The 128,117-nt window shown below is 43.9% G+C and overlaps 3 protein-coding genes and 1 long non-coding RNA gene across 10 annotated transcripts in view; 3 read left to right on the forward strand and 1 right to left on the reverse strand.

Moving 5' to 3' along the window:
- CIB2 (calcium and integrin binding family member 2) overlaps positions 1–28,878 on the forward strand; it is a 52,322-nt gene extending 23,444 nt beyond the window's left edge. For 4 of the 5 annotated variants that reach the window (XM_017816781.1, XM_017816782.1, XM_017816778.1 and 1 more), the window contains exons 3-6: positions 12,717–12,828; positions 21,956–22,103; positions 22,201–22,396; positions 27,766–28,878. In XM_017816781.1, the coding sequence (XP_017672270.1) occupies positions 12,739–12,828; positions 21,956–22,103; positions 22,201–22,396; positions 27,766–27,787 (456 nt within the window). In that variant the 5' untranslated portion in view covers positions 12,717–12,738 and the 3' untranslated portion in view covers positions 27,788–28,878. The remainder of the gene's footprint in view (positions 1–12,716; positions 12,829–21,955; positions 22,104–22,200; positions 22,397–27,765) is intronic. The other variant, XM_017816779.1, reaches the window with a different exon arrangement.
- Positions 2,497–6,587, reverse strand: LOC108498292. Its single transcript, XR_001875138.1, has 2 exons — positions 5,907–6,587; positions 2,497–2,982 (listed from the first exon to the last, which is right to left on the reverse strand). It is a non-coding gene; the product is annotated as an uncharacterized LOC108498292 (long non-coding RNA).
- A 13,540-nt stretch (positions 28,879–42,418) lies between the features above and the next one.
- On the forward strand, positions 42,419–74,689 carry TBC1D2B (TBC1 domain family member 2B). The gene is made up of 13 exons (XM_017816929.1): positions 42,419–42,739; positions 49,335–49,488; positions 54,186–54,351; positions 58,885–59,042; positions 60,043–60,272; positions 61,618–62,010; positions 62,829–62,939; positions 63,840–64,033; positions 64,505–64,999; positions 65,959–66,076; positions 66,745–66,930; positions 68,245–68,366; positions 70,807–74,689. Exons 1-13 carry the CDS (start codon positions 42,419–42,421, stop codon positions 71,000–71,002), a joined length of 2,844 nt encoding a protein of 947 aa, XP_017672418.1. The 3' UTR covers positions 71,003–74,689.
- A 3,736-nt stretch (positions 74,690–78,425) lies between these two features.
- DAPK2 (death associated protein kinase 2) lies at positions 78,426–118,784 on the forward strand. Of its 3 annotated transcripts, XM_017816933.1 has the most exons (12): positions 82,073–82,154; positions 84,604–84,700; positions 96,657–96,878; positions 102,432–102,570; positions 103,891–104,020; positions 105,115–105,163; positions 105,829–105,855; positions 110,112–110,264; positions 111,571–111,616; positions 116,425–116,514; positions 116,687–116,767; positions 117,291–118,784. In XM_017816933.1, exons 1-12 carry the CDS (start codon positions 82,124–82,126, stop codon positions 117,363–117,365), a joined length of 1,140 nt encoding a protein of 379 aa, XP_017672422.1. In that variant the 5' UTR covers positions 82,073–82,123; the 3' UTR covers positions 117,366–118,784. The 3 variants fall into 3 exon arrangements, with proteins under 3 accessions (XP_017672420.1, XP_017672419.1, XP_017672422.1); XM_017816931.1 differs by lacking the exons at positions 82,073–82,154; positions 116,425–116,514; positions 116,687–116,767; positions 117,291–118,784 and adding exons at positions 78,426–78,523; positions 112,521–114,062; XM_017816930.1 differs by lacking the exons at positions 116,425–116,514; positions 116,687–116,767; positions 117,291–118,784 and adding an exon at positions 112,521–114,062 and having other exon boundaries at positions 82,063–82,154.
- The last annotated feature ends 9,333 nt before the right edge of the window (positions 118,785–128,117 follow it).

The raw sequence follows: 128,117 nt of genomic DNA on the forward strand, positions 1-128,117 counted from the left end.
AATCCTTTGTGGCTTAGCATTTGCCTTAGCTTAGCGGTTTAAGCAGAACATCCTGTTTGATAAACAATATCGCTCATCGTAGTCTATCACAGTCCCCCCTTTTTCTTTTCATAATTGAAATTTGTTTATCAAACTTTACTCTCTTGTTTACAATTATTATCGTATGCATAAGGCATTATTTCACAATCATTATCAGACTCATCAGTAGCTACAACACTGTACCTCGAATTATACCCAGAAGTAAGCATTAATAATTTTGCAATTTCAAAGCGTTCTTTAATAAAGCACAAAATATACTTTAAAATGCATGGTCCAAACATTAGTCCTAATATGATCATGATTATCGGTCCTGCTAAGGTAGAAAGTAGAGTAGTTAGCCATGGTGAAACATTAAACCAGTTTTCTTACCACGATCGATTGGTTTCCCTATCTTTCTTCCTTTGTTCTAACCGCTTCCTTAATTCTGCCATAGCGTCTTGTACTACCCCTGTATGGTCAGCATAGGAGCAGCATTCTTCTTTAAGGGCTACACATAATCCCCCTTCTTTTAGAAATAATAAATCTAGTCCCCTTCTATTCTGTAGAACGACTTCCGATAGCGACCTGACAGATGTAGCTAAGTTTTGTATAGATTGCTCTATTCTTGCCAAATCTTCATCAACAGCTAGTTGTAAATTTTGTATTTCTTTTCCCTTTACCAAAGAAGCTATTCCAGTTCCTACACCTCCAATCAACAAGGTTGCTATAGTTATCGCGGTAACGGGTTCTCTGACTTGTCTGGGAAGTTCCCCTTCAAAATGTCGAAATACCTCTTCCGAGGTGTGATACATGATCCTAGGTATAATTATTACTTGGATACAAAATACACTTTCATTAAAGACATTGAGAGATAGGCATGGAGTTACTCCTATGTCTGAGCATACCCATTTCGCTCCTCCTGATGGTATTACCCATTTGTCATTTTTATTTCTATGTTGTCTTATGGCCCAACTAGAGATAGTTTCATTACATAAAGGTTGGTACCTAGTAGGAACAGTTCCGATACATCTACCTTTGCCTGTCACCATTTGTATTGTTATCCCCTGGGTATGATTTTTCTGTTCTTCCCATTTACATTCTAGAGGATTTGATCCATTTGACCATCGGACTTTATTAGGTTTTCCTATTTCCTCAAAATAAGGCGGCCTGACATTATAACATAGCTAACAATCTAATGTAAGGTTTGGTTTACTTTTATTAAGGGCCTGATAAGAGGTTTGCATCAAGTCCTATAGGGGTTCTTTAGGCTTAGACAGCTTAAGCATGGGGAGCTCAGTTGCACTAACGTTTGTGCTGTTTTTCAAATTAGGGGTCGTGATGTCCGAGGAAAAGGACTAAATAGTTTTCCTTTTAGGAGTAAGAGGATTTAAAACTGGGTTTGGCCCTACTGGGAGGGGGTCATAGGGAGCTTTTTCTTTAGTAATTCTAAAGAAGCTTCCTCTATCTTTCCCTGGTTCCCAGAATCTAATGCCCCATACTTTTCCTACTAGCCATTCATCATTTTGTGGGTTTTTGACTGTTATTTCAAGTCGCTCACATACTGGTTTTCTACATGATCCTTGCACTCCCCCTGCATAATTATGTTTTGGTTTAGTACAACCAGGAGGTCCCCAGGCTACATTAATATGTTTGTCTCCAGGTGTAGGCCAATCAGAGGCAATAGTCTCACAACCCCAATATCCACAATAAAAATGTCCTGGGTAGTTACAATAACTTTTTCCTGGATTTGAGGCTGGGCATATATAAAATGCTTTACATTGAGCTTGTTTTTTGCTTAATTCAGAACAACTATCCCCATAACATCCTCCAGCTTTGAAGGGTATTAAGGAATACAGATGTACCGTAAAATTCCAACTATTCCCTGATGCTGTCAGATTTTGTATCACTTCTGAGGTTTGTAAATTAACAAGTTTCCAAATCATGGGTTCATGGAGATTCCCTGCATGTATAGGTGTTGCAAACAGTACCATGGGGACTGCAATTATGTAAACAGTGCCTAGAGAAAAACTTTGACCTTTATTGTGTCTTTTATTAATTTGAATATTACCAGCCCTTTTACCTTCACCAGTCCTGGGGGAGTTCGACCATCGCAGCTTGCGTGTCCCACGGCTTAGGCTCTTCCTCTTTTCGGGGTTTCCTCCTCTGCCTCGCCTGTCGACTCGATTGCTTCGAGACACAGGGTGATCCATCTTCTCGGCAGCAGGGGTCCCAAGTAGGAATGTGCCCTTTGTTTTTAGTGAGACGTACTGTATATGCGGACCACGAGGCGGCCTTTACCATGTACCCATTACACGGCAAGGCACTGATGTCCCGTCGGCACTGGACTTTTACTATATCTACTACAAAGGGAGCTGGTTCATTTAGGTGAAAACAAAAATATTGAGGGTTAACTCCAAATATGAAATAATTCCACCATCTGGGGGATCCCCACGGAACTCCCCTTTCTTCTAGTTGTTGTAATGTCTAAATAGTAAAATTTCGTTCTGATTGGTAGCACTGATCACAGATTCCCCTAGGAGGATATCCATATCTACAGTGTTTCCACCATTTCTCTTGGCACTTTTTACATTTAAAACAGATAAATGGATAACATTTACAACTTGGTATATTACACTTTACTCTTATATCTCGGTTATAAATGTATTCTGGGTCTATTTGTCTCCTATATGCTATATTTCACAACCTTCCATACATAATACACAAACAAAGATAGAATGAATGCCACCATAAATGCTAGTAGACACTTAATTTCAAATTAAAATTAGCAGCAAAAATTAAAATTAGCAGCAAAGAAATTGCTCAATGTCTCTGTCATAACCTATCTTCTCAGGACCAGTTTGGTGTCTCCAGGAGTGCTGATTATTTTCCAGCGTGAGGGATTCACTGGTCCGTTGATGTGACTGGCATGTGTCCATTCACGTTCTGCAGTTCGAATTGCTGTTTCTGTAGTAAGCAAGACAAGATAAGGTCCTTCCCGTTTAGGCTTTAATGTCTCTTCTTTTCCAGGTTTTTACCATTACCCAGTCTCCTGGTTCGATGTTATGGATCTTTAAATAAGCCCTCTTTTCCATAACATGTTTCGATGTTTAGAAAGTTGAGAAACATATTCGTTAATAGTATTATCGCGTATTAATACATGATTTTGGGGTTCCTCAATTCTGTAGGGCATTCCATACATCATTTTAAAGGCTGATATGCTCAAGTCTGCCCGAGGCCTTGTCCGAATAATTAGCAAGGCCATAGGGAGACATTTGACCCAAGACATTTTAGTTTCAATTATTAATTTGGTAAGGATTGTTTTTAGTTCCCCATTCATTCTTTCTACTTTTCCTGAACTTTGGGGGTGCCAGGGGGTGTGATATTCCCATTTTATACCCAAAATTTCTGTTAATTCCTTAATGACTTTTGACACAAAATGTGGTCCCCTGTCTGAGTCTATGACTTCAGGTACACCATATCGAGGTATTATTTGTTCTAATACTTTTGTAACTTGGTTGGCTGTAACCCTTGAGGTAGGGAATGCCTCTACATAATGTGTCAAATGGTCAATCATCACTAACAGATGTTTATATCTTCCCACTTTAGGTAAATCTGTGTAATCAATTTGAATGTTTGAAAATGGTTTGTATGCAAGTGAACGTCCTCCAAAAGGTTTTCCTCCTATTCTAGTACGGTTTACTTTCTGACATGTTTCACAGGTAGCAGTGATCGCATTTGCAATATTATATATTATTTGCCATCAGTTTCCGCAGCTCTGATTTCTTTTAACTTTTCTTTTTCCTGTGGTCCAAAACTGTATGGTTTTTCACTGACTACCCGTGCGGGTAGTATAGTGGTTTTATTCTTAAGCCGAGATTTTTAGTTCTTGATTCTAAACTTTTATTTCCAATTGTAATATTATGATTAAGTCTCGTCCCAACAGATTATATTCCGCTTCAGGGACAAGCAGGAGTTCACCTATGCCGAATTTATTTTCAGTTTCAAATATCACATTTTTAATTTTACCTTTGGCTCCAATTACTTGCACTCTTCCAGATGATGCTTTATAACCATCAGAGATTTGTTTATTTGTTGACTTTTCAGCCCCTGTACCGACTAAAAAGGTGAACTCCTGCTTATGGGGACCTATTTTTAATTTTATCAAGGGCTCAGGATGACTACGGTCCCCTAAAATATAGAGCCCCTGACTATCCTATTCTGCTTTCAAGACTTCTTCATCTCGAATCCGCTGTCTACAATTCTTCTTCACATGCCCCTTTTTCCCACAATAGAAACAACTTCCCTGTTCCTGTCTCGTCACTTCTTCCTTTCTGCTCATTCCCGAAAATTTACGGTCTTTGAACATTCCCCTGTGGTCCTCTCTTACTGCTGCTACCATCATCTTTACTTGTTGCTTATTACTCTCTTCCTCTCTTCTTACATACACTTTCTGGGCTTCCCTTAACAACTCATCCAACCCTCTATCTTGCCAATTTTCTAACTTTTCAATTTTCTTCCTAATGTCCTCCCATGATTTTGCTACAAACTGTGTCTTAAGCAATACTTGTCCCAACGGGTTGTCAGGGTTGACACCTGAATACAACTGGAGAGCTTTTCTTAATCTTTCCAGCCATTCCATAGGACTCTCATCTTTCTTTTGCATTTCGTTAAATGCTTTGTTAATATTTTGACCACGAGGCACAGCTTCTCTAATACCCTGAACCACTGTTGTTCTTAAATCTTGCATATGGGTTCTGTGGGCCGGGTCTTGATTATTCCAATTAGGATCAGGTCTCTGGAGTGGCCACTTTGTATCTGCCTGTGGTCCCTGGGCGTGCTGCGCGTCCCAGATTCTCATCCCAGCCTGCCTAATCATGTCTCGTTCTTTGGTAATAAATAATTGGTTTAGGATTGATTGCATTTCATCCCAGGTGTAAAGATTGGGCCCTAAAAGTTGGTCTAATCTTTCAGCTACTCCGATAGGGTCTTCGATTAAGCTCCCCATCTCGTTCCTTTTGAACTCTCTCAAATCTGCAGAATTCAGGGGTACTGATATTTACCCTGTGGTAGGTTGGGCTCCCCCATGGGTGCTTCTCTCAAGGGATACATTTGGGTGGCCCCTTTTTGACTTCTGGATCCTTTATAAGTGCGGGAATAACAACTCCAGTTCCTTAAGAGTTTTCCCAAGGGACTGTCAGGGGGTGTCCCCAGCGACCTAGCCTCAAAGCCGCTTTTCACTAATTTCCTTTCCTTCAGAGAACTATTTCCAATCTCTCTCTGAGGTTCCTCTTTTTCACTATTTTTAACCTCATTCAGAGGTTCCTCTTTTTCTGCGGTAGATGTGTCCCTAACACGATTCCTTCTGCCCTGAAAGCCGCAGCTGCCTAGTACAGACTGTCTTTCTCCCAGGGGGCTTTCCTCTGAGTTAAGGGGCTTTTTATTATTAACCCAAAGATTTAACTGTTGCCTTACCCAGTCTTTTTCTGACCCGTAAACTGACCAGAAGACATTTTGTGAGATTTTCTTTCCTCCCCATATCTTAGTACAATATATTATCATCTTCTGCTTGTCTTTCCCTACTGTCCCTGGGAAGTGTTTCCAATTGTCTAAGATATAAGCTAGAGGGGTATTTTTAAGTACAGAAGGTACCCATCCCATGGGAGCCGAAGGCTTGCTACCCTTCACCCCCATCTTCTGGAACATCTGCAACCACACACACACTCGCTCCCCTTATTCCTGGCCCAATCCCTCGTGGGAGATGGGAATCGCAGTACTAAAGGGTCCGCACTCACTTGGCTCAATATGTCGAGCCTCTCATTCCTTATATTCCAGGAATCCCAATCCCGCCCGAACGGTAATTCCCGCGAACCAAATCGCAATATACTTACGCGTCCCGCGTCTTCGTCCGGACTTTTGTGCACAAAATATTATGGGATTTGACCGGTTCTTTCTTTGCTCAATATTCCGAATTTAGGTTCGTCGGTAAGGTTGCACTGAGCCGCTGGTCTCATACGGGGCCGCGAACGAGCGCGGGGCGCCTCCCCGAAGAGCCGCAGCCCACCGTTCCTTATCCGAGTCACACGGCACCAAAATTGTTATAAATTTAGACCACAATGGATCAGAGTACTAATTAGAATTTATTAATTACTCGGTTACAGCAAGCAGAATATGAGCAAGTGCAGCGCTGGGCGACAGGGGAGTCACCGCTCCACCAACTGCCGCAAACAACAGCTTGGAAAGTCCCTTCTTATGGTCTTTTAGTTCCGCTTTCCTTAACATGCGGTTGTACTCTGCGCATGTTCGGGCTGTTGCTAAGGGGTCTTCTTCTGCCGTCTGGTGGTCGTTGAGGCTGAAGTAAGACGTCTTCCTCGGGTGTCCTTTTTCTGCCCTTTGGCTCTGGCAGCAATCGTCTTCCTTATGTGGGCTGTTCTTTTAGTTCTTAGAATATTTGGCAATCTTAAGGTATACCTTGCATTTTACAATCCTTTGTGGCTTAGCATTTGCCTTAGCTTAGCGGTTTAAGCAGAACATCCTGTTTGATAAACAATATCGCTCATCGTAGTCTATCACAGTCCTGCTGCTGGCACAGGCCCTCCCATCCTGTCCAGGCAGTCTCTGCTCAGCTCATGCCACAGCTCCTGTGAGCTCCTGGAGGGATTGTCCACAGCATTCCCTGCCCTCTTTCATTGCTACACTTGGGCCATTTTGCTGTTTCTTTTCTGTGAGCATGCAGAGCAATCTAGAGTTTACTCTTCGAGGTGGTCTTGATTGTAATGGTAAAGTCTTTGAATGCATTCCTGTTATTTAGGAATAAATAGGATGTATGTTGCTGAATAAAAATGTTTTACCCTTAGAGCATAAATAAAGGGATTGTTGCTATGAAGGCAGGACCAGAACTGGGGGAGATGTTTGTTCCTTTCTAGAGGCCACTTTAAAACCTCTATTTATTTCTAATCAAGGAGCCATTACAAGCTTTTATCTTTTGTTTTTAACTCTCCTTCAGTGCAGAGTTCCTATTACAAAGGCAGCCCAGCGAGCTGCAATGTGTTGTCCCTACATTTAATGGTGGAGATGTGTGGATACCAAGCCAAGGGAGAGCTGCTCTGTGTTGGAACACACCCACTGGTGAACTTGGGTGCAGTCTGACTACCCCTCAAAGCTGAATGGCAAATTAAAATTGCCATTACATGCAGGGTGTAAGCAGAGAGATCTTTCTTCAGATCTCCTCAGATGTAGCTGGAGGCTCTGCTGTGAGTTTGGAGGCATCAAGCTGTGTCCAACAAATACCCACAAAGTGTCACCCCTGCTGACTCCAGGGTGCTACACCCTGGAGAAGTGGGGACATGCTCTGCTCCAGCTTCTTTGCCATGTAAAATACCCCAAGTGGCAGAAGGAAAGGTGGCATCTACCAGAAGCAGGCTGTGGGGGCAATACTGTGTTGTGCATTTTTTGTCCTGAACACAGCTTATTTTGTTTTCATTGGTTGATGGGCAGCTGAGTTGATTTTCAATCTGCTGCTGTCTGCAGGGGTAAGTCTTGTTCTGCCCTTACTTAACGGATTAATTTAATAGAAAAATTAGCCCCCCCCATTTTCTTGCACTGCTGTTGCAACTGCTTCAGTTACCTCGAGGAGCTGAGTGTGAAAACTTCTGTATTTTCAAACACATCAGTTCCCTGAACCTCACTGCAGATTGTTAAATTAGTGCTTATGCAAGGGACCTGAGTGAGGAGGGGGGGCTTCAACTTTTCTCCAAGGGCAGATCAGCAGTCTGGGTTTAGACTGAATTAAAGTGATACAGAATCACAGCCTTAATCCTTGAGTGTGGTACATGAAGCTTAAATATATACCAGTACCTGTGGGGACAGAGCATCATCAGTAAATTAAATTTTCCATTAAATTTATGACTATTTTCCCTCCCACTCTCCTTTGTGGCAGGGAAGACACTGCCAGTTTTTCCTCTCCTTCCATGCAGAGTAAATGAGGCATCCTGGTGACAAAGAGAGCACGTCCAGGAATGGGAAATGCTTCTGCATGCATCCAGAAGAATCTTCTAGAGCAAATATAACTGCAGGACGTGTAATGGTCACTGCTGCAAAGGCTGATGGTTGCAGCTGTTGGGCATAAATGATGGTCAGTGTATGGTAATGGCAGCCTTTCCAGATCTGTGTGTTCAGACAGCACTGCAAAACCTGACATTGCTTCCCTGACAGACCCAAACGTTTCTGAGTGTAGGACAGGCAGCTAAAGCAGCTTTGGGTTATTTTCAGATGTGCTTCTTGTGAGGAGCACGCTGAGTAACAGCACAGAAAGCCCTTCCTCTCTAGGTCACAACTGCTCTGATGGGCTCAGGTCACCTGGGAGCCTTCTGCTTCTACAGGATCAGGAGAAATATCAGAGCCTTTCTGAGAGGTTTGTTTCTTTTCTGTTTGCAGTTAGTAATTAATGGTGTTGAGGGATGTGTCAGAACAGTCAGGAATCAGAGCAGCATTTGGGAAACGATCACTGGGTCTGACTCACAGGATTTGTCGTGGTGCACAACCCCACAAGCTGTACTGATGTACTGCCCAAAGGCAGGAGGATTATGGGTGTAAATAACCCTGATGTCTACTGAGCTTTACACTCTCTTACAGAACAGTTGATCAGAAATGCACTGTTTCTTTGCCAAAAACTAAGTACTCACCTGGTGTAACAGAAGTTATTCAAGGAAGCGGGAGTGTTGTGGAACTCCTGCAAAAGGGACTGTGTTCCCAGTGATAGTGGCTTTCTTGGGATCCTGTTAAGGGGCTGAGTTATTTTTTCTGTTATTTTTTTCAACCTGTTTTCTGCAAAATCCAGCATTTGATACACTGGAAATCCAGTTTGACATAAAAGAGTTCATTGTGTCCCTGAAGAACCTTCCAGCATAAAGACCTTCCAGTGGGAGAAGGTCTTACTGGTTTTTGTTGTTCAGTTGGTCAGGGGTTCTTTTGTTTGCTTTTATGTTTCGTTGTAAAGGACAATGGAGCAAGTGCAACACACTGTATGTTGGGTTTGGAACTGAAGCTGGAGAAATCTTCTGGCCCTTTTCACTGTGGTATCAGCTGCTCCTGCCGTGTGATAAGGCTGTTACAAATAAGAGCTGCAGGATCCTTGCAGATAAAAGTGTGGGGAAGACTATTTTATTGCTGTAATTTAGTTTGCAGGAGTCAGATCACAGCCACTTCCTACAGACTCCTTTAGATGCTTTAGTGTGAAATGCACTCAGGTGGAAAGCTCTTATACCTACAGATCTTTGATGTGGGGAATTAATGGAAGAGTTAGTTGGGAGGAAAACAGGATGTCAGAGCTGCCCTCAAATCTGCTGCTGATTACTGGCACATTTCTATGTCCAGCAGCTGCCTGCCAGCTCATTCTAGCAGAGTCTAGTCTAGAACTGAAAAACCACATCCTTCTTTAAGCTACTGAAGGGATGGATGAACTGCAGTCTAAATAGGTGGTTGTAATTGCTGTGGACAAGATGGTGAATTCTGTCAGCAAGAAATGACAGGTTTGCCTGTTACAGAGAGACAAACCTTTGTCCTGGGAAAAGGAATGGCAGTGAGCAGCTGGGCAGAGCTGTGCCTGTCCCCTCTCTTTGATCTCTCTCCATTTAAGTCTCTGTCATGGAAATCAGGTTGTTGCTTCACAGCAAATGGCACCTGGGACCCAGCATCAGGACCCTTCAAGTGCCTTCCAGGGCTGGTTTTTTAGGTTAGAATGAAGTCACCTGCTCTGTAGGTATTGTTTCAAAATTTCTTATTTAATTGGATGAGCATTGCAAGAAGCTTTTTCTATCAAAATAATTCTGAGTTCCAGATCGCTGTGAGCCACACTGGTGATAGTGAAGTGTTTTTCTATGTACCTGTAATAAATACTTCTTATTTGTCATCTTAGTATCGAGTCTCTGTTGTAGCACTGTTATTCCCAGTACTAAAGTAACTTTAAATTCATATTGTTATGGCTGTTTCTTTTATTACTGTTAATAGGTGTTTATTTTTGTGATATGCTTGTATTTCAGTAAGACTTGCCACATTTTTAGATTTGTCTTATGTTTATTGCAAGTAGAAAGGGAACCACCTTTTTTTTCTTTTTTTTTACAAACATGAGGTTTAAGAGTTATTATTGACAACTGTAGAAATTCCATACCTTGCCTTTCAGATTGATGTAACAAGCTTAGTAAAGTAGGAAACACAGACCACTTTATTCCGGTCCCTTCCCTCTTTTCCAAAAGAGAACTCCTCAAAGATGCCTAGCTTGGTGTTTGGATTCACAGTCCTGTTGGAGGACACAGAGCAAAGACAGACAAGTCTAATACTGGAGGAAGCAGAGAAGCAAATCTTGGCAGTTACAATAAGCAGGGATTGTCAGCTCCTGTGTTTTGAACGTTGCCCACAGTGGTTGAGTCGTGCCAGTGATGAGTGCTTTATTTTCTTGAAGACTAGAACACCATTTCAGTATTCTAGCTTTTAAAAATAAGACAATCCTTTGATGGATATTTGATTGGAAAGGTTTGCTTTCTTTTAAGTGCTTTTAAGCTGGTTTTTCTGGTGTGTTTAGAGGCGTCCTTGTAGCTGCTGTTTACAAGGGAGAAATCAGCTGCTGGAGAGGGAAATGGCTGTTGCATCTTGAATTACCCAGTATTTATGAAATGTCAGGGTGAGCTGTGGTGAGCAGCTGAAATGTGCTCAGATCAGTGCATATCTAATTTCCGGTGGGGCACAAAATATTGCTGTGCAGTGGGAAAGGATCCGTTCCCTGAGATCCAGAGAAAACGTGTTCCTGTGCTTCATTTCGTGTGTTCCTTGTGGCACGTCATAATCATGAGAAGAGAGATTTATTTTCTTCTAGTTTTTGAAATGGATTACCCTCATGGATCTGAAATGGCTCAGTTGATGTGGGGCTGACTGAGGGGCTGACTGCAGCTAAAGCTGGAAAGATGGAGGGGTTGGGGAGGCATCACTTTGTGTGTAACTGGTTTGGTTATGTTCTGCTCTTTAAAACACGATCATCTCTACTTGTAATTGTTAGTACACTGAGTGAGCAGGCAGGAATTTTTGCTAAAAGTAAAATAAGTCACAAAATACAGCTTTTTAATATATACAGGAAGTACACGTGGCCTAATGAGAGGCCAGAATACTCTGTGTTAGTACACAAGATGTGACAAAGTGACCACTTTCTGCCCTGAGCAGTTCATGAATTAGGTGTCAGACTGAACTTCCACTTATGATAAGAATTACATTTTAAAGTACCTGATGTTTTCTGTGAACAGCAACTTCCTGATCATCATTTCTCTCCTTTTTCCATGTATGGCACTGGATAGAGGACTGACAGATTCATGCTGAATAGATTGACTGATCTTTGAGCACTGGAATACATGTGTTCCCTCTCCAACCTTTTTACTCTGTTATTTGACAGAATCTTGGATTCTAGATACTTGTCCACTAGAATTAAATATTACTGGAATCAGTAAAATTAGAAAATCAGCAGAATTAAATCCAACACATGAATTGCTTCTACACAGGTAATGTTTTACTTCCCAGGCAATTTCTGTCTGTAGTTTGTTTGAGAGCACAAAATTTGAGATCCATTGGTGAGTTTGAATAGGATACCCATTGTGCTTGAAGTGTTTCTATTCCTAGTTTGAGTGAGCATCCCAGTGACAATAAATATGCTAAGATAGTTTTAAAATTTACATCCTGCTTAAGCTGAGGTTTTCTTTACACAGGGCTGTTTTCTCTTGCCTTTTGGGTTGTGCTTTTGCACTCATTCACTGGAATATTTGGACACAGCAAATAAAGGGTGGGATTAACACTTGTTAACTTAGTTCAATTAGTAATTTGAAGTAATGCTGTAGAAACATTTGTGTGGTCTTTGCCCAGTTTGTGCATAAGACTGAGAGAGTTTTATAATTTACTGGTAGTCAGCTTCTAAATATTTAGAAATATTGGTATTTCATGACCTTTGACTGTTGCTTTCCCAGCACTCTTGCAAAACTAAACTGGATTCTATTAGCACAGCAAACAAGCTCCAGAGAGCAAAACTAGGTTTGTGAATGTTGGACTCACATCTCTCTGTAAAAACATTTGTTTACTGCCTTTAAAATATCCTAGTTTATGAATAAGCTGTGCCAAGAGTGACACAAAACTGTGTGAGACAGTGAAGTGGAAATGCTCTGTGTGCTGGTGTCAGCCAGCACTGGAGCTGTACAAGTAAATCTGTGGTGTCAGTGAGGCACAGAGAGGAAAGGGGCTGTTTTAATTCAGAAGTGAGCTCTCCCAAGGAATCTTTTGTCTGTACCATTGTAGTTGGATATTGTTTGGCTTTGAAATTCTTTGAGCTGTTAAACAACACCTTCTTGCTTAGTGCAGCTCAATCTACACTGAGCTGTGATCCTGGGATACACTCCCAGTGTCAGTGCCTGGGTTCAGGCCCACAGCTCTGCAGTGCCTGAATGTTCCCTAAATGCAGGTCCTGTGGCCACGAGGGTGCTGGGAGCAGTTCTGCTGGATGCTGCATCAAAGCCCTCCATTTGCAAAAAGATGGGGAATTTAGCGGGCTCAGACTTGTGCACTAAGAGTAACCATTAGAGCTGCAAGACAGATTTGTGTCTGATGGCTTGCATGGATGGCATTGGTTCTTTAAAATTGGTTATTGGCTCTTTGTTTCTGCTTGTTTCCAGGTTGCATGGCCGGTACCATGAAATGGCACCAAACGTTGTGCCCATGGACTACACAAAGGACCCAGATGTCAAACTACCTATGCAGCTCATAATAAACATGCCTGAGCTAAAGGTATCACTTCTGACTGCTTACAAACTGTGTCTGGACTTATGTAGCTCGTCTGCCAAGTGAGTTTGATATCCTGAAGCAATGTGGCGTGCTGGGCTCTTCCCCTTCCTGTCACTGTTCCAGGGCAAAACCAGCCCCAGAAACCGGAAAATGTTTGAGTGGATGTCTTGCTTGCAGAGCTGGTTGGGATAGATGTTAATAGGAAATGAATGGGAAATAAAATCAAATTTAGTAATTTTCCCCCTTTGTGTGTATCGGTGCCAGAGAAGCCCGTGGGATTTCTGTGTGAAGAGCTGGTTAGAAATCATAAGTTCTTATCTCAGTGTGCTGATTGGAGATTTGCAAGAGGCGTGCAGAACATTGCTAAGAAAAAGGAAAGGCTTTCCCCTTTTTTTCATCTGCCTGAGCACAACTGGGAGTTTTCCTTTTTCATGGAGACATTACATGGTAGTTGGTGGAGAGACAGTCCATGAGAGAAGCAGTGGGCATAAAGCAATCAGTGAAAAAAAAAATTTGGGGCACTATTTGTTTTTATTCTTGTATCAGTTCAACCATTTAATGTGGTTTTAACAGGACAAGTATGGATTTTCAGCATTTATTTTTTTCAACAGTTCATTGAATTATGTTGTGTTTGGTCTCATGCTCTGTTTTTTAATGTATGCTAATTAGTTGATGTCTTTAAATTACTGTAATGTGGAAACAACTATTTATTCAATCTGGTAATTGCATGAAACATTTCTAAGCTTTTTAAGAACAATGCCCTAAAAACCTTGTAATTGGTGGCCTTCCACTTGATTTTAATGATTTAGAAATACTTCATTAATCCTGTACTTTTTTTCCCAATATCTGGTACTTTACAAGCAGAAGCAGTGCTTTAGAAATTCAGCTGGGGAGGAGGTTAAGTCAACATGAAGAGAAAAACATTTGAATTAGATTTCAAGTTGAAGTTCACGAACTCATTGTTCCTTTAGTGCCACTCTTGCTGCATATTTGATTCTGGGAAAATACCATTTACTGAACAAGAAGCACATTTCACTCTAAGGCACGTTTGTTAAAACGTGTTTGACCAGCATTTCATATAAATGGAAACATTAAAGACACAAGCATTTAATTCAGTAGAAGACCTAGGAAAAGTTTTCATCCTTCAGTTATTCTTCAGGTGCCTATGGGCAGCTGAAAAGTTTGTGTTTCTGGAGGAACGGAGGAATCATTTAGAATTCTTTTTCACAGCAAGCATGGGCTTCTCCAGCAAATTCCTAATGTGTGTTTATCCCCTTTCTAATGGCATCAGTGTTCCTGAAGGTTTCTGTTCTCATCTCTGGGACCTTGACAGTGCAGTGTGAAACCCTCTGGCACAGGTCTGTGCCTGCTCAGGGTTCAGCTGCCAGATGGCTCAGAGCTGCTTTGTGGCAAATCAAGGCTAAGTTTAGAAAAGCCAGTGAGAAATTCCGGTCACACACACTCTTTTGGGCTTCAGTCCTAGAGGACTGAACACTTAAGGAGCAGCTCATTCCATGAAAACTTTAGAGATGGAAGACTCCTGTGTTTACAGGACAGCCTGGTGCTTAGGCTGAGATCTAAACCAGGAATTTCACCCTGGAACCTGTTTAGATTGAGATTCAGGAGCACATCTTGCTGCCTTAGTGAACTTAGATGGTACTGACAGACTTCCTGAGAGACTTCCCTGTGTGAGATGGATCATAATCCATCCTCTTGCACCACATCCAGGCTGTGAGGTTGTCAGGCCCTGCTTTAGGAGATGTCTCCAGGGTCATGGAACTTGACTTTATGAAAATAGCAGGACTAATTCAGTGTTAAATTTTATACAGGTTCTCTCTCAGGTCTCATAAGGCTGTGGAAGAACCTTAGAACTGTTGCTGTCGAACCACTCTTTATTTCAGGAATTGTAGCAGCTCAGAGAGAAAAGTGCTTTTAAGAGCTAGGGAGCTTGTTTCCAGTAAAATATCAATAAGAGGAGACTGGGCCTTGTTCCATAACTCTTTCAAAGCACTGACACTAAAAGGTATTAAAATGCCACCCAGGGTCTCAGTTACAAACTGGGACCCATCTTGGTCGTGAAGCATTTTGTGATTGACTGTGCAGATGGGGGTGAGAGGAGAGGGTCTTTCCCCAGGAGTTCATTTTTGAAGCACCCTGGGTAGTAACTCCAGCTCCTACAGCAAGAAAAATCATCTTTAACCTTTGCAACTTGCCCAGACTGCCCAACACAAGTCGTTATGGTGTTTGCTTTCTTTGGGAAATTTTCATCAAGGTGAAGACAAAGCCAACATTTAAATCTTAAAATAGAAATAAATGAACTAAATGTCTATTGAATTCTAATAAAATTAGTGCTAATTTCACTGCACCTGGCTTTTTTCATATACACATTACATTTCTGGTTACTGGCAACGTTGAGCTCAATACCATTGCAGGTTCTGACAAATGGATAGAATCAATAATGCACTTTTCTAAATTAGATTCTGCTACTGTAAAGAAAGATCTTTACCTCCTGCATTAATGTTTCGAGCCAGGATTTTTGTGTTTCAAAGAAGAAAAAAATGCCGGTGGTCACTCACTTTAATTGGTCATGAATTATTCACTAGCTCACGGTTCTTAAAAGTTGAAAGTCAGGACAAGAAATAAATAAATAAAGAAGGGACAGATACTCTAAGTGGATTAGTTCTACCATTACACTGAAGTTAACAGAGCTGCTTTACTCCATCAGTGTCGCTGCAGCCTCTGCTCTCTCATTCTGACAATCTTGGTTACACAGCCTGCTGTCTAATAAATTCACTTTGGGGCGTCTGGGCACCTGTGAGATTGCAGGAATTAGTATTGCCCAGTCGCAGCCATGGTGTGGCTGTTCAGTGGGAGACCAGGGAGAAAGCACAAGGGATATTTTTCCCCAGCTCCAACTGATCTCACTCACGTTGTCCCTGTCATTTGCCCAGGGCTGTAACCTGGTGACAGAGCACTCTGATTTGGGGGGGTGGGTGGCCATGCCCATGTCCCCAGTGTACCCAGCTGTGGGTAGTGCAGTGCAGAGCAGTCCTTCTGGTCACACAGGGGCTTCCTGAGGGGAACCACTTCTGTTTCTCTCACTTTACAGTCTGTTGCTCTCTGGTTTTTGGCTCACACAGTGACTTCATCGATCCTCACAGACCTTGTCATTGTCTGCAGGGGGGGCTGAGGTAGTTCATAAATCCACCCACTGCTGAAACAGAGAGGGCAACAGGCACAGGGATGAGCCAGGAGAGAGGAAGGACACTCAGGGAGCAGGGAATCCATCCCACATTTCAGAACTGCTGTTAGCCCCCTGGTTTTGGTTAAGTTTAAACACGAATGCACGTGGGCTGCTTCAAAATGAAATAAAAATACTTCATACAATTTGAATGGGATGGGATTTTAGGGACAATTTCAGTGAGTCTTCAGGTTCAAAGCTTTCCATGCGTGGGCAATGACCCCTGAGGGAGCAGGCTGATGTTCTTCCTGAGCCCCCACCCCTGCTCAGGCCAATCTTTGCCTCCAGCTCATCCCAACATCCTTGTCTGCATCCCGTGAGTTGTTTCTAGTCGGGATGGGATGCTTTACTCCTTTCAGACCACTCTTCTTGCTTCCCTGAAGCCCCATTTTAACTGTGGGTCTCCACTGGATGTGCTCCAGGTGTCATAAAGTGAGGGCCACGTTCCCTCTGGTGAGCCCAGACCTGCACCTTCCCGATGCTCTCCAGCTTTGTCTGCACTTCCTGGCTCAGGGAATCAGTTTTTGTCACAGTGCCTTATGTTCCCACAAGACACCATTAAGTTCTGTAATACTGAAGCAATTCTGTCTCCAACCACAGTCTTTGGTTTTTTGGCTGTTGTAGCTTCAGTAAACAGTCATTGCTGAACTGTCTTATGTTTCTGCTTTCTGACAGAGTGATGTGGTCTTTTTTTAAGACATAAACATATCAGTTTAGCTGTATTTTAGCCTTGGTTTCTGCAGGGATTTCTTAAGCAGGCACTGCAAAGACGTTTGATGACATTAATATAATCATATACACATAAAAACCACATTATTGATTTTGAGGAAGAAGAAAATGAAGGAGAAAAAAACCAAGAAACTTGCTTTTATCTGCTCCAGGGATAATTTGCTGTTGCTAATGATGCTTCCTTTCCAAAGTACCAGACTTTCCTGTGGAGCTTTGGTAATGAACAATTTTGCCATTTTTACACTAATGTTTGTCTGATAATGTCTCTACTTTTTTTTTTTTTTTTTTTTAGGAATAACTGCTGAAATTTGAGAAAGGTTTGCTTTTGATCAGTTCTGAACAAGTCCTCATTAAAGCATCCAAAGGGACTCTGACTTTCAGTAGTCTGCAAAGCAGACTGGTTTGTGCATTTAAATATATCCTCTAAAGTCAGTGGGGACTTTGATTCAAACACAAAAGAGAAAATCATTTTCTTTCTGCGAATATAAAAATTAAGAAGCATTTTGTGATGACTTTTCAGCACTTCCAGTTTAATTATCTTGACCTATCTTAGAACTTTACTTGCAACATCTTATTTCCAAAATGCAGTCCATTTGTGGGAATAGGACAGAGGGCTTGGAATGAATTCCTCAAGCTACAGAAGAGAGCAAAGGGCCACCACAGTGCTCTCCTAGAGCCTGGGATGGGAACCAGAGGACAGAGGATTTCGCTGCGAGCTCAGGAATAAACCCTATTAATGGTTTCTTAGAAGACTAATGGCTGTTTGTCATTGTTTGGTGTTCTTGGTCTGTGTGTTGGGATAGATGCCACATGAGATTAGGAAATGTGTAGAAACACAGTTATTGAGCAGAAGAAGTGATTGTTACATAAATGGATTAGAAGGATCATCTCAAGCCACTACAGCAGCATCAATCTGCAAAGCAGCAGAGGGTTTTTTTTTCAGTTGTAACAGTTCTTTATTGTTTCTGTCTCCACTCTCATTTTTGTTGGGAGGGTACAGAAGAAGCTTTTTAACAAGGCAAGTTTCTAGTCTTAAAAGGATTCTTTTTTTTTTTTTTTAACAATTAGTGCTTAAGGGAAAGCAACCTAGGAAGGAACAGTATCGTTTTCCCCTTTGCTCCCTTCCCCCATGGCTTTTCCTTTAAATATGATGGAACCCTAATCTGTGCTCTTTAGAGTGGAGGTAATGAAATTACAGAAAGGATGTGAAAAGTATCTGTGAAGGTAAGCTAATACTTTCCATTGTGTAAGCCACAGATATACTGCCTGAAGACACATAATATGAGAAAGTTAAAGGAAAGAAATCAATATGAGGAAAGATTTTATTTTTCATTTGGGTTTTAGAGATCCATTTGGCCAAGAGTTACTTAAGAAGTATGCTTAGGCCCATTTAATTCTTTCTTAATTCAGCTGTATTTTCAAGATCTCTGACATGCCAAAGAGATAACTCATGCAACTGCAATGTGTTTATTGAGTGAGTGAGACCCTGCCTGGCATTTCTAATGCATTAAGTCCCAGGTTTGATATTCACTGCTGATAGGGAGATTTGCATCCGTGGGCTCCCTGTTTGTTACCCAACGCTGCCTCTAAGATGTCAGTTTAAAACTGTTACCACAGCACTTGGTTGTGATGAGGTTTGTTCCAAAGAGAGCTACGTAATATTTTAGAAACAACAACAACAACAACAAATTATTAACATGTTTCGACATCCGTTCTGGTGTTTGGCCTTCTCAAATATTAAACATTTAACAGATGCACCATTTTTGGGTGCCTTTAGGAAGAAAGGGGGCCTTTTCATATATTTCAGCCCAAATGAATCTCACTTTGGCTGTTTAATAAACTGGCAGTTTGAGACAATAGCACCAATTGTTTGGCACTGTGTGTCTGTGTGTGTATTCCACAGACAGGTCCATGTGTATTCCACAAACAGGCACCATGTGTTTCCAGGCATCAAGGGAGATCCTTTAAGCTCAACAGCAGCCCCAGTTGCCCACCTGCTGTCCCTGCCCAACCTGCACGTGACATATCCTTTTACAGGGAGGTTCTCTCAGCCATCTGGCAAGTTCTGGGGTGTTGTTTTTCATTCTGAGACTCTTTAGGGATGTGACCCTGCTGTTTTTTGAGGCTACTGGCTTTTTGTTTTCAGGGGTCCCTTTTTTGTGCTCTATTTAATTTCATTTTATTTGGCCTGGTTTTGCCTTCACCTGAACAGGGAGCTCAGCCTGATGCCCTGAGCTCAGAGCACAGTGAGCTCATTAATCTCCTACCCTCAGAAATCCGTAGGCAGGATGCCTGTTGTGGAATTACTTCAGCCATGGAACCCTGCAGGAGAATTTGTATTTAGTATTGACTACTTCAGTGGGCTGTCCCTTGAGCCTAGGACTCTGTGGTCCATATTTCACCCATCCATTAAAACAGCCTTGTTCCTGGCCATTGCCACAGCCAGAAAGACTGGAGAGATTTTGGCATTTAGGAGTGAATTTTAATCATAGAAGTGTTTGGGTTGAAAAAGACCTTTAAGCTCATCGAGTCCAACTCTTCCCCCAGCACTGCCAAGGCCACCACTAAACCATGTCCCCAAGTGCCACATCCACAGGGCTTTTAAATATCTCCAGGAATGGGGACTCAGTGACTTCCCTGGGCAGCCTCTTCCAGGCCTTGACAACCCTTTTGATGAAATTTTTCCTGATATAGAATTGAAACCTCCCCTGGTGCGATTTGAGGCCATGTCCCCCTGTCCTATTGCTGGTTCCCTGGGAGCAGAGCCCAACCCCCCCAGCTCCCCCCTCCTGTCAGGGGGTTGTGAGAGCCAGAAGGTCCCCCCTGAGCCTCCTTTTCTCCAGGCTGAGCCCCCCCAGCTCCCTCAGCTCCTCCAGCCCCTTCCCAGCTCCGTTCCCTTCCCTGGACACGCTCCAGCCCCTCGATGTCTCTCTGGTAGTGAGGGGCCCAGAACCGAACGCAGGATTCAAACCCTGTCTCAGGGAATTGTGCTTTCAATGTCTGTTCCTCAGGCCTCACTCATCCTGAGGGGATTGGCACACACATTTACATGGTTTGTCACTAGGTGAATATTTGCCTTTTAGCAAACTCCAACCGATTTCCACCACGAAAGCAGTCCTAGATGCAAACTGCCAGACCAAAGACATCTCATTTAGCTGGTTTATGTATCCCATCATTAAACAGAGGCCTGCTGGAATCAGGTGTGCTCTGTGAGGACGTGAATGGCCACTAAAGCTGCTGAGAAAAAGTATCTTAAAGTTCCAGCTGGGGTGGCCACTGAAATCTGTTCTTAAAATTGCCAGGTGACATGATTTGGCAAATGTATGTACGGGGTATTTGTATATCCACACCTGAGAACTCCTCTGTCCAGGCAGCCCAGAACCAGACACTGCAAAGGCTCATCCCACTGTGTGAGTCTGCACATGGACCCATCAATCCCCTGCAGAAGGAAGGGAAGCTGCTTTCCAGGAACTGGATGTTCTTCGAGTCACCTCACACTTCTCTTACAGAAAATAAGCTTTCCTATATCATGCTCGTCTTTTAACAAGAATCCTTAAAACTTTTTCATTATTTGAGGCTGTAACAAAATGTATCTCAGATGTAACCTCAGCGTGAGTGACTAATTTTATTCTGCTCCCAAGTTCCCCCTGTGATTTCAGCTGGACATCTTTGTCTCCAGCTCTTGTTGTGAGCTGCTGCACACCATTTAACTGTGGCTGAATTGCACTGCAGAGGCAGCTGCATATGAGTAGTAAGTGGCCCAATTCTTGTAAGGTACTTTATATTCCTTTAAGATGATATATAAAACACCAATATCTTCAGCAACTCTGATTTTTGCGTGCTGCTTCTATCTTTTTAGTCTCCACAGTTATGCTGAAAATGTGTTTATAGATGCATCTGTTCTGCATGTGAATTAGCAAAAGACAATTCAAGTAAACTGAAAAATAAGATTTTTCCGGTCATTTTCCTCTCAAATATAGCTGTTTTATGTGATTTCATTAAAAATAATAATAATTTCATTAAAAATAATGGTTTGTGAGTACCTGTTAAGTAATTAAACTCAGAGAAAAAAGAGAAATTAAATGGACTGAACTTCTGAGCTTTCACAATACTGCTTCTTTTAAACAAAATGCTGCATGCATATTAAAAATATGAAGCATGATATGCCACCACTGAAGCCGTTTGCATTTATAGAAGATCAATATGTTGATTGGTGTCTTGGTTTCTGTACATCTATAGAACAGCTTTGATGAGACACTGCTCACAGCCCAAGTCATGTTTGTGTTCTATTTGGATTCAACTGAATTGAATTGATTTTTCCAGTTTTATAGATACAGCTACAAATTAATTTGGGAGTTTTATACAGCTGAGACAAAGATGTTGCTTTGATACCATAAAAACATCTGGTTTGGACTTGGGAGTATTAAAGCAGCTTTTTTTATGCTTCCTTGTGTGTTTGTGGTTTTAGAATATTGTCTCATTCTTGGGTGCAGGAAAGGATCTCAGGATCATCTCCTGTGGAGATTAAATTTCATTTAAATCTCTGGAGTTTAGTCAGTCCAACCACAGGTTGGACACTGATGGGTGTCAGTGCAAATGAAAGGCTTTTCTACCAGATTCTCCTGGGATGTGACTCTACATCCTTAGTGATTGATGGTTCTGCATCAGCCAGGGGTGGAATGCACACACTGACTTTTGGAAGTGGTTTCATAAATACTGTTTGTTCTTCCAGCCTTCAGTCAGGAAGACCCCGTTTGCTTCCTTGGCTTTCTCCCTTGGTCTCTGTTTCCATCCCCTCCTGCCAGCCCCTGTTTTTCTGTGCCAGCTCCTTCAGTCTGACACCCTGGCAGGAGCCTGTTACCTGAAAATCATCTTCAGGCTCTTTGTACCTTTACTGTAACATTTATAAAGCACGTGTTCTGCACTGGAGGAATGAGGGGGGCACCAGTTTAGAGAGAAGAGACCTGGGCAAGAAGTACAATGCAGCATCACAGGCTGCAAAAGCATCCAAATGTAAATTTTTGGATGCATTTTTGGGGGGCAAAAAAAAGTTGTCTTCAAAGAACCAACCGTGGAATTCTGTATTCATTATCAGGGAGTCTTTTGGAGGTTTTTTGATCTTTCAAATACTAATATATATATATATATTTTTTCCCACAGGAGAATCCCTTCAAAGAAAGGATTGTGTCATCTTTCTCCGAAGATGGAGAGGGCAGCCTGAGCTTCAATGACTTTGTGGATATGTTCTCTGTGCTCAGTGAAATGGCTCCCAGAGAGCTCAAAGCAATCTATGCCTTTAAGATCTACGGTACTGTGGGGAGGGGGGGATGCTTGGGGGTGCTTTCTGTGGCGGAAGGAAATGAGTGTGAGAGTTGCTGGTGACCTCTGGTTCTTTTCTGGTTCAGATTTTAACACAGATAACTTCATTTGTAAAGCAGACCTGGAACAAACCCTCAATAAGCTGACCCGGGAGGAGCTGACAGCAGAGGAGATCACCCTGGTGTGTGAGAAGGTGATAGAAGAGGCTGACATGGATGGGGATGGAAAGCTGGGCTTTGCAGATTTTGAAAACATGATTTCCAAAGCACCAGACTTTCTCAGGTACTGAGTTGTTTTAGGATATCACTGTGTAGTGTAATACAGGAAATGTCAGACGTGAGTGTTTTGCTGGAGAACTGTCTGAGGATGACCTGACTCAGTTTATTTTTCCAGTTCTCTGATGATGTGAAGACCAAGAGCTCGATGACTTTTGTGTGGGTTCTTCAGGAAAATATTTTGATCTATTATAAGCTCAAATTCATATCTTTCTTAAGCCTATAGCAAGATTCCTTGTTGTCTGCATAGGATGGTGTGTAAATATTGTCTACGTGTTACAAATATACATGGAAACACATTGATCTTTTGTGCTGAGCAGGTGAGAGCATCTCCTGATGTTTTTTAAGAACATTTAAGTGTCCTGCAGAACACAGAACAGTTTCTTTCTTTCATAAATGAGATTTCTGAGGGAAGACATTAAAGCAAAGTGATCAGTAAAGCACGAGCACGTGATTCCTGTGAATCCTGAGAAACATCAGTTTTCTGAGAGGAGACACTACAAAGTTAATGCCTTTTATTCATACCAGGCATTCCTTGGCTAATCAGGTATGGCAACAGAAACCCTTTTAGAACAAGACACATTTCATCATTATGGTGAGGTGAGGCTCAGGAGGTGCTCTAGTGTTTTGTTTACAGATATTTCCAGCTAAGAGAAAACATTTTCTTTATTGTGCTGCCCACACAGAAGCTGCTGGGGTCAGGTGGAGTTTCCTTGAATCAGTCAAAAGGCTGTGCTGCACCTAAAATCTGGCAGAGAACAGCAATCCCCTGTGAGGAGCTGGAGGCAGACCTGGAGATTCAGCAGAAGCTGCAGTTGCAGGAGTTTCCTGTGCCATGAGTGACTTTACTGCTGTGTTGTAGAGGCTGGCAAACTGCTGACTGAGAATTCCAAGCTGAGGATGCTGTGCAGTCCAGTCATTTCCTGAGGAAGTGGCAGAGAGGAGTGTTTGCCGGTGCAGCGCTGGGATGACTGTCATCATTATTCTTCTTTCCCAAGTTTGTGATGTTCTGAGAAGATGAGGAAATGAGTGGAAAGCACTGAGTATTCAACAGGGCAAGATGATGAGTAAGAAGAGGGATGGAGTGAGAATACAGACCTTGTTATAGATTAGGTGAGAGAAAGTAGAGTACCAACAAACCCAGAGGACCAGGCTACCAAGGGTTGGAAGACTGAGCATCCAGTTGCTCAGTTTAAACACAGGTCCTTGGATCCACGTTCATGACATGGTGAACTCCATGTTATCAAGATGTCTCCTGCATGTTCAGGATGGTGATGTGCATATTTAAGGCAGATATTTTTCATCCTTGGCTTCAAGAGAAATCTTAACTTCCCTCTTCTTTCAGGTTCGGGAGATCAGCTGAGTCACAGGATTCATCTGTGAAGTCCTCAGGCTGAAGAGTTCCTGCTGACATAAAGAAGGGTTTCCTTCCAGCTCCTGGCCAAAACACTGACCAGACAGTTTCCATATGGATAGCAGCTTCTATATGGATAGCAGTATAAAAAAAACAATTTCTTAGCTGGAAATATATGTAAAGAAAGTATTAGAATCCTCTTGAGATGCTGATGCTTCTCAGGGTACATCAATATGGTTTTTAACCTTTGGAGCTATATTGCAAAATGAAAATATAATAGAAAAAAGTCTCAGAGGTGAGAAAAGAATGTGTAGGTTCTCTGATCTGGTTTCTGTTTCATCCAGAATTAACAGCTGCAGGAGAAGAAGGTGACAAGGTGGCAAGACCACTTTTATCCGAACCAATGGAAGACTTGATACCTCTGCTTTATTGTGGTTTACTGTTCACTTTGCCTGTATAAGTTTGGGGGGTTTTTTTCAGGATATTCTTAGTCATATTTTTCCTGTGTGCACTGCATCACTGACTGACATATTTGTTAATACTGAACCTCCTGATCTGAGGAACTTGCTCTCATTTTTAAAATACTGTGTAAATGTTGCATTCTAAGCGAGACAGTGATTTTGGGGTGGGAATCATTGAAGTTTAATTGCCACAACAGGGACACCCAGGTCTGATGGGGCCTCTCTGGCAGTAGCCAGGGCCTGCCAGTTTGTGACAGACTGTGTGACATGGGACAAGAGGGCAATTCCTGTAGCTGATCCCTCAGCACAGAAAGCAGTTCCTGTTCTTTGGGTTCAGTGGTGCCATAACAGTTGGACACGTTACCTGTTCATTTAATGAGACACTGCTTTCTTATCCCTTTCTGAATTAATCTCCAGCTCTATTCCTGGCCTCTCATTTTCCTTTCTTCTCAGTCTCCAGCTGTAATGTCCTTCTCAGGGGTAGCCATGGGCTGTGTGCAGCCACAGGCAGGGCTGTGCAGCTTCACTGGGTGATCTAATACAGGGTGTGCAAAGCTCAGGAAGTGGCTTAACACAGATCACCAGCCCTGTTTGCTGGGGTGAACTTACCCTGAACAGCTCCTTAATGTAGCAAAAAGATATGAAACCTGACATAGTCTCTTCTGAAACCTTAAGCAGGTCCATGGAACAAATACCAACCCATCAATGTCCAGAGACTGTCATCATTTCATTTGGTTTTGCACAACTCCACTTCTTGTGCCCAGTTGAACGTGTTCCAGAATTTAAATTCAAGGAAGCCCAGGAGTCTATTGAGTTATGCTTCCAGCTGCTCAGCTGTGAAAATTGAACACCTAGGAAGCAAAGCAGCAGCCACACTGAGAACGATTGCCAGGGAGCAATTGGAGTGCTGGGAACCTCAGGTTTCAGAGATTTTGCTGTGAAGCGATGGGCAATCGATATTTAGGAATATCTGATCCCAGAATACCAGACTGGCACCTGGTGTAGGATCCTCTTGGAAATGCTGAATAACTTAACAAAGCCTCAGATGATTTTTATTTGTGGTAAAGGATTTCTTATTCTGTTCTTTGCCTTTTTGCCCCACCTAAAGCCGCTTCTTCACATTGTAAAAGGAGGAAATGCAGGATTCAAGGCAGTTAAGTTTTGTCCCCAGTTCTGCCACTGCTTGAGCAGGTGATTTGTGCTGAGCCACAGATCATTTTTTCTGTCTGCTGCTATATGGGACCAGGGCTTACCTGGCTTCTGATAAACACTGAGGGCTTTTATAATAGGAACTGTAAATTCTCATCATCATTAACATGAGACCTGCAGTTACTGAGGAGGAATATCTTCTTTGCTCTGTGGAAAACCTTTGAAGGCCAGGTTCTCATAACAATGTGCACTCAGTTTTGAAGCACTTTTTTTACACAGCTCAGGGTGTTGGTGTTTTTCAAGCTGTCCTGTTATCCTACACAGCAGGTGTTAATTTTGGCACCATGATCCAGGCTTTGACTTGGTGTGAGCTAAAGTTCATCCCTTGTACATAGACTGATTTTCCTTATCCCTCCTCTCTCAAACCTTTATTTATGACCCTGTGTGGGTTTAATCTCCCCCAGACATACTTTGTGCTGCTGTCAGGCAAATGAAGATGCAGTAAAGTCTGTTTTCTGATTTGTGCTGCTGTCGTTGAGGAACCCCTTTCAAACTGGAAGCAAACCCTGTTAGTGCTGCCCAGGGGGCAGATCTCTGTGTTTGGCTGCTCCCAGCAGCCTGACTGAGCTGTAAATGATAAGGACACTTGCTGGTTCAGAAAATTTGGTCCCAGGAGTTTTATTTCACTCAAAATTGTTACCATTAAGAAGCTGCTTGTAGTTTAATGGAAGTGTGAGCAGCCTGAGCAGTGTTCTGTTCTACAAGACTGGTTACGTTTTCCACAGGAAATTGTTTTATAAATCAACCTGGAAGTTTCAGCCTATTTGAATGCCTGAGGGTGAAACATGCTGTAACAACAGGAAATGGAGTTTAAGAGGAATATGGCATTAGGAATACCTGGGAGCTGCCAGACAGAGAAACAACAGATTAAACAAGATGATGGCACTGGAAATGCAGCATTTCTGAAACCTTTTGGGCCTTTGCCCAGACAACAGATGTTGTGACTCCAGTCCTACCTGAAGTTCTCTTATAGGGAATGTGCATCTCATAAGACCATCCCAACATGCAGATTAATTAGTTCTTAAGAACTCAAATTGGAGCTCGTGACAAATTGGCGAGAGATGCTCAGCAAAGAAACAGGGGAAGGGAATAATTTTTATCGGTATTTTTCAAAGAGCATTTCAGCTGCTTCTTAGGAAAAAGCTGAATCTTCAAAGGTCAAAATAACACTCTGATAAAAATAGAATTTTTTCCAATAAATAGATTTCCACTTAGGTGGATTTGGATGGAGTTTTTTTTAAGGAGTCATGCCCAGAATGTTTTCACATACAACACTACAGATTTTGTAGTTCCTAGATATTGCCTAAGAGGGAGTTAAATTTTTAAGAGTTTGGATTAATATGGGGCTCTAGACATTTCTTGAGTTGTGAACAAGATGTTTATAATTCCTTTTTTTTAAAAAAAAAAAAAACCTTAGTTCTGGTAAGCTCTTTGCATCGCTCTCTGCTTTCTGTCCCAGTCCTTAGGCTGGTGTGCCAGGCTGTGTCCAGCACATCTTTTACTGTCACCCAGATTGAATCAATTCCTAGAGACAAAGTCCTGAGGGACCAGGGGGAATGTAAACTTTTATCTCCTCCAAATACATACCACAAGCTTCCTTGAGTGAATTTCTGATCCAAATCTAATTGCTGTAATTAAAGCAATTTGGTAAAACAAAATCCCAAAACTGTACATCCAGAGCTTTTCAGCCTCTCAAATACTCCAAACGTTTAAGGTTTTCTTTGAGCAAGGGCAACAGAATTATAGAATTCACATACAAAAATACATAATAATCCCTTCTGATTTCAATCAGTCGAGAAAGAAACATCCAGTTTATCCTGCCATGACACTGAGCAGAGATTGCTGCCTGGAGACAGTGAGGTTTTAGGCATGTCTTCCTAAAATTGTCTCTCACTGGCCTGCTGAGATGCTCAGGAGCTCTTCTGAGAGCTGATGGCAGTGGAAAGATGTGCTGCTTGCCTGGGTCACAGTGCAAACAGAAAGGGGATAACAACCAGCATCTCTTTGTCCCAAAAAGAGAAACAACAACTTCCCCTGCCTAATTTGTCTTGTTTGGGAACCCAAAGGCTGTTCCAAAGCAAAAGTACCATTGGGAAACATTTATCTCTGCTCTATATCCAATAAATAGGTCAATTTGCACTTGATTTAATGCAGGGCTGAGCTCAGCCCTCTGAGCTGACATTTTCAGAAGATGGAATTTTCTCCCATCACGTTTAAATCTTCTCAGAGTGTGAAAGAAGAGAATCCCTTTCATTACACAGCCCCTTCCCTTTTGTACTTGAGGAAAAATATTGTGCATAGTGCATAGTTTAAACATGTTTAAACCTCTTAATCTTTTTCTTTCTTTTGCAGTACTTTCCACATCAGAATCTGAAGATGTTTCTGAGAGCCAGTGTTATCAGAAATGACTTTGCCAGTCCAGCCTTTCTGAATCTCAGGCACTCCAGGGGTTTCTGTCCTCTAATGAGGGCTTCTCAGAACTCAGCAGAAAGTACTGAAGTAATTCTGGTCCACAAGGAGACTGAAGCATCATGTGCTCTACAGGATACTTGGAACAGTCACATTTTTATCTTCACTGCTGGCCAAGCACTCTGGCAAAGATGGTTGGTAGTTGGGTTGTGGTTTTTGGTTTTTTCCCCCCCTTTTTTTAAACAGTCAGAATTGGAGTATTATTAAAGGTATTTCCACATAGTTTTTATATTTATGAATATTTAATACTGCTCTTAAAAGTGCAAAAAAAAAAAAAAAGAGAGAGAGAGAGAAGGGTTAGCTTTGGTGTGTTTTCCAAGAGGATTTGAAAGAAAGCACGGGCCTTAACTAATGAGATGCCTCTATCACTGTGTTGGACAGCTGGGGGTCTTGCACGGAAATTCTCTGAGGGGAAAGAACTGCAGCCAAGATCAAGCTCCCAGTGTTGAAGACAACCACAGCCCAGGTTTGCCTTTCAGCCTCTGAAATGGCAGCTGCTGGGTTTGGTGCTTACCTTCAACCAGTATTTTATGGGTCGTGGTGTCCTTATGAAACTTGAAACACTTGCCTTTTGTACACGAGATTCCTTCCTTCCCGAGGTCAGTGCTCCAACTGTGTCCTTACTCCAGTGGGGCTCCTGCATTTTACTCCCTCTGTGGGCTGGTGATGTCGAGTGGACGAACATGATCCCCTGGAACTCATGAAGAAGTTGAAGAAGCACAGAACTCCTCCTAAGGACATGAAAAGACATTTTCTTTCTAAACCAGCTATGCAATCTTTCCCATAAAGTGCATGAATGCAGCTCTATATTTCTCTTCCCCCTCCAGCTGGAAATCAGCTCGAGCTTTCTTTTTTTTCCACTTCCAGTATTGTTTGGGTACTGGGGCCTGGAGACAATCGTGTGTATTAATTACTGTTCTAACAGTCAATAGAAGGGCTCTGTCACCTACATGGCTTCTGTATCAAAGTCATCACCATTAAAACCTTTGAGTCATTCTCTTGTGCTTTGAGGATTTTTGAGGCTGAGCACAAACTAAATTGTTTGCTGGTCGTTATTCCAATGACTGTGAAGTTAAATCTTTCAAAGGATGAAATGTGGTGTTCTTACTGAAAATGTTGCTAGAGAAATTAACCTTTTTTATCATTTCTATAGGGATGGTGATGCTTATCTACCTCAGAAACTTCTGTATGGTGAGCTTGCAGGGTATTTGCTGTTCATGTTTACACACTGTGCAGAAAGAAGAAGTATTTATCTAGTAGCAGGGTTGTACATTAAAAGTGTCAGTGGAAATTCAGGATATTCAAGGTATACAGGACAGACTTGCCTAAGGTAGCACAGTGAAAATGAAACTTGTATGTTAGTAATAGCATTTATTTTTAAAATATGTTTCGAGTGATCATATTCAGTCATGTTTTTAGCACTTCAATGCTTCCTCCTACCAATTTCTGTTTAGATAAAGGAACCAAAACCTGAATTCCCTTACCCAAGTTAAAATTAACATAAATAAGTCCTGATATTCAGTTCTGATTGAGTAAGAAGATATTCAAGCCTCAGTGTTTTTCATTTTGAGCAGATTAAATTAGATGTTTTGCTTGAATCAAACTGTTTGCATGACATTGGTATGAAGAGGAATTATGTTAAAATTGCTTCCTACTTATTGAAATATCAGCCTAATTTTTTTTTAAAATTTCTTTCAAGATACACATTGAATCTTGAAAGCCTTGTGAGGTGTGTTTTTCTGTCATGTTTAGGATGTAATTGTAAACTAGCAGGTTGCATGATTCTGGATCAGATTATTCAGACCAAAAGGATCTGGTGCTGATGACATAGGTCAGTTCCTTTTGACATCAATGCTCTTCTTCTGTATCTTAAGATTTCTGTTAAATTCCTTTTTTCCTGAGAGCTGTGTGTCATTCCATGGTTAGGTCATCCTCCCATCTTAAAGGAAGATCTCAGTTGCCTTGGAATGTGCTCAATGTTTCCCTGTGTCCTCCCTGACCTAAATGTCACAAAGCACTTGAAGAGACACTTGAGTTTGCAGCCAGATGTGTGACCTTGGAGTCATCCAGCTGAGCTGAGAAACAAAGAGGAAAAGAAATCAGGACTATATCCCTGCCCACAGTTCAAGCAGAATTCTGGCAGGTGCTGCAGACACACGTGCACAGCTGGCCTAACTCCCTTTGTTTTTTTGACTTCTGTTCATCTCCTGGGACAAAAACCAGAGCAACATCGTGTGTTCCTGGAGTTTGAGAGAGATACAGACACTAAATCCTTGCAGAGAGAAACAGCACTGCCTGGTGGGGGGTGAGTTGTTGCAGCACCTGGTGGCAAAGGTAAGGGAGAGATTCCTGAAGCAGCTTTGTGTTTGCACTTTCTTAATTGCCTGGAGTTGGAGGTCTTAGGACTGAAACTTTTCTCACAGCAAGTGTTGAGTGAGCAGGAGAGCAGCATGAGGAACTTAAATACAAATCCAATCCTGTTAGGAGGGAACAAACCAGCTGGTTTTTTGCAATAGCATTACTGGCAGGATCCAGCAGATTCACTAACAAGGCTTCCTTCAACCAGCCTTGCTTACTCAGAAAGAACTATCAGGGCATTTAGGAATGAAATTAAACAGGGAAAGATTTAAAACACTTTGGGATTTGGTCTATAAGCTAGAGGACATACATTAAAAGAAAGGTCTTAAATATGAACAGACATTTCTATATTTGCCTTCAAAAATGGGCAAAGAGAAAGGAAACCCATTACCTAAAGCCTCTGTTAGCTAAGTGTGTGTGTGTGTGTGTGTGTGGGTGTGTGTGTGTGTGTGATCTCGTTTATATACACTCAGAGCATCTTGGGGACCAAAAGGAGCTTGTGGGAGTGAATAAAACAGTGTTGAAAAGTAAGTAACAACCGAGTTATTTTAGCTGATCATTATTTTAAGGAAATACTGCAGGCCAGGATTTGTAACAGCCTGCAGGTCAAAATCTGATCTGCATTACTTCCATATTAATCTCCAGTAACTCTGCTGACTTCAGTGGAATTAACTCATGTCTGTAATTGGATCTGTGTTGGGGAAAGTAGCTGGGTTTTTGCTGAGGTTCTTTGTGGCCTCTCATGCCCTTTTAATGTAACCTTAAAGTGCTGAATGCTCTTTTCTTAGCCAGTAACCACAAGCTCCTCTTTGTCAACAGGCTCAGTGTTGGAATCTCTTGCAGGGGAAGAGGAACAGCCTCCTTTCCTTTTTTCCCCAGGGCTAATTTTTATCTCCTTGTACATGTTAGAGGCACTTATGATGAAACCTCACAAGGTGGCACCACAACTTCATTTAACTGTTTAAACTTCCCTGCAATACAGGATATGGTATAGAATCTATGATGCCACAAACAAAAATATGAAAGCTGTGGTTAACTACTGATTTTAAGACTGCACATAATGACACAGGAAGTTTTGTGTGTCTCAACAGCATATTAATAGAAAAGTGTTTTATTCAAGTCCCTGAAAATCAAAATGTACATCAGAAAAATTTAAGAGGGATTTTCTTGTTGAAAGTATAAAAACTCATATTCTAGACACCTGAAAAGATTAAGATCATATCCTGAAACAACAGAATATAAAGTAAGATAGAGACAGAGTTTTTATTGTGGAATGAGAAATATTCCCGCTCAAGATCCACAGTAAATCAGTTTGGGCTGAAATAATAGCAGGAATAAAAAGAGTTTATAATGTTATTGCCCAGTACACCTCGGCTGGGACAGACAATGGACTGAAATTTGATGAGGAAGACATTAAGGGTAATAAAATTATAATTGCTCATGTCCTTATTAAGATGTTTGTCCGAAACAGAAGTACAGGACACAGTGAACAGATGTTCTCTTTTTCTGTCTGCATCATTTTTGCAGCTTTGGGTGTGACTATCAAATTCTGTAGTGGGGAAAAGGCAGAGACTGCTCTTGGCAGAATTAAAAGAGCCTCAGCATTACAGATGAAAGTGCCTTTATCTCCCTGGAGGTTCTGCCATTCCTGTCTGTAAAAGGCATTTCCCAATCTGAACTCCCAATGATGCTCCTTTTCCTTCCACTGTCCCTCCTTTGCAGGAGCAGTGACCAGCCAGGTGTGGCAGCCCCGGGAGCTTTGCTCTTGCACTGGAGGCTCCTGCTTCCCTCTGGTCTTTCCCAGTTAAGATCTGCTCAGATCCAAGTGTTTTTACAGGTAAATCCTTGACTCCTGTGTACCCATTTTGCACACACAGGACTCCTGTGCTGTTGGGGGTGTGCTCTCCAGCCCTGCAGTAACACACCGTCCTCTGTCCCCTCCTCTCCACATGCAGATTGAGGCCATGTGTGCCTGAAAATGTAGGACAGAGTGTTTTAACCCTGCTAAAGAGGCTTGTGGGCAGCGGTCCAGCCTCCCCCCTTTTTTACTGTAACTTTTCTCCAGTGAAATCAGTGGATGTGGCAGCCTGCCAGGAGCAAGGCAGCTCATTGCTGAGGGCTTAGTCACAGCTTGGGCAATTCAGCACAGACCAAGCTTCCTCTGTGCTCTGCACCCTGGCAGGCTCTGGGAATCGGTGGCTGATGGCTCAAGGGGTGAGAACTGAAGACTGTTCAGGCTCTGTGAGAGATGGAAAACAGATTTACACCAACCAGTATTTTTACTGTCTCATTCTTCACGAGACTCTGTGTGAAACGAAAGAAAATATCCAAACTTCATATGACAGATAAGTGGAGGGGAATTACAAACTGGTAATTAACCTCTGGTACATCCCTGAAGCCTGTTCTGGTCCCTCATGTACAGCTCTGAGCCAGCAGGTACAAGGTGTCTCTGTTTACCTGACGGTTTTCAGCTCAGTCTGAGAAAGTATTTCTCTGTCCAGAAGTCAGATCCAGCTTTTTCCCAGTCCTTCCATCCCCAGTGGGTCTGAGCTGCTCCTCACACCACCAGCACTGAGAGTGAATCCATGCTGATCACTGGGAATCTTTTTTAGCAATCTGTACTCAGGGTTACTTCAGTGGCACTTAGAAATAAATGGGTATCCACCAGATTTTTGCCCCCTGTTAAAAGGAAATGATCTCCTACTCAGACATCTGTTCATGGACTCACAGAATATGCTGAGTTGGAAGGGACCACAAGGATCAGCGAGTCCAACTCCTGGCCCTGCACAGGACACCAAGAATCCCACCCTGTGCTTGAGAGCCTTGTCTGAAAGCTTCTTGAACTCTACCAGGCTTGGTCCTGTGGCCACTTTGTCCATAATGACCTGGAGAGGAAAAAGAATAGTGATATTTTAACCAAAATGGTACTTCGGGTTTTCAGAAAATGATCATCCTGCCTTTTTTTTTTTTTAATTTCTTTTTTAATTTTTTTTTTTCTTTGTGCATTTATAAGATATAAAAATCTGTGTAAAAAACCCTGTAGATTCAGAGAGAATTCCCTCTAGGAGGAGTTTGACACCGAAAGACTGTTTTTTCTCTGCTTAAACAAAGGAGTTGATTAGTGTGCATATTCACAGAAATAAATTAAAGCCCAGGAAATTCAGGCAGGCTTTTCATGTGCTTAAAATTTTTCATCTCTTTTATGGCAATTTTAGTGGCTACTGTTCTTCTAATGATACAACCAAATATGATAAGGAAATATAGATAAAATTCCCTACTGTAACTTCACACATCCTCATACTCACAGTAGCATTAGAATTTACAGTTTTACAAGTTCCTCTTACTACATATCTTTAAATTTTGGCTTTCTGCAGAATTTGCTTGCAGATATTCCTGGTGGAATGACTTAATCCCATGTGACTAATTCTCAGTGTTTTTTCCATTTCCAGTTTTCTCCTCTAACTGGAAAAGCAGAGGGAATACTTGGTGTCCAGAGAAGTTTGTGTGCTTTGAGGTCTTTTCATTCCAAGAAATCCACTTTTTTAAGCAGTGGGTTATTAATGCATTAAGCTCAGCCTGATTTGCTTAGAGGAGGGTTTTGTTTTTTTTCTCACTCTGATAATTCCTTAGTACCCAGATATCCTTGGGGGCCTGATCTCCACAACAGGAATACTCCTACTCAGTAGGAGGATTCAGATCAGGTCCCTAAATAATATTTGGCCTTATTCAAACATGGAATGCATAAACAAGAAATCAAAACCTGCAGATAATAAATTATTCTATTTCTGAAGAAATGCTACTAAGCAAACAGATTTACACAAGTATTTTTACTGTCTCATTCTTCATGAGACTCCATGTAAAATGGAAGAAAATATTCAAACTTCACATGACAGATAAAAGAAGGGGGATTACAAACTGGTAATTACCTCTGGTATGTCTCTCTGATTTTGAAGAGTTTATTAAAACATGAGTAGTTAACCTGAGACTACTGAAAAATGCAAAAAAAAAAAATCTTCCTTAGCCCTTTCAGCTGTGCCTGTTTGGAAGTTCCTGCTTTACTGGTGTAAACAAAGAACACTTGAGGTCTCATGAAGCACACAGGCATCACAGATATCACTTTATTGTTATTTCCTGTAAAACTGTGCCTGAGCTCAGCTCTTCCCTCTCATTTGCTCCCTTGAAGTGAGGACATTGTGTACACAGAGAGGCTTCGGGCTCACCAGCAGTGCCACTGCCCTGCCACGGTGAGTCAGCATTTGGGAAAACAAATCCTGGTGAAGCCACGAGGAAGTGTTTTAAACAGCATCTTCATATTTGGACCAAACTCCTCCTGGGAAGAAACTTGAGAGTTGTTTGAAAATATCAGCGTGTCCTTTGAAGGGTCGCTCTTATTTTCAGCAGAGAACTGGTAGAACACTCAGTGCTCCTGCAGTTCACCTTCAGAATAACAGTGCAGGGAAAGTTAAGCCCATTAGCTGAGGAGAGCCTAGAAAAAAATCCTGCCTTAATAAAATGAAACTGAGAGGGTTGGGAATCCCTTGATGGAACTCAGGAAGCTTCATTCTGAGTTTTGAAGCCTACAAAACCTCCTGGCTTTCCCTACTCTATTTACCTTAAGATATAAGCAGGTGGAATTATTTAGTTGATGGCTGATCTAATAATCTACAAATGTGATTCTATGTAGCCTTTAATCCTAAATTATCTTCTTTTTATCTTTCACAAAAAAGGGGAAAATGGAGGGTAAACCAAAGGAAAGAGTCAAGGTCACTTCCCTGGTCATCTCCTGATTTATTCTGCCCCAAGCAGGACCTTCAGTCACCTCTGTGGCTGCTGAGGCAGCCAATTTCTAAACTCTGCTTTAGCCTAGAAATGTATTATAGGGCCAGGAGGAAAAGACAATTGTGGCAATAATTTTAAATCAAGATTCATAGCTGGTTTCTTTTTTGTGAATGGGATTTGCTTTCCATCTAATATCATCCTTTTTTTAATGTTTCTACTGTAGTAGTGTTGCTGGCTGCCTGGTTTTTCTTTTCTCTTTTCTTTTCTCTTTTCTCTTTTTCTCTTTTTCTCTTTTCTCTTTTCTTTCTCTTTTCTCTTCTCCTCTCCTCTCTTCTCTCTTTTCTTTTCTTTTTTTTTTAATTCATTAAATAATTTATTTCCCTTTTAAAAATTATTTTTGTTGGCTCACAATAGGAGTTTTGGGGTTGGTGGGTGGCAGCTTTGATTTATGACTGTGAGGCATGGCAGGGATTTATGATTTGACTGGTTTGCATCTTTAATCTGTGAGCATAATGAGCTGCTAAAAAGAGTTTGTTTAAACCAAAAAAAAAATGTATTCAAACGTTAGTACCACAGAGAGTGGAATTTTGGCCTGATGCTTCTTTGAGTGCACGTGGTCAGTGAAAGCAGATGAACAGAATGGAAAGAGCTGGATGTGCTTCTGGAATATTGTCCCTGCTTTGGGACTGGAGGGTGGAAATTCCCCTTCATTGTGTTTCTGTCTTCAATCCAGTTGAAATCCAAAAAATGCAGAGCACTATTAGATTTTTTTTTTTTAGGAGAGCTTTTCCAAAGTTCACAAGAAGGTATGAGGTATTTTGGTCAAAATTTTGGATAGATTCTTACGGAGGATGAGCCCAGACTGCTGCGTCACCAACGGGTGAGTGCACGAGTTTTATTATAAAAGGCTGTATTTTGTCCATTACTGAAGAAGGAACAATGTATAGTTTGTATCCAGAGTCTTCCAAAAAGGACAGGAGGGTCTGGACTCTGAGAAAGAGTCTTTTCTTGGTTAACATAGTTATTCCACTATAAGTACTGGCATTTTGTCTGCTGTAAGATTAGTGTAATTAAGTGCAATTAATGTAATTAAGTTTGTCCCAAAACTGGTCTTTTGGGGGGAGTTATTTCTTCTTTTACTTAAATTTGTTTAGTCAGCTGTAACTGCAAATGTGTGACGATACCTTGAGGATGTCTGAACAGAGGAATAACAACCAGGAAATCCTACCTTGGTGTAACCACAGTTACTGCCTCATGTCCTGCCCCTTTACTCCTTCCTCCAGGAAATTTATCACTTATTTCTTCAGGAATTGTGTCTCCTTTGGGACTGAAGAGCCTGGATCAACACTTAGTGCCCTGGCAGTAATTAAGCCATCTTAGTTGTCCTCATTACTCCTTACTTATTCTCAGTTCTTTCATCAACCTTCTCCCAGGTTCTCCTTCTCTTCTGTCAGCCCTCTCTCCTTTCTGCTGCCTTTCTAGAGTGCTGTGCAGGAGTTATTCCTTTTTCAAGCAGAGGACACAGAAATTTGAAGAGACAGAGCTGAAGTTCTTTGTTTTAATAAACCTGATGTCGCCATATACTCCCCAAACCCTGTCACTTCTCGTGAGAGATGAATTCCAGATGAAAACTCCCCAGGGATCCTTTGGGAAAGCTGCTGCTGTGTGCAGATGTTGCATGCAGGAAATAACTGGGTTATGTCAGTGCACAGCAGTCCTGTGACTGGGAAGCTGTCTGGGAAGCCCTCGAGATTAATTCAGTGAAGCCTTCAGAAGATTCCAAACAAAAGTGTCTTTTTCTAGGATATGGATCTCTTTTCCTAGACTTTTACAGAATTTCCATTGATACTGGTGCAACAGGGTCAGAACAAGTGTTTCTCACTGCCAGGTAAGCCAGTGGTTTGATGTAATTGCAAATTTGGCATATATAGTTCTAGCAAAATTGGATACAGGAGAGCAGTTGTCTGGATACGATGGGATAATTTTCCCCTCACATTTTCTTAGATAGTACTTGATAATATTCGATATCTGCCTCAGCTGGAAAGGTCTTGGGGTTAGTTTGGCTCTAGATTTGAATGTTATGACTTACTCTTGAATCTGTATTTCCTCAGTTTTCCGTGTGCTTCCTGTCTTTATACAAAGCCAAAGCCAGAAGTTCCAAAACAGAAACCCACAGGAAAAGCAGCTCTGCTAATGTTTGTCTTGAGCAGAAACAAATAGCAAGAGAGATTTCCTGCAAAATAATTTTCTTGTGACAAATGTAGCCTGGATTCTAGACCAAATAGTCTGGTTAAATCTGCCTATTTTTAGGTCAGATTGTATCAGTTACTGATTTTTATTTAAAACAAAGGTAAGTGTTTTTCAGTTAACCATCTGTAGTTTTTTCAATCCCATTCAGCTTTGACAAATACATTTAGCCTTTACTATAATATTTGATTTATTTCTTGCAAAGGGGTGAATGGACCTGTGATAAAGATAAAAATTCAAGAAGTAAAATTATTTGGAGAAAGCTTATTTGCAAAGAGCTGATGTGAATGATGTAACTTTTAATTAGTATGTTAAGCAGTTCACAAAAGTTTTGGGCTTTCACAGCAAAAGGAAACTCCCTGTCCAAAGCATTTAGACTGGAATTCATCCCACTGAAGTTCAAACCCTGAAATTGTTTGCTCTCCCTCAATATCTGCTGCTTCCCCATTGATAACAGATGGAAGCTGGAGCAAATACATTTATCACTTGCAAAATGCCTTCCATGTGTGGATCACACTGAACTTGCCACTGCAGATTTAAGCCTCAGTTAAATATCTAAAGATTAGGGAGATAAATGTGAGCTTTCTGGACATTCCAAGTGAAGATAAAAGGGTAAGAAATGAGAAAAGCACATCTGGATCAGGATTCCAGCAGTGGGCACTGGTGGCACTGGGGCTGTGTGTAAACTGGAGCTGTGAGCTAATACAGACTCATCCACTGAGCTCTGGGCTTGGAACTGCTGCAATTCCTGGGAAAGACAACTGGAATGAGGCAGTGAAGGTTTCCCAGCATACCCATGACTGCAGTTATCCCACAGCAGCACTGAACCTTGGCCATGGGCTGTTCTGTCTGTGGAGAGGTTTCTGCTGGGATTTCAGTGGAGGGAGGGAAGTGGACCCACAGCTGCTGAACACGGAAAGGAGAAAGTTCAGGAGCTACTGAAGAAATGTAGTTTTGTGGTTGCAGGTGAAAAGGTGTCAGCCAGGACACAGTGGAGTCAGAGATGAGTAAGAAATTCAGGAAGGGGGCCACAGTGTGACTGACAGGTGAGAAAACTGGCTGGGCCTCTGAAATGTGCTGAAAGGAAGAACAACTTAAACACTAATGGACTGTGTAACTGCTGTTCAGCAGTTGTAATCTGGTGTAAATCTAGGTTATCATAGAACCCTTACTGGGCACTTCTGTAAGTCCCCATTATATTCACATATTATTTGATTCTCCACTGGAAATCAAGTATTACATGGAAGTATATCCATATATATAATAATATAAATAAAGAAGTCCATATCCATGGGAGTAAGTTCCACTGTAAGCAGCTGAAACAATTATGTTTTATTAATTGTGTCATTATATGTGTTTATATCTGTTACCCATTAATCTTTGAATCTCCACAACAGTACTGTAAATTCTTCTGTTTTCCCTCTTCAGCATTCCTGTCAGGCACTGTAGCAGTTCCCCAGCCAGCCTGGATCCACAGGAATGCTGACAGGCCAACGATTATGTGCATATGGATTGCTCAGTTCCTTGCCACAGTTAAGTAGTTCCTGCTTTTCTATTCATAAGGGGTCCAGTTGGACTCCCTCTCCTCTACAAGGCTCCCAACTTGCCTGGATATCTTCACAAGTCAGATCACAGATGTCCAAGTAGAAATCAATGCTGCCATTCACTGAATTGTACAATTGTTGCCTTTTCACAGTGAAGAGTTCTTGATAAGATGCAGTGCAACCACAACAAAAAAGTAAAATCAGTGCATTTAATGTTGTCATATTCTGAACTGGGCTTAGATGAGACAGTTAAATGAAGTTAAATAAGATCTTTCCTACTGAATCAGAAACTGCAACTAAGCTTCCCTGCTTATTCACTGCATCTTTTTTTCATTTTGAGAGGGGAACAAAAATGGGGAATGTGCTGGAGGAAAGGAGCACCATCTAGTGTTTAAAGAATAATGCTGGAGAAGGAAACATTGCCATCAGTTAAAGCACAGACCGTGGAATTCTTTGGCTGACTTGTTTGCATATAGGAAAACAAAATATTCTGGAAATGTAACAATATGCTGTTCTTCCTGGGCATTGTGGTGCCTGCAGGATGACATGTCAGACTGCATCAGGAACAGCAATTTGGAAAAATATTCTGCCTGTTTGTCTGTGTTGGTTAAAGGAAAAGCTGAGGAAAGTTTTTTGTTCCCCACCTCCAAATAATTTAAATACTAGCAGGCAAAACCCACTCAGCCTTTGCAATAATGTGCAATACAGGAGGTGAGTGCTGTACACAACCCTTGGCAGTGACAGTCAGGGGTAACACACTGCAGGAACCTGCAAAATGTTTATCAAAATGCAGCAAAAGTAGCAGCTAAACCAACATCCCAGCAGGCAGGTCTGGACTGACACTGGGGGGGGAGAGGATTTGGGGGGGAGTGTTGTCTGTAGTTCCTTTGTTCTGGGAGGCAAAACCCGACAGATGTTCTGTGCAAGCTCTGAACTCTGGGGTTCATCTCTGACCGAATCCCTGTTTCTGAAAAGTTATCAGACAAGAGACAAAGTAATTTTTGCTTTCTGTTTTGTGAAAGGAAGCAGTGTATGCTCTCGGCCACTCTAATTTTGGAGCGTGATCTCACTTTACCAAAAGCGCAGTACAGATGTGCTGCTTGTAATTTATTGGTGTTTCCTGTGCTTCTGTAAACATGACAGCATGAGCCTGGCACACACACCAGCTGGGCTCCCTCTGCCTCCATAGTAATGAGAGACTCTCTTTTTTTCTTGCATATTTACCTGTTTTTCCAGAATAAAACGTGATCTTATTCGAGAACTGTGAATGCTTACATTCATGATAAGATAAAGCCATTACAATTATCTAGAGTTAGACCAGTCTCTCATTTCTGAGAGTAAATACATTTCTATTTTCATGTGTAGTAGATGGCCTTGTCAGCCAAAAGTGCTACTATTAGTTAATTTTTGGGAGAGAAGAACACATCAGAATAAAAGGGAATTTCAAGTATTTTCATGTCTGACAAGCTTTGTAGTCCTTTTGGGAGTATAACCACTGTTTGTGTACGTGTAACATTGACTTGCCTGTTGCACTGTGCTTAGAAGTTATGTGCACCCCAAAAGCTTTAGTGGCCCTTGCCTCTGGGCAGGGGGGAAATCCTGTCTTGTGATATTGTTATTTTTATTTGTGTTCTAGACATTTCTTAGCAACAGAATGTCATCTGTGTCACCTGTGCATCCAGGACAGGAAAACATGAAAGGAAGAAGCAGGTAAAGGAAAAAGTATTGTTTTCATTTATATTCACCACAACAACTTAGACATAAGTTGCTGTTATTTACCAGTCCACATCTGGATTTGTTTGTGAAAATAAAGGGCCTACATGAAATAAGGAACTTATTTCCCAAGAAGGGGAACTTTCTGTTTACATGAATCATTTGTGAAATTAGGGGGTTCTCCTGCCGTGTGTTGTAAGGAAGCTGAACAGAAAATTGAAAAAGAGAAGTAGTGCCCCCAAAGTTTTGAGGATTTTGGATCCTCTGGTTCTGGGATTTTCTGCAGGACGTAATCATTGACAGCCAGCAGGAGTCAGGGGTGCTCTCCACCGAACTGATGAGATCAGGGGTAAGTGCTGGGGCACTTCAACTTGTCTAAATGACTGAGATAAGGAACCAGCTGCTTCTAAAGAGAATCGGTGTTTTCTCTGTGTACCTTGCCAAGAAAGATGCCACCAGAAGAGCAAGAATACTCTGTATTTGGGGAAGAAGATGCTGAGAAGTATATATGGAAAAAACATTACTGGCCTGTTATTAAAGCAGGATCAGCCCTTCTTACTGTCTGCATTTACTAAGAAGTCCTCACCTTTTGACAGCAGAATCACAGAATCTGATATTCTAGCCTGAAAAAAAAGGGGAAAAAATTAGTCTTAGTTTGCAATGTTTAATCTTTTAGTGGATCCAACTTCATGTCATGTGAGCTGACTGGGGAGATAACCTCCACACCTCAGTTGCTGTAAGGAATCACTCCTGTTTCTCTGCCAACACTGGTTATCTCCTCCCTCGGCACTTCCCTAACCAGTAGGTGATACCTGGAGGGGAGGACTCCAGGAATTCTGCAGTCCCTTATGGCAACCTCCAGGTAGAACCCATGGACAATCACACTGAATATTCAGGTGGTTTATATCCTTTACATCCTTTAGCAAGGAATGAAAATGTTGTCTGGCTGATGAGATGGTTACTGAGAAATGAATCAAGGCATTTAGAAATGAGGACAGAGTAAGAAGCTCTGGGGAATTTAGGATTTCTGGGTAACTTGAACTTCCAAACTGTCAGAATTCAGTCAGATGAACCTATTTCATAAATAGCATTAACCTAATAAAAACACCATGGCAGACATCAGCTCCAGCCATCGTAACAGCTATTTTGACAGCAACCCTTTTGTGCAGTATTTAAGGGTGAGAGTGAAAAGCTTAATGTCATTAAACATGGAACAGTCTCCTCCCAGTTTTGGATGAATGTGCCACATCTGTCTGTTTTCTGTATTTGTACCCAGAGCATGTTTGAAGGAAATAGGCACACACTGTGTTCCAAACATAAGGAAGAATGATGTGAAGTTACCAGTGGCAGTTTGATGTCTTCACAGTGAAGTTTTCTATTGCAGAAGTTCTCTATCACTAGCACCAGAAGTTCCCTGGAGGGAACACTTCTATAAAAACACAGTCTGGTCCGTGGTCGTTCACGACTCTAAACCACATAAGCTGCAGCTTTTCACCCACTGATGCCGCCTGCATTTTCCGTACTTTCCCCCCACTCCCTCGGCTGCTGCTGCGTTGTCAGGCAGGGACAGGACTCGGGATGGGAGACGACACGAGACTGCAGAAGAAGGGCGTTAATCTGACCCTGGGCTAAGGAAGCATTTGGAGAATCGTTTTTGGTTGGTCTCAGCCGTATAACAGCGCACGGGCCGTGTGGAGCGCGGGGAGGCAGCGCCTTCCCCCGTCCGCAGAGCGGCTGCCCGGGCAGGGCCGGGGCCGGGGCCGGGTCCCCCCGCTCGGGGCCGGGGCGGGCGGGTCCGTGCGGGGCCGGGGCGGGGCGGCCCCGGGGCGGGACCGCACTACAAGTCCCGAGAGGCCGCGGGCCGGGCCGGCCCCGCTCCCTGCGCGGCCGCGGCGATGCCGGCGGGCTCCGAGGGCGAGGACGGCCCGGCCGGGGAGCAGCCCGGCCCCGGCGGCCCCAAGCTCTGCGGGTACCTGCAGAAGCTGTCGGGGAAGGGGCCCCTGCGCGGCTTCCGCACCCGCTGGTTCGTGTTCGACCCGCGCCGCTGTTACCTCTACTACTTCAAGGGGCCGCAGGAGCCGCTGCCGCTCGGGCACATCGACATCGCCTCCGCCTCATTCAGCTACCACCAGCCCGAGGCGGGCGCGGCCGCGCCGGGGGACGAGCCCCCCGCCTTCGAGGTGCACGGGCCCGGCGGGGCCGTCGCCGTGCTCAAGGTAGGCCCGGGACTCGTCCTCGACCCGGCCCGGTGCGTCCCTGTCCCCGGTCCTGCCCCATCCCAGTCCCCGTCCCCGCCGGGTCCCCCTCCCGGCCCAGCCCGTGCCCTGCCCGCGGGTTTTGCCCGCAGCCGCCCCGCGCTCTGCCCCGCCGTGCCCCGGCGCGTTGGCACAGGCAGGGAGGTGCCGCTTCGCAAACAGGGGAGCGGCACTGCCGGGCTGTCCCCGCTGTGTGCCCCGGGTCCGTGTCCCCTTCCCCGGGTCCGTGTCCCCTTCCCCGGGTCCGTGTCCCCTTCCCCGGGTCCGTGTCCCCTTCCCCGGGTCCGTGTCCCCTCCCCGGGTCGGTGTCCCCAGCGCCCCTGTGAGGGAGGACACGCCGCCGCCGAGCGCGGTGCGGGACGGGCTGAGGGGCTTCTGGGGAAACGAGTGGGTGGAAGGAAAAGATTTCCGAAGAAATCTGGTGGGTTGTGGTTTTGGAGGCAGAGAGGGAGTGGCCGGGTCCCAGTGTTGGGGTGTTTATTTTGCAAAGATGGTGCGTGGCACAAGTCTGTGTCTGAGTTGCATTGGGAGGAAGGAAGAGGAGGGAGAATTGTTTCCTGAGAGTAGCAGGGGCTCCTTATCTGTACAAGGACTCGGACCTTCGTAGGACGAGAGGCGAATGTGGGGATTGTTTTACATATCTTTCCTCTATTGTCACGCCTAGGAAAAAAAAAAACAACCGAGGAAACCGTTTCCACTCAGTAAAGAAGAAATAAATCCTCCCGAGTATCCGTGATTTTTGATTGCTGTTGAGGCAGATGAGCCCATCAAGGAACGTTCTTGTGCATTGAGTGTGACTTTTCGTGTGAATTTTGTACTTTTTGAGCATAATCCATTAAGCTATTAAACAGTAGCACTTGCTATTGAATATTGGAAGATATCTCTTACTTCTTTAACAGTGGAGAGTTGAGCAGTGATAGCACGTGCTGAGATTGTGGGACGTGATTTTATCAAGCTCTTCAGCATTCTGTTTTGAGAAGTAGAAACGTCAAAATACAGAATCATCAACATACTTTACTGAAGAATAAGCAGGTTATTTAACTAGAAAACTAATGTGATAATAATTTTAACTTATTTGGTGAAGGAAAAGCAGTGCAATCACATGTAAAAGCTACTTTTGTATAGCCTTAACCAAAGTCTTTATTGCTTTCTATAAATCTACTTTTGTAGCCTGGGTATCTGTGTTATGCAAGTTAAAGCTGCGGACTTGGTGTGAGCTTTGATTTTTGGTAGCTGGAGAGTGTTTTGCTCGGTTGGTTTTTTTAATTAGCATTTAGTGATTTTTGTGTGGAAATCTTCAGAAAGATATTTAATGCGTATTTTTTGTTGTGAGGATCCTTTTTCATGAGGAGGGCCTTTATTGAGGACTGTGGGATTTGTGATTAGGAGTGTAGTGGGATATAGTATCTGCCACCTGTATAATAAATAACTAGCCTGTCAGGCAGACAGGAGGAGCCTTGGGTGTTTTCTGCAGTCACGAAGACACAAATCAAACCCAACACTGATGCAGAAGTGTCAGGAACAGGGGGTTTCCTTCTACATATTTTTCTTGGTATCTTTTGGTCTGTGATGCTACTGCTCTGCCCATGTTTTTTGTATCAGGGGTTTTTTCTGTACTCTAGGAAAGAACCTACATAGATTGGAGCTCTCCCTGGGTTTCCCTTATGGGGATTGAGAAGAGGTACCAGTTAAGAAAGTCAAGTTTGTTTCTGTAATTAGCAGAAAAAGCTGATTTTGCTTTGTTGTGCCTCTTGTGTTATGATGATTGCCCTAAAGTGGCTGAGTGATTGTCTGTAAAAATGCTCTTATAGGTGTTTGTGTACTAAGTCAGGAATTAATGAAGATCTTGAGGGATGTTGCAGGACCTACTGGCCTTCCGTGGCCATGTGATTCACCAAGGCTTTTGCAGCTGGAATTAATTTTCTTCTACCCAACGTGGTAGTTCTTTAAGGCCTCTAAAAACATCCTTTGGCTAAATTAGGTAGATGTGGAATTAAGAATTCAAAATGTTAAAAAAAAAAAATCAACCCCAAACCTCCCCCACTCTGATCCAGCCCCTGTTAAAAACAAATGTGATTTAGTCTGTCAAGAAAACATTGCACACAGAGTGCGAGGAATAAAGTGAAGTCAAATGGATTCTTCACCCTGTCACTCACATGCCTTGTTTTCCTCAACTTGCTGCGTGTTCAAAATTTCCACATCTTGTGATCTGGCCTTTCCCAGTCAGGATTGTGGACTCAGAAGAGCAGTAGGAAATTCCAGATTAAACTGATGGTGCTGTTGAGGAATGCATTATTTTTCATAATGCCTCAGTTTTTGGTTAATGTAATGATTTCATCATCTGGATTGCTCAGTCTTCTGTCATTTAATGGGAGCTGAGGGTTGTATGATGTACTCAGTCTTTGTTTCTCAGTTAGATAACAATTTTGGGAGAAACATATTGCTGCCTGTACAGCAAATAAAGCAAATTCTTCATATTTTAGGACTGTAGATAACCAACCTGCCACTTGTGTGATTGTAGCTTTTCTCTACGTTTCCAACAGTTAAAGTACAGTAGAAGAACATAAGTGTGTGTAAAAAGCTTTTCTATTTAAATATATATAACAAGTACCATTCCTTTAGGTGAAGAAGCTCAGAAAATTGTGTACTTTATGAATTATGGCTAGATGACGTTTGAGGATATTTTATGGGAGGCATGCAAATCCTGATCCTGCAGATACTTGGTGTAACAGAATGCTGGTAATACAGTCAAGTGAACATTTGGCTGTGTGCACACAGTGAGGCCTCTCATGAAGGGGGGAAAATATGTATGTATACATATATTTCTAAATATTTTTAAAGCAGTGTCCTGTAGACACACAAAGAAACACTGGCCAGCCATGCTGGACTGTGTCTGGACACTCAAGTGTGGGTGACCTCTCTGTGAACAGTGGTGAGCTGGGAGGGGAACAGAAATTTTTTGAAAGAAAAAAAAATCTTTTCTGGGTTATTGGCCGAGTGTCAGCATTCCAGGCACTGCAGATTTCAGAGCCCAGATCCTTGGAAGTATTGGACACCAGACTTGCTGAAAGGAGGATTACTTTGGAGCTTTTGCTCTAATTTGTCAGTGCTCTGGAAGGATGTGGGTAATGATGGGGGGTTGAGCTTGGACAGCATTGCTGTGGGAACTAAGGCAGATGAGAGGGTGGCTCAGCTGTGAGGGTGATTTGTTGCCTGAGCTGATGCTTTTTCCTTCAAACTCTGCTGGTTAGTGGTTGCAATGCTTTAATTAAGAGTTGGGCTGCCCTCCAGACAAAGCCATCTGGCTCCAGATTTGCTGTTTGAGTGTAGCAGGATTAGTAAATCTTAAGAAAGGCAAACTTTCTGGTGATTAAAAAAAAGCTCAGAGGAGACTTTCCCTGTGTTCAGAGGAGGACCGTGGCAAGAATTCTCATGAGATTCCTCAAAATATCAGGTCTTGTTGCATTTCTTTGGACTCTTCATTGAAGTGTTTTATGTTGGCATACATGTTCCACTAGCGTGTCCAGGTAGAGGAAGCCAGAGGGTGGTTGCTTTTTCCAAATCATTCTTCTGCTTGTGTCATGTGTGCATCAGAAGGTGGCAGTTCTTGCATCATTCTTAGTGGGGGGATATAGGGACTTTAATTAATTAATTAAATGATAATAATTTTCCATCATTGAAGTTGAAAACTGCATAGTACTGTGTGTCTCTTCACTTAAGTGTCCCTTGCTGCTACTGTTGCCTGTAGGTTTGCAGTAGTAATTCCTTTTTTTACACCAGTTTGGGTGGCATTCATGGTGGGTTTTTTTCCTCCCAGAAATGCCTCTGTTAAAATGTGGCTGGTGTGGCTCTGCAGTAAGAAAGCACCTTAGCAATAGTTTAGTCCCAGTAAGGATGTTTTGGTGAGATTTGATTGATGCTGCAGCTGGTTAAATGTCCTGGCTCTCGTGGTGGGCAGTAGCCAAATACTCAGAGAAGTCATGAGAAATGGGGCAAGCATGGGACTGTTCCTTTCTTGGACAGGTAAAGTGAATTAAAAAAAAAAAGTTTGCAAATTTGTTGTGTTTAGGAGTGGGGGAAGAGGGAGACCTAACATGTTCCGTGTGTGTTGGGTTTTTTTTAAACTGTCCATTTCAAACAACAGCTTCAAAGATTAATTTTGTTTAAACAAAACTCATTTAAACAGATTTTCCAGGATAGTGTTTTAACTGTAAATAACTAAGATGCTTACATAAACTCAGCAAAAACCGTTGGAAGGGAGTGGAAAACTCTGGAAGAGAAGGAAGGCTGTGCGTGGGAAGGCAGGAAGGCGAGGTAACGGGCAGGTCAGGAGCAACTGGGAATTTAAAAGCAGCCAACAGGGAGCAGCTCCATTTAAATTAATTCCCGGTTCTCCAAAGATGACTGGGGAGAGAATAACGGGGCAAGTGGTGAGAAAGGGTCATTAAGTTCAAGGAGTCGTGGGCAGAAGTTAATTGCAGGTGTAACTGGATGGGCTCCTGGGTTGCCTCTAGCTGTGTTGTGGTGGCAGGGAACGCTCAAGAGCTACATCCCGTGTCAGTGGGAGCTCCTGGAGTTCTGGTGGGTTCTGCTGGAGCACGGTAAAACACGGCTTTAGGAGGCCTGTGTGCGAGTCCATCTGAAGGAAATGTAAGCTCTCAGGTTGACCAGAAGTGAAGGCTGGTTTAGCCACTGGCTGAAAGTGCAAAGGAAATCCTTGAGCACAAGGAATAGCGGGGGGGATGTTGCTCTTTGCAGGACTGCAGCCTGTGGACTGAAAAAGCTGCTGTGGTCATTGCCACGCTGCCAGAGGTGGCTGTGGGATTGATGCTTCCCCGTGTCCAGTTCTGTGACACTTAGTGAGAAACCTTACAGACAGTTCTAAGCTATTCTTTTGCCAGGTCTTTTTTTTTAGTGGGGGAAATGTTTTTCTCTGGTTTCCCATGAGCAGGCAAGCAAGAATATGTGAAACTAATTTCCACTTCAGATTAGAAGTGTCTCACATATCTTTCCTGTCAACTGAGAACAGTGAACCTGCAGTGTCCTTGTGTATGACTGGTCGGTTTACTAATGTTTCCACGATTTATTTATCTTATATCTTACCCTGTTTATGATGTACTGAGAGGAGCTGGAGCAGCAGCTCCAGGAATAACTGTTTTCTGTTTAACCTCCTTGCACGGTGCTTTGGAGCCATTTGCTGTGGAATGTTGGGGACGTTAAAGCTCCTACAGGTACAAAGAACCAAATGGTAAAACAGAAATGTGTGTCTCTGATTGCTGAACGCTGAGATGGCAAATTGCTGAGCCAGAGAGAGCCCCTGGGGAAGCAACAGTTCTTGTTTGCTGTGCTGTTTGGGCTTTGTCTTGTAATTAGCTACTGCCAGGGTCAAAATATGATGGCAAATGGGTCCTCAATTTGACCAGACCAAAAGTGTTCTATGTATAATGAAGACAGTTCTGTGCCATGGCTGTGCTTCACTGCATTTCTTTCATAAGGAAATGTGTGTTGTTTGTGGCTTTTCATTCTTTTGCGGCTGTGCCTTGCACAGGTGCCCTCTGTGATAAATAGAACAGGAAGTTAAATTGTCTTTAAAGAGCAAACTTAGTCATTTGCCCAAGCAAGGAGGGTTTTTCACTGATAGTGCCACCAAGCACTTGGGGGAAAGGTAGAAACAAGGCTGGCTAGAAGACAAGCACTATTTTTTCTTACAAACCAAAGGACTTAGAGGAGTGTCTCCTCACAAGTGTTAACCTTTTGCTCCTGAAACGTGTCACTGGGTCAGGTGCTTGTCCCAGACTGGCAGCTGAGGATGTATGTTGGGATAACAATAATCTTTCCATGGGAGCACCTGCAGTGTCAGCTGCCATCACTTGTCTCATGGTGTTATTTGTGTATTTTCATTTGATGTGTTTTGAAAAGACTTAGAGCTGTTATTCAAGGTGTGTTTGAATCCTTGCTCACTTATTACCTGTTCACTTTGATCACTTTGGGCTTGTAGATTAAACATTCCTGTTGGGTTTTTTATTTGAAGTATGATTTTTCTATAGGAGCTGTTTTGCTCGTGGGATCATCAAGAAATACAATATGTAGATTTAGTAATTAAAGTAGGAGGCATTGAGATGCATGATTAGTTTGTTGGTTTCTTCTGCTGAGAAAGCAATTTAAAAGGAAATGGGAATCTTCTTGAATGTGTATGGGATCTTTTTTCCTTGATATGGATTGTAGCTCTGTGTTCAAACAGTGCTTTGTGTGTAACTAAAAGATGCTGCTGCGTTTCCTAATGTTTGAGTGTAGAACTGGAGAAGAAGAATGCATGTGACAGCTTCTAATAGAAAACGAATTTGGCTTAAAAATCAGGGAGGGGTGTGTGTGTGTGCATGAGGTGCCTCTGGTACACTGGTGGTTATTTCTTGTAAATCCTGCTGATTCTGAGTGATGGTCCCTTGCTGCTCTGCTCGTTATCTGGGTTGGTTTTCCTGCTGCTCTTGGAAGTGCTGTGTTCGTGCAGCAGAGAACACGCAGTGATCTCACCACTGCTCTGGCTCTGTGTGTTCAGGCTGCCACTCGTCAGGACATGACCTACTGGCTGCAGGAGCTCCAGCAGAAGAGGTGGGAATATTGCAACAACCTGGACGCAGCCAAGAGGGACAGCCGGACCTCCCCCACCCCCAGTGACTTCTCCAAAGGTCTTGTTGCCAAAGACAATCCCGGTACGTTGGAAACTGGAGTAAAACCAGAAGGATGTCTCTCTTCAGTGTCAGCTCAGCAGTACAAGGCTGTGCTGAGAACAGCCTTGGAAGGTGTTTTTTTTGCACCTTGTTTCTATATAAACTTTGTTTACGATGCTATAATTATTTACCATAAATGTAATTTTGTATGTGATTTCGTATCTCTTAAAAAATCTGTTGATTTCTTGTAAAACATATTTTTAGAAATGAAGTAAAATGGAGTAGTGTTATGACTGGGTTTCATTAAGTACAGCTTAGATTAGGCAAGTTGTCTTTCAGTGGTTGTAATATCTTAGTGTAGTAAATATCCTGAGATATAAACTCCAGGTTTTAATGAGGAAAAAGTATTTTTTGGGTTCTGAATGACCATACTTTGTTCCCTAAAAAGTATGGTATGGTGGATCTGTCTGACTCTGATAAAAATGGCTTGCCTTTTAAAACTGGAAAACTGTTTACCCTGATACTACACAAGTGAAATTGAGTCTCTGTAATATGTTTAGGCAAGGAAAATGTAATTTCAGTGTCAGTTATAAAAATGCATTGGTGTATTATACAAAGCTATTCTGTATTTTTTACTACATTGCTCAGGCACTTGTGAATTGTTTTATTTCTGAGCCCCTACAGGAATGGATTGCTTGCTGGTTTCTGTTCTCCATAAATAAGCCTGAGTAAAATCCTGTTCTGTGCCAAGTTAGGCATTAGTAAAACTCTCTTGGGTCAGACATATTTCATCACCAGATTACATATTTGGTTCATCTCAATTTGCTCATGTTAAGTGTTGTTTTCCCCAGCCTTCTGCCCTTCCCCAGGTCAGATCCAGGCTGCAGGATTGTCCTCTAACCCGGTTTGCTGCTTTCCCTCTGCCCCTGGCTGTGTGCTCAGCTCGGCTGTGCTGAGCTGTGTGTCCCTGGGGGGCTTTGAGCCCCTGCAGTGAGTCCCTGCTGGGAGCAGGGCCCAGCTCCTCCTGTGGGCAGTGCCCGTGAGCTGGCAGGGAACAGCTGCTTCTCCACCTTGGGTTTTGGCCCGTGTAGTTTCCAGGAGCGCTTTACTGTAGGGACAGGTGAGTGCCAGGATTATCCTGGGAAAATTGTTGGGAATGCCAGGTGGGATGGCTTGAGAGCGCCTTTGTGGCCACACACAGCCTGGTTGGCAGCTTGTCACACTGGTTGGTGCTGGTGGTGGGAAGGGGAGCAGCCTTTTGCTCTCCCAGCCCTTTGCCTTTCTGCCTTCAGCCTCTCACTCTCTGCTTCGCAGGCTCCCTTTTTGTGTCCCGTTGTCTGACCCTGTGCCGAGCTGGGTGAGCTCAAATGTTAGCCAGAAAGGAAGACTTCTTTGTCATTTCTGCCAGATTGAGGAGTGGAATATGTTTACTGTGCAATCAGGTGACTGCCAGAGCTGATGGAAAGGAGGGAACAAGGCACAGTGGAAAACACAGGGAGGCAGAGCAGAGGAGTAGCAGCCCTGCCCTCTTGGCAGTGGATTGTTGGATCAGATCAACTGGAATATGTAACTTGGCCACAAATCCATTTGTTCTTGTTTGTGCTGCTTCCCTCAGAGCTTGGGTAACACGTGGAATAAACCTGCTGTCACTGCACCGTGTGGAGGTGCTGCTCCCTCACTCCAGTTTGGCAGCAGATCCAGTAATTTAGTCACTGATCTGGCATTTTCCTTTCCTCTAAATTGTTGGGGAGTTTCTGGATGAGCAAGCTGAACGTCTTTGTGTGATTTTTTTTATTATTATTATCTGAATTTGTTTTTAATTTAAATTATTATTGTTTTTAAATCTAGTACAAGGAATGTCAAGGTAAGATAGAGGAGCTCAACAGGCCCATCCCTTTCAGGGACAGCCTGCAGTTAAACTGCATTATGTGTCATTTGGAACTGCATCTTGAGTCTCATTTTTTAGGACAGATCACAGTGATGGCTTTATCGTCAGCTGAAGTGTTTAAGTAAGAATTCCTTCTGGGGGAAATGCAAATAGCCTGAGTGATTGATGATTGTTTCTTCTTTTTAATCAAGTGCTCCAAAAGTTTCCTGTAGAATTAGGGGATTCTCTAAGGCTCTGGTTTGGTGTTGATGACTAGGATGTACTTTATACTGGAGCATAGAAATTGGTTTGTTTTGCTGGTGCCTTAGTGCAGATGCTCTCCCCAATGTTTTAAAAGGGGAAGTGGTCTGTCTTCAGTCCAAAACCAGAACTGCTTACTGGAACCTTGCCTGTTTTGTCCTCTCCTTGGCCTGTCCCTTCCCAGTTTAGAAATCTGGACTAACTGGAACATACATAAAGCCAAGGTGCTGCTTTGTGGATCAACCTTGAAAGGTTTTTAAGAACATTCAATGTAGTGAAAATTACTTTATTTGTCCGAGTGGGATGTGGGAAAGTTCGTGTTGCAAAAATTAGACTGTAGGATTTGTCATGGAACTGCCTTGCTACCATGGAAGTCAAATTATTTATTCCTTATGGGAAATGGAATTATTATTTTTTCTCTTGAAATTGATTGAATGTTAATGTAGGTTTTATAATTTCAGTTCTTGGTGATGTTATTCCTCGCCTCTTAATTTACACTAATAAAAAACGCAATGTCATGCATTTATAAGATTGTTGCGTTTTGAGAGAAGTTTAAAAACAAGATTTTATTTATTTATTTTCTTTTTTACGTGATGATTGCATTAACAAGCACATGAATTAGTTGTGCTCACCTGCTGTGCAGTCCCTCCCTCTGACCAAACCACTGGCAGGGGATCAAGCACAAGGAGCAGCCTCAGGTTCAGCCACACCTGGCAGGTCTGGGAGAGGAAATGCACGTGTTAGGAACTCAGCTCTTGAGCAGTTCCTTTACCTGGGCCATCCCAAAAGGGATTTGGCAGTTTTGGTGAATGGTGCAGGTAGAAGATAAAACAAGCTGTGAGTATGAAGGCAGAATGTCAGTATTCCAGCCTGGCTTTGGGTATCCATGAGTTTTTGTGCCTTGTTTGTGGTTTGAGGGCTTGTTTGTTTGTTTCCTTTTGGGATGGTGTTTGAGTTGGTTTTTTTGGTTTTGGTTTTTTTTTTTTGTTGGTTGGTTGGTTGGTTTGGGGTTTAGTTTTTTTTTTAGTTTTGGTTTTGTTTTGTTTTCATTAAAACCTATCACCTTTTCCTTTATTAGACAGTGAATATGACCAAAAGCTGGTTTTAGCTAGCCTGTCTTAGCTGAACTGTGCTCAGCTCAAACAGCCACAGTCCCAAAGAACTTGGAATTCTGCTTGGCTGATAAGGCCCTGAAGCTTCTGTTCTTAACAGATCAAGGCAGTGTAACTTGTACTTCTGTTTGAAACACCACATGATGCACTTCTGTGGCAGATACCACTTTTCAAGGGTTTGAGAGATTTCTGGTGTCAGTTATCTTTTATACTTTGTATTCTTTATTACAGAATGTTCTTTCTACTTCTAACCTTTGATAGGGCTAAATAAAAGTAACCCTCTGCTGAGTAACTGGAGGGGACAGTTTGCTTAAAGCTGGGCTTGCTGCTTGTGCCAAGTAATGGTGAGAGCAGTGATAAAAGAGGGCATCATGATTTCCTAGGGTTTTATTAAAATCAGAGCCCATCCCAGTGTGTTACTTTGTAATGCTGAACAAGGCTGAGAGTGTTGTCAGAAAATCCTTAATCCTTCAGTACTTTGTGAATTATATCAGGAAGAATCTGAAAATTACATTTGAGCTTGTTTAACTTGCCTGCTCAGAGGCTTTGTGTAAGGCCACAAACCGCTTTGTGCTTCTCTATAATGGTGTTGCTATTCATAGTATATTCCATATTCCCAATTTTTCATTCCCTCTGCCTGCTGGAGGGAGAGAGCAAGTTATCCAGGATAATGGAATCACCGAGGTCACACAGACACTGCAGGCTCTGCAGTCCGTGTTTGACAGTGTGTTGTGTTGGAGACCTGCCTGGCTCTGTTGGGTCAGCCTGGATCCTCTGGAATTCCGCAGCTGTGGCTCAGGGCTCGTGCCAGCCCTGGGCTGGTTCCTGTGGGGCTGTTTGGGGCAGTGTGAGCAGCTGAGGAGGAGCTGCCTCAGCTTAAATCCATGCTGATCCAGGAGGCCCTGGGTGTGCCTGCAGTGCCTGTGCCAGTGCTCTTGGCTCTGGGAATGCCCAGGCTGGATTGGCTCAGAGCTGGCTCGAGGCCATAAAGCTCCTTGACTTGCAGCAGTGTCACTTGTAGGGTGAAGAACTTCTGGGGCGAAGCACAGCATGAAAGATGTCAGTGTTTTTGTGGCACTGTTGCTGACTCATCAGAGCTAAGCCTGAACTTGTTTTACCAGGGGGTTTTGCAGGTTAATGTCATGAATTCCCCTTAATTTTTATAGCTTCATAGCTGCTTAAGCTGGATGAATCAATATTGACTCACTGAGATTGTAAATCACTGATGAAATAATGCCTCCTGAGCATCACACGAGTCCTGTTACCAAAAGTAGGTGGCTGTGGTGAGAGCTCACTGAGGAAAACAGTTCGCTGTTTTTAAGGTTCATTTAAACAGAATGCTTTATTAAGTTATGTTGCAATCTAAAATAAAACCCAACCTACCCTGCTAGCAGGCTTAGCAGTATATGATTTTACATAGCCACTGTTCTTTTACTTATTGAAGGTTTTGCCTATTTTTCTTTTTCTCTATTTTTTGTTGTTTTTTTTTTTTAATACAGATTTGAGTATCCTAAGTCAAAATGCTTCAGCAGAGAGAGCTAGAAATATTCTAGCTGTGGAGACTTCTCCTACAGACCTGGTGGGGGAACAAGCAGCTTCCCAGCCTGCACCAGTCCAAGCAAGTGCCATCAACTTCTCACTTAAACAATGGAGCACTGAACTCAAGTAAGTTGGGAACGTGGGAGAAGGAGTTATCAGGAGCGTGGTAGTTGCTGGCTGAGACTGTTCCCTACTGAAAGATGTCTGTGTGTGGTGGGTGGAGCTGCTTAGAAGGACAGGGGTGGTGGGGTGGATCAGTACAGTGGGATCTCTTCAAGTAAACTCTTTATTTTACCTCCTGTTTGAAGGGTGTGAGTGAGAACATCGTCATGTGGCATCACTGATACCTGAAAGGGAGACTGGAGTCTTGGAAAGCACTTCTGGGGATGGCTTTGCCCTCTGAACCCAAGCAGGGAGCTGGGAGTTGTATCCTCAGCTCCTGCTGCTTTTCCCAGGTGCAGCATTGTAGCAGGTGTAGTGTTCAGTGCACTGGAACTGTTTTTATTGATCAAAATGAAAGCAGGATAAATCCTTACTCTTCATCTGCTTCTTAAAATAAATGAAAGCACATGGCACAGATTTGAAGTCGATGTAATTTGAATTCCTGAGCAAAACTGTGGCAGACCCTTTCTGAACGACATCAAACCCACATATGTTATCCCCTTACTCATAATGAGAGAACTCTTCAGTAATAATTGCTTTAAGGAAAGCAGTTCTGCCAGCTTTCAGCCCTCCTGTTACAGTTTCTTTCTAACTGATTTTACACTTTGCTTTTCCCACACATATTTTCCACTTGTACTTAAAGGCTGTTGCTGTGCTGGAGCAGAGCAGGTCACAGAGCAGAGCTGTAGCTCTGGTTAACTCGACCACATCCCTCCTGAGCTGTAAAATGCTGCTCATTTTCAGCAGCAGTGCTGAGTTAAACAGATGCCTTTTAAAGCTTTCTTGTTTAGCACAGAGATCTGAGAGGTTACAAAGTGGTGTTGGTTTTGGCTCTTTTTCTGGCTCCTTTTCTGTTGTTGGTTTTGGCTCTTTTTTTGGCTCTTTTTCTCTACTGTGTAGACTGTAACTGAAGTTCGAGAAAAGATGGCTTATGGCTGGATTGAGAGAGATGTCAATCCTGTTACTACATGTCGTGTTTTAACTGATAATGTTGTGTGGTTGCTTGGGTTTGTGTGGCCACTTTGCTTTGGTAGAACTTAAACTTGATCATCATAGAAGGAAAAGTACATGGAACAGTTCCTGTTTGGCGAATTCCTGTTTACTTGAAACGAGGTTTATTTGCTTTTTAAATTTTTTTCTTGATTTTTCTGAGTGTTGTGGGGGTTTTTTTTGTGCTGTTGGTTTTTTTTCCTGAGTTGCAGATGCCGTGCTTTGGGGAAGTCCAGCAGTGCCAGGGTGAGCTGCTCGGTGCTGCCTGGTTGGTGTGTCAGTGTTTCTGAGCAGGAAGGCAGTGGTGGAGCTGAGGGTGGAGGGAAATACTTCTGGTGGCAGTGGCCCAGCAGACCCTGTAGCACAATATTCAAAAGTTGGCCTTCTCTGTATAGCTCTGATCCTCATGGCTTGAAGTCCTTGCAGGTCTTGGGAATGAACACGTGGTTCTCTTCCAACTTGGAATATTCTGTGAATCTAAGTAAAAATCTATGATTCTCTGTAAGAAAACTTCCCACTGCAGCTCTTTGAGGCTGAATGCTACCAGCCAGCAGGTCATGAGCACTTAAACTCCTGTATCTAGCAAGATAAATTTGTTTTGAGACTTGAATCTGTAGCAGTTTTCACGAGAAAGATTATTTCTTTTTCAGCTTAGGTTTGGTCAGGGACTGGTGAATTTTCCTTCTAAAGGCTGTCCTCAGCTGCTCCAGAGAGAGGGGAGGGCAAGTATAATCCTAATTTTGATTGATTTTGCATAAATAGTGATCATTTTTACATGCTTCTCCTGAAGTGAATGATGCCCAATCAGTCATCCAAACTCTTCAGTAATGGCACAGGGGTCCTACAGCCTTTCCTATTGCACAGCCTTGGTTTGTGCTCAAACCAGTCTGAACAGAATTCCTGGGGGAAAAGTACATTTAGTCTTGTATTTTAACATGTGTGGCCTCATTTGTCCCGTCTTGATTGACAAGGGGTGTTCTTTCCCTGGGTGAACAGCACTCTGTGAGTGTGTGTCACAAGGAGGGGCACTTAATGGTATTGGACCTTTCTGCAGAACCAGGACTAGATGGTTGATATTTTCACAGCAGTGAAAGCTAATTATGAACCTTGGAAAATTAAAATTAAAATTACGTAGTAGTGTATAAAAGCTATAACTGTAAAAGCTGGTGGCAGAAAAAGCCCCACTAAAATGTTGGAATTTATTTTAGTAAACGTCTCTAAGCAGCAGGACTGTCGTGGGTGATGGTCTTCCTCCCTTCTCCAGCAATTGTACACCATTTAGGGCAGCAGTGCAGCCTGGTGGCCTTGGGAATGTGTGCACTCTCCAGTGTCTTACTGGATTGGGATGGGACTAGTTGTAGCTCCAATGGATGGATCCCAGTGTTTCTAGAACTGTGTTGCTGGGAGCATGTCTTTGTCTTATTTTTGCTAATTTGTATTAAGACATGTAGATGTTTTAGAGCCTTGTCCTTCCTCCTGAGCACATTTATGGTGTGTCTGACAGAGAAGCTGTTGCTTTAATAGCTGTGCTTGCATCCCAGGCAGCAGTGGGGAAGGAATAATGAGGAAAAAAATGAAGAATATGTCTTGATGTTAAACTGTATGTATATTTGCAGTAACTGAAGTTGAACCATGCTTTTCTGCTTTTCAGAATGTATTTTTAAGTACTAGTTGGCATATACAGACATTTGGACCTGAGTTTTAGTAATCTTCATGCCCTCAGCTACTTATATCTCTTATATATGCAGAATATAGACTTGGAAACATACTAAATTATAGTAACCTCAAGTTATATAACCATAAAATATGACTTAACCCCCAAACATTTAAAAATAAAGAATCATTAGATCATATGATCAACTGTTGGGTAGTTTGATTGTAGTGGTCATAGTGTGCTTAGGAAAATAAATATTGTTTTCAAATTTAACTATCTGATCTTTTAATCTTATTTTAATCTAATAGAAAGCAATGAAGCAGTGCCACTTCAGTGCCCTGAACAAACCTATGCAAAAACTTTACAAAGCAGAGCATCAGCTATGATTTTTCATGGGCTTAACAGCAGTTTTTTAAGCAGCTTTTCCAGAAGTCACTTGACTTCTTGTTCTTTGTGGTTTGTTCAAGCTTTAGAAGGTGGTGTTCAGACAGGCTTTAAATCCTGGAGTTGACCAAGTGCAGAGCAGGGGGCTGTGGAGGTGCCTGGTAAGAGTCAGCCCCTGTTCCCAGAACAGATGGAGAGGTGCAGGTGACACCTGTTGATTTTGAGTGCCCTGGGAAATGTGTCAATCACTGCCCAATTTGATCTGTTTAATTTCCCTGGAAGGTCTGAAAAACAAAATAAGGCTTCTTGCCCCTGACAGAAGCTGTGATTCTTTCTGGGAGAAAATTAAAGTGTAGCATAAGTTGATCTTTGACGAGTTTGTGGATTGCTGGAATGGTTTTATTAATAACCTTTAGGGTTATTTTTAAGTTGTACTTAAATATTTCTTGGTTCATCAGATTATGAAAATCTTGCACTGCATAATGATTAGCTTAGAGTTCATGTTGATCAGGTGTTAAATCTCATGTGAAGCTGAAAGACTGGCTTGGATCATCCCATCATCTTGAGAGTGTAATATGGGTTACCTTCTGCTTGAGATTTGAAAAGGAAGAAGAGAGAATGTGGCTCAGTGAGTGAGAGCATCTTTGTGGGCTTGCACAGACTGCAGAGAAAATGCTGAGATAGCAAATACATTTCCAGTTTTATACCTGAGATATTAAACTGATTCTATGGGTCAATGTAAAATCTCCTTGTCTGGCTGAACAAAGGCTTTACAATCCTGAGCTGTGCTAATACTCGTGGACATAAGAGTGGACATTTCTGATTGCATGGTGGTTGTGGAGGAAGCTGGGTAAGGTAACCTCACCCTGCTGGGAAATGTATGTTCTTCCATGGAATTATCTGGCTGGAATTCAGAGGGCGCCTCCGAAATGTTCTTGCAGATAATTGGCCATGTTCCACCTTAGGAAAGGAAAACTGCTCAGGAGTCTGTCATCAGTGACTCAGCCACAGCAGGTCTCTTGGGTGATCCCAAGTTTTGCATTAACCCAGGATATGGAACTATAACATCCATGGTTTGCCTGCATGCTGTTCACTTTAGTGCCTGGCAGTTCCCCTGAAATTCTAAGCTACAATAACTGATCAATAAAGAGATGCTGCTTGTAAATCCTAACTTTTTGTGCTTCACCACTGCCAAAACAGAGGGAGATGCAAAATACCATAGTGGTCTCCTAGAAATTAATACCCCATTAAAGCAAAGTAATTCTTCTGTTCTTGAAACCCGTTGATGGCAGGTGCTGTTTGGTAGGACAGCCTTTGTTTTCTTTGAGCTTTTATTTGGTTTGGTCTGTGTTTTAGCTTATTTTTCCTTTGCACTGTTTGAACTGTAGTGCTTGTCTTGCAAAGCCCCTTACAGAATGAATGCAAACCGCAGAAATCGTGGTCACCTTTTCCCGCTGCCTTTTCCACAGAAATTCCATGTCCTCTCTAAGAAAAGGAAACAACGAAAACCGCAAGAGCATATTTTACACCACCGAGGAGTGGGAACTGCTGGATCCAACCCCCAAAGACTTGGAGGACTCCATGGCTCTGGAAGAAAAGAGGAAGCACCTGGCAGAAGGAAGTAAAGGTAGAAGTGGGAGGAAGGAAGGGGAGCATTTGCCTTTAATGTAATGTACTGTGTTGTGTCTGTCTCTAGGAAATAGTGGAAGCTTATCTTTTTCTTCACAAACCACATTCAGAGCTCTGTAAATCATTTTTTAAAAAACTAATTCCTTATGATGTGTTTGGAATCTTCTGCCATTCAAATACAACAGAATGAGGACAAAGCCTTGTTATCCACTGTTCTGGTTTCCTGAGTGTGTTACTGGCTTTAGTTCTGTCACTTGACTTGCAAAGTTAGGAGATGAAGGGAAATGCTGAGACTTTAATTACTCAGTTGAGTGTCACTCCCTGAAGCAGAACTGCCTTTATACTCTAAATAAGTATGTAGGTGTTATATTGTCTTGCTTCTGAAAGGGAAAAAGTAGGGGATGCACATGCAGTGGCAGCTCATCTGTGAATTGTAACTGGGTCTCAAATATGACCAGTGTCTGCAATAACCTCATGAAGATGTTTTTACAGCTCCTTAGGAGCACTTCAGCTGGAATCCAAGCGATTTGATCTGTTAGAAAACATCCTTCTCCCTGAGTACTCCTGTGGTGATGTAAACAGAGGTGAATTGTTACCCCAGTGCCTCTTCCAGGAGCAGGGGGCTGTGATACCAGGGTTGGGTTTGCTCTGACCACTTTGGAACTGTTAATTATTTGAAGCAAAGTTTACTTTGCCATAGTTAGGGGTACCTTTTATTTTGTGTAATAAATTAGTACTTGGGGAGTAAGACACGAAGAGAATTTTACAATTCATGAGCCAAGTCTTTTGTCTGGGAGGGGAGGAGCCTTTGAGCTCTATACTTTTCCCACCAAAGGAAGCAGCTTGGAAAATGAGGCATGTTTAACTCTATTGTACTGGGTAGTTGAGAAGCTGCTCAGAGTCTGATGTTAATGAGTATATTTTTTTTAAGGAAATGTGAATGCTTTGAAATGCCTTTTTACTAAGTGAACCGAACTAGAAGAAATTGTTTTATGCAGGACTGACTAGTTCAGCTTTTCCATTTGATTTTGGCCGCATTCCACACAAAGCAAGGCGCCCCTTGCTGAAGGACATGATGGGCTCGAGCAAGAACCGCACCGGCAGCGACTCCTCTCCAACAGAGTGGTGTTCTGGCAACGGCAACAAACTGGTCTCTGAGCTGCAGCTCAAGTATCAAAGCCAGCAGGAAGAGCTGGAGAAGCTGAAGAAAGATCTTTTGAGCCAAAAGGTAATTAAGCCTGCAGGCAAAGTGCCCAAAGCATGTGGATCTGGCAGGTGATTGTGAGTTTAACCTTTCTGGCCATCGAACTGCAAGAGCTGGTTGGTTGGTGTAAAACGATGGTGCTGAACAAACCTTGGTACATAAAGAGTCTTGAGACAAGAAGGACCATTTTTACATCTGTTGAAGATGAGATCCCTGAACAAAACCTTTGCACAGTGTTCATTAACTTGGTTTATGTATCTTATTCTCTGAAGTTACTTTGTTCAGTGTGTGCCAGAATCCTGGCAGGTAGACGCAGCTTCTTTTTCCATTAGTACTTATAATTTCTGAGAAACTCATCCTTTCAGGTCCTCTTTGTTTGTTTTTTGATTCTCTCAATGCTAGAGAGAGGTTGGGGAATGGGCCTGACTTCTCTCTACCCTAACTGCATCATCAGGAGTGGTTTTGTAAAGCACAGGCCTAACCATAATCATCTATAAAACATGCATATAGTACTGCACTGATAGTGTTCATGGTTGTATGCCTCATAACTCCAATTTATTCAACACCTTGCTTTATCTAAAAGGATTTCTACTCTTTTTAAGAAGAATAATTTTTTAGGTCTTATATGGAGCTGCTATTTGTATTTTCTGTTGTGTGGGATGATCGAAGAGAATCCAAAGAAGGAATGTGAGCCCCATGTTTATAATCATTTGAGGAGTTATCTTTCCCAGGAGTACATTTGAGCTCCTGAGCCAGCTTCTGAGAAATCTCACTGGTCTAAGTGCAACACTGTGTTCACAGTTGCTTCTGTTTTAATAAGAAGACAAATTAAAATGGTGTGGCGAGATGTTCTAAAAAGCCCTCTTCAGACTTCCTTTTTGGCAAAGCAGCATGTATTGTTTCCTGCTCTTATTTTCTCTCTCTGTTAGAGAAGAGCTGTTAGTTCCTTTGCCTTTTCCATTCTGGAATGCTCACCTGTTAACCTTTGGGGCTTAAGCCCTCTCCCTGTTCATCTCCCTACAAGAGGGCTGCTTGCAGGCAAGGATTTTTTCAGCTTCCAGGTAACTGCTGGGCCACAGCTGTCCACTACTTCTCCTTAACCTGTTGGAGCCTTTCTAGGCAGGATCCTTAGCTCAAAGACATTTAAACCCTCCATGTAGGCCAGTCATTGTAAGGTGTTAATCTGCTAGAAATCATGTCATGTCAGTGTTTCCCTTTTTCCTTAAAACTCAGCCTGAGGTCTCTTAGAAGCTGATTATTCAGATTAAAAACCCATTCCAGAGCTTTCTTTTGCTTGATGTTAACTTTATAAGTTCTAAACCTTAGAAACTTAAAACTTCATGACCTTTTTTTTTTTTTTAATTCTCAGGAACTTGTTCGACTCCTGCAGCAAACAGTGCGGTCCTCCCAGTATGATAAATACTTTGCCAGCCGCCTCTGTGAGGGGGTTCCCAAAGACAAACTAGAGCTGCTGCACCAAAAAGACGACCAGATTTTGGGTCTCAACAATCAGCTTGAAAAGTTAAACCTGGAAAAAGACAGTCTCCAGCAGGAAGTGAAGAACCTGAAATGCAAAGTTGGAGAACTCAATGAGCAGCTGGGTATGTTGATGGAAACTATTCAAGCTAAAGATGAGGTGATCATGAAACTCTCCCGGCAGCTCAGTGAATGTGAGGACAGTTCATCCTCTCCAAGTGGAGCAGTAAATTCTCCCACGGCCACCAGTGCTAATAAGGACCTGCAGGAGCTGGACAGACTAAAAGTAAGAGCAATGTCTCTGTCTCAATGCATAGGGGACTCTGTGCTCCCTGTGGGGGTACTTTGAGGCTGCTGTGCTGCTTGAGGTCACTGCAGCAGCTCCCCAGGACACTTCTCAGCTGAGGCTTTCTCTGCTTGGCACCCCCTCTTTGAATGTCTGTGACAATCTCACTGAACTCCTCTGCTTTGGGCTGCTCTGTGTGCCTGTAGTGCAGGGTCCTGGGCTTCCAGGGAATTAATCCTTGCTGGGGAGGAGCAGTGATGTGAGAAATAATCAAAGGAGCAGGAAGAAGCGAGTGTAAGAGGAAAATATCAGCATGGGGGGAAACAAAGCAAAAGCTTGCTTTTTTAAAGATTTTCAGTATCAAAACCGAGGCAACAAAGCATGTGGGATGGCAAAGGGAAGCTCTGAGGAGACAAAAAGGGAGGAATTTAAGAACCTGTTTTACTAATGCTCCTACAGATCTTATTAATGCCTTTTTTTTTGAACCTCAATGAATGTGTCCCAAGTTCTTAATGGAGTTACTGAAGTTATCCACTTTGATCTAAACATGCTTTTTTTTGCCTTTGGATAAATGTTGTATTCCAAATTGATTAACACTCCAAGGAATTTGGAATACAAGTAACTTAAAATATGCATAAACATTCATCATACCTTTCCTATATGAGACCCTGGTAAGTTTTAAAACTGATAAATGCTATTAGTAGCTGCTCTTTCCATGTTCTAAGGTGTGCTTTCTCTGGCAGGCATTTACTGTTTGTAAAATATTTTTTATTAAAAATCTAGTTTGCTTTTTTTTTTTGTTTTTTTTTAATCAACAGGACAATCTTCAGGGTTATAAGACCCAGAATAAATTTTTAAATAAGGAGATTTTGGAACTTTCTGCTCTACGAAGAAGCGCAGAAGCAAGAGAGAGAGAATGGCAGGCAAAGGTCAGACTAACACAGCATGTTCTCATTTTGGAAATGTCTAAAATGTTTTCAAAATTTTAGCTGTAAATCTACCTAGGAAAATGGAACAAGTTAAAAATCCCCCTTAACTCAGTCCTTACAGACCAATCTTTCTGGATGGATTCTTGAAAGAAGTAATTTGCTTTAAATTTAAATTTGCTGGTGAAAGTTTTTTTGTAACTTATGAACACAGGCATATATATTTCTCTGAAAACATTATTTCCTCAGAATTCAGGGTGTGATGATTTTTTTGAAGTATGACAGGATGTGTAGAGCTTTCTTCTGAGCACGAAGGGCGACTGTGATACGATGAATGTAATTTTGGGAGTGTTTTCTTGTGTAGATGAACTTGAATGTAGAGGTGTTGCAAGTAAATAATGAATATTTCCGTTGCCTGGGGTTGGGAAAATAAACACACACGTAGAGATGGTAGGCTTTGCCTCTGGTTTTTTGGAAGCAAAGCCCACAGTGGCCAGGTTTAAATGCTGTATTTCTGGCATGGAGGTGTGTGTTTACAGCTCCTACATGCTGTTGCCTAACTCATGTCTTTAAAATGCCATTTGAGTTGTTCTTGTTCCAACATGCATAGGCTGAAGCTGTTACTTGAAAAGCACAAAATGGTTGAGTTGTATTTCATGCAGTGTAGTGATAATTTAAGCTGGCTCACATTTTCCACATGCAAAAGTACATCTGGTGGAAAACATCAGATCTGCTTTGCTGCCTTATGTTTGCTGGTGCTACACAAATGGGAAAGTCAAGCTGACTGTTCCTGACTTACAGGTTTCTGAGCAACATAAACCAACAGAATCACATTGAACCAGATTTTAAAACAAGTGTAGCACAAAGTGTCTGAAGACTTACATAATATATTGTTTTCTGCAGTACACCAGCTTGGAAGCCAAACTCTGCCAGATTGAAAGTAAATACTTGATCTTGCTTCAAGAAATGAAAACTCCAGTTTGTTCTGAGGAGCAGAGTCCTGCTCGTGAGGTCATCACACAGTTACTGGAAGATGCCTTGAAAGCAGAAACCAGTGAACAACCAGAACAGGCCTTTTTCAAACCACACCTAGTCAGGTAATTTGGTCCTGTTAAAATAAATGTCTGTGTGCCTTGGTCAGTCCCAGCAGGGAAAGTCTCTGGTGTTGGAAGTGCAACTGCTAGAGTCTCCTGAATGGTCAGACTGGGAAGTTCCCTTAACACATTTATTGGTTTATGGAGATAGTATAAAACTTAGACTCAAATGTTGCCATACAGCTGCTGAAGGTGAGTTACTGAAGAGTTGGGTTCATTTGAACTTGACCCTGTTCTTAAAGTGCTTAATTTGTATGGTAATATTTACTGGAATATGGCCCCAAGTCTTTTATATATGGAATTGTGAAAGTAATTACTAAATAAAAGATGTATTTCAGAAAAATGTGTAATAATTGTTAAAACTTGAGAACTGTGGAGAGTGGCTTTGGACTAACTCTGATGGGAACGTGGGCGTTTCAGGGCTGCTGAACACATGTAAAACCTTTTTTTTTTTCCTTTTTTTTCCCACTGCAGTGAATATGATATATATGGGTTTCAGACAGTCCCAGAGGATGATGAGGAGGAGAAACTAGTAGCAAAATCACGAGCTTTGGACCTGAGGTCACTTTCCCTCAGTGAAAATCGAGAGATCTCAGCTGGAGTAAAATGGGAAAACTACCTTGCCAGCACCATGAACAGGGAGATGATGCGCTCCGTGGAGCTGAAGAACCTCATCCGCTCTGGAATTCCACACGAACACCGCTCCAAGATCTGGAAGTGGTGTGTCAATCTCCATGTTAAAAAATTCAAGGACAGCACAGTACCTGGGTACTTCCAAACCTTGCTTCAAAATGCTCTGGAGAAACAAAATCCTGCATCCAAACAGATTGAGTTGGATCTCTTGAGGACTTTGCCCAACAACAAACATTATTCCTCCCCGACATCCGAAGGGATCCAGAAGCTGCGGAATGTGCTGCTGGCATTTTCCTGGAGAAATCCTGATATAGGCTATTGCCAAGGGCTCAACAGGTGAGATATTGCTAATCCTGAGTAATGAGCCTTTCAAATCACAAATGTAGCAACACGCTGTGGAACAGAGGTTTGCCTTATGGGCTGTATGCTCATCATTTACAGTGTTTTAAGAAACAAATAACTAGCACGTTTTTTAAAACAATTAAAAAACCCAGATGACCTGGATAGTGAAAGCTGTAAAATCAGCTTGGCAAAAAACATGGAATTGAAATGAACTCAGGTAAGAAATGGGATACTTGAATGTAGTTTTACATTGACTTTGTATCACTTGTAGGGGATTGAGTTGCTTTTGTGTGCAAGAATTTGTTAGTTTTTTTCTTAAAACGAGCAGAAATAAATGCTTGAAAGCTTTTTTTTATATTGTGAAGGCCACAAATTTCAGCATTTCACTCTGATGTCTTCAATCAGAATAGCAGAATTCTCTGTGTTGAGAGAGCTAAAATCAGCAGCACCAACACTTGAAGAAATTCTTAGAAAACTTCAGCCTTTAAAATATTTTAGGGCTTTTTATTTTCATTAAGAGATGATGGTATTATTTATGTTTATCTTAAGGGAGATAAAGCAAATGTGCTAGAAAGGATTTTTCTAATCTTAAAACAACTTTGTGTGTAATTCAAGAGCCATCTGTTCTTTCTTCTCTTCAATAAGAAAAGACAAAAGTCTAGGAATCAAGTGTTATATTTAAGACTTGGAAGCTTCTTATTATTTTGTCTTAGTTCCTGGGAAAATGGCTTCTAGAAAATCCCTTAGCTCTTGCCTTTATCTGATTTCTTATTTAGCTGAATAAAAACACTTGGTGTGGCTGAGAAGGCCCCATCTGAAACTTCAGTAACAGTGTTGCTGTTTAGTGCTCTCCTGATTTACCTCAGCTGAACAAAACCACTGTATTGTAATGGTTCTTAATACAGTTTGTGATGCTATAAAAATCGTTTTCTTCAAATAAACCCTATTTTCAGGTTGGTGGCAATTGCACTTCTGTACTTGGAACAGGAAGATGCTTTTTGGTGTCTGGTAACAATAGTGGAAGTTTTCATGCCTCGTGATTATTATACGAAGACGCTGCTGGGATCCCAGGTATGTGCTCTGCTCCTGGGAACTGCAACCAGACAAAAGCTTTCCTTTGCAACTGGCTAACAGGCCTTCCTGGGGATGTCTTGAGTTGACAGGGGTGGGGTCCAGGCACCAGGGCCCTTGTTTGGACAAGGGCTTGACGCTGAAATAATTGTTCAGTGCCCTGCTTGCAGCTCCAGCCTTAACCCCGCTTCTCATTACTGGCTTCACAGCATGGAGTGGATTTATCCTTCCTTTCCTCAGGTCTGGGGGGATGGTTATGGGCCCTGAAGGAGCATTTTGCAGTCCTGGGAGCAGTCTGTGCTGTGGCACTGCTCTGCCTCCAGGTGCTGCCCTGTGCAGGCTGCCTTCTCCATCCACATCTCTCCCAGCTCCTTCAGTGCTCCTGCAGCAGTGCAACCCTGGTGACCTGCCATGGGAACACACCCTCTGTGTGTGAGGAGCCCTGTGGGACAGGGGCTGGCTGGAGAAGCTGGCAGTGTGTCAGCAAGGGGGGTGTGCATTGGGATGGCTCTGCATTTGGGTGGGTATAGCCTGGAATTGTTATCTGGACGCTCCTGGGTTTCCTGGTTACCTCTTGAAAAACTTGCACTTACAGGCTGGTGACAGCCCTACTTGGAATGACTGTTGGAAAATTAGGAGCAATAATAACCTGTTTGTCATCTGTTCAGGTTGACCAGCGGGTTTTCAAGGACTTGATGAGTGAGAAGCTGCCACGACTTCACGCTCACTTTGAGCAGTACAAAGTGGATTACACCCTTATCACCTTCAACTGGTTCCTGGTGGTGTTTGTGGACAGCGTGGTCAGCGACATCCTTTTCAAAATCTGGGACTCCTTCCTCTATGAGGGACCAAAGGTGAGCTGAAGGAGCTGAGATTGTTTTTTTTTTTTTTTCCTACCAGTGATTTTAAGTGACAGGATTCTTGTGAAACCACCTTTCCTCCCCCCTGTGCTCAGTAACAGCAGAGTGGTTTTTCTCAGGTAACAAATGAACAAAGGAGGAAATGTGCATAAATAACCAGTCAAAGCATTTTCCATTTTATCTGTGCCCTGCAAGTTAAGGGGTTGAATTACATGGAAGAATTTTAAATGCAAGTACTTTCCTTTTGCCACCACCTTTATTTTCCCCTTTGAAAAATAAAAGTCCAGGCAGTGTTGTTTATTCCTATGTGCAGCTGTCAATGAGTTTCAAGTAATTATATCAAGGTGAGAGCTACTCTTATAAAGAAGGAAGATGAGGTGATGAAGGCAGAAGTTAGAAGTATTGAAAAGATGTAAAAATTACTTGTAACCCAGAGCTGATTTTTAGCTTTTCTCTGCAGCAAATATTTGTTTTATCTCTGCAGACATTTGAAGCACAAATGACAAACAGTGACTCTATGTCATAAATTAAGGGAGGATTTGAAAGAATTTTCATTCTTCTAAAATTGCAGTGAAATAAAATCAGTGTGGGAAAAAAAAGGTCATTGGTTTCAAACACTAAAGTAGATTTTGTAGGCAACTGGAGAGAACAGGTGAGTTATAAAGTAAGACAAAAACTGTGTTTGAGGTGACTTCTCACTGGCCTTGGTTGGGCATTTGAACACAGAGTGGTTGGCTGTTCATTCACATCAGTTAAACATCTTGGCAATTTGTGAATGCAGCCAGGCACGGACTGGCAAACTTCAGAACTTACCAAAGCAAAGGGAAATAATGCTGCTTCCAGCTCATGCCAATGGTGATGGACAGACTGGTATCAGAAATTCCTTCAGCATCAAGTCCCCAGTGTGTTGGGAAAATTCAAGGCCTTGGAAAAGAAGCTGTTTAAAAATCAAAACTTAAATTTAGCTGTGAAGTAACTTAATAAATGCATTGAACAGGCCCAGCAGTCTGGGTGCTACAACTGAATTTGGAACTAAAAGTGTCCAAGAATTTGAATCTCTGAACTGAGAGCCTTGTGTTCTGGATGGGTCTGTGGGACAGCTGGCCTTGGGTACAGCCACAACAGAAGTATTTGGCAGCTTTTGGAAACGGGGCTGGGCCAGGGAAGGGGGGGACAGAGGGAGGTGTGATTAGAGAGCTCACGTGCAGCCTCTGTGAGAGTAACCCTTTTCCTTGGAGTTTATCAGGATGATAATGAGAGCTGGTGCATTCTGTACTTACAAATCCCTAACACTGGGTGTTTTCTCAGGTAATATTCCGATTTGCCCTGGCACTTTTTAAATACCAGGAAGAGGAAATCTTAAAGCTGCAGGATTCCATGTCCATCTTCAAGTACCTTCGCTACTTCACACGCAACATACTCGATGCCAGGTGGGGAACTCGCACTTCGTGTCCTTGCAAGACTTGTAGTGGGGCATGGGAGAAGTGAGGGGGGTTGTTTTGGTTTTATCTAGATCCTAAATCAGGTGCAAAGCAACTAGAGATGCAGCTGACTGCCAAGATTTGCCATGAGCACTGAGATCTGGCAGAAGTGATGAATGCTGAGCTGGTAACTGTGAGGTGTGATGGAGGTTACCTGGTTTGGCTGTAGTGCCGTGGTGGCAACACTTGAGAATTCCAGCCACAGGTGAAGTCTCCCCCTGCATTGCAGACACTATTTCTGCTAGCAAAGTGTTTTATGGTAAATAAAACCATGTCCTGGCTCAGGTGTTAAAAATGTGAGCCATGTCCTACAAGGCTTAGATCTGTACATCATTTAATGTATAGGCTACTGCCACTGGCTCCAGCTGATTCTGAGATATACTTGGAAGCAGAGAATAAACACAAATTAGATACTCTTCTGTTCTTCAGTCCTTACAGTTTGTAAATCAGGGTCTGGTGTTTTTAGGTTCCTGTTTTCAAGACTGTAGAGCAGCAGATTAATCTTAAAAAGTCATATTGGGGTTGGTTTAATGTCTGAAAATATTCAGGACATATATTGAAGCTCACTGATTTTCAATTTAGTGCAAAATCATATATTGAAATCTGAGGTGGTTTTTTTCCTGTAATAAATTCCACATAAGCTTAGGCTTCTACTTTGAATCCTGCTGGAAGAGCTGTTTAATATTTTTACTTCCTGTGTTTGTTTTGACTGGAGAGAAGTTAAAACTCAATAATCTTACTCTGTGCTTGAAAAGGATTGCTGGGACTGATGCAGAGAGAAAAAAATGAAATCTTTTTTACCTCGTTTGAAAAAAAATTTGATATTTAATCAGAGGTGAAGATTTCGGTTTCCATTCCTTTTCTGCTTCTGGAAATGATGCCTTGGTTCTCCTGTCTAAACTTTCTGGTGCGGAAATAACTTATTTTAAAGGCTTCTAATATTGCTGTTAACAAAACGAGCTGATGGGGTATCACTGGCAGATGGGGAGTTCAAGCAAGGACAGCATTCAGTGCATCAGAGATATTTACAATACAAATATGCTCTGTAAGCCTTTGCCTACAGATTTAAAAGTGGGAGTTGCAAGCAGTGGTGCAGTGCCACCTAGGGAATGAGGATTTGCTGGGACTGACGAGCCATGATTCCAACTGCCTGGTTTCTCCTTTTTTACGTTTGTACAAGTTTCACAGCATCAAAATTTGGACAGTACAAAAGCATGTAGAACGATGTCTTTCCTGATAAGGACCAAAAGTCATGTTGTAGAGGAAAAGTTCAGAAATATGTTTTTAATAGAATTCATGGGCGTCCTGGTTGGGTTAAAAATCTTTTTGCAGAGAATTTTTAAGTTCAAACTCCCTAGTAAAGAAATGTACCTACAAACATGTGCATGAGTGTACTCTGGGCTGCAGAGTGTCATAGTTAGGTTTTTCTACAGGTACAGGTTGTGTTCCATGGCATGCTGTGTACAGATAGAGAAGCTGTTGGAATATGTTCTGTGTAGAAATGGCAGGAAATCATTCTGGTTCACTCAAAAATACAAAACTAGCCTTAAATAAACTGTCCAAATAAGTTTTCCTAATATTTGGGTTCATCTGATAATTCAAGTAGAATAAATTAAATATTCCAATTCCCCTTTTTTCCTTAGTAAACAGTGAGATATTTTTAGGTGTAGATCAGCAACAATGATGTAGTTAACTCTGTCTTTGGACTGATTAGACAAGTCAGTTGCTGGGTGTGCTGTGACTGAAGGATGTGGTGCAGCATCACTCTGGGAGGGTGCTGGACCCTCTGGGGTGCTTTGCTGTGCCCTGACAAGCTTGGCTTGGCACCAGCTCAGAGATCTCTGTGCTCCAGCAGCAAAAGCCCAGAGCTTCCTTGCTGTATCAGTTTGGCTTGGACATGTTCTGTGTTCTCCTGGGCTGCATTTGTGTCATCCCAGGCTTTATTGGTCTCCTCGTTGTCAGGTTGTCTTGGTTAACTGGAGAGCTGACTGGTTTGGGGTTGAAGGGGCTTCAGTGGGTTATGTGGAGGAAGTTATCCAACCTACAGTGGGGTAACTGGGTGTACCAAGTGTTCAGTGGAGCCAGGGAAGCTCTGATTATCCCAGCTCATGTCTTCTGATCAGTGCTGTCAAGGCTGTGATCTCTGTAGCATTATACAGAGTTTGCTTTGTGAACTCCTGAGCATTTGATAACACTTCATTGCTTGAAATAACCTTAAAATGGAGTGCTTTGTAGAAATTTCTGGCAATCCTGATAACACCTGAGACCTGTTGAGTGTGAGAGACAGAGATATGCCATACAATAAGAATTGATAGGGATGAAGTTGAAAAGTGGTTTTAAAAAGCACCAACCGCGACTGATTGTCTTCTAACGTTGTGTAACCTTACAGGAAGCTGACTGCTATTGCCTTTGGAGACCTGAATCCCTTTCCCTTACGGCAGATCAGGAACAGGAGGACCTACCACCTGGAGAAGGTGCGTCTGGAGCTGACGGAGCTCGAGGCCATTCGCGAGGATTTCCTGCGGGAGCGGGAGACGTGCGTGGAGAAAAGGGACCTCATTAGCGACGATGAGGAGGACAGCTGAGACTGCCCGCCAGAAACTGTCCTTCGGGAGCGAGGCCAAAGGGAGGGAACCTCCAAAACACTTTATTCCCCCTGTCAACCAGAATGTAAACGAGTTGCTTTTGGAAATATGCAGGACAGATTTCCAAACCCCAGCACTTTCAGCAGTAGCGCTTTGTGTGGAGGCCAAACACTTCTGTTTACATTGATGTTCATGGAGTCCTTTGTAGAGCACTTAATACCTGTCTCAGTTCAGGCAATCAGCTGAACTGCCAGTTGTTTTTTTCCCCCAGTGCACCCTCAATGTCTGGCTGTGAAACCAGAGTGAGAAAAGTCCCTGCTCTGTTTACTGCCCTCATTGCCATTCTGTGTGGTTTTGGTGTAATCCTGTTTTTTGTAGTGCAGGTTCAATGTGAGAGGACATCATATTTTTTGGTCTCGGATTGGCTCAATTTAGCCATTCCTGAGGTCACTAACTAGAAAGGTATGGAGTGAAGCACAGGAAGAACTTTTACATTCCTTTGTCTTTTCCTGAAGTGACGTGAAATGGATCTCCAAACAGAACACTTGAATATTTGTTCTCTAAAGGAAAGCTGAAACAAGTACCTGTTTACCACTGAATGTTCAGTGTGTACTGAAACAGTGATATCAAACATCATTTATGCTTTCCAGGGCAGCTGTGTCGATAAAGATTCTCATTCATGCCAAGGGGTTTACAGATCAAATTCTGTTTAGAGCATTTTATTTCTATTCATTTTTTTGATTGCAATGTTTCAAAAAAGGTCACAACCAAACTTCAGATATCGTGGAAGAATGGAGCTTGTCACAGGAGTACCATGCTTTAGTAGGTAATTATTTGAGTATCTATTGAAGGTTTGTTTTGTTATGGTTTGTTTCATCTTTTTTTTTTTCTTTTAATACATCTTCCTATTTAGGACTTAAGGTGAAGTCTTACTCTTTAAGAAGAAACAGTGTTCTTTTTGCATGAATGCAGACCTGTTGTACAATAATGGTAGCTGTTATCAATCAGTCAGTCAGAGGAGCTGAAAGGTCACGAATTGAAGATCCTTTTCCAACAGAAAAATGCAATATTCTCTTCTGTGCTCAGCTTTACTGTGGGTGTTGGATGCACATCCTGCAAGACAGCTGTAAGGAGACACCTGGGGGTTGAGCTGCAGTGTTTCTGCTGTGACTGGAGGCTGCTCTTTCTCATTTCATGACTAGAAGTTCTGAGGATGAAGAGGGTGTCCTTCTTGCTGGCTACTCTCTGGACTTTGCAGTGTTTTTTCTTAAACTGTTATATCTTCAGGCTGTTGGATTAACTTAAATGTCGTGTCATGGTAAATCCAGGATTCAAATACTAGGCAGCAAATCACGCAGCTCTGGGGAAGTGGTTAATTGGCACAAAACCAAAACGAGTAATTGGGAAGAGTCAAGTGCATCCAGCTTTTATTTCTTGTGTTTTGTTTTTCTGAGATGTAGCTAGTGCTTTATTGGGTATAATCATGTAATCATTTATAAACTTAAGTGTGTGTGCAGAGAGAAATCCTGCTTTTGTTTCATGGCACTTTTTTTTTATTTCATTTTAGAGAATTTAGTTGTAGCCTTCTCCAAGTAAGCATATTATAAGTTAGTTTATCTGGAGGGGAAGTATTTAATCAGAGGTGAAGTTGTAACTTAGAGAACTACTTTTGATATAAAATATGCTTCCTATATGACAAAATTTTTACTTAGCCAGCAAATCATTGCCAATGAGGGACCCATGGTATGATCATCTTGATTTGTATGTTCTTTATCTTCTAAAATGTCCCCTGCCTTGTCTATTGCAAGTAGTAGTTTGGGGTTTTATTAAAGTCCCTAGTTAGTCTTGGTTGTGTCCTGGAGTTTGTCAGGCAGGGTTTTGATATTATTGCATGTACTGTATTCTTTTTCTACTTACAATCAGTATTTGAATACAAAAATGGGACCAGGTTTTCTAATTTTCTAGTTATGCTGTTGTGGTTTTGAAAGAGCTGGTCTCTAAATCAATCTGTCATGTTGGCTTTTTTCTTGTTTATTTGCTTTAATGTTTTCAAGTGTTAAAGTTGTGGGGTTTTTTTTTTCCTAAGCTGAAGATCTTTCTTTCAGTGGCCACTATCGAGATACTAAGGTGAAGAACTTAAAGTATGTACCTACCCTGTTTCTACAATCCGCTATTCTTTGGGCTTGAGTCTTCACTATGAACTAGTCCTATGACTTTAGGAGATATTTCCAGACCGATTCCATTGAAGTCTTTAGGTTGTGAAGATAAAACTAACCATAGGGCAACTGTTCAGGAAGTTGTCAGCTGAGAAAACAGGACCTGTTACAAGACCACTTTTTTGTTCCAGTTGTGCTGGTGGTTAAATTTGTGTGTGCCTGTGTTGTGTGTTTCATTATGTAAGTTGTTACCCAATTGTACAGTAAAAATAAGTAGCTGTTTCTTCTGCCAGGGTGTGACTCCAGTCCATGAATGTAGGAACCTTGTGCAAGTCATGTTGTCTCCAGGTTTTTTGTCACCTTGCAAATATGAAATGAGTCGATGCTGTTATGCTCAAGTTCCAAACCCTTTGTTGGCTTCATTTTCTTAAGCCTCTTTACTGAGTCAGTGATGAATTAAAAGGTCAAAAAGTTGCAGAGGCATCTAAGCTCTGGCCACTAGAAGTCTTCAGGGAGCAGAAATGAGAAGCAGGAAGCGCCCTCAGGGGCAGCTTGCCCTGCTTGCTGTTGCAAATGTCTTGAGGTGACTTGGTTTTTTAGTGGTAACTTTGAAGAGCAGTAACTCCTTAGGGACATGCAGGATACTCAGGCAGTACTGACACTGATGGAACCAAGCCAAAATCCAGAGTGATTCAGGGTCTGCAGAAGCTGAAGTGCAGAGATACCCAGAGTGTGTGCTTGGGTGGGAGCTTGTGAAGTGGTGCCTGAGGGTTGAACACTCCTGCCAGCCAGCTGGGAGGAGACTGAGCTGTTAATGCAAATAAAGACTGCCAAGATGATTTTTTTTAACTTCAAGGTGATGCACATATGTGCCAAGAGTTCCTTATGCGTGGTTCCCACAATATGTGATGTAAACCAAACCACTAAGTTGCATCTTGCAGAATATTCTTCCATCTCCTTACACGTGTGCAAAGCTTCCCAGTGAAACTTCTGGTTACCTGTTTAAAATGTTGTATTACCTTCTGTTGAATAGGCCGAAAATTGGGGCACTACACCTCTAGTTACTAGAACTGCACAGTATTTCAGCTCTACCTGCCTGTGGGTACAGGTGGTGTTATCATCCAGTGTTATCACATTGTTTGGTGGTGTTCTTTTTACCAGCTATGTAATCAGTAAAAAGGATTCTTTGTTGCCCTTTAGGTGTGAGAGGTTCTCCCCTTCCTCACAGTTTTTGTAACCATGGTAAGATATTTCAGCAGAAAGGGAAAGATATTTTTTTTCTCTTTCTGGAGACATCAGGAATGACTGAATGGTGTCAAATTTGCCAGAGTTGTATGTTCACTCATGTTTAACTGAGAAATGGAAAATGGATTAATTTAATGAAATTGTGTAGCAGTTTGTGACTGTTCCCTTAAGTGCCATGTCAGAAATCAGCAATATGCGGTACAAGAAAAATGAATCACAAAACAGAAGTGATATTATCTTCATAAAGATCAATGTAAAGAAAAAAAATAAATTGTTTATTACTTTATAGCTTGCTTTTGTTCTTTTTTTTTTTTTTCTTCCATAACAGATGAAAATGTCTGCAGGTGCAATGAGAACAAACCAGTAGCAGAGCTTGTATTTTTGTCTGATACTGTGATTTGAGAGAATCCAATTGGGCTTTGAAGCTTGAAGATGTGAACTATAAACATGTTGCATGCAGGTGGTGCTTACTGGGTCAACTTGGGATTGGTGTCCTTAGTTTTTTGGGAGAGGAGGGAAGGGAAGATGAAATAATCATGAGTGTTTGCAGGGAACACACTTTCTAGGAAACATGGATTTATATGATCTCTCCTGACACCAGAAGCCTCCCTTGGAGGCTCAGTACTGATGTTCTGCTAAAGGCTTTGTAGTCCAATGCATAATTTCAGCTGCTTTGAAAGTTTAACCAAGTACTGAATTAATTTGGAAATCCTGTCCCAATGTCTGTCTTTCAGATATAACTTTTGCACTGTGGAGTTGCTTGATTCCCTTAAAGAGGCTATCAAGCACCTCAGCTACTTCTGATAGAAAACTTTAACAGCTAAAGGTTTGTGAGGGAGGAAAAAACAGGAGTTGACTTAACTTGCGTGTCCAAGCAGATCTTTAATAAGTAGAGGTGAATAGTGCACTGTTCTTGTCCTCTGGCTCTGCTACAGAATGGCAAGCTGTTATAGCAGGAGATATGGCACAGCTGGAAATCAGTTCAAAGGGCTTGCAAAACAGGATAGAGATCAGCAGTTGAGGCAGAACGTGACTATGGCCTAAGGACCTCCTGTCCTGTATACTGCAAATTGAAGTCAGAAGTAAACAGAAAATTCTGGGAAGAGTGCACAGAGAGCAATGTCCTCACTTGGACACTCAGCATGTTTAGCTTGAGCAGGTTGTGTTGCCCTTGCAGCTGCTGGGGCCTGCACAGAACAGCTGAGACTTCCATTTGCTCCTTGGGACTAAGCTTGAGACATCTGTTCTCAGTGGAATTGCAGTAAGGATGTGAGTGGGGCTGAGGCTGGTTCCTAAGCAATGCATAACTTAGAGAGAGGATAAACGCAGTTGGCCTACTCTGAACTGAGCCCCAATACCTGCAGAGCCTCACTGTGTTCTGGGTGCCTCAGAGGAGCAGAGCATGCACTGAACCTGCTGGTATTACAGCATGTCAGGTGTTCATTGGGTGGAATTTTCAGGAGTGCTAAACATAGCTTCCTTGTCTGCAGCCCCTTGACCTCAGCTGAAAGCAGAACCCATGTAGTGCTGAAGCTTTAGGAGTTCCCACACAAGTACCTTCCCTCAGATAATGCAAAGGAAGGGTGTGCTCTGGCTTGGAAACTCCCTCCCTGCAAAAGGAGGTAAAAGGTTCAGGCACAAGGAAGTTAGAGTGGTGTTCTGTGCTGTAGGAGCCACACTTGTCTTCAGCTCAATGATGCCCATCTGTAGTGCCAGCTTTTCAGAGGGTGAGAGTAGAAAGCAAAGCTCAGGACTGTACACGAGATGTGACTTTAAAAACCAGTTACTTAATAACTGTTACTTAACTAACTGTGCTCGACCCTAAATTAGTCTGGGGTGTTGTAAAAAGAAATAAAGTAATTAAAACATCTGATACTAGAATATACCTGTTAAATGAAGAGGACTTTGGCCTTAATTAACGTTCTCCTGCCCTTGAGCAATTGCATCCTGCCTGCGTCCCTCAAATGCAGTGGATCTTTGGTGTGTACAAACCAGTCCCATTTTTGCAGTGAGCTGCCTCCAAGACTTCAGGTTTGTGCTAAGGAACAGACTCAGTGATGTCTTCAGGAACTGTGATTGGTGATTAAACTGTAAAATAAGCTATTTGCCTGTTTTAATAAATGCAGGTGTTGTTTTTCTGGTGTTTGATCCTGGGACTCCCCCTTGGGAACATGAGGTACGGCCTTCCTTCTCCTTCACTTCCTAAAGGGGGCTGGTAAATGCATGGCTGCAGCGTTTGCTGGTGCTGCCCACTGGAAACACTACTCAGCTTTGAGTTTTCCTTTCTGTGCTTGTCCTGTATGCACATCAAGGCTTTCACCTTCATTGCCAAAGATGTTACAGAGAAGTCTGAGTTAGTGTTGTAACGGTCAACAACTACAGAATAATTCAGGAGCTGCATCTTCCTTAGGCAGAACCTGTGCTTGAGCTTGCAAGCCCTATGGACATGGCACCAGGGATGGGATTCAGTCTACCCTTGCTCTTGGAAACCTTGCAGGGCTGGCCAGCAAATAGGAAATTCAAATTGGGGTTATTCGGGGTCTAGGGAGAGCTTGTCCCAGTTTGAAAAGCAGTTGTGCTGTTTTGTTCCCTTCCTTGCAGCTGGGAGCAAACAAAAGGAGGTGGCCTTCCTGCTGTGCCCTTTGCTCTGGGAATTTTTGTAGGACGATTGCTATGACTTCCACATGATCATATCACATTGTAGAGCTAAAGGCGAGGAATGCAGTGTCTTTATTTCCCTTTCAGAGAATTCTGAATACTTCCACTGCCCTTTAAAACCTTTACTATTGCTTCCCTTTCCTGTTCTCAACCCTGTGTAATATCAGCTGCAGCTACTTTCCTTTTGGAATTGGGAGAGCTGGGTGGAACCCGTGGGCTGTGACCACTCCCAGGGCAGGCAAGCAGGGCATAGTTCATCCTCTTTGACTTCAAACAAGTCTGAACCCAAGTTTCTTTTCAACTGTGATAATAAAAAGCACTGTCTTTAGGCACTTGCCTAGAACAAAATTATTTTTTAATTCATCTATCTTTGCATCTTCCTGCAAATGGAAACAGCCTTCCTAATTATGTATGGTAAGTTACCATAGCTTTGTGTTACATTAACCACAGGGAGAATTGGAAGTGAGGGCAACCTGGCACTTTGATTTAGAAGGTGTGAACAATCCCACATCATTCCTCATTAACAAATGATGGATATTAACTTGCCCAGAATAAATGTAAGGAGGCCAAACAGTATTTATTGCAATTACTGTCTGCCAAATAAAGAGGGAGAAAATCTAGTTTTACAGGTTTTGGGGATGTCTCTATGATAGGAGAGTGAGCCTATGAAGGATGTCATTGCTGGTAGCCAACACTTGGGGTGGGGCAGCTTGGAAAGCAGAGGGGCAGAGGTTTGTTGGGGTCGTGCACGTTAATGCAGCTTGAGGTGCACAGTGAGGACTGGGAACATGTCTTTATAGCACATTCTTTATATTGTTTTATATCACCATTCTTTATATCACAGCACTTTCTTGAACAAGCAGTGGGTAATTTCACTGGGTGAGTTTCAGACCACACAATAACCAATCTAGGCTCGTATTAGAATACAGAACAAGGCTTATGCAACTTGCCTTATTTTCTTGGTATTGTTTTCGTGTATCTACTAAAGCACAGAAATCAGGTTCTACCTCTGCACTGTTCCCCGATCAGTCTGGGCGGGCTGTGCTGCTCTGGAACGCTTCGGACCAGCCCAGTGTGGTCTGTCCGGCTCTCACAGCCCCACGGCACTGCTGCGGCCGCGCCAGGAGCCACGGAACGAGACATACTCCCCGCCGTGTCCCCGAGCCACGGACCGGGACACACTCCCCGCCGTGTCCCTGAGGATACCCCGGGCCCCGCCGCCCCCGCGGGGCTGCCCTGGGCGGAGCGCGGGGCCGGGCCCTCCCTCTGCCCTCCCTCTGCCCTCCCTCGCTCTCGGCACGGGGCGGGCGGCGGGCACGGCCCCCTCAGCCTCCCTCCTCCGGGCACAGCCTCCCTGCTCCGGGCACGGCCCCCTCAGACTGCTCCGGGCACAGCCTCCCTGCTCCGGGCACGGCCCCCTCAGGCTCCTGCCGGCCCCGACCCTCCCCACCCCGCGGACGCGGTAAGTGGCGCTTCCCCCCTCAGCCCCCTCTCCATGTTCTCGCCGTGCGCTCCTCGCACCGCGCCGCCCTCACGCTGCTCCCGGTCCGTGTGCCGCGGTTCGGGGAGAGCCGAGGTGTCGGGCCGGGCGGGCTCGGGGGAGCCCCGGTGTGTCCCTGCCGCGGGCCGGGCTGTCGGCGGTGCGGGCGCTGTCCCCGCTCGCACGGCGTGTGCCGGCTCCTCCCGCAGCCACCCGGGGAAGGGCAGCTCCCGCAGCACCCCCTCGGTGAGCAGCTGTCGTTCGTGCTGGGCAGCTCCCCCAGGGCTGGGCAGCCCAGCCATTCCACACACACCCCGTTACCTGTTGGCACCGCTCGGCCCGGCCGTGTTTCTGCCCGAAGCCGTTGGGGACGGTCGGTCCGGGGTTCGCACCTCAGCTCGCTGGCACCGTTCGGGCAGTGCCGTGCGACCCCATCGTGTTTATCCCCGAGTTCCTTCCTGCCTTTTCCCTCGGGATGCGGTGGGTTTCTGTACACCTGCTCCTCTGGGGGTCCTGGAGCAGCAGCGCAGGGGGACTGGTTTGGCCTGGCCTGCATCCTTTTAGAGGACAGTCAAAAAGGAAGATGTGAATTAGAAACGTGCGGCAATTGCTCCTGCTTTGGCTGATCACCCACCGCCCGCTGAGGACCGCGATCGGAGCGCTCACCTGCTTGCCGTGTGGGGAAAAGCGCAGCTCTGCCCCTTTGGAGAGGTGTTCGCTCTGAAACATCATAGGTTTCAGACCTTCCCGTGCTTTTTTATTTGCGAAAAACGTGCGATGGCAGTGATGGGGCAGTGATGCGCCTTATCTGCGGCGGTAATCCTTGCAGGCGCCTCGGGGACGGGAGCGGGCAGTGCCCCGCGGTGCCAGCGTGCCTGGCATTGCGGGCTTCCCCTGCTCCGTGTCCCGGAGCTCGCACCGGGATCATCGCTCAGGCACGCGAGGATCTGGGATCGCTTACAGCGCCAGCCCCGGCCCCTGGCTCTGCGCTGCGAGCTGGAATTAGCTGCAGAGCCAGCGCCTTTGGTACGTGTGCCTGAAGCTTGGAAATACAGCCCCGGGTCATTCACCACACATGTAATTACTGCGGGGTAAATTTGGGATCCCTTGAGAGTCACTGGCAGGAGCTGTGGTTCCATAATGGGACTGAACGCTCAGATGGTGGATGTGTTTTGTGTCCGCTATAGACACGTAGGCGGTAATAACTGCCTCAGTTCTCTGACAGAAATTTTTAGGCTGCTGTTGTTTTCTGAGAGGAAAATATTTTGGTGAAAGTAAGAGTTTTGATGAAATTAATATAATTTTTAACTGTGCTAGATTTATTTCAAAGCAAAGGGTAAAAACTACTTGGGTAGTTTGGGTTTGGGGTTTTTCTCCTGTTGGATAAAAGAAAACAGAAGGAAATGTGAAAGAAGGAGTGAAAGTGAAAGAAGGGTGCAAGAGGAAAACACTTTAATTTTTATAAAAATCTGTTTTCTTTTAGCCTAGGGCACCAAAACTAGAAGACAATATAACTTTTCATTTGTTTGCTGGGTTTGATTTTTTTTTTTAAATTTTTTATTTTTTCCCACCCAAATGATTAATTTAAAACAGTCCAGTTTTGATTCTAAACTCTTTTGGTAGTTTTTTCAGAATTATAAAACAGTTCATAAGGGAAGCTGATACTTTGGTCTGTTGTTTTGTCATATAAAAACATGCCACGGGGGATGGTTCTGAGGTTGGCAGAGGGTTTAGTCATTCAGCTCATGTCAGGTGTACTTGAGAAAGTAAGATGAGTCAGCTGTTACCTACCTTGGTCACTTGAAACTGGTTTCCTTAGAGTAGAAGACACCCTAAAGGAAAAAAAATCTAAAGCTGCTGGCAAGGCAAATGGTCCAACAGTTTTGGTCTCACCTCTGTTTTCTGTAATCTGCTCTCATTCAGTGGTGGGTTTGACATGTATAGACCAGTCACTGATTGTCACATAATTTGGTAATGACCAGCTGATAACTTCCCTGTGCAGAGAAACCTTTATTAAAGGAGAGAAATAGAACCTACTTTCTTCTGCTCCTCCTAAGGCAGATTCTGTCACCCTCTACAGAAGGTGGCTTTCAGTACATTAATTTGTCTTTTCACACAGCACAAGCTGCTCTAGAAAGGCACTTCTGTGCTGGAAGAAGAATGTCTGTACCCAGATACTGATAGAAAGTATGTGTTTAAGTTTGTGTCTTAGATCACAATGGGAAACTGATTTCTTAGGGTAAAAAAGCTCCCATTTCATGGTACAGCAGAGTTTAGGAATGTGAAGAGATTAGGCAGGAGATGTTTCTAGTGCCTGAAACTGCCATCTCAGAGGCCTGTATTCTATTTCTGGCTTTGCTAGAGCTTTGTTACATGTCTGTAGGAAAATCATTTGCCCAGGGTAAGCAATGCTTTGCTGCCTTGGGGTATTTGGTTTGTGTAAACAAGAGTTGGATACAGCAGCAAAAAGTGAGGTATTTTATACTTATATTAAACATTTACTATTCTATGGAGTGTCATTATGGAAACACAGCAGTACAGATGCTGAGTAGAGGCTGGCCTTGGTATGGAAATGCTCAGGAAAAAAAGTGGCTTGTTCTATTTCCTGAATGTACAACTTTTTTGTCTGAGTGAGTCAAAGATGAATTGACCATCTCTAATTCATCTCTACTTTCACTTATCACCATAAGTAAAATCATCACCTGACTAGAGAAAAAAAATAACGAAGGTTCTCATTCCTCCTTTGATGTTCTTGTGCTCTGTACTTGCAAATGGAGTCCAACAAAACTTGTAGTCTAAAAAAATCTTTGGAAGTGAAATCACCTTAATTTCCTAAGTTCAGTGTATAATATTTATGGAGCGTTATGTTCCTACTGGTGAAAGGCATTTTTATTTCGGGTGAATTTTAAGTGTGTGAAGGTTGTCTGCTGTTGGCCTATCCCCCTTGTGCTGTGTATTTGCTAATGGCAATTGTTTTGGGTCATCAAGTGTGTGATCTATTTTGGGCATCTGCTAGCTGTGGCTGTTGGGTGGAAGCCAGGGAGAGATGTCTGTGGAAGGCAGGACTGGATAAGGGGAGTGATGGACGTGGGAAACACCAACACACCAGAGGTGCCCCTGGGGGGTCTGAACACTTTGCAGCAGTTTTGCCTTCAGCCTTCAAAAACAAGGCTCTAGGCTGAAAAGGGTGCAAGTTAAAAGATCGGTAAAAGGGATTAGAATTGTTTGTTATCTTTGAGATAATACTGGGTGAGTTCTATGCACCTGCAGAATTTGCTTTGTTCTTTGGAGGGTGCTGGGAGAGGAGCGAACTTGTCAATCAAACAAAAGTGACTGTGTTCCCAGAGGCATTTTGGGTGGGTTCCCCACTCTCAAAGCAATGTTTTTAACTTGCTCTTCTGAATGGCAATGAACTCTCTCTGAAAACAATTATTTTTTAGGTGTGTTTGCATTAATGTTGTTTATAACTGTGTACCTGGGATTCTGATGAGGGGAGTAGTCAGCTTGAGGGATTTACCATCTTTGGGCAAGTCTCAGCAGTGTCTCTTCATACCTGGGCATTTTCCTGCACTGGACTTTTGCATGTGCTCAGAACTTAATTTTGCAGTTCAAGGTGAGCAAAAGGTTTGGGGTTTTCAGCAAGGCTTGGTATCGTCCTTTGTTTGCTTCTTTGAAGTCTGTGAGGGCTGAACTGGTTTTTCACCAACACCTCAGAAAATTCTGCTCTGAACAATTTTAAGCAGCATCAGACAAACTTAATAAGGAGCCAATAGCTCAGAAGTGTCCTCATTCTTGTAAATGCTGCTAAAACATTTATTGAGTCTGGTTTCAAGCCCTGAGCAATATTGGTCAATGAGCTTTCTGTGAAATTATGAAAGATTGCTTGAAGAATACAGTAATTTGCATACAAAGTGCAGTTTATTTTCATTGAGAGGAAAAATAGACCTTTTTGTCCCAGGCATGAATGTGGCTTTGGGAAGGAAATTAATGAGCAGAGTAACAGAACAGCTCACCCGGCTTCGCCTTGACAAACTGAAAATACACACAAGGGCAGAAAATGGCTGAGAAAGTATTGGGGTGGAAAGTGGAAGTGGAAAGAAATAACCCACGTTGTAACACATCATTCTCACCACTGACAAGTGTTGGTTTCTGCAGTGTATTTTAATGGTGTGATGGTTATTCTGGGCTTCAGTGTCACAACCAGTGTGGTTTCTCTCTGATGGAAACAGGTACCACTTCTCAGCCTGTGTGTTGTGTAATTAGTGCTCACTGCCTCATAAGGGGACATCTGATTTTGTTGATACCCCTTTACTTATTGCTACTGTTTTTTGAAAGAGTGAAAGTAATTCCCAACTCCTGTCAATGTAAGCATTGATGTAGTAGCCCTTCTGCTTGAAATAAAGCAGTCGAATAATTTTCCTCCTAGGTTTTGCTAACATCAACCAAAAAATATATGTAGAAACACTAAGAGACTATTTCTGTTCCTTTGAAGCAATAGAAGGAGCATATTTGGAAAAGAATTGAATTGATACTCAACATTCCATCCCTGTGTTAGAAGCCAGTGGTTTATAGAAAGGGTGGGGGCACACAAAGCAGCCGGTCCTTTTGCTGAGGTGAGTGCATGACAAAAAGTGGGTGCATTTTGGTGAGCTGTTGAATTTTTACAAAGGATTTGCTGCTTATGATATATGCTTTTGTCAGAGAAAAATCTTCAAATTATGTGCATTTCAAGTTGACAGGAATACTGCAATTGCTCTTTGGTGCTTAGTCCTGTTCTATAATAAGTCTGCTGATCTATCAAAACAGCTGAATCTTCTTGCAACACTGAGTTGAGCTTATTTCTAAAGGATCAACATAGAGCTTTATTTTGTAGTGAAATATGCTTCACAGTTTGCCCCAGTGAGATGCCAACCACTGCTGTTTAAAAACATGCAGGAGCTGTGTAGAAATATAGAACCTGGAAGTGCCCAGTGCATCTGAAGCAAGAAGCACCTGGGATTCATACAGAAAAGCACATTACATGGACAAGTGCAGATATGGTGCTGAAGCCTAGAGATGTGTGAGAATAACTGCATGGCTCAATGTAGTTAGATTTTGTCGTGATGCTTGGAGGCCTCACAGCTATTTTATGTGTTCTGATCTGAGTAGTGGATGTTGTTTGGGCTGTTGGGGATGATGCCAGTGTTCATCTACACAGGGAACATCAAACATGTCCTAACCCGACCGGTTATTCTGTTCAAATCTATTCTGTCACCATAACTTGTGTTGCTGTGGAGGTGTGTCCCAAGCAATAATGTGATTTCTGATCATCTTCCCATCCCAAAGCAGCCCAGCATAATGCACTCACAGATGCTCAAAAGCACCAACGAGAGGCTTGTCTTTCCAGACCTCACCAAGCTTATCAGCTTAAAGGACTGTGGTCAGGAAACAATTGCACAGACCACGCAGAGTAACAAGTGCTGCTTGTGTTCTCCTCATCTGAAACATCCAGTGTGTGGGGAAAGATGTGCTGAAAGCTCTGTAGATGGGATCACAAAGCCTTTTCACAGCAGCAGCTCAGGTGTCTGTTTGCTGTCCTGCCTGTGTGCCCCAGGAGCTCTGCCTGACCTGAGCAAAAGGAAGCTCTGCCTGGTGCTCTCCCTGGCTCGGGATCTGCCTGCTGACACTTTATTGAAGGAGCCTGTAATGCTGATTCTCATGCTGGCTCTCTTTAGTGTAGTGTAGAGGCTTTATTGTCCATAAGTTTGTCAAATTATTAATTAATTGCTTTGCTTTCATCACATTTGTGTTTCAGGGTGTGTTCTGTTCCTCTGGTTCAGTATGTGCTCAGGTACATCAGTGAGGGCCAGGAATCACCTTCACTTTAGGGTGCTCACCTCTTTCCAGGTTTGAACCCTCACCGTTTGGCTGAGACTGCTAAATTGATTATTTTGATTGATCAGTGGTGACTTTGGCCATGAAGGAGCTGCAGTGGATCCAAAGTGACTATACCAAAGTGTGTGTTACTGACACTTGGCCTCTTGGAAGACCCTAATGAATGTCACTCTTTATTCATATTCCAGTTACATCACCTTTGAGCATCAATGAAAGACCAGGCATGGCTTTCTTCAAGCAGCAGAAGGTGGAGGACGTTTATGACATCGGGGAAGAGCTGGGAAGGTAAGGATGCACCAGATGATTCTAAAAGCTGCCATGGGGGATATTCGCCATGTATCTTCAAACTATGACTCTGCATGCTAGCCTAAGTCAGTCACAGAACACAACACAAACACAACCCCTTACCAGAACTGCACTTTGGATATTTTAGGTTTTTTTTAGTTGAAGTGTGCTAACTATGTTTCCTGTTTCTTTTTTTGCAACTAGGACAACAAAAGGTATGTTCACATTGTCTTGCTTAGATAGGTGTCTGTGTCTGTGCTGTAGACTGAGTTCACCTGCCCGTTCCCTGAGCCAGCTGGGGAACAGGAACATCCTGTGCTGTTGTCACAGAGACAGCACTTGATTTTGTCTGGTTCTGGCCAGCCCTGCTCAGCACTGTGACACAACACATCCATGTCTGCCTGCAAAACACTGTGCTTGTGTTCCTGAAAAGATTTACCTGTCGGGATTTCAGCTGGACTGGTTAATGCCTCTGTATAGCTTTTCATCCATAAAGGCTAATCTGCAGGTATTAATTACAGCTGTAATTACCACCTGTAATCATGCTTCACCACAAGCACCTGCTGAAACACTCTGCTGGGTGTGTGGGCTGGACACACAGGGCTCCCCCAGCCCGAAGTAACATGCAGAGCTCTGGGTTGAGGAGAGCTGCTGTCCAGCCCTCCAGTGTTTTCCTTTTTAATATGTAAATAGCTAAATTAGGGCTATAGACACGTTGGCTTCTTTCCCAATGTCTGGCAGTTGGTTTTGATAAATAACTGGGTATGTGCAATTACCCTTTTTCAAGGGCCAATAATTTAGTTCCATTAAAACACTTCAGTTGAAGCTGTTTGCCTGCCAAATCTTTTTTTTTTCACTCTCAGCTGTTTCACCTTTGGAGTTGGTGAGAAAAACTTCTTTTAAGGGGAATGGGGTTCGTTTGGTTGTTTGTTTTCCATTCCCTTCCCTCTCAGGAAGGCCTTAACTATTAACTTTTCTGTACTTGCTTACTTTTGAGTAATGACTAACACTGAGAGTATCAGTCTGACAGTGCAAACCTGACCATAGTGAGCAGTGTAGGAATTCAGTGTGTGTGTGTGTGCAGGGTGTAATTGCTGTGGTTTTTTAACCTAGGAGGCCCTAGTATGTGCTGGAACAGTGAAACTGCCAAAGGGAGAGACTGGAGACTGAGTAGCTTAATTTTAATTTAGTTTCTGAATTGGATTTGGGAATCTTTTGAGATGATGAACATCACTCTCCTCTTCAAGCTGATGGATATTTGGCACTTTGAATGGAGGGGTTGTTGAAGCAACGTGGTAGAGGCTGGCCATTGCTGTTGAATCACCCTGAGAGGCCTCAGGCTGTGTGGTCAGAGCAGCCCTCCCCCTCCCCTGGCTGCAGGTACAATGTCACACTGTCTTTGGCAGTGTATTTTCACTTTCACGTGTGAGGAGCTCTGCAGAGCTCTTATTTCAGCTCTGTGTTAAATGTGAAGTGTCACCTGGTTCATCATACCTGTATATCTCTGAGCAGGAACGACTGATAAGGGCCAGTGATAAATGATATCTTGCTTTGTTAGAAGCAGAATAACATGCTGGACAGATTGCAGTGCCTGATGTGTTCTACTGCTGACTGATGCCCTTAGAAACTGGGGATGCCTTTTATTAGTTCACTGTGTTTGCAACAAGCTGTTGGTTGCTGGCAGGTAAAAGGTCTCCTTTATTGTAATTTTGGCAGCAGGAGTCACTTAGAAAACTAAGGTTTCCAAACACTGTCTGTGAAGAGTCTGTCCTGTTCTTGTCCTCCTGAGCCTGTGACTTCTTGAGAGCAAAAGCAGTTGTTAATACAGGACTAAATCCTTGTTCTGACTCAGCCATAAGATGGAGTGGAGGATGTCACTGCCAGAGCCAGCACCTGCTTGACTGTTTGCACAGCACCAGGGAAGGGATGCTCCCGTGACACAGCAAATGCTGCTTCCCAGGGCTGAGCTGGGTCTGGGCTGGTGGTGACATGAGACATTCCTGTCCTTGGGCAGCAAAGGCTCCTCAGCCCCCGCTGTGCAAACCCTGCAAACAGCATTTGTGACTCCTCAGCCAGACCACGCTCACGGTCCCTGCTGGGCTGGCAGCAGCTCAGAGGGTGCTCTGAGGGCAGCTGTGTCCTGAGCCCGGGCAGTGGTGTGAGAGCAGGCCCTCCGCAGGAAGGGGGAGCAGGTTTTCCATAGCTGCAGCTGCCTGTGGAACTCGCTGCTTGGCTCCAACATTCCCTCAGTCTTTCAAATATTAATCTTAGGTTTACAGCTCTGTTGCTCAATTTCTCCAGAGGGTAAAGGCAGGGAACGATGAGTCAGGCACTTGGTGTTGGAGACAAGTTGCTGATGGCCTTGTCCCTTGTAGCAGCCAAATGTGTGCAATACTTGAAATACACACATATAACCAAATTGCTTCCCCGATATCAGCCAGTTTGCAAGTCTGATGTCTGTGTGGACTGAGGTTCTCTAGCCACAGCTGAAAGGGAACCTAAAAAGAGGAGCCTATAAAATGAATTTAGCACATTGTTTCCACATCCTAAGCAAATAATACAGCTTACTGCTAGGATATTCAAATATTAATTTCTTCCTTTGTCAAAATTGATGGCAAGAAAAGGAGAGAGCTTAGGAAACCTATTTGAAAATGAATATGTATGAGGATTTATTTAAAAAACCCTCAGTTTTACTAGGCTGGCAGTCTAGAAGAGGTAGAAAGCAACGTGGACTGAAGTGATCAGTGCCTGCAGAGGTATGAGGAGATTGTCTTCTCTCTCCCCCTCTCCCAAGGGTGCTAGACAGTGTGATTTGGGAGTACCTTTTTTAGTCCTCTCCAGCATTTAGTGCTGTCACTCTTTGCAGGCGTCAGACTCTCTGGCAGATTGAGTTTTTCTGTGCCTGAGCTGTTGATCAAAAATAGATGCTTCAAAACTTATTTTTCACAGAATGTTTTCAATATGGATCCCTTTGTAAATGTGAGTTTGTGTTGCTAAACGCCTGTTTTATTCAAGTAATGAAAAACTGCATCCTTTAATTTTGATTTTAATAAACTTTGTGAGAAACATTAACAGATTTGCCTGTTTTGAGCAGGATCCTGGTCTAAGCCCTTTGCAGGAACGTTGCAGCAGATCATTCTTAATTTATAAAAGGCTGTACCACAGAGCCATTAATCTCCTTCCTAAATGTGTTGCCAGCCAGGCTGTGAGAGCTGTTGACATTTGTGCCTCCTGGGCAGTGTCACTGTTACAGGTCTGAGGGTGGGAAGTGCCACGGAGCTCGTCCCAAAGTGTTCTGTGCCAGTGCCCACTGAGAAGGTGTGTCCCTGCAGGGAGGTGTGAGGGTGGCAGTGTCCTGGGGCAGTGTCCTGCTCCCTGCAGCTCAGCTCTGCAGCGTGGGAGGGCTCACACTGAACAGAGGCACTCCACAAACCCCAGAGGGATGTTTGTGGGCGTGGAAGTCTCCCCTCTTCACTGTGGGAAGGAGCTCTGCCTTCCTCCAGCGTGGGCCAGCCGTTCCAGTTGCCACTCCAGTCTCTGACCTCTCTTACTGACTGGGAGCTGTGCTTATCCCTCATTCCTGGTTCAGTCAATGCCTTCATGCCAAAGATAATCACTGTGATTTCTCTTGGTTAGTTTGGGCATAATCGAGTCTTCCTTTCTCAGCCCCTGCAGAGTGAGGCTGAGAGAAAGATAAAGCCAAGCTCAATCTTTCATCAATGGCTCATCATCCCTCCTGTAGTCCCCCCTCTCCAGCTACAGATTCCTACCTCCTCCTTGCCTTGAGACAAGGAAACCCTTTCTTCTGGGTGAAGCCTTAAAGGACAGCAAATAAAACATTTCAGCAGTGATGATGGGAGCTTGGAGCCTGCCACACCATCACTGTTCTGACAGGGGAACTACCAAATATTTATTTATGTTGTGAAAACAAAAAGCAGAGATAACTGTAGGGGAGGAACTTGGAAATCCATGATGAAAAGCCATGTCACCCAGCTAGTTGGACTCTCCCTGTAAACACAGGGGTGTGATTGCAGCTGGGAAATATTCCCTTAACACACCAGGCAGGATCTTCATACCAGGCATTGTTTTCTATCTATAGAAATTGTTCAGTATTGTGCTTTCTCAGACCTTAACTCTGTCCTTAGATTAATTTGTACTTTAAATTAATTCTTTAAATTTTGAAGAATAACCTTGGATTATTTTATCCTACAACACACACAAAACAAGTCTTTGCATTAGATGCAAAATGTAAATTTAGTTCTTGAGGACTAACCAGCACCTCTCTTAATGTTCCTTGTTACAAATCTTCTAAGTCATGTGTTTCATGGATAATGAATCTTCTGCTGAAACAGTTCTGGCATGCAGTACTTGGTCAGGATCACTGTGATTGTAATCAGCTGTCTGAAACAGTTGCTGGTTTTGGACTTTTTCTTTTTATATTCTTTATATTCTCAGAGTAAGTGCTCTTAGCTTATTCCTTTTTTAAGCAGATTTCCCTCTTAATTTTAAGTGTTACTTTAACTATTGCCAAAATATTTTGATTTGTCACGGAAAGTGCAGAGAAAATGGGAGGTTTTGTTGCTTAGATTTTTTTTCTAAAACAAAGCTGCTCTGCCTACAGTAACTGAAAAGATCTGGCCTTGGTGATTTAGACCAGGCCTTGGCCTTACTTTGTAACAAAGTCATGCATTCCTTATCACCAGCACCCACCTTGATGATGGAAGTGATCTCAGTGTATTGCCTTAGTCCATGTCTGGCTTTGAAAGTATAATTAGAGGTGAGTGACCTCCTTGGTAGTGCTCAGGAAGCTCAAATTCTGTAATGTCTTTAACTCTGAATATTAAGCAGAATATTAACCCCGGGAAAAAGCACTGAAGACTAATTCCAGGAAAAAACACTGAATTTTAACCCGTCATTGCCTTGCCATTTTTGTGAAAATGAAACCATTTTTCCTGGTTTGCACTGAGGGAGAAATCAGATGGAAATTTGAACAGCTGAGAAAATAGACTCTGTATAGTATTCACTCCATGCTTTTGAAATGAAAGCTGTTACCTGTGAGTAAAAATGCACATGACATACACATAGTGCAGCTCAGCACTGGGCTGACAGTGCCAAAGCGTTGGGCACATTATTAGCATGACCATTATTGGCACATTATTAGCACGACCATTATTAGCACTTGTCTGATGGTCAAGCTTCATTTATCTCAGGTGACATCTATGAATCATAGTTAAAACTCTGCAGCAGCAGTTTTGAACCTGAGTGAAAACCTGTTGTAAGAGCTGAGCAGTGAAATGGGAGTTTCAGCAACCCTTTGTGGTTTCGGCCTTACAGATAATTTCCTCAAGTCTTGATTAAGATGCCAGCATAATTTCCCTCTGTTTGCTACACGGGGAAGGAGAAAAATCCTTTAACCCTTTGACCATACAATGTCCCCATTCAATGTACCTGCCCCAGGTATATTCCTTTCAGTCCATATCTGGCTGGGTTTGGGCCTTTAAATGCCCAGGTACAGTGTGCTGACCTTCTGTGTGTGTGTTACGTAGACCCTGGTGTTGCTCCACGTAGCAAAAGGAACAACTTATCAAATCAGCTGTTCCTGCTGAGCATGAGTCAGCTCTGACCTTCCCCAGCGCTCTGGACTCTGCTCATTGCCACTCCGAGTGCTGATACTCGATCTAAAAGCTGAGTCCGATAAGTGGGGAGGATTTTTCATCGTGTGCATTTTGTTCTTGAGGCTCAGATGGCACAAACAGCTTGCCAGGCTGTCAGGGAGTCACCAGAACTGCTGTGCTCAGGCTGTGTCACTGCAGACTCTGCACCTCCCCGCTCAGGAGCCACATCGATTGTCACTGCAGGACTGGGAAGCTTCCAAAAACCCCAGAGAGCTTCGGGAGCTGCCGGTGATGCTTCGGGAGGTGACAGATTTCTTGTGGCTCAGGGCTGAGGCCCCCATGTGGTGTTTTAGGGGCTGCAAGGCCGAGCCCGTTACTGTGCTGAGAGCTTGTAATGGCTTTTAGCACGGATCAGAAACATTACATTTATCAAACTTCCTTTGCATTTCAAATGGTTTATTTTCTCTCTGCTTATTCCTATAAAGCAGATCCTTCTGAGGGCACATTCCTCTGCTCTTCTGACTCGTTCCTGGCCCTGGACACGGAGGGTCAGGGTGTGTTGGTGACCTGTGTGTGAGCTGGAGGGAGGTGTGGATGGATGGAAGGTGCCAGACAGGGACATTATCACAGACAGTCCAAAGGTGCTCAGCACTTCCCTCTCAGGAATATTGAAACTCACCCTCCACACTCAATCAGTCAGTAAAACACGAGTTGTGAGTGAAAATAAGTGTTTTTGAAAGTGGCAGCTGTTTGGTTTTTTTTCCTCTTTCTACTACTTTTTAGTAGTCAAGCAAAATTCCTGTTAAACACTCTATTCAGAAAATCTGGGATCATTCCATTATAATCTGGCATCTGCCACAGTTTAGGTTCTGTGTAGTTGCTTTAGGAGTGGTAGCTGCTTTTTTTGCATTTTTTTGGAGGAAAAAAAAAACACAAGTAAACCAAAACTCACTTTTATTTGCAGTTTAAACAGAAGTACAGTGATATTTATGACAATCTTATTTTTAAAGCTCTTTACAAAGTTATAGGAGGTGTCAGCAGAGTATTTAACAGATTAAGGTTTGGGGTTTTTTTTAGTTTCATTCCATAAAATCTTATGGAAACAGCAAGATGCTTTCCCTCCAGTGACCTTGCCATGCTAGGATTGCTGGTTTGTTGTTTCAGCTCTTGCACTGTAGTTTCTCTGTAAATACTGTGCTGTTGGACTTGCTGTTTATTCCCTACTTAGGTTAAATATCTGCTGTACAAAATCCTGGTTTAGTCTAAAAAAAACCCCACTATATAAAGTAAAATGTAGTGCAAATTATTGCCCTTTACAGAAGGCTTCTGGGTCTTTTTGGTCGTGACCACAAACTTCCTCCAAAAACCCTTCAGCAAAAGCTTTTGTGCACATGTTTTGTGAACCTTGCGTGGCCTTTGGTTGAGCTGTGCTTCATAAATGAGCTGAGAGCATAAGAAATTAAGTTGTTACCAGCAGACCCCTGTCCTCTCTGCTGGGAAGAGCCTGGCAGTGCAGTCACAACCAGCAGAAGTCTCCTTGGAAAGTGTAAGCAAAGAGGGAGGAGAGCATTTAGCTTAATAAAATTCCAATCATTTTGAACAGATCAAGCCTGAAAAAGCTGTTATCCTCTCAAATTCAAGGAAGGCCTTCAGCAAGAATTCTCAGGGGCTTTGCTTTGGAAGTTAACAAAAAGACGACCATAAATGGATAAATTTATTTGTGTGTTTTTTTTCCAAGAAAAAGAAACAGGAATGAAAAAGATTGAAAAGCAACAAGATGCAGGCTTTCTAAGCTTGAGATGACCAATCCCACTTTAATAGTGGCAGAAAGGCACGATGAACAAAACTGTTGACATAAAAACAGCTGTTGTTACTGAGAAGGAATTACCCTTCTTTGCTGAAACTAAATAAAGCAGCCTCTTGAATCTAGAGAAGCCCTGTGTTCAGACTGGCTAAACAGTATTGTTGTGATTCTGTTCGTGTCTATTAACTGAAGAATGTACACATGATGGTTTTGTAACATATTTTTAGAATTTTTACGGGTCTCTAACTGTAGATTGTGCAAAATTAAAGCAAAGGGTGCTGGAAGCTCATTTCCCGGAGAAAGGACAACAGAAGGTGACTCTGACTTGGCTTGTGTCATAGACTGTAAAGTAACTGATTGCTGTGTCAGTAAACATAAAGAAAATTGTTTTCAGAGTTCAAGATACGGTGTTGACTCAGAGCTCAGAGAGTATCTGACACTGGAGAGAGTGTCTTTTTAATTTATTGCTGTCAAGGTATCAGACACAATTTATCATCCAGTTAGGGAAGGAGACCAAATGACTGGCAGACTTTGCAAAGTCTAGTAAACCTTAAATTAATGCTCTAAGCACAGGCAACCACATATGTGAATGACATCCTTTGTCTTTGTTTGGGATGGGGTTTGTAACAGCAAATAAACCCTTTCAGGCTTGCATTCCCACCACTGAATGTCTCCCCACACCTGCTGTAGGTAAAAACCAACATCAGAGAAGAGTAATAGGTATTTATGGCACCATTCAAGTAAAAAAAAACTGTAGAAAAAGTCTTGGTGTCTTACTCTGTGCAGTGGGCTGTGATTGTACCTTTCCAACTTTCACAGCAGTCTGCAGGTGAATCTGGGCAGTTAAAGTGGTTGAGAACAGCTTGTGAATAAAAATAGGAATGATTGTAATTGCAATTATAGTGCTATCTAGAGACATGAAATCAGTTTGTAGGTCCAGCTCGTATGCTCAGCCCATATAATGTATTTGATTTTTGAGCAGCATTACCTGCCTTTTACAGGCTTTGGGAAGTGAAGTACAGAAGGACTGAGGTGTTGTTTTCCATCGAGTGTGCAGGAACCTAATTACTGTGAAAGTCAGTGGGAGGCTGGTGCCTAAAATCCCTTGCAAATCTATTCCTAAATAAATTGTCCTGGCTCATGGAGGGAGTTGAGTGTCACTTCTTGAGTGGCAGAATGCCAGAGCACTGTCCTCTGCCAGGTTCAGTTATTTTTCAAAGAACTTGTTGAAAACATATTTCAGAGTAAAGTGTATCTGTCAGCGTGTTCAAAAGTATCATCTCTTTTATGGGAATTTCAAGCTTTAACAACTACCAAAATAACAATAACAGTAAAAAAACTCATCTTTTTTAGAATTCTTTAGCAAATTAAATGAAGATGAATATGATCAGGACATTCCAACCTGGAGCTGCTCTGCTCCCTCTCTGCCATGTAAGGTTCTGCCCCAGAGCATTACCCTCCACAACCTGTGTTAAAAGTAGGCCTCGAAAAAAGAGCAAGAACTTATCCCATTGTTCTGGATTGTCCAGTTTCTCTCTTCCCACATCCTTTCCACATCCTCTCCTGAATCCTGTGATTAAATGAGCTGACCTTGTGCTCCTCTACAGTTTCTGAAATTAGACTCCAAACCCACCCAGTAACATTGCCTCTGTGTTCTTATTAGTGACAAATTACTGCCTCTCTTTTCTCAGTGACAAATCTCCCAGATGACAGTAGCAATGCAAATTATAGGTTGTCTTTATTTCTGGGATGAATTCCATCATTAATGGTGGACAGATTTGATGTTGTACCTAATTATATTACAAGTGACAGGATGCAGCTGCTGTTGTTCATAGTCTTGAGCTGTTACCACAGTTGAGCACAGCCTGTGCTGAGTGTGTGACAGGCTGTTGTACAGCTGTCCAAAACATTTCTGAAAGGGAGCAGACTTAACTACCTGGGAAAAAAAAAAAAGAAATTAGGAATCATAGTATCATTAAGGTTGGAAAAGATCTCTTAAGATCAGTGTCCAAGGCGTGTGCAGCCAATTTCTCCAGGAAAATGCTGGGAGACATTCTGAGCTCCAGGTAGACACATGCAGAAGTGTCACCCTCTGGGCTTATCCTGTGTGTGTTGTAAATACAGCTGCTCATGACCCAAGTCATCCTCATTTCAGCCATATACTAAGCCCAGGAATTCTGGCAAGATCTTTTGCTGAAGGTTGGCCATCCGAGCTGTGAAATGTAGTTTCAAGGTTAAGCTCAGGCACAAATGCCCCCTGTGAAATGAACTGAATGGCTTCATTTCTCAGTGCTGTAAACTCAGGTGCCTGGGGGACATACTTCCCTTTCTTCTGCTTTTTTCCTGGGCTAGGTTGGAAGTTTTGGGGAGCTGACACCACTTGATTCTTATGTGCTGAACGCTGAGGCATGAGGAGGTGCAGAAATGCTGTGGTCTTGGTGCTTGACCTTACAAGCTCTGTGATCAACACGAAATCCAAAGTGTGTCTGACTGTGATTGTAAAATCCTCTTTTTTCCTGGCTGTGCAGGCCTCCACATGAACTATCCATTGGTAATTGCACTCTGTCTTTAATGTCCTGGGCTAGGGAATTGTGCATTTATATTATTCCCCGTGGCTTCAACCTCTACTCAGTCACAAACTGGCTCAGTAAAGACTGCCTGCAAAAGCCTGTTTTCCAGAGCTACAGGAAATAGCATGAAAACTGGGATAGGAGCAGGAGTGTGTGTGTTGGTGGATACACATGCAGGGGAGCAATAGCAGGTCACAGGGGAATGGGTATTGTGATAAATAATTGTCCCAGACTATAACTGTGTGAAAGGAGAAGACAGGAATTCCTACGCTGTGCCATTATTATTTGTCGTGAGTTTTTGTGTAAACAAAAATATACAAAATCTGCAGTATCCCTATGCAAAGGTGACCGTGGTTGTTCCCATGATCAGCACTCGTAAAAAAAGTCTTTTCTCCCTGACTTTGCTGACAGAATTTATATCCCCAGAGAGAATTCAAGGAAGCAAACACAGAAATATTAGTGCCGTGTCTCTTTAGGAAGTCTGGACCGAGCAAGATGCACGTCTTGCAAAATATGGTCAGACAAGCAAAAAAACCGTGAAACCCGTATTATACACCAACAGCTCTCAGCACAGCACAGCAACTCTTCCAGCAAAATGTTTAAGGCAAGTTTGGGGATTTTGTAGAAGGAATTTCTCTAGGGTTTGCAGGTAATGGGAAAATCAGGAGAAATGTGAATCAATTAATGCATTCGACAAATGGCCACAGTCTCTGTTCCATTTGTGAATGATTTGTCCTAAAGGGATAAGGACCCTTGTCCCATCTGTTCGTGCCTCTCTCCTCAGAAGTGTTCAGGACCCGTATTAAAATGAAAACCCCAGAGAAGTACTTCAGGCTGGCTGGCTTTTATTTGAATCCTTTGAAAAGAGGGGCTGCCTCTGCCGTGGAGTGTTGGCTCTTGAGAGCAGTTGAGCACCAAGTGACAGCCTTCATTTTTAATTTCTCTGCCTTTGTAGTTTGAGGACAGACTCCAATCAGATGTCTGTGCTGATGAAGCACGAAGTACAGCATATAATACATCTCTCATTTACCAAGCCAGTGGAGGATACAATAATATTGAAAACAGGAACAGCTCAGTGCTTCTCCTGTGGAGTCAGGGGGGGTGGGTGCACTTCATGAGTTTGTTTGCCATTCTTATCAAGAGATCCTGTCTGGTGAAATCACAGCAGCTAAAGGTTAAGGTTACCTGTAGGATCAGTCTTTTCCTTGCAAGTCTGGACATAATGACCTGAGTGAGGAAGTATCTGATACTAAATGTGTATTCTGGGACTGGAGATCTGCCAGTCCTTAGGAGATAAGGGGGAAATTTTGCAGTGGCACTGCTTTAGGAGCCACAGTGAAGAAAATGTTGTTACCAAACTGTAGGTACATGCCCTTTAACCTTAGTGCAGCCCCTGTACTGTTTGGTACAGTGGGAAATGCTCTGTCCTTGAGGTGCACTGAGATACTGCTCTTACTCTAGTTACATTTACACCTAAATTATCAAGTGAAGTGCAGAAATATTGAATGAACCATTCTTTTATTTGAAAACTGGTTACTGGAGGCCAGTTTCTACATTTCCAGAGGGTTATCAATCCTTTGAGTGCTTCTCTAGAGATTATTCCTAAGGCAGATATTTGAATGCATGCATGTCCTTTCAGAACATCCAGTGGTGCGCTGCAGACTTGAAGGTCTTAAACACTGCCCAGTGAAGGAGAGGTGGCTTGAACCTTTTGGGGCAGATCTGATTCTGGTTTTTAGAGGTTGTAACATCTGCCCTCCCTTTTGCCAGATGTTGTTTGGCTTTGCTAAATTTCAGACACAGTGGGAGGCTGCCTTATGCTCCACTGCCTTTAAGTCAGAATTCCAACAGTCCTCTCTGTTGGACCAGAACAAGCTCAGCAGTGCTGCTCAGGCCTTGCAGGGCCAAGCTTATTTGGGAAGCTGTGATTATCTGAAAGCCTTTTTGTCACCTTCTTGCCCCTGCAGCGGCCAGTTTGCCATAGTGAAGAAGTGTCAGGAGAGGAGCACGGGTGTGGAATACGCCGCCAAGTTCATCAAGAAGCGGCAGAGCCGGGCGAGCCGGCGCGGGGTGAGCCGGGAGGAGATCCAGAGGGAGGTCACCATCCTGCAGCAGGTCCTGCACCCCAACATCGTCAAACTGCATGACATCTACGAGAACAAGACGGATGTGGTCCTCATCCTGGAGCTGTGAGTAAGGGCACTGCCCTCCAGGGATGGGGGAGGGCAGCAGACACTGGGAAGCACTGCAGAAGCTGCTGGAACACATCATCATCATCATCATCATCATCATCATCATGGCTGGGCTTGCAAATGAAGATTGGGGGAGGGCTCTACCCACGTTTGTTACAAGCACGGTGGTGGCTAAAAAGGCCAATACGAGACAGGCATGTCCGGTTGCAAAAGGCACAGCAGAAAGACTCCTTAGGTGGTAAATTCTGCAGGGCACGATTCTTTCTGTGTTGTCTTCTCAAGGGTGATCCTGTGTGCGTTCTCAAAGGCATCAGCAGCGTTATAGATGGTGTGTCTCCAGGCCTCCTGATTGGAGGCCGGAGTAGACCAGTTGTGTTGATCAATATGGCCAAGGCTGAGATGTTGTTTCAGGCAGTCCTTGTATCTTCTCTTCGAGGCTCCTCTCTTGTGGCAGCCGGTGGCAAGTTCACCATAAAGCAGGATCTTAGGGAGGGGGTGGTTGGTCCTTCATCCTAGAGGCGTGCCCTGCCCAGCACAACTGTGTTCTCAGCAACATGGCCTCAATACTTGTGACTGCTGCTTGTTCCAGAACAGATGGATTGGTCACATCATCTGACCAGTGGATGTTTAGGATTGTGCGGAGACAGCGTTGATGGAAGCGTTCGAGGAGTCACAGGTGGTGGCGGTAGATGACCCATGATTCAGATCCACATAAGAGAGTAGACAGCACAATGGCTCTGTAAACACTGATCTTGGTATTTTTCTTCAAGTGTTTGTTTCGCCAAACTCTTTTATGAAGCCGGAACACACGGGCACAGATAATGGAGCTGCTGCATTCCCAGGCCTCACAAGTTTTGGCAGGAGCACTGAGTGAGGTTGCTGGTAAACAGTCCCCCCTTTATCCGTGTGCCCAGGGGATACAGGTGCACCTTAATGGCAGCTGAGGTCATTTGACACTGAGCCAGGGAGTGTTGTCAACTTGAAAACAGTTTGCTAACAGAGGGATTACCTCATGTCTGCCTCCTGCTGCCCTGCCATGAACTTTGGAGGAAGTACAAGTGGCCACTGAAAGCTCATTTCATTTTCCCTCCTGCTTTCACACATGGGAGGCCATCAAACCCTTTGCAAAATTTGCAGCCATTCTCACTACTCCCATGTTTTCCTCATTTAGACGAGCTAAGGGAAAAGAGGAGAGGAGGGCAAGGGAAGAGGTTTTTTAATCCCCAGTCTTTGACTGTCAAGGATGAATAGCAGCAGGATGGGAGGGAAGCAGAGCTGCTTACTCCTCCCTCATGCCACCATGTGAGGGGGGCAAACCCCTGCCATTTAGGTCCTAACCAAGCAATCTGTGGGCTGCTGTAGCCTCACCCCACCATGCAAAGTGATGCAATTTTTCAGTGTGTGTGAAGCATGGAATACACAGTCACCATGGTTGAAGTGATGTAGACCATCTGTTCCCTGGGGAACCAGCCTTGACCTTGGGCATGGAATCCAGGCAACAAGGCTTTTATCCCTGAGCGAGGTGAAGTAACCACTGGCTTTCTAGGGGAGCCAGCATTCAGGTCAGGCAGCATTCCTGGAGATTACTGTGACTGGAGGATGGCATATAAGTAATGATGAGCATCTGTTACCTTTGACTTCTGTGTCTATGGCCAAATGTTGATCTCTGCAGCCATGCTCTGGAAGGCAGGAAAGGAACTTGCTTTTTCTGACTGGCAGCCACTTTGGGCTAAAACAACCTCCTATTTCATCCCCTTCTGCTTTTTCCTGTCCTCACGTGCCCTGACACGTTCTGTGTGTCCTTTTGTCAGGCTCTAACATACTGCTCAAAGTCTGGGTGCAGCACAGTTTTGACCTGATTAAGGCCTCTGCATTCAGCTGCTGTGTACAAATTGAGGATGATGATAATTGCTAATAAAGGTAATTAAATTGTCTCTGTAAATAGATGATCTCTCTCCCTCTGACACTCTGCTCTGTCTCATACTCCCTGCAGTTTATCAAGGTAAGCTTACAGCACCTGGCCAACCACTCTTATGTTAATCTACAGTGGACTTCAGCCTCAAAAAAAATGTCCCCAGTATTGTTGGTTAATTGAAGAAGCTGCTCTGGTGTTTAAAAGAGGCTTTGTCCAAAATGTTGACCCTTTCCCAAACTGCCTGTGCTGGCACAGGCGAGGCTGTCTCTCCTCACACAGGGGTCACTCCCACAGGTGCTGTTACTCCTGTCCCAGAGCAGGAGGAGCAGTGCCAGCTCCACTGCTGTGAAGTGCAGTATGGCAGGTGCACAGTGTGTCCTTCCTTGTGCACATTGTTCAGGCATTTCCTCCCCACAGCTTTCTGTGACTTGGCTGTTCTGTGTCCCCTGGGCCCTGCCTGGAGCCTGCCTTGCCCAAACAGCAGCAGCCTGAGGCAGGTTTGATGGGCACCCCAGTCTCCTCTACTGGGAGGTGTCAGGGGTGTGTACACAAAGCAGCTCCTGCCAAGGAATGAGACAGTGTTGTTGTTTACTTTTCCTTCCAAGTCCAATAAAAGACAAAGGTATCATTTTCTCTCTTCCTTGCTGTGGCAATAAGGTGACCTGGTGTAAGGGAAGGAGATTGAACCAGAGGAAGGAAATTTTTTGTGACCTTTGAGAAAGGAGCATTTGCAGGTGGTGATGTTCATCCTCCCTAGATGTTCAAATGTAACTTGTAGTGCAGTTAAGAGCGTTGTACTGCAAAGGAGTTAGTGCTGAAGTGGTTTTTGGGTTGTTTTTTTGGGGGGATTCCATAATGGCTGGCTTTTGGGATTGCTAAATCTCTTCTGCTTGAGGGTTTCTCTGAGTTCAGGTGCATAACATGGATAAGAATGATCCTGCACTAAACTGCTTACCACTCTCTAGGTACAATTTACTCAAACCTGGTTTTAAAGCCTGAGTCTTTTGTTAGTGAGAAATCATCACATCTCTTGTACTGAATTTCCCCTTGGATACTCTTTTAAGATCTGTACAGCTTATGCTAATGTGTTAGGCTGTACTACAAGAGACTGGAGATTGTCATGTATGCCAGTCTCTGACCTTCAGAAAATGAGATGTTCATGTGGTTTTGGTAGGAGGGAGTCTTTTGCTGATAAAGTAACAAAGGGACTTCAAACTCCCTGGATCTTTTCGTGTTGCTTCCTGTTTTATTTTTAATGTTTTGTTCTGTACCTTGGAAAGCCCCTTCTCCAGCCTGATTCACGGTTAGTGTGAACTAGAGGGAAGTGGGAAAATACATCAAGGAGCTCCCAAGTAAATCCCCTGTGACCTTCATTCTTGCAGGCTGCACATTTTCTTCAGGATGCCTTGGGCTTAGCTGGTTGCCCAGGATGTTGGCGAGGTTGCCACTGGGGAAAAATTCCTGGTGTGCCCTGAGCAACCAACCCAGCTGGTTTAAGTGACCACTCTCGGGGGCAGCAAGAGAGAAAGAGAATTAAGGGACCTCCAGTCTGAGCAGCTGAACCATTTTTCTGACATTCCTTTGTGTAGCAAAGGAGATTCCTCAAAAGGAAGCTCCCAGTCTCCTCCAAGAGGAAAGTATCCTCTGACATCCTTAGCACAGTCCTCTGTGCCAGGGCAAGGTGAGCAGGGGGACTTTTCCAAGTGGCTCAGCTTCTGTACTCTCCTGAAGTGGTGCCTGCTTTTGCTTGTCCTGCAGGACTGGAGCCTGGGCTGTGTGGGCTCTTGGTCTGGGCTCAGAGAGGGCTGCTTAATTCTTAGGCCTGGTTTGAGTCCACCATAAGAAACAATCAGCAAGGAGATTTCACAGGATGAAAGAGGAAGAGAGAGCAGTGTGCCTACATGGTTAAATTCCAGCCAAGTACAAGAGCTGTCCCAGCCCAGGTGGCTGCCTGATGGCCGGATGCAGTGTCTGCCAGGGGGGATTGCTCAAGTGCACTTGGAATAGAAATAGTTGAGAAAAGGAGCCTCCCCTGCTCACTGACCACAGATTTCACCGAGACACCACCAGGGTTTTCTTACAGATTTCCTTACTGGTTTGTCACAGTGGGCTGTAATAATTTTTAAACTAATGAACCAAGACCCCTAAACCTACTACAATATGGAAAGGAGGCAGTGTTCCCTTCCTCCTGATATGCACAGAGTACAACAAACCCTGTCCAGCCAGGCTGAAATTAGTGCTGAGACCCTTGGGGTGTGACACCTAAAAAAGAAAATCAGAGATCCAATAAGAGTCTCACAGGCCGAGTAACTGAGGTGAATAGAAAGGAGAAGAAGGTGGCAGTCAAAGACAGAAGTTGCAACATATTCCTAGGTTGTATAAGCTTATTTTGGTTTGCCAGACAATTTGCCAGAGTTGTAACAATTAAAGCATCAAGTGACTCTGCCCAGGTGAAGTGAGGTCACTGCCAGCTGAGGTGTCCTGCCTCACGTTGCTTACAGAAGTTTCTGGCTATGTGAGAGCTGTGAAAAAATACCCAGTAATCAATGCCCAGGTCACCAGGCTCTGCCTCTGGAACAACAAAGTGTGTGTGTCACCCACAGCAAGAGCAGAAGTGAAGGCACCGGCACGATGTCGCTGTGGCTCTTGACATGTTGTCCTTGTTTGCAGGTGACTTGTCCTTGCAGGATTTGTAGCTGGTCTTGTGCTTGCACTCCGAGTGTGAGCAAAGGTGGGTGGTCACCCTGTACCCAAGAGCAACAACTGCTTTGTGAGTAAATTTAAATGAGAATAAACCAATAATATTAATGACAGCATGAACTAGAAACAATAAATGTAAGGATAATTATGAATAGCAGCTGCAAACAATCCCCAATTTGATATTTAGAGTATCTTGTTTCATAATGTGTAGAAAAATAGCATTGGAACTCTCAGTAGAAGGCACAGAAATGAAAATAAAAGTCTTGGGTACTAAATAAGGAGAAAATGTATTCCAATTTTGATGTGAAAACTCATAGTGACTAAGAGCACTTCCTTGATTTGGGAAAACAATTTTAGGTACCTTCCAACCTGCTGCAATCTGCTTTCTTCTTAAAAACTCAGCACCAAATAAATGCTTTCCTGTCAGTTATGTCAGGCAAGATTCTGTGTGAGAACAGGGGAATAGCTGTTCTGCAAAGAAAAGGGATTCTGCTGGCAGGTCTTGCTGCCTCCTGGTTCTGATGGCCACTACTAAGAAGTGATTCTTTAGCAGTTGTTGATTCTTACAGCCTGTTCATCCAAAATGAAAATGTTGAAAAATAGCAGTTGAAGTGGTTAAGTCGACCTATTGAAATAGGAACATGTCTGTGGATTCATCAAATAATGTAACTTTTTTGGGTCCTGTATAATCCTTGATGAATCAAACCTTACAGCATCAATGGAAAAGCTGGTCCTTAATTCCCAGGGGAGAGAGCTGAAGCCAAAAGGAAGTTTTGGCCCACCTGGGACCAGAACACAAACCCCGTGGTTGTCTACAAGAGTGGCCTTTTTCTAACTGCCTTGGAGTTCTTTGTTACTTTAGTTTTCTGTGCTTACATTTATTTTATGTGTTACAATGCAGTAGATAACAGGTTGTTTTCTGGTGTGTTTTGCAGGGTTTCTGGAGGAGAACTTTTTGACTTCCTGGCACAGAAGGAGTCTTTGAGTGAAGAGGAAGCAACCAGGTTCATCAAGCAGATTTTGGATGGTGTGAATTACCTTCACTCTAAGAAAATTGCTCATTTTGATTTAAAGGTAAAGATGCTGTTTTAGACTTTAGCTGATCTCTAGTTGCTAGTTTTGGTATTTAGTGCCAGTAAGGTCAGGTGGTCACTGAAGATGTTGCAAGACATGCAAGACAGAAATCAGAAAGCATAAGTAAAGAATCATTTCACTGGTAGTGGATATTAAGTGACCTAAAATGTATTCACACAATAACTCTCCTGGGTTTTAAAGGACTGGGTTTGGAGCTTTGTAGTGTTAAATAAGACATGTATTTTTAAGCAGTGATCTGATTAGACAGAGGATGATTCATCATTATCTCCTCACTTGACAGGGCTCCATCAACTGCAATGGAGCCACAGTGCCTTATACCTTATACCACCCAAGGAATCAACCAGCCCCAGAGGTGTGACTGTGACTTTTTGCCATTTCAGTCTGTTCTGGCTGCTTTAAGAACTTTACATCCTGTATCTGTGGTGAACACATGTGCCCTAGATCCATGGAAGAAAAACTGACTTGTTAGCCTGAGGCTAAAACATTCTTGGTCTAAGATTATGATAATAAATTATTCATATGTTCTCTTTCCCAGTGTGGCTCTGACTGAGAATATGTGTTAGCAGGAGCAGTTTCCATGCTGGGATCTGCTGTGGAAAGGCCAGCAGGGAATCAAACTCTCACTCTTGCTCTTGAGCTTATGGTTAAGTTCTGACAAATTAATGCATTAAAGCTCTTCATGGGAGATAAATTGAACCCAGAGTTTACTCTGAAACCTGTGAACTGGGGCCATGGAGGGGAGCAGATAAGGCTGAGAAACTTGGTTCAAGAAAGAAGTTTATGACATTTCCCTTAAATCTGGTGAAAGAGGAAAGTCTGTGGTTGAACATGATACTTTTAATTTCACAGTTCCAGCTCCAGATTTTCCTGCAATGCTGTGAGGAATGCCACATGTTCTTTTAATAGCTTGCTATCATATGGTCTAGGACCTCTGATCCCAACTCTACCCATTTTCAGCTGGTGAATCCCAGATCTTCCTGGCCTTGTTGCAGCTGTGAATTGTCTCATAGAGAAGACAATTTTCTCCTTCCCTAAATAGGTTCAGATGTGACTAGAATCCTTCAGGAAGCATTTAATAAAGCTTCTCCCAGTGGCTTGCAGTACAGTATAGAGTCAACTGGGCAGATGTTATGAAATATAAAACCCCTTCATCAAAACCATTGTAAATGGTTAGGCACAGGTATGTGTTTCTTGTTCTACAGTGTTGTGTTTGCAAAGGGAAAAAAAAGGCACTTGAAAACTCTGTTACTTTCCAAGATGTTAATATTTTAATAACATAGATCTATCTTTTATTTTTAGCCTGAAAACATTATGCTTCTAGACAAGAATATCCCTATTCCACACATCAAACTCATTGACTTTGGCCTGGCTCACAAAATCGAAGATGGAGTTGAATTTAAAAACATTTTTGGAACTCCAGAATTTGTAGGTGAGTGACATGTTCCTTTGTCTTGTATTACAGGTTCCATGAGGAAGTTGAGACATCTCATTTCTATCAAGGTGACTTAAATCTAGAGGTTTGCTTTATATTTCTGGGATAGATGAGAGGTGCTTTCTATAAACTGGATGTGCTACTCCTGTGAGAGTAAACTGCTGCCAGATAAATGCTTAGAGATGTAAATTCAGGATTGAGATTGTGAAACTCTGCAAATACAAATTACAATTTCTTCCCTTGTTGCCTGGAGTAAGTAGATCTCCCTGTGTTGTGGTGTGTGAGTACACAGTGACATGGGTACCTCTGTCATTGCTTTCTAGATTAAAATGCCTCACACCGTTCACCTGTTGAGCACAAACCCCTCAACTCCTTCACATTTTACCACCTGATTCTCTTTTTGTTCCTCACTGATCACAGTTATTATCTGTCTCACTTGGATTTTGGGTTAATCCTACTTCTTTCTCATAGTTTCAATTAGAGGCTTTGTGGTTGGTTTGGGGAGTGAGGAGAGAATTGCAATTAATGTTCCAGTTAAACACAACTGCTACAGATCCCTTTTTTCATCTTATTTACCCCTTGCTCTTTTCTCCTGCTTGCAATCTTGTGTGGGGATGTTTTCCAATGAGGAAATGCTTCCTATAAAACAGAGTTTGACATGGATAGCAGTGTAGTCTGGCAGGTCATTTCAAACTCTTGCTCAAGAGCTCTTTTTGACTGGCCTTTATAAACTTCCTATAATGGCACCAGTTAAACACAAAACAAAAGCTCCAATTCTTGGGGGCAACAATGTTCTTAGGAGGTGAAATAATTTGTTATTTTTTGTAATTTGCACTGTAATTAGTGTATAATATCTGCTTTACCCTTGCTGTTGAGTTGTACTAAGCTTTAAGTTACCCTACATAATCTCTTCTGGACAGCTGTGAACTTAAACTCCTGTTTGGGGTATAAAATTACAAACAATGCATCCTATAACTAACTTTTCTCTCTCTCCCCTCCCTTTCTCCCTCTTGGTAATTCTTGTCCTGCTACTCCAGCCTGGTAAAAACACGTTATTTCATTGCTGATGTTTAATTAAATGTTTCTTACAGCTCCAGAAATCGTAAACTACGAACCACTTGGATTAGCTGCAGACATGTGGTAAGTTTTTTAGAATGTTAGTACTTTTTTTTCCAGGTTGCTCTACAATTACTTTTTCCTGTTTGGCTCTGAGTAGAATCCATTGCGCTGCCACAAAGTAAAACAAAAAACTTAAATACAGCTAATTACTCCGTGTTCTGTCCTGTCATTTTTATGCATCCTTTTAAATTAAAAGATAAGCATTTAATTTCTGCAAAATTTCAATGAAAAGCTTGAGTGCTGGCAGTTACAGAGTTAAGTGTTTGCCACTGTCCACTGCAGAGGAGCACTCAGAAGAAAACAGTGCAAGCAGTGACTGCTTTTGATAGCTTTATTTCTAAGAGCACTTTGTGCAGAGGAGACCTGTGCACTAATCTCATCTGCTGAGAAGGCAGGCAAACGAGGTCACCCCAAATAAAACATCCTTTGCCTTTCTGATGTGTGCTGTAGTACCCACTAGAGCAGAAATACATGGAGACTCCAGATACCCACATTACTTACTCTTACATGTAAAATTAATTCTTTCCCTGGAACACTGTTCTGTAAAAGAGATGTCAGCAGTTACCTAAGGCCACAGTGGCTCTCCTGCCTGTATTGCAGCTGCTAATTCACTTTTTCATATTCTGTGCATTAGGAAGAACACAGGTCATGTATAACCCTTGCCATTGATCTCCTTTGTTTTTTAGGAGCATAGGAGTCATCACCTACATCCTGTGAGTACAACAGCTTCGCCCCAGTACAAGTGTTCCTGCAGCTCTCTTGCACTAGTACAGGACAGCTCTGCCTGCAGTCACCTGAGGACAGACCTGCACACAGGGGGTGGGCAGTGCTTTGTCTCACAGTTGCCCTGCAGCCTTTTCAAGCTGAAAATAAGGGCTAAAAGTAGAGGGGCACTCTGAGCAAACTGAGAGCAAACGGCCCCTGACACCACTGGGCACTTCTGCTTCCCTTGGGACCTCATCAGCTCCAAATGGCAGGGAATGGAAAAGCCAAGCATATCCATTGCTGGTGGAATGACTGAGCTACCAGCGTGTGGAGAGCATAGAAAGGGTAACAGCACCCCTTCCAAGGTGTGTCATTTCGGGTGGAAACAGGGAGGTTTCAGTTTGCTTGTAAAGGCAGCAGAAGTCTAGATTATTATGCATAAATCTGGTCGCCCGTGTTCAATTTAAGCTGGAAAAGGAGCAGAAAAGTTGACCCTGGGAACTGAGAATTCAACTTACAGGGCAAAAAAAAGGGTTTGTTAAAGCTGGTAAAGCAAAGGCTGTTTGGGGATAGCATTGTAGTCAATAAGCACAGGGGGAAAAGTAGATCACAATGCTTTTTAGGCACAGATACACTTTAGAAGAAAAGTGTGTCAACTGGTGATGAATAAATAAAAGGAGGAAATTCTGACAAGCTCAGGCTCTCAAAGAAATGAGTTTGTGTGGGCATCTGGGGACAAGCAGGGAAGAGTTTTAAGATGGAGCTTAACAATTTGGGGAACTGCTTGTGTGACAGTGGGTGTGACCGAGGGACAGCACTCCTTGCTTTTCCTCTGGTTTGATATGGGAATTGCAGAAGTGAGCAGTGGTCCTTGGACCAACTGCTTCCACTGAAATCAAGCTCCTGTGACTCCTGGGGAGCAGCACACGGTGGATATTCTATGCTGGGAAATGTCTCACCCTGGGCTCAGCTGTTCCCTGTGATACTCAGAGGACTAACCTGCTGCCAAGCTTAAAAAGGGGGGACTCTGGCATTGGGTGGATTTGCACTGCACAGCTTGGGGCTCAGGACAAGTTTGGAGGCCTGAAGGGGAGGGATTGTCTTTTCAGTGTGGAAAATAAATGTAGTGGAATTAAATCCACTCTTCAGCTATACCAGAGGCTTAGACCTTGAAAGCTGTAAGAGGTATGGGCTGAGAAACCTGATTCAGTGCAACAAATTCCCTCTGTCCTGCAGTGCACAAGAAGAGAGGGATGCTGGCTGAGCCCAAGCTCAGGGAAAGGAGTTTGAAATGTTGTCCAGATCCTTGTTTTTTATGAGCATTCTGGTCTCCAGTGACACACCCGTACTTGCCAGGGCATTAAACTGTGTAAATTCTATTTATGGGTGTCCATATATGATGAGAGGAGAACTTAGGAGTTGAGGATAAGCAGGTGGGAATGCTTGGCATGCCATGAATGATGCACAGAGCCAGCTGCTCTGGGGGTCCTTCAGTGGCATTGAGGGCTCTGTGCTGGGGCAGAGTTACAGGGAGAGTTTCTGTGCTGCACCCAGGGGAGGAGATGTTTCACCTGCTTGACTGGTTGTCAGGGCCGTGGGGATTAAGGTAGAAAAATGTCTCCCTGCAAATGATCATCAATAAGGAACATGCTTTGTATCATGGGAGGGGGCACCATAAGCTGTGGACTAGGAATTTGCTTGCCTTCAACTATGTGACTGAACCTGGGGGTTCTGATTGACAGGAAGCTGAACAGGAGCCCAGGTGTGCCCAGGTGGCCAAGAAGGCCAATGGATCCTGGCGTGGATCAGGAACAGTGTGGCAGCAGGAGCAGGGAAGGGGTTCTGCCCCTGTGCTGAGCACTGGTGAGGCCACCCCTGGAGTGCTGTGCCCAGCTCTGGGCCCTCAGTTCAGGAAGGACATTGAGGGGCTGGAGCAGGTCCAGAGGAGAGCAACGAGGCTGGGGAAGGGACTGGAGCACAAGTGCTGTGAGGAGAGGCTGAGGGAGCTGGGGGGGCTCAGCCTGGAGAGGAGGAGGCTCAGGGGAGACCTCCTCACTCTCTGCAACTCCCTGACAGGAGGGGGGAGCCAGGTGGGGGTCGGGCTCTGCTCCCAGGGAACCAGCAGTAGGACAAGAGGGCACAGCCTTGAGCTCTGCCAGGAGATGTTTAGGTTGGACATTAGGAACAAGTTTTTTACCAGGAGAGTGATTGTGCATTGGAATGGGCTGCCAAGGAGGTGGAGTCACCGTCCCTGAAGATGTTTAAGAAGAGCCTGGATGTGGCATCAGTGCCATGGTCCAGTTGACAAGGTGGTGTTGGGTCAAAGGTTGGACTCGATGATCTCAGAGGTCTTTTCCAACCTGATTAATTCTGTGATTCTGTAACTACTATTGCCTGTTAATTTGAAAGCCTTTTGTTCTGAATTGTTCTGAATAAGCAGGGTGTGTTTATGATCCTGCTGTAGCAAACGTGGCAGCAATCAAATGGGTGCCATCATCAGGTGTAGAGACCAAAATGCAGACAAGCCCTCAGTTCAGTGATTCACTGGGCTTTAGTGCTGAGGTCTGTTTGCTGTTACATGTTTACAGGCTGTGAGTCAGGATATGACAAAAGTCATTTGCATTAGATATTAGAATTTGGGAATGCTCTGATTTTAGACCTCCAAAACTGGGTCCCAAAGAGCAAAAAAAATCACAATAGAGAGAGCACTGCCGGTTTGGGCTTCCAGCAAGAGGCCAGAAGGTGGAATTACAGCTACTTCACAGCACAGTTTGGGGAGAGGGCAAAGAAACCAAGGCTCTAGACCAGCTTTCCAAGCTTTAGTTTTGGAACAATGCCCATGGTCTGTGGTGAGGTGCCTGCTTGTAGCCTTCTTTGTGGGCAGCAGAAGTGGAACAAAAGCCTAAGAGGGAGTATGTAAAACCTGTTAAGAAATGAGAGTGACTGTGGTTAATAGCAGGAAAGTCACTTCATCAGAGACAGCTGGAGCACCTCACCCGTGCTGCCTTGCTGGGGCAGATGCTTTGGTGTCATTGTGCAATTGTAGAGAGAGAGAAAGCAGTTTATGAAGTCAAATGTTTTATTCTCTGGGGAAAACCACACGTGGTAGCTGGGGATTGGCCTAAAAGGCCAGGTGGTGCCATCCAACTTTCTGCTTGCCCCCCAAAATTCCCAGCCAACATGGTAGTGGCAATGCAGAGTAAAAGGTCTATTGAGCAGGATCATGTAAACAAGTGGTTTAGTACTCAAAAGTTCAATTTAGAGTTTAGTGCAGTCCTCTTTTGAGCCTGCTGCATCCTGAAACTGTGCTGTCAAAGCTGGACATAATAGATAAGCACAATAATAGCCCAGAAGATGATAAAAAAGGGATGAGATCAAATTCCTTGGTATAAATAGCATTTCCTGTAAACCAGAGTTTTGCAAGTCATCATCTCTGTGTATTGGGGAGGGAGGAACCTGGAGGAGAGGCAGGGCAGGAGGAGTCTGCAGTGACTGCTCTGACACTCAGCTTTCATGGAGCAATGGTAAATAGAGTCATCAAAGATGAAGATCAACCCTGTCAGCTCATGGATAGTCCAAGCAGGAGAAAAGCTTTCTTTCCAGTAAGGACTGCTAAATGGCATTTTATTATGATGGTGTCTCCATTATATCCTTGCAGCTGGAGCAGGGTGCTGACAGAATGAACATTTGTGTTGTTCAGAAACTGCTGGATTTTATTGCAGCCAAAGTCCATTTGTCTGTGGATTCCTTTCACTGAGCAGCATGGCCATAGCTCTGCAGTGGAGCTGGGCCTAGGCAAGGCTTCTGATCACACATTGTGTTTTGGAGCCAGCTGAGAGAGGTCTCTTGGCTGAACCTGGTGTGCAGGGAACTTGTGGGCAGCACAAACAGGGGCAGGGCTTTTCCTACCTGAAGAAAATCTACAGAAACACTACTTTATCTGAAGGTGGTAGAAGCTTCAGTCTCAGGGATAGAGACTGTCCTCAACTGAAGCCTCTTGTAGTTTTGTTAGCAATGACTTAAATGAGGCACTTAGGAGAGGGGAATGTGCATTCCTGTCTGTGTGCACCCATTAGTGCTGCACTAGAGACTTCCAGGGTGAGTCTGGCTCATCACCATAGATGTGGTGGGCCAAAGCTGGCCCTGTTGTTTCCCACACCAGAGCCACAAATGTCCTAAGAGTATATTACACAGTCACTGCCACTTCACCGGGGGTCTTGCGCTGTTTATTTTTCCAACTGATTCTTCCTTGTGGCTTATCCAGGCTTAGTGGTGCATCACCCTTCCTTGGAGAAACTAAACAAGAAACGCTTGCCAACATCACAGCTGTGAATTACGATTTTGATGAAGAGTTTTTCAGCAATACCAGTGACCTGGCCAAAGATTTTATTCAGAAACTTCTGGTGAAAGATACACGGTAAGGAAAAAATCCAGAAAGATCCGTTTGTCTCTCAAGATAAACCTGGTGAAACGTAGCCTGATGAGGTGTGTGCAAAGCTTTCCTTGCAGTTGCATTGCCATTCCAGAGCAAGGCAGGGAATGCTGCCCCTAGTTAATCACTGCCCCAGAAGCTCTAAGGAACCAAATCTCCTCAGTTAAATTTCATGTTCAGGACTGAATTCTCACCTGAGCCAAGCTGGTACAACAGGGTGTGGCTGAAGGGCTGAAAATGGTGTGCAGAACCTCGAGTTCAGGGTAACTCCCACTCCACTGTTTCAGTCTATTATGAACTACTTACAAGGAGGTGATACCATCCCAGAATATGCCCCCAGTGGTGCCATGCCAGAAAAATCTTTACATGTGCTGATATGGAATTGCTCTAAGTCTCTCTGCAGTCACCCAGAGTTTGTGTGACAGCTCTGCAGATCTTTATTCCCGGTTCAGAGGAACCACAGACTTCCTGCTTTTAATAAAGCTCATGCAGGAGTAGCATCTCCTTCCCTGTAACTTTGTACCAGAGGGAAGTCAGACCATTGTGGTTCTTTCTAGTGGCTTCAGTGGGGGAGGAAATAGGTATGAGAGGGCTGTTCGGTCAAGATTTCTGCACATCATCAGGCCTCAGAGTGGGGAGAGCTAGCTGGGGTTTGAGAGGTTTGCACAGGTCCTGCAGCCTCTTTTTAGGAAAGGAGAAGTCAGTGATGATACTTGTCCCACATCCCTGTGCAACACTGTGTTTCTCTCTTTGATTCTCAGTGCCCTTAATGTGCTGTTCACCAAACTGCCACAATGCAGGAGGAAGTTAGAATTGATCAGGTTTGATTAGGTTTAAGTATTGCTCTCAGAAATGTTGCTTTCAGGAAACAGCAGCTCTTGCAGTGCTGTAATCTCCTGTTCCAAAGGACAGCTTTGATACAATTACTGCTGTATCAAAGACACACTTGTATCAAAGGTGTACAGCAAGAACTTATTCTGAGCATGTCAGATGAACAGAACAGATATTGTGTTACTTTGTATGGAAGGGTGCACAAAAATACAGGTAGGTTTTGATGAAGTAAGAATTAAAATCGTGTGGAGTGAGGCCAGTTACCCACTGAAGTTCAGAACAGTAACTAAACTGCACAGAAGCAGCAGGCTCAGGGAGTAACAACCCTGACATTTGAGAGTTGGTCCTGGCATTATCCTGATAAATTCATAGGAAGCCTGGGAGAAGGGTGGGTCAATGGACTCGTGTACCAGGAATTTCTCATTCAAGTCTGTGGGGTTTTTGTGTTGATGTTTTTTAGGAAGAGGCTTACGATTCAGGAAGCTCTGTCTCATCCCTGGATAACGGTAAGGCTGCATAAACAAACAGATCCTAGTTTTTGCTGTGAGCAAAGCAGGGATCATATTCTCACTCTTAGTGGTGTGTTACATGGAAAACTGCCCCCTAAGTGCTTAGTGATCCTGGGTGTTTCAGAGATCTACTGGGAACAAATTGGCTGGGTCTGACTAAATCCCTGGATTTCTGCAAATGACTTCTTTTATCAGCATAACTTTCAAAAAGAGGGTGACCAAGCTCTGATCTTTATTGCACATTACAGCCTCCCAAATTGGACTGGGCTTTGCATTTTTCCATCCTTCTTCTCTGTTTGCATGGACACGTGTGTTGGTTTCAGTGCTTTCTTGAACTGAGAGTTGACTGCTAGTCAGTGTGGAAAATGGATTTCTCTCAAGAGATAACTGCTGTGTACCACGTGTGCTGATTTGCTTACATTTTGTGTGTCCATACGTATTTTTCATCATAAACATTGCCTGCTTGTGTGGATAAGTCTCTTATTGAAAATACATTTAGCTAATCTCAGCATGACTAATGAGGATTTTTGAAGTTCAGTTTTTGCTTTGCGTTGCACAAAACGTTAATTGGAGTTTTTCAGGGTTGTTGTTTTTCCTCTCACAAGTATCCACAGCTTGAGACTATTAACTGCTAAAAATTAACATGAAAATAAGTTGCAGCTGCATTATTTGCTCTTATCACACTGGAATGAATGCACATCACTTGTCACATTTGTTTTTGGGCTCGTGTGTTTGGTGTCTTTTTTCTTTTACTCATATGCATGAAGGCAAGCCTGTGTGAGCAAAGGATCTCCCAACATTGTGGAAGTCCAGGCTGCATCCTCTGTGTGCAGATTTTGAGTTCCTGCCCTGTCTTGTGAACGCTCAGTAACACTGGTTCCTCTGTCTGGTGACTCGCCAGCTGAAAGAAGAAACCAAAGTGCAGGAGCCCAAGAAGGTTGGGAGCACCCAGCTGAAGACAAAGCGGCTGAGGGAGTACACCATCAAGTGCCACTCGAGCATGCCCCCCAACAACACCTACATCAACTTCGAGCGCTTCGCCCGCGTCGTCGAGGACATTTCCCGCACGGAGCGCGGCTGCGGCACCTTGGCCGCGTCCCGGGACTCCCTGCAGGAGGACGTCGACGCTCTGCTGTCCATCTATAATGAGAAGGAGGCCTGGTACAAAGAGGAGAACGAGAGCGTGCGGCACAAGCTGTCCCAGCTGAAGTACGAGTGCCGGAAGATCGAGTCCCTGAGGAGGCATTTGCAGGAGGACATCAAGGCCGTGGACACCAGTCTGGCCGGCGTAGCTGGGAAATACACTGGTCTGCAGGGCCAGTATGAATCCCTCAGGCAGGAACTTTCTGAGGAACTCAAGTGGATACAGGATTTAATGAGCAGTTTTCAACTGGAAAATGAAGTCTGTGCGAACAGAAACTTCGACTCTGTTTTCAGCAAAGATGTTAACGAATCGCTGATGGAGCTGCTGAACAGATCTCGCTGTGAGGAATTCCTTGCAGGGTTGAATCTTGGTGTAGCAGAATCCCATCAGTGATGCTGAGATCAGGCTAGGGGCAGGGTTTGCTGCCTCTTTCCAGTACATCAGTTTAAAAAGGTCCCAATGTACAGATTCTCCCCAAAAACATCACCTAGAATTAAAGTAGAAGTTCTGAGGTATTGCACAAGGTGCTGACCAAAGCCATAATCTCCCAGTGCTTTGTAGTGTTGAAGGGTTTTTTTCTGTGTGTTTTTTTTTTAGAGTGTCTGAACTTGCAGGAACAAGGTTCTCACAGTGGTATGGACATATCTAAACCTACAGCCTTTTGTATTGCCTATATCATAGTGCATTGTGTATTACAGTCCCTGAAGGTACTAAGTTATCAACTTGGAATAAAGAATAAGTCAGCCTGTACTTACTAGAAACTGGGTGCCTGGAAACTAATGCAAATCTCATTATAGTACCTTTGGTTGGCTGAAGGAAACAGTGCAGGGAGTTCTACAGACCACATGAGAGAAATATTTGCAAAGGTTAACTCTGTCCTGTAAAACAAAGTAAACGGTGTAGTAATTTAACATTTACTGTGGAAATTCTCTGTGAAATTGCTGCCAATGAAGAAAAGGATTGTTTTAAAGCCAGTTGTGCAGGGTGAAGTCTTTTACCATCAGAGGTGTTACCTGAATTTTAAACTAAAGGATTTAGTTTTCTGTCCTATACCAAAGAAATCCTATTCCAAAGACACCACTGGGAACTTGTAATGGTCAAATAACTGCAATTTTACAGTGCAAATGTTAATATGTGACTGAGAAGTGATATCATAGTCCTCTAGTTTGTTTTCTACAGTGAAGAAGATGACAAACTACAACTAACTTAATCTGTGGTGTGGGATTTGAGACTAGTGCTCTTGCTGTAAAGATTTTTTTTTCCTTAAGTTTTAGAAAGTAAAAGAAAAGTTGACCCAAACTTGAATCCTGCCCTGCTGTCTTGTGTTCAAAGAAGCCATGTGGTCATACTGTATCAACCTGCACAGGTGTTCCCATCTCATTTTTGAGTTATTTATGCAGGGTGCCGTTGTTCCCTGCAGGTTAGTTAGAGACTGAAGATGTCAGGCTACCGTGTGCTGTGGGCATTTGCTGCAAGGTGACTTTGTGCAGCTGCAAGAATCAGTGAGACAGTAGCTGATGTCCATCTAGAGTGGATCTTATATATATAAAGTATGTCTTTCACTGCCCCTCCTCCCTTCTCCTTTTGCAGAGGAGTTAATGCCCTAAATAAATGGAATTGTTGTTGTTCCTAACATGATTAAGAAGAATGTTTCCTACTTTGTGAGGACATGGCAGCAGGGGGGGCACTGTACTCTGCAGAAATTGGAGGAGAGTATGCTTTTATCTTTTTGTCTCAAAGATGTGCAGAGGCTGGTGGGAATTCAGGGTTCTGAAAGCAGTTGTCCAGCTGGGGGATTGTTGCTCCCGTCACTGTACTTGGAGGAGGATGGAAACTGGATGTGCTCCCTGTGGCCTCGTTCTTGGCACGAGATGTAAAATTCTCAAAAGCTTCCAAGTCCTATGGGTAGCCAGGAGATGACCCTGGCAAGCTGGTGTTGGTGGCTGGGGAGAACTGGGCTCTGTCGTGACAAATAGCACTGAGAGTTTTGTGTGTGTCCATTTTTTATTGTCTCCCGATGCTTCAGTCGTCACTTCTGCAGGTTCCTTTGGTTGGAAGACCCACTGGACACTATCCAGGGAAACCAGAACACAGGATTTTTTTACAAGGGGGAGAGTTTTAATTCTTAAAATGTAACTTGAAGCCTAGTGAGAGTTCGTATTTGCAGAAAAGCCTCTTAAGAGCAAGAGTCTGCCCTCCCTCAGCCATGATCTCATGTTTGTTCACACAGATTTTCTGTATGAACAAATGCACGATGAGAAGGACCATCAAATGAGGCCACTTTGGGTGAGGGTAATGTTGTTGTGACTTGCCCTGGAGGCTGGTTGACACAGTGCTTTTAGAAGATGTTCTGATGTGACACAGTGACAAGGTCCCTGGTTTGCAGGGTACATAAATGGAGGGGCATTATGCACAGGCTGGGGTAGAGTGAGCTGTTCAGTCAGCCACGGTTCTGCTGTGGAAAGGGCACTGGGACATTTTTCATGGTGATTGTACAGCTGACATTTAGCCAGTGACATTTTTTCCACTTCACATTGATTCCTGCCAGCCTGCTGCACCGTGCTAGCCACTTGCAGCGCACGAGGAAATGGTATTTAGTGCTTCACTGTCTCTCTTCTGTTGTGTCAGATGGTGTATCACATCTGAATGAGAAGGGGCCAGCTGATGGTTGGCTCCTTGAACTGCTGCTGAGATACTGCACAGCTGCTAAACCTGCGGCAGCTGATGAGAAAAGGGCATTTGTAGTCACAAACATTTTCAATTATGTTGCTGAAAAAGATGTTTAAATTGTCACTGATGTGTCTTCCATTCTCCTTTGGTCCTCTTGCTGCTCCAGGTGCATGGCTTGGCTGCATTCCAGTCCAGTACAAATATTTCTGTTATCCCCTCCTGCATATGCAGATCAGAACAACTGGAATGGTTGTCACTCCATGAGCTGAGAAGGGTTCATACCTGGTCTTTCCCTTTTCACTTTTGCCAGATCTGGGTTTGAACCCTTCCTCTCCTCAATCTGTTAGATACAGTTCTCTGGTTTATGCAAATTTTGATGTGCTTTTGAAGTGGAATGTGCTTAATTTTCAGAAGGACTGTGTGTCAAGCTTTGTGGAACATCTGTTCCTTAACACCAGACTGAAATCCCCAAATGCTGGGCACATCTGAATTCTGATAGATATTCTTTTTTCTTCCTGTTTGCCATAGTCAGGTATTGCAATTCTTTCCTTACATATTTACTGCCAGGGTATCAATGTCTTGTGCTCTCATACTCTGGGTGTGGTTAAAGGACAAAGCCAGTGTTTTCAGACAGCATGTATCCCTGCCACCAATACCAAATGACAGCCAACTTTTTCCCATGTTACTACAGTGTTGTCATCCAGAGAAAATGCAGGTGGGGCAGGTGTGCACTGAGAATCAGCTTAGCAACTTTACTAAGTGAAAGCAATCCTTAGCACCCTCTAGTTTTAGGATTTTTTTCTGAGATCAGAGGAGTCCTGTCCAGGCACAAGGTGGACTGGATTGAATTAATTTTCTTCTGCTTTTCCCTGTATGAACCCACAGCCTCCCCAGCCAGCACTCTTCAGCCAGCTCCAGTGCACGTGGGGAACTGTACATATTTTATGCACCAAAGGGAGCCAGACAATTAAATTGCTCTTTTATCTTCCAGCCCATGGACAAGCAACAGGCTTTGGTTCGGAAATCATCTGTTGTTAACATGGAAAACTTCAAAAGGCAATATGCCAGGAGGCGGTGGAAGGTACGGCGGGGAGCCTTTAACCCTCCTCACGTGGGGCTTCCCAAACCCGGTGGGATCAGAGGGCAGGACAGGGCTTGAGTGTAAAATTGTAGCAGGCAGCAGATAATGAGGTGTTTGGATGTGTCTGTGTGGACATGTGTGGTCAAACTGCCCCTCTTCCCTCTCTCCACAGCTTTCCTACCGCATCGTCTCGCTGTGCAACCACTTGTCCCGTTCCCTGGTGAAAAGGGTCCTGATGCAGGAGGAGAGTTTGGTAGGTGCATTTCCTAAAGGGGGAGAGGAGAAGAACCAGCTTTCCTGTGCAGTGGTTTTTGCTGTCCTTACCTGGATGCACAGCCCAACAGGACGGCAGCGGTTTGGAGTGGGAACCCAGATGGGACCGTGGCATCCTCTGTGTGTCTTTAATGGGCTGTACATGGTGTTACTGTGACAGGAACGTTGTGCAGGGAGAGCTGGTGACTCCATAAACCTTTGAGGTGCTGCCCACATTTACTGTGTAAAGGAGCAGCAGCTGATGTTCGGATCCCATGGCAGTGACCCTGCTGGCTGAGATACGAGCAGTCCTGCAGGGAACTTGCTGCTGCTCTTGTGCCCAGCTGTGTGTGATGGAGGGTAGGGGACCCCAGAAGTGCCTGTGACCTTCTGGAATGCAGCTGTGAGGGTCCTGTTGGCTCTGCTTTCCTCCACAGATGATGCACTGATGATATCAGAGCACCGTGTGGAGCAGCGTGGTATCTCATTTACATGTCTGAGACATTGTGGCCTTTCTGTTTCAGAGGAACTGTGAGAGTGACAGTGAGGATCTTTCCCAAAGAGAAGTTCCTCCTCAGAGGAGAAGCAGCATATCCTAATGTGAAGAGAATTCCATGGGCAGGAGACACAGGAGACTTCCATCCCTGCTGAAGCAAGCAGCCCTGAGTCATTGGTGTGATGCTTCTTGCTTCTCAAACAGCACCAACAGCTGGGCGATGGTATTAAATGTCTACTGAGCATCTTGGAAAACTGGGAAGCGAGATTCCCAGGGAAATGCCACAGCACAAGCACCAGTTGGAGTGCTTTGAGTGTTTCAGTGATACTTCAATCTGTTTGTGATGTCGGCTGCACTCAGGGTGTTGGGTTTCTACTGATGTTCCTTTCCTGCAGAATAATTCCCGTCCTGCACAGCGGTGAGGACTTTGTGCATTATTACTGTTTCAGTCAGGGAAATTGTTAGTGAGTTGTCAGGACATTTTGTAATGCAGTTTTGGTGTTTGTTAACAGCATGGATATGTGATGGCAGATCTCTGCCAGGGTTTGTTAGCTGTGTGCAGGGCTCTGTCACTGCTGTCACTGAGGAGAAAATCCTGATATCACTGCACATCTTTGATTTTGGCAACAGTTCTGCACTGCCACAAGGACTGTGCTCTGGCTGAGGACTAACACAACCAGTTGTGAGTACAACTAGTTGGGGCCACTGAGAGGATGACACAGGCCAAGGCAGTTTTTGGATGAAGAAGAGAAAAAATGCTGTAGTGTTTTACATACACCCAAATCCAGTGTTTTTACAGGATGATGGCAGGATATTCACCAAAACAGGGCCTTTAAGAACCCCAGGTATTTGAAGAAATAGTCTCTGTTGGACTTTGTTATTGTTGTCAATGTTATTTATTGTCAGCAAATTGGAGATGGGTTAACACCTATTTGTGCAGGTGCTATTTACATGTAACCCAGACAGCAAACATCTGCTTTTTATTCAGGGGGCTGTATCCAAAATTGAGGAAGTGAGCACTTTGATACCGATGTAACATCTTTGCACTGGGAAGTTGCATCATTTTAACTATTACTAGTTTCTAAGCCAGTATTGTTCAATTGGTACCAAAAAAATGTGTCTAGAATAGGTTATTTTTTTCATTGAATGTATTTGTTGTTAGAAATTCATATTTATTTTGCCATTTAATAAATTAAAAATCAGAAAGCCTATTAGAAACAACTATGGATGGACAAGGAAACTGGTTTTGTTTGGCTTTATGTTGGTCACTTCTAGGCTGAGGTTTTAGAGCAGAAGGTGTGAACTGGTGTTGAAAACTAGTGTCAGGTGGTTTCCAGTTTCTAAGAAAGAAATAAAAACATGCTACTTTTATTCATAACTTTGTATCCCTGCTTAGGTAGTGACTAAAATGCAGTTGATAAGAAAGTATTTCTGTGAAAGGAAGGGAATGTAGGAGAAGCATTGGAGAAGAGAGGCAGAAAGGAGGATTTGATGGAAGAAACATAAAATGAAGGAGGTGGTGGGAGGAAAAAAGCAGTGGGGAGGAAGGAGTGTGAGAGGGACACGTAGGGAGTGAAGGTGATCCTGGATTGGGAAGGTTGAAGGAAGGGAAAGAGAATGTGGGTGCAGGAATTGTGGAAGCAGGAGAGTGGATGTTTCTGCCAGTATGGCACTGCATTTTGCTACTATTTATTTAATTTCCTTTTATTTCATGTCTTGTGCTGCCACTTAGCTTGTGACATGTGCCTGCTCAAGGGATAAGGGGCAGTGCATGGGCTTCTCTTCACATTTAAAAGATGTATTTATGAGCTTTCTGTGTAATTCTTGAGGCAGAGTCCTCAAAAAGTGCTGTGTTAAGAGGGAGCAATAACAGGAAAACCTGTTGTTTCAGTGTGTCCTGGTTTCAGCTGGGATAGAGTTGATTTTATTGTTAGTAGCTGGTCTGTGTTTTGGGTTCAGCAGGAGGGTATGTTGATCACACTGATGTTTTAGGGGTTGTTCTGTAGTGTTTCCCCAAGTGAAGGACTTTGCCATTTCCCAGGCTCTGCCAGTGAGGAGCTGCACAAGAACCTGGGAGTAAGCATGGCCAGGACAGCTGACCTCAATGGTCACATTCCAAAAGGACATTCCAGACCATGGAATGGTGCACCATGTATGAGCTGGGAGAGCTGGCTGGGACACAGTCACTGCTCAGGCTGGGCTGGGCGTTGGGCAGTGGGTGGTGAGCAGTTGTACTGGCATCTCTTGTCTTCCTTGGGTGTTACTGCTCTCTCTTTTCCTTTTCATTATTGTTAATTATTGTTATTATTATTATATTTTGCTTTAGCTCAATGATAAAACCGTTCTTATCTCAAAGTAACCCACGAGGTTTAATTCCCAGTCCTCCTCCCCTCCAGGACGGGGGCAGTGACTGAGTGGCTGTGTTGGAGCCTCGTTGCTGGTTGGGTTAAACCACAACACGGTGTCTGGAGGGCACCTTTCACAAAGAGAACACTACAAATATAAAACCTGTCCAGCAAATTTTGCCTCCTGCTTTCCCTGGGATGTGGAAAATTAAGTAAACTCCAAGCCAGTGTTGTTTTCTGAATTTCTGGAGTTTCAGAAGCACCTTCCGTTCCCAAATTAGAGGTTGTGGGATGTGCAGGTAAATTGCACTTCTGCAAATGAAGCCCTGGTTAAAATAGCTGTTGGGTTTGGGTCAGGGCTGTGCTCTCATGGAGGTGAGGTCATTGTTCTCATGTGAGATCCTGGCAACTACTGAGCCAGATGGGGAGTAGGGGAAGGCCAGACAGGGCAGTGCAAGGCCGTGTGAAGCCATAAGCTCATTTGTACATTAATAAAAGATGTAAGGAGGTGTTTTAACAAAGCCAGGAGAGGAAGCTCAGGATGTTCAGTCTCCATCATCTCTGTGCCCAGGTGAGGTGAGGACAGGCCCCCAGCACCTCCTCTGTGCCTGTGTTGGTGTCATTCTTTACCATTGCTGGTGTTTGAGGAACAAGCTAAATATATTAATGTCCTATTAATATATTTTCCTATATTAATAGGACAATACAGTCCTATTAAGGGACTAAAGAAAAAGAAAGGCATGGGAGGGAGGGGAAATGCAGAAACTTCATTAAAACAATTTATGTTACAGAATTTGCTTTGGTGGGGGAGAAAAATCTATTTTCTGTGTACTATTTTTGAGCAGTAGGGAACCTGGAGAAAAATGAAGTGATAGTCTGGGGGAGGAGGGGGAGAACAAACAACCTCTAAGTATTTTTATTAAAATAGTACTATTTTTATTCTTACTTTAGTGCTGATTTTTTTTTTAATCTACATGTATTTTTATGAAGAGAAATACTGATTATTTTTTTGTGTGCGTGGTGGGAAATAGTACAGACTGTCAAAAATAACCAGAGATATTTGTTACTGCGATTTGCTAATAAAATTTTGCGAAGCAGGACGAGCGTCTGCGTGTCTGTCTGTGTGTCCGTCTGTCCACACGAGCTGCCGTGTGGGCCCGGGCGCAGTGAGGGGGGTCCGCGGTGAGGCGCGGGAGGGGGTCGGTCCCTGAATTCTGGGAGGGAGGGAGGGAGGGAAGGAGGGAAGCGGGAGCTGCCCCGGGAAGCGGCCGCGAGAGGGAGCGGGGTCCGGGCCCGTTCGTCCCGTTCCTCCCGGCGGGGACACCCCGGGAGCTGATGCTCCCTCCCGGGATCGGGGAGGGGTCACGGGGGGCTCCCGGGAAGCACAACGGAGGGGATGGGACGGGAGGGACCGCGGGGGAGCCGCCGCCCGGCACCGACACGTCGTGTGGCTCGTAGGTGTGCTGAGGTGAGAGGGAAGGTTTGCTGGACGCGATGGATCGTGATGGACCTGATGGACGGTGCTCCCTCCTCAGCCCCGGCGTCCCCACACCGCCCGCGCTGTCCCTCGGCAGGGAGGTGAAGCCTGGCCACGTCGGACCCACTGCTGCCCTCACCTCTGCTCGGTGCTGTCTGAACTCCATTTACTTTTGTTTGCTCCTTTTTTCTAATACGTGCATGTTCCTACATACATTTATATGTAGCTCAGGGAAGCTGTATGTGCAGAGGTGTATTATATATTTAACAGTGTTGGGTTGAGAATCAAAGAGAACTCAGAGGCATTTCTTTTACCTCTCTTTTCTGTATGGTCACTGTGACTGACTGACATTCTCTGTATTTTTCACTTAAATGTCTGCTCTGTCTTCACATAAACCTCAAACCTAACCAGCCTCAGGGGTAGGCAGCACATTATTTTCAGGGTGTTCCAGTGAGAGGAGTCACAAGTTCAAGTGGCCCAGGTGCACCTGATGGCAGGGAACCATCACCTGGAGATGATCACGAGCCTGATGAAGTGAGATCTCGTCCTGCAGGGCAGGGAGGACGGGAGTGTTCGTGGGGCATGGCAGAGCTGTGCCCCAGCCGAGTGCCCAGTGTGTGGCAGAGGCTCAGGGTCAGAGGCCGAGCTTGTGATGAGCTGAGAACACAAAGGTTAGAACAGGCCAGGAGTCGTGGCCCTTGTCATAGTGAGTAACTTTAGGGGTGGTTTGATGCCAAGCCCCGGTGGAGGGGAGGCTGGGCTTTGGCTGAGTGAGGGGAGGGAAGGGAAGGGGTGGCTGAGCTGGGGTGTGCCCAGGGCTCTGTGACCCTGCCCTGTGCACGGCACACCCTGTGCCACAAACACGGGGCTCTTGGGTTACTCGGGAGCCTCAGCACAGCCCCTGGGCTCTACCTGCAACTCGGGGTGCCAGAGCCTGCCTGGGTTTCTCCTCAGGTGTCACTGCTGCTGTGGTTTGCTGTTATTTTTAAAGGCTGAGGTGCAGAGACTGTCACCGAGCATCAGCTTTTTATAGCACTTCACTGCAGCGAGTGCCCATCCCTCCCAGAGGTGTAACATGTCCCTACCTTACTTGGAACTCTGCTCAATCACAGCCTTTTTAGGGTGGGATGTATCTGCTCAACAAAAACAAGGAAGAGAAACTGTGTCACATCAGTATTTTCTAAAATGTGAGGTTTTTTTCCCTGAGGATGAGCCTCACGAGCTACATATAATGGATTATTTGAAGCATCTTGTAGTAGTGTGTGTAAACTGTCTTAATGTAACAATTATTTGGTGAAAAAAATCTTGTAAGTAATTTGGCTGCCTCTTAAACCTTTTTACTCTGCATACCTAAAATATGTTGTAAGGTTGTATAAAATTTGAATTTAATTAGATTTACTGTTTTGAAACATGGAAAAGCCTTCTGAATTTTTAGCTTAGAGCCTCTCATTCAGTTAATGAAGGACAGGAATTGCTAAATTAACTTAAATGGCATGACTAGGACTAAAGTAACAGAAAACAGTGTAAGGATGGAGTTTTGGTCTTGGTGTTGAGCTTAGTCTGGTCTTGGTTCCTGCTGGGGCTTTAAAAGCTGCAGCATATAAAGTGAAGTCCTCAAAAGTCTGCAACGAGCCAAGTCTGATTTTGAAATGTGAATGGTCAAAGCCCATGATGATGATGAAAACCTGGGAACATGTAATGCTGCTCTGTCCTCTGGAGTGCTCCACTTCCCACATCTGCACCTGGATCAGAGCAGGACAAAGACTTTTGCCAGCCCAGCTCAGGAGCACTCTCAGCTTGTGGTAGAAGTCAGTGCTTCAATGTGCAATGTCCCTGCACAGTGTGTGTCTGTGCCTGTGCTTATGCTCCTGTGAGGCAAATCAACGAATTAGAGACTCCATATTCTTCCCTGTGTTTGGTTATTCTGCTGGGGGAAATCCCCCAGGAGTCTGCAGGACACCTGGAATGGCAGGAAGCAGGCAGCTGTGAGGCTGAAGGAGCTCCAAAGCCAGTTAGTGGGGGCAGATCACGTACCACCCATGGCCTGGCATGTCGGGGTCCACAGGCAGACCCTGCTGACAGACCTGTGGCTGCAGCCCAGGGATGTGCTCTTGTGCAAATCCTGGCCTAAATTGGTTTGTGATTCTTTTTTTTTTTTTTTCCTTAAAGACTGAATTCTTGGAGCTGTTCCATTTGCCATACACAGTGTTCAAAGAAAGGTTTATACAGGAGAACATAAGATGTCCTGAAGTTATGAACGCAGAATCACTGCAATGACATCGTAAATGGGTGAATGAAGTGATTGATCAGTTAGGAAGGCAAACTGTATGAAATGATGTAGATCTCTAGTTTTGGCCTTTCTAGAGCATGTAAGGCAATGTATGATTTTCTTGAAGAGTGTACTCTGGTGTTACTTATGGAGAGATAAGAACAGTCATGTGTGGAGCTGCAAGTACCTCAGCTTTTGCTGTAGTTGGTAGACACAGGTGTTTTCAGCCCCAGTCAGAGGAACCTGGGGAATGCTGCCTACACAATGGGCAGCTGTGTTTGCTGCCTGCAGAGACGTCTCACAGTTGCAGGCACTGAGGTTCAACCAAATCTCTCCTTCAGTTCTACTCCAGAAACTGTTTCTGCTGGTTTCCTTTCCATGGTGTCTCTCACTAAAAAGCAAACAGCTACATTGCAAAGTGATTTCCTGAGTCTGGATGCACAGAACCAATGGATGTAACCTTATTCTACTTCGAAAGCTGAGGCCGTTTAGCCTGCAGTGTTCTTTTAAATCAGACTGGCGCTTGTAGCGCAGGGCTGAAAAAGGCAAACAAGAGCCCTTCTCCCCAGCAAAGAAAGCCTGCAACCTTTGGCTCTCTGGTGCACTTGCTGGGCCAGCCTGGGCACTCCATGGGCAGCAAGAGCTTTCTGTCCTGGCACCTTTGGTCTGGCAGGAATCTTCGTCCGTACGCCATTTAGGCAGTGGGACTGGCACTTGGAGTGCAGGGCTGAAAAAAGCAAACAACAGCTTTTTTATCCCCATTAGAGCAAACCTAGAACCTTTGGCTCTCTTGTGCAGTTGGTGGGCCAGCCTGGGCACTCCATGGGCAGCCAGAGCTTTCTGTGGTGGCAGCTTTTCCCTGGGAGGAATCTTCATTTGCATCGGTTTTGGAGAGGGAGGAGCCAGCAATTGCAGTGCAGGGCTGAACAAATGGTACAGCAACCCTTTGCCTCAGGACAGAAAGTCTGGAACCTTTGGCTTTCAGGTGCAGTTGGTGGGGCATCCTGGACACTCCGTGGGCAGCAATGTCTCACAGACAGGTTAGGTCTGTTCTAATATTGATTTAGTTGTTAAAAATCTCAGCAACAATTACTAACCATGAATAATCCTGAACTCTGAACTCAGACAAATAATAAATGGCTATTTTGCCTTGAGATAAAGGAGGTGAAATAGAGCAACACATGCGGATGTGCTCCAAAACGAATGTATAAGATTAGTTATCAGATGGGACATCTCTGCGCTGGCTGAAGGTGTGAAAAGTCAAGGCTATTTCTGATGAAAGATCCCCCGAGTTCTTTCAGGTTTTGGTGGCAGTTGTTTTGAACACCGTCTGCAGCTTTTTCACACCCCACCTTTGCTCTCTTTTCATCTATTCTGCAGGAACTCACTTGCAGCTGGGCTCTGAACTGTGTCTGTTTTGTGCTGCATGGATGTGCACAGGCTGCACCAAACCTGACCCTCTTCTCCCAGTGCAACTACCCCAGGGTGGCCTGCAGACCTGGAGTCTCATGTCCCATTTGAGACACACATGTGCAGGACCTGCAGTTCCACACATCCCCAGGGGAGCTCCGTGGGCTCCAGCTGCTCTCTCACGTAAAGGCAACTCCTGCTCCTCATCTTCTCAGCCAGCATCTCATGAACACTCGTGTGGCTGCATTGCAACACCAGCCATGGGAACAATCCCCCATATCGCCCTGATCCCAACAAGGTCACAGCCCTAAAACCACACCCAGATGTCCATTTCATCCTCTTTATTCCCCATAGGGGCTGCATTAGTGGACAGGCCCTTACAAGAAACTCCTCAGCACAAGGACTGCCCAGAAAGGCCTTGGGGGGTTTACTCACAATGCAGCATTGTCGGCACTTCCTGGGGAAAGAACCACTCGAACCCCCACGGCCTTGGCTACCATCCCAAGAGCTCTGGAGCCACTTGTGCCCATGGCCAGTTTCCCCTTGGAGAATCCCTTGGCTTCATGTGGCAGAAGAGCTGGGAGGAGCAGTGAGAGCAGGGCAGAGCAGGGTGGGGGCCAAGGGGCAGGAGGGCTTTGCAGGGAGGATGCTGCCCCAGAGGGACAGGCAAACACAACTCATGCTCCGGGCTCGTGGTGTCCGGAAATGAAAGCGGGGGCTCTGCAGGCACAGCGGCCGCAGTGGGGGCTGAGGCAGGGCCCCCGCTCCCCACAGCCCCTCCTCGTGGGAAAGGCCCTGCCGGCCACAGACAGGCAGCAGGACCAGTCCCAGCTGCTCTGCAAGGCACGGGCCAGGCAGCTCTTGAAGTGCTGTGCAGAGCTCAGCCCACAGCAGACACTTCCAGGAGACGCTGTTCCTGCAGTGCCCAAACAATGCTGGGGCAGCTGGGATGTGCCAGGCTGTCTCCTGCTCGCCCGGCCTTCCTCCTCCTCCTCCTCCTCCTGCTGCTGGTGCTGAGTGAGTTTTGGGGGCTGGCTTTGCCTTGGGGCTCAGCACTGGAGGGCTGCTGAGCAGGGCAGGACAGGGCCCGACCTGGGCACAGGGCAGGACACATGGGAAAGGGTGTGTGGAGCACAGGGGAAAGAGCTGCTTTAGGGAGGACAGGAGGACAGTTGCTTCCCACAGCTCCCATGGACCTCTGAGCAATGGGAGCGATTTCCAGCCCCTCTGAGGGAGTCTGGTTCATGGCATGAGACTTGGCAGATGCTTAAGTGCTTCAGGGAGCCAGAGGCATCCACCTGGAACCACAAAACCAACCAAAATGGGTTTGGAGAAGTGTCAAACAGGACACAAAGGACCCGCAGAATGGAGCCACATGGCTGGGAAGGTTCTGGCCCAGCAGTGGGAATATGGACAGGGGCACGGGGCTGAGCTGGGTTGCTGCCCTTCTGACCAAAACCCTCTGTGCCCCATGGTGCAGGTGCCGATGTGATGGCCCAGGACATCTGCAGCTCCCCAGGGGATGGTGAGTACAGGGACACGTCCTGTAGAGGGAATTGTTTGGGGCTAGAGATGGAAACTGGAAAGAGCTTTGTTCCCTGTGTGAATCCCTGGAGAAGAAATTCACCCCTCCCAGAGCCGAGGTATTTCCCAGCCCTTACAACAGTAACAAATTCTTGGGCCATTACTGTTCCATCTCTCCAGGTGACCTCCCAGCTCCTAATCTCTCTATGATCCCCACTGCTGCACAGGATGACGAACAGGTTTTGTTTTGGTGCATAATTGATCAGAAGTCTCCTGCCACCCGAATCATCTTCTGCAAGGATGGGGTCGAAGTGCACAGCCTGAGAGCTCAACATTGGAAGGGGACCTACTACATGCTCTTCCCCATGACGAGGGGGAGCACAGGGACATACACATGTGGATACCAGCACAAGAACAACAGCAACCGAGTGAGGAACTCTGCCCTCAGTGCTTCTAAGAACCTGAGCTTCGCAGGTGAGTCATGGCAATGGGCACACTCCAAGGCTGCTCCACACACCCTTTCCCTGGGTTCTGCCCTGTGCCTGGGGCAGGCCCTGTCCTGCCCTGCTCAGCAGCCCTCCAGTCTACAATCCCCACCTTCCTCCTGCATCTCTGTGTCCAACGCCCTCACCTTTCTCCAGACTCACAGGGCACCCAAAACAGGATGGTGGGGAGCTCAGGACAGGAGCTTTCAGATCACCTCCCCTAAACTGTCCCAAAGCAGCTTCACCCCCCTGTATGAATCCTGCATCCCTGACAGGGAAACAGTCAAGCTACACAACACATCCCCCTGCCAGTTTGAGCAAGGATTGATGGCACCAAGAGCATTCTCTGGAGAGAGGGACGGAGCCAGAGGACAACAAATTGCACTTCAGGTGCCTTCAGCTCTCCAGATTCCACCTGCCCAGCTCAGCCTCAAGCTGCAACCATCCCCTAATCCCCTCCCTGAGAGAGGGACACCCCCCCCCTTCAAGCAGCACCAGAGCACAGGGGCTTGAGGTTGCATTGCTGAACCCTCCCCACACCTTGAGCCCTTGGGAGTGTGTGACTGCCCAGCAAACCCCAGCCTGCCCTTATACTGTTTCTAGAGGACAGACAAGCGCTGGCCTTTCTTCATTGGTTTGACTGGGTTAAAACAAACAATCAGAAACATTTGTGGGAGGAAATACCTTGTTCCTTCACAATTCAGCATACGAGGGGGCTGTTCTGCTCTCCCTCAGTTGCTCTCTTGAATCAATTTGGAGGTATCTTGATAACATAGGATTGAAAATGGCACTGATTGTTTTTCCATTTTTCTTCCAAGCTGCCCTCTTTTCCATAAACTCTGTGGTGAAATTTCTGACACATTCTGTGCTCTGGGATCAACTGTAACTGGTTATTTTGTTGTTGCTCAAAGCTTTTATTTTTGTTTTCTCACCAACTTTCCAAAGTTTTCTCGAGTCTGGAGAATCATGGAATCATAGAATGGTTTGGGTTAGAAGGGACCTTAAAGATCATCTCGTTCCACCCCCTTGCCATGGTTTAGGACAGATCCCAATAGACCAGATAGCTCCAAGTCCTGACCAGAAAATTTTGACCAGGGGAGGTCAAAAGTGTGACATCTAGGTGCATTTAGAGAATCACATTAAAGGTTGGGAAACACCCCTCAGGGTAAGCATGTTCCAGCGCAATTCCATTCCTGATCAAAAGAGGCTGTGACCCATCTAAGACCATTCTCTAGGCCATGATAAGTATGTTGTTTATTGTGTGAGATTATACCAGAAGCATCCACCTGGAACCACAAACCCAATGAAAACAAGCTTGGGGAGGTGTCAAGCCTGGAGACAAGGC

This window comes from Lepidothrix coronata, unplaced genomic scaffold, assembly GCF_001604755.1.
Source record: "Lepidothrix coronata isolate B3197 unplaced genomic scaffold, Lepidothrix_coronata-1.0 Scaffold58, whole genome shotgun sequence".
Classification (NCBI taxonomy): domain Eukaryota; kingdom Metazoa; phylum Chordata; class Aves; order Passeriformes; family Pipridae; genus Lepidothrix; species Lepidothrix coronata.

What these genes read in the sequence shown, in the direction of transcription:
- DAPK2 (XM_017816930.1), top strand. Translation starts at nt 82,124, where the DNA reads ATGTGCTCAGAACTTAATTTTGCAGTTCAAG. An exon ending in ATCGGGGAAGAGCTGGGAAG is followed by an intron (nt 84,701 to 96,656) that starts GTAAGGATGCAC and finishes TTGCCCCTGCAG; the next exon opens with CGGCCAGTTTGCCATAGTGA. An exon ending in GGAGTCATCACCTACATCCT is followed by an intron (nt 105,856 to 110,111) that starts GTGAGTACAACA and finishes TGGCTTATCCAG; the next exon opens with GCTTAGTGGTGCATCACCCT.
- TBC1D2B (XM_017816929.1), top strand. Translation starts at nt 42,419, where the DNA reads ATGCCGGCGGGCTCCGAGGGCGAGGACGGCCCGGCCGGGGAGCAGCCC. An exon ending in GGGCCGTCGCCGTGCTCAAG is followed by an intron (nt 42,740 to 49,334) that starts GTAGGCCCGGGA and finishes CTGTGTGTTCAG; the next exon opens with GCTGCCACTCGTCAGGACAT. An exon ending in AAGATCTTTTGAGCCAAAAG is followed by an intron (nt 60,273 to 61,617) that starts GTAATTAAGCCT and finishes TTTAATTCTCAG; the next exon opens with GAACTTGTTCGACTCCTGCA.